Raw genomic sequence first — 121,896 nt, forward strand, 5'->3', positions numbered from 1 at the left:
CAGCCAATTGTGCTTTAGTAAATGGAATGGCCTTTTGATTTACAGGCCTCAGGGCAAATTGAATCCCAAAGTTAACTTTATTGCGTATGATCTCCCCTCCCTCCCACATTTCTGGCGAGCCACACGCGAAGAAGAAAAGTGTGACGTAAGACAGAAAGAGCGAGAGGAGGGGGGTTATTTGGCAGGATCCGCGTAAGAAAACGACTACAGCGATGAGGCTGGTGATGTCTAGTGAACAGCGCATCGGTTCAGTTTCATTCAATAGAGAACATTTGCACTTAATGAGTCCACATTAGTGACCCTTTTTTTTTATTTCAGCAGGCAATATTATGCACCCCCCAACCCCACATGAGTCAAAGATAGCACTTTGTGGTTTAGATTTCATGTTATAGCTATTTGTGCACATTTAGAATGATGATATAAGCCCAAAAAAATGGAAGAATATGGGTTCTGATTTATTACCTCCATCTAGGTGGTCATGTTCTCAGTGGTCTATCAGTTTTCATTAAACATGATGGAGGATAATACGAGCGAAGGGACAACCCATCGGATTCATTTTACACAATGAAAAGTCACTCCTTTTACATTGGTTTTCCATGGTGGAGGGATATGTGCTTTGTGGGGTATGCTTTAGTTTTTCTGTGGAATCTATTTGTTTGCAGGTTTACACGACAACTGCCAGGCCAGTATTTTAAAAAACAAAACAAAAGCAAAACAAGACTTGGAGGAGTGAAGAGTGGTGTTTGGGTTTAGGAAGAAATCATTACAGTTTGGTTTTCATCCAAATCACAGAGGAGACAGACCAGTAATCACGTAGTGTTGTTAACATTGTGATGTTTTTTGGTTGTTTTTGTTTTGTTGTTGTTTTATTGTTGTTTTTGGCTGACAGTGTGATACCACTCTTAGAGTGCAAAAAGTGTTCAACTATTCTCTCGCTATGAAGTCTGTTTAACTCATCCTTTCACCCCCAAATACCTCTCTTGACATTGAATTATTTTTGCTAGATATTGGTAAGTTTATCTCATTTCTCAGCAAAAAAAAGTAAAAAGGAGTCCCGCCAAAATGTTGTACAAACACCAGAAAAACCACAATTTTCAGGAGGGAAACTTAAAAAGTACTATTAGACTCACTGTGTTTACTACATTGTCTACAGCACAAACAAAAAGAGTCACTCTTCTCGGTAAGTTTGTCTCTCAGCTAAATCCCCATCTGTCTCTTTAGAAACTAGGCAGTTAGCAACACTCAGCAACTCCTAACTGGATGTGAGTCTCCCAGCTGATTCGGATCAGCTGATTCTGCCGCTTCTCTAATTTCTTCGGTGTTTACCAAACACTTGCCTTTAACCTGTGTTTTTGCTTAAACGCATTGTTCCATCACGTATCACTTTGAGTAATGAGCTGGAGTCAGTGATGGACCAGCCAACTCTACGAATGGAGGCACTGCTTCTGCTCTCATTTATGATGTAGCGTAGCAAAATATGCCATCAATCAAAAAGTATTGATTTGCATAGAAATATTAAGAATACTGTGATTTCTCAGCATGGATCTTGGCAAAGCTTTGAATGACAAACACGCCCCACTAGGGTTGTGCTCTTTTGTATCAATGTATCAAAAGGTAAAAGCAAATTTGAATAAAATGAATTCAGAAATTGAATATGTCTTGAGTTTATTAGAAGGATAGTGCTGTAGAAGGGGAAAATGTGAGCAGAGCTTTTTTTTTTTGAATGAATATTAAACTATTGTGAGTGATCCTGAAATAACTTCTGGTTTCCTGAACGATTATGCAATCATCTTGGCACTTGCCTTGGAGCAGCCTTTTATTCCCGGTCTGCTGACACCACCTAGTGGTTTTGGTTATACTCCCCCAGAACTACAGTAAAATAACATTTAGGGGGAAATAAAACACTTTAGTTCCTCATGGAAAAAATTCTGATAAAAATAATTTCAATAATTAAGGATGATTCATGTACGTATAGTATATCTATGAATATTTTTTATTCCATGAATAGTCCCTTTTGTTTGTTTTTAAACTTAAATAAATGTATGATTTTTATCTATATTAATCCTCCTAGTTCAGCCCCCACCCACCCACCACAGGTACACACACAGAATTCTATTTGATTATTCAGTGTTCACTCTAACAATGTAGTTGTCAGTAAAGTGGGGTGTTGAGGAACTTTTCATGGTGTCCACTAGAGGGCAGAAGTGACAAACCAAAGGCCACTCAACAGCTGACTTTCAAACTTCTTTTCATGCAGGGATGGAACAAACTAGGAGGAGCTGATTATAAGAAGCAAGACGGATCCATCCATCCATTTTCTACCACTTATCCTGTTAACGGTTGGGGGGGGGGGGGGGGGCTGGAGCCTATCCCTATTTAGAGTATCAATCAGCCTCATCCCCTCTTGATGTCTCTGGACTGGGGCTTGAACCCAGAACCTTCTTGCTGTGAGGCGACAGTGCTAACCACTGCACCACCGTGCCACCGCAAGACTGATCACAACATCTATTACCTGCCATATTAGTGGAAGTCCCTCTTCTTGATAAAAGCTTTAACACAAAGATGGATTTTCTGGTAAAACTGATACGTATTCTGGCAGATTCAATCCATACTTCACAATAATTGTTGATTTGCGCAAAAGCTACTAATAGCCAAGTTTTGTTGTTGTTGTTGTTGTTGTTGTTTTTTGCAGATTTGCAGGCAACAAACCCTGGAAGGACATGAAACTTCCAGCTGCTGAAGCATGAATGTTAATTTTTCATTTTTCCTCAACAAAAACCCGAATCATCCACCCGTATTGCACTGCTTTGTTGGTTTCCTACGGCGGCACATGCTTTTTAGCCTTACAGTCCCACTGCACCTCTTCAATGATGCATCACATCAAGCTTCAAATAAACGTAGAGGTACAAGATCATTGTGGCGGAGTGAGTCAGCTAATCTGTGTGTGTGTGTGTGTGTGTGTGTGTGTGTGTGTGTGTGTGTGTGTGTGTGTGTGTGTGTGTGTGTGTGTGTGTGTGTGTGTGCGTGTGTTAGAGGAAGTATTCAATTATTACATGACCGGAATAATAATTCAATTTTTTAAAAAAACAAAGCAGAGCAATTTAATGAAAAAATGAAAGAAAAGATTAAAAAAAATAATTGCCAAAGAAATTTGGGAACAAAGTGATTGACTATCTCTTGATTATATTCAATTTCAGTATGTAATAATTGGGGGGGGGGGGGGGAGCACATTTCAATCACTTAAAACCCGACTGACTCATTTCTGTTTATTTTTTCATTGCCAAAAACTCTGGAATTCACATTTCTTCTCCTCAAAGGACAACATCACTCCATGCCCTCCTCAAACGCTCAACATGCTCTTCACGTCTTACACGGCTTATATAATCCCCATTAATCATTCAAAACTGTGCAAAAACACAGAGAGTACGATGGAAAAAGACACGCACACCGACACAGATTCGTTGCCTTCAAATGCGCTTTTTGTTTCCCCTCGAAGATGTCTCATTAAAATCACAACTGTGACGAGAGACACAGTTTAAGTTGGCATTGTCATGGCAACCCATTGCGATTCCTCACCGCCTCTCTCACAGTGGAGGATGAGTTGGAGGTTCCCAATCATTCATAATGATGCAGCCTTTCTTTTTTTTTTCCCCTTTCACTTGCTCCTTTGATCTCCAGACTGTTTACAAAGCTTCGCTGCTGATCTGTATTTTGGAGACATACATTCCTTATATGGTCAATAGCTCATGTTTTGCTCCTCCAGGGACGTGCAGGCTTTCTCTTTACAGATCAGACAGGAAGTGTATTTGTTTTTGGGGGTCAGACCAGACCCCACCGTCCCTCCCACCCCAGGATTACCCTTTTAGCATAGAGTATATCCTCAAAGATGCATTGTTTATTTGCTGCTATGATTGTCTATATCTGTGATATTGTTACAAGTCTTCTTTTTTTTTTTGCTTCCTTCTCTCCCCTCCCTTCTTGTCTATCTTAGTTTAGCTGCGCCTGCAGACATAGAAAGCTTACTTGGTGCTTTAATGGTTCTGTGAGTCCCGGGGGACTTTTCTCCAGTACATTATCATCATCACTCAAAATAGTCATCCAGCAGTACAACCTGCAGCTAGGATCGCTGAGCTTTTGATTCAGACCGAGGCCATACAGTATCTCACAATCGATAAACAGTGTTGTCTAATCTTTATGCAGTGGCTCATTGACAGAGTGAATGTAGAGTTCTATTAAAAAACAAACAAACAAGACATATGCCTATATTCCTATAAATGAATAATGAATGATGCACAAGACATCTGCGCTTCTTTCATGTGGTGTGCTGGTGCAGAACACATCGGAGTGATAATACACCCTCATCAACAATGTATTTGCAAAGTGCAATCTGTAGCTGAGTAAATGACCCCAGACCCTTTGGCCTTGTACGGACAACAGGCGAATCTCAGATCAGATCTTACTGCTCACACTGTCATTTCCAAGCGATGAAATCAGATTCGTCATGTCCAGACATGAACAACCGGTTGACAAGAATTTGTGGCAGCCGGTATCTGTGAAAAAACAAGTTTTCGAGTGAAGAGACATTTTTGAAATCCTGTTTTTGTGTCCCCCTCCGTCCACACTGATCTGCGGAAATCTGATTTGAATCCGATTTAAAACCACCTCAGAAAGTGATTTGAAACAGAAGCTGATCAAATTTTGATCACATTTGCAACAGGAATAAAAAACAGATTTCTTGTTTTTTTTTCTGTTCTGACTGTCTAAAACCAATCTAGATACAATCTGGATCCACCCAAAATCTGATTGAAAGTCTGAAAAAAACTCCTTGAACTCCTCACTGCACTTCCTCCCAGCACCGTGTGTGCACACGCCAAGTTTGACATCAGTCGTGTGAACAGCTATTGTGATGATCGAGCCACAGATGGACGGAGATTTTGGGCTTTTCTGGGTAGATACAGGGCCCATGAAGGAGAGAGCATGAAGCACAGGATTGACTTCTGATGTCATATTTGATCCCCCTTTTAATCCCCATGGTCCATCCACTGATAGGATCGGCTAAACCAGCGTTGTGTTGTAAGTCTGAATTAATGAATGGCCCCTCACCTGTTTCACTTTCTTTCAAAATTCGATTTAGTTGGCCCTGGTGCATTCAGCGGTTATCCCGCTGAGCAGCAGAGGCTGACTTTTTGTGCTTGTGAGTTGAACAGGAAAGTCTGACTCACGTTCAACCGACCAACCATACCTGACGGTAAAAAGATTCGTCCCAAAATGATTTGTTTGTCCATTTTTGCCCAGTTCTAATTGCCGGGGGACCAGGGGAAATGATCGGCTGTTTTAGAGGGGCAAAGACAAAAATGTGACGCTATTCTCTGCAACAAAATAACCCTGGACTGTTATGCTGCAAGTGCGTGGAGATTATTCTCAGGGGACGCCAAGTAAGGGTGCTTTGATGAAACCTCTCTGGTTATGGTAACTAGGAAACAGAGAGGGTGGGCCAGGTTGACATGCTGCCTGTCAGAATATAATGAAGTACAGGGACACTTGATATGCTTCACCACACAGGGGCAAATTCAAACAGGAGCCATAATTACTGTAAAAGCCACTTGCTCCTGATGATGGCAGGGAAGCAGCTGCAAACCCCCACCATCATCACTCAGATGGGGGCTACTGAAGAATGTCAGGCAATTATTTCCTCTTGTATTTTCTGTCTTTATTTCTTCCTCCTCTTCCCTTTTCTTCATCCTCAAAATGCTAGATGCACACACCATGGTATCAACTCACCGCTTTAATTTTAGTTTGTTTTCAATTCATGGGTGTCCTTCAGGGTAGCAAGGTGAAATGAGACATTTAAGATTTGAAGACGTCCTGAGATGGCTGAGACTCGAACCAAGGAAACTTCCTTCTGTCACGCAATGGTGTAAACCAATAATGCAGAGGTAGGGTCAGTTTACTAAAAAATCTTTATACATATTGGATGGTTTTGATTGATTGTAACTATTAAATTAAATGAGCAAATGATGCATTTTGTAGAAATTTGATCAAAAACACAAGATGATTTACTGATGTCAAATCAAAGGAAGGTACATTATACGGTGAGGGCAAACTGCGTGTTAAGATTAAATTAAATATGGTGGTGCTGCAGGCGTATATCCTGCCTCAAGATCATACTGTACACACTTAAGAAAAATATCTTTAATATGGTAAATAATATGACAATTGCTTAATCAGTAAGAATCATTGTAACTAAATCAGTTTTCCAATATCGTATAGCCCAAGGTGATGCATTACAGTCACGAGCGAATTGAATTTCTCTTCCTGATTGAACAGATGTAATTACCTCTGACCTTTGACCTTATAGATATTGTCTCTTGGATTTCTAGATAATCTATGACTGGCTTCATTTAAGTAAAGTAGTTCAATAACCATATTCGCATTGTTAAAAATTGTTTGCAGAAAGATTATTGCAACATCAGGTGTTGATTCATCAAACGATGTCATGCACCTGCAGCTAATCCCATACAGGACAAATAACGCTTGGACAACATTCCTGGAAATTTGCTGCCGGACTGAAATAGATCTGAAAATGGGGTTCAAATAGAATTACAGACACTTACCTGCACTGCGCACTTTTCTAGCAACAAAAAAAATCTGAATTCTGTTTCACAGATTAGCTGTTACAAGTACTGTATATTTTTTATATGCATGCAAGGATTCATAAAGAATCAGTTCCTATAGAAGTTAGAGGCTTTTGGTTGTTTATGTAACAATTCTTGATTTAACGTATGAAAACACGATAGGTTGTGTGTGGACTATGTCCCAGAATATCCAGATTGTTTGCTGGAAAGTTTCAGCTTCAGAATGAGAGAAATTAACTGAAAATTGTTCCAAACAAAGAAGTCATTCATTCCATTTTATTTGAAACAGAGGAAGTGGGATTGGATTGTGAAGTTGTCCCACCTGTTACACAATCATGATGTCATCGCAGTGTAGTTAGGAAAAAGTGACTCAAAGCTCAATCTCTTGATTACTGTAAGATGTTGTCTGTTCCTGCAAATGTTCTACATGCAACAAGTTTTTTTTTTTTTGGGGGGGGGGTTGTGTGAGTAAGAACATTCATGTATGAGGCCTTGGAATTTGTGTGAACCACAACATCATCTAATACAGACAACTACCTCTCTGACTTGTTACTTGAAGCTTTAAGCTGCTTGCATGCAAACAAGGTCTGTATTGAGGATGTTCTCACTGGTGAACGAGGCCTCTGTTCATTCTAATAAAGCAGCTGGCAGCTTTTGCGTTGGCAGCAAATGTAGCGTGTGTTTAAAAACCTAAACTTCATCGGGCTTTGATGACGGTATAACACTGCTTACAAGCGCTTCCATTCATTTTTATCTTTGCCTTCCATATTTCACTGCGTGCCGCTGCCTCAAACAAGCAAAAATTCACCTGCAAGATGCACCTTCCTGCTTCAACGAGGAGAACACAAACTGATGCAGCGTTCACCGTGTAGCTTTTCCCCGAGGTATGGTCTCAATTTGAAGGGTTGAACCTGCTTTTAGAAGGGCAGATGGCACTGGAGAACATAAAACTGTCTGTGGTTTTGAGTGAGGCTGGTGTTGTTAGGTTCTGCTGACCTCACTGACTTGAGCTGCTGGGTCTCTGGATAGCAGATGTGCGTGTGTGTCTGTGTGTGTGTGTGTGTGTGTGTGTGTGTGTGTGTGTGGGGGGGGGGGTTATTCATTTCGTAGGGGAGTTGTGGCCTGCTAGCCCAGTCAGGGTCAGCCTGGGTCTTGGGTGCTTCATTTAGCATTTTGCCAGGAGACGCTACAGCACTGAAAGAATGTGTGAACACTGCCCAGATTGTGATTTAAAGGCTGCCCATGGTTTTTGCCTTGGCCGCTGTGATACTATTTATACCGGTTGTCCTGCCTGGCTTGAATGGGTTGGGAAAGATCAGCAGATTTTTCATCCCCAAAGCCCAGGGAAAACGCGAGCTCTCTAAGAGATTGTTTTTCTAAGCTACCGTTGACAAAAATTCAGGCATGGGAGAAAGTCTTCATGAGCTTCATGCAGGCTAATGATAGGATGTTTACTTCCTCCTCTTTAGGGAGATATAGCTGTTTATTTAATTCTTCGCCATGTCTGTTAAAAAACAAACATACTTGGGGCAATAAGGACTCTCGTGTGAACTCTGCAGCACATATAATTTGATTGTAATTAGGTTTTTTTTGTGCATGTTGTGATGGCCCATGATTGTCTTGATGCATCAGTGTATCGCACACACAGACATTGTTTCCAGTCAGTTATCTAAATACAACTCAACTCTGTTTACAATATGGAAAATGTCAACGTACAAGACAGTTAAAATCCAGGGATGTACGCATCACATTAGTTACAAATTATGGATTATTGTGTGCAATTTCCATTTAATGCATAATAAGCACCCTTATCTACAGAGGCAACAGATGGATAAAAACAACAAGAACAACATATTTTCCATCTTCAGGTTTTTTTTATACATGGAAAATAACTCAGCCTGGATTCTTCAGTTTTCATGTGTAAAAATATCTTTGGTTTTCTCTGAGCATTTCTGCATCCCTCCTCCTGCTGCTGCTGATGAATCAACGTTGGTTTTGTCATGTGTGCAATTTTATTCTCCGACCCACTGAACTGAGGTATCTTAGACCATGCAAAGTCAGCATGTGAATATAAAACAAACATATGATAAAACAAACATACAAGCCAGCATAAAAAAAAAATCTTATTGCTATAAAACTATTAATGGGCCCCTATTGTGAGTGTTTTCATTCAGTGTTTGTCTGGACCACACATCCCTCCTTTAAAAAAAGACACCACTGGTGGTGCTATAATCAAAATGCTGCATTTAGTTACTGTTGGAAATTTTTTTATTTCAAAATGAAATAAAAAGGACAACTATAGATAAATCCATTTTACAATTTAAACAGGTGTTATGAAAAGATAGAGAGGATAGTATGCTTTTGTTTGTCCATTCTAGTACTATTAACAACTAATAATAACATAATAAAAATTGTAAGTAATTTTGTTGTTTTGTTTTTTTTTTACCGGGGTTGCGGGAGGCGTTTTTTTTTGTTTGTTTTTTTTTAACAAGTGACCTCCTTACACCCTTATATTTTTGGTAGCTTTTGAGTAACTTATGTTTGATATACTGCAATTCACTGATTTTGCAAATCAGAAAAAAGCAGTGCATTCATAAATGCTGTCAACCACGAACACAGTTTACAATTGAATAAACTATAACCACTGCACCAACAAACTAAATGGTGACAAAATTTAACTCTTAATAGGAAAGACACAATTTCAACAATAATGTTGTCACATTATGAGAAAATGTTTCATCTTCTATTGATCAAAAGGGAGTAAGATAACTTTTTTTTAGTGTGGTTCAAACAAGTTGAAAAAAAGTCACTCAGCAGCATTCATGCTAGTAAATGTAAATGATATTATCAATTTGTTAAGAATAACAAAAGTTACAGATACCAATTTGAACCCTTAAATTACTGTGACCAACTTCTATAGTGTGGTTTTACTTTACAGTTGTGGAAAATATTCATACTTACGCATTGTACCTAAGTAAAATATCAAAGTATCTATACTTTATTGGAGTACTTTTATCCTTGGGGACATTGTACTTTTACTCCATTGCGTTTATCTGAATTCATCAGTAACTGATTGCTCTGAGGAGAAAGATTTTGGATTGAAAAAAAAATACATGGTGAAACAAGATAAAGATGATATATTTTCATACAGAGCAGCACATCTGTGGCACATTTAAGTTTAGCTTTAGCTCAGTGGTAAAGCTGTTGAATACACGCATAAAAGCATGTGTTCTTTTCCTTTTTTCTACTTAATTAACTCTCTTAGTAAGTAAAATAGAAATCCCAAGGTAAAGTTGTAGAGGATAAAGAATAGAGGTATTTGATAACGGAACTGCGTACTTCTTCCACCACTGATTTCGTTAATGAAATGACTTTTAAACAGTGTTGGAGGTTAAAATACCGCTTTCACGCTGTTCAAACTGAGTATTTAACGGAGGGGTCCTGAAGGCAGCGTGACTTCACGCCCTCCGTGGATTCTGATTGGCTTCTAATTACCAGCCCGTGTTTCTCATTGGCTGCTACTCGTCCATTGAATCCCCTCCTCTACCTTTGTCAATTTCTTGCGCTCGTGATGAAAACGGACGGTTGTTGTTTCCCGGGGCTCGCGACAAGAAGTTATTCAGTCTGCTCAGCCGGAGGTTTGGCACCCAGGAAGGGCACCGGAACCCGCGGAGGAAGCTTCGGTCTGTTCTAGGAGCAGCGAACCGCGAGTGAAACTGAATGGGAAGGAAGCTGTTAGTCCGGAGGGATCTAAACTAGCCCTCACCTATTAACACCGCGCCGTGAGAGCGGCAATCCTCGAGCCAGCGTGCAACACCGCAGCACCGGATTCAGTTGGGAACAAGGGAATGACATAAACACAGCCAGAGATGTTTTACTACCCGCCGAAGCCTCCGAAGACACCACTACCGCTGCTGTGAACTTCTCTGACCTACAACTATACTGACTTAGACGGAGGTTGAGAATCTGTTCATCAGGAGAAAATAATGCCGGATCAAATTACCGTGTCAGAGTTTGTAGCAGAGACTAATGAAGATTACAAGTCTCCCACTGCCTCCAACTTCACTACCAGGATGTCCCACTGCAGGAACACAGTGGCTGCCCTGGAAGAGGTGGGTCACCCATTCTCATCAGCCAGACTACCAGATAATCAGCTAGATACATCACTTAATTTTTGTCATTTTTAATTTGTAGAAAATCTGATTTAATTCTTTACCAGCCCAGATTATTACAGGGATAAATCCTTTAGTGAAAATAGGTAAAGATAATAAATAATGGTCAAAAATTTACAACCTGAATTGTTACATTAGAAGAAAAGGAAAGAACCACAGATTTTTACTTGTAACATTTCCAAACAGGACAATATTTTTTAGCTCGAAAAAAAAAAACCTAATGGTTGATCAGTTCTCAAAATAGATGTCTGGTACTAATCTGCCTCTCCACATCGTAGTTTTTATTACTGCAGTACTGACAATATATTGTGCTGTAGTTCTCCTGATGAAATGGTGTGTACTCAGTGCTGGATGGAGCATCTGAGGCAGGTTTAAGTCGAGTAATTTTATGAATACTCAAAAAATACCCACATTTACTACAAATTACTGAACATTGATTCATTCATAAGACATTACCTTTGATTCATTCCATAGAAACCCTCAGCAAAGAGCAGCAGATCTCACTTCCAGGATGGACAGACATGCAGTAAATGACACATGCATCAAGCCAGATACTAGATAAAGTATAAGTACACAGTGGACAGTTTTGCAGTATTATTTCCTGCAAGTGTATTGTCTTAAAAACTAGGATTCTCATAGTGATGGAGGCCCGTCACGATGCTGTGTGTGCACAGTGAGCACTTTGTGTTCTTGCGTTTAACTCGCAGGTCATCAGGAGGAAGGACACTTCCGCTTTGTTCCCTGTCAGCCCTCCGCCGCCTCCCTCCCTCTCTTGTTAGAGTTTCCCCACTTTGTGTGCTCCATGGCAGAGCCTCGCCCTGCCGGATGGTAAAAATAGAATTTCCCACATGAGCACTGCAGTTTGTATGTGTGTTAGTGTGTCTCTGTGCTCGAAGTAAGGGTGTAAGGTAGTATAAATGTGTGTGGGGCAATTTCTTCCTGCTTCCGCTGCTGCATTGTTAAATTCAAATAAATTGTGACAGGAAAATTAGGATTATACACCTTTTTTTACAGCAGGAATAGCGCTGAGATGAGATAAGTCTTTGCACTCTGATATCAGGTTTTTGTTTTTTTCAGCTAATCTGGGCTCAGTGTCAACTCTACCTTAAGCTGTCTGATCCTCAACACATTGCTGAGGGTTATAGCTTTATTTTTAACCTGTGGTTGTGGAGAACTGAGCCAGAGGGCCAGACGTACACCTGCTCAGCCCGACAGGTGCTTCACTGACACCTTGCTGCTACGCACGGTTTAATTCAACCCTTTGCGGCTGCTGATGGCGATAATCTGCTTTGTGAATCCTTTCAGCGCTAGTGTGGAATGTGCTTGAGTAAGAGAAGCGTTTGGATTTTTGTGAAATTGAAGGTTGAAAGTAACTGCATGCCTGTGAGGCTAAATTGTTGCGTTGAGAATTTAATTCAGTGAATTTGTTTGCTGGTGAGGCTGCTGAATTGTTTTTCCACAGATGCCGAGCAGCGTGTTGTTGTTTCACATTGACCTCTCAATGCTCTGGCTCAGGGAGCACAAGGCCTTATTGTTGGCACAACAAGACCTCACTCACTTTGGTCTGTTCTGGCGATTAAACCGTGCACTGGATGGGGAACACTTCCATTTATTGTCTTCTGCCCTGCCTGGAATCTCTGTCTCATACACAAACAAACAAACAAACAAACAAAAAACACATTTACGTATGTGCAGCGGTTGGAATATTTCTCATGTTCTTATTGTCTTCTCGCCTTCTGTATTTGACTGGAGATTTCACCCGGCTGCGTGTATTTTCACGAGCCCAAAGTGAATGTGAAAATATCAGACACTGCTGCTTTCAACATTGTGCTGAGTTTCAAGCTTTGAGCTGATTCCAGTCTTCTCTAAAAGAGCGGTTTGTATTATAAGCGTTCTCTTCTTACGTTTTTACCCTTGAACAGACAGTGGAGGACAAGCTGATCGGAGCAGCAGCACACAGCTCTGTTGTTGCTGCGCATGAATATTTACATGATCTAATGGTGCATTCTATAGTTAATCACTCTGCATTTAAAACACTAATGTTTCTATTTAAACTAAAGTTTGTGTGTGTTGGTGTGGGTGTGGGTGTGTGTATGTGTGTGTGTGGACAAGGGAGATTAATTTGCAAGTAGAGGGCTGTGTGATTAATGTGTAAATCTGCTGTACCAGATGGCTTAGATCCTGTTTGCTGTTTGTGGACATGTTGAAGTTGCGCTCTTCAATCCTGCACCATGCTGAGAGGGGCACTTTAAGGGTAAAACCATTCACACACCTGGCACGAATGTCATCACCATCATCAGTGGAGGCGTCTAATCCGGAGTAGTCTAGCATTGCTCTGTGAGAAACGTCTGCTGTCATTGAAGAAAAACCCAAACAACTCTGACTTGTCTGTATTTCTGTAAGCCAATCATAGTTATTGTGGGCGGGGCTAAGCCCAGGACACAGCAATAGTGCCTTTTTCAAAACAAGTTATGCTCTGGACATTTTTTTAATATATTAATACTTTTTGTATGTCTTACATACAGTTTTTTTTAATCAAACATCACTTATAGGTGGCATATTTTAGACAAGTTAAATCAATTTTTAATAAAATCCTTATAACTTTCTATTTAATCATTTTCAGTGACCTTACGAGCTTAGTCGTGAATGTATGACACAGAAAGATCTCCATCCATCCATCCATTCATCCACTTATCCGTTAAGGGTCACTGGGGTCTGGAGCCTATTCCAGCTGCCTTCAGGCAAGAGGCGGGGTTCACCCTGGACGAGTTGCCAGTCCATCACAGAGGCCACACAGACAACCATTCGCTCTCACAGCCACACCTACAGTCAATTTAGGGTATGGATTAACCTCGCCCCCTCTTGCATAAAGATCTCGCTCACTATTTAAGTCATCTCTATGAAATCGCTCAGTGAGACGGTTACAAACACAGCTTTTCTTACACTTCAGTCTTCAGTAAATTCCTTTAGAACTTCTGAGCAACTACTCGATGGGAAAAAAAGAGGATTTTTTTCCATTAGCTACTTTGTTATTGTTTATTTATTGTGCATAAAGAGCATTTGTCATATTCATGGCAAGCGATGAATAGTGTTATTACTTCAAATTTTTTGCTCATGAAGTTACCATGTGAAGCCTTTGTCAATATTTAAGAGGAAAATGAAGAGTTTAGAGGCTTTTGGCAGACCTGCAGTGGTGTTATAGATTGCAGATGTTCTTCTGCTTCTCCCTCTTATGATCTTATCCTGTATGAAACGGAGTGCATCCAGTGTTCTCTACTCCCAAATGACAAGGTTCCTCTCATGTGGCATTGCTAATGTACTTAACTGTGTCACTTTCTTAAGAGATCTGTCACCTTGACCCCCCATGTTGTTTGACACAGCTCTTAAGAGCAAGTGTTTTTACGTAAATGGTTATACAATGTTGTGTTTTTTATTTCGCTTTAACCTTAATTGCATCTGACGCAACCTTAATTAGGCTAGTAGTCTTAAATGGCTGGTTATTAGTGGCCATTCAGAGAGCTTCTGTGTGTGTTTTTGCATGTTTGTGCTTGTGTGTGTGTGTGTGTGTGTGTGTGTGTGTGCATGCGTGTGTTGTCAGTTGTAAAACCACAGCAATAAAACCTGTTTATCCAGTAAGAGGATGTTGAGCTTTGTGTCATGACCCCCCTTTGTGCTCCTGTAAAGCTCGGCTTTTCTTCCTCCACACTCATGTTGACTTTCCTCTGGTGAGTCCGCTCTTCAGATACAAGAGCTCCGTGATCATGTTCCCTTTTACTGCTCTGCTCAAGATGATCAAGTGCTGACTTCTCTAGGACACGGGGAACACAATGATAGAAACTAGACAACATTGCAAGTGTGATTTATGATTTTAAGTGACTTCTATGTAATTCTGATATAGTTGACGGGTCGATGTCTTTGATTATTTAACAATAAATGAATTACTTTCCTGAAGAATACCAGCACTTTTGCCATTTTTCAAGTGATGCTGTCCATTCAAAGAATTTTTGGTTTTAAAGACTTTAGTTGTTACCTCATGAATGTTTGATCAACTGTCTCACCTGGTTCAATACTGTTTCATACTTTTATAAATCATGAATATCCAGGACCAGTGTTTCTTCATCTTTCAAAAACTCAAGGTGAGATCATTTTGTTTTTAGTCAAAAACATGACTTCACAGTGTTCCATTTGAAGGAGGCATTAGCCCTGAGGACTGAGCCGACCTCTGTGTTAAGTATTGATCGCAGTGAAAATGCCCCGGTGCTCGTGTCTCACCCAAGGAGGATCAGGATGTCTGTCTGAAGCCAGAGCTGGCACACCTTACAGTCTGCTTGGCTCTATTTTTTGCACCTGTTACTTTTTTAATACCCCAGTTACTGAATCTTGCCAGGGAGCCAGACTCAGAAAATGATGCAATAAAAAGAAGTGTCTCCTTGAACGTGTCTCAAGTGCATCCATCTCCAGCCTACATTTATGTAAGATTATTTGCAATGTTACGCTCAGGGATGTACTTAGCAGTTGAGGTGGGCATTTAAAGCTTTCAAAGTGTTAATAATTGCTGGCAGTGGATCAGTTATTGGGATCGGTGTGTAGTTCATGGACTACTCAGCTGAAAGGGATCTGACTCACAGTCAGCTGCTGAGCGTTTGAGCTTTTTAGTGCAAAACATACATCACTCATTGTGATTCAAGACAGTCAGCGGTTTAGCTCTTTGATCACACTTTCATCTTGAAACATGGCTGCAGACACAATATTTTTCATAACATTATAGTTTGCAGGGCAGGTAGAGTGCTACGCACAATCCCGCCTTGGGCATTCTCTGCGTTCTGTGTAATCTGTTTGAAAGGTTCTGTTAAAATAAAGTTAGATTGAGATGTAGCCCAGTTTTTTTTTGTTTTTTTTTTACCTTCTTTGTCCTTCAAACTCTTGCAGTTGCAAAGTAACTATCTGCAACCCAGCCATGATTGTAGGTTTGTATCCTGTAACCAAAGAGGGAAGTATTAGAAACCCACCCGCCCTTTCAGTCTCTCTCTCTCTCTGTCCCGTAGCTCTTTGTTCGGTTAATTCATTTTTCTCTGTTGAATAATGGCTATTTATAGCTAAGTCAGCTTTTTATATGGGCCATTAGTGGTGTCGAGGAGGGGTGACTCGGTCCTGAAGGTTAGCGTCATTCATCTTTACTTTATCCAACAGAGGTCCAACATACTGGTATGCCAGCTATGCACTGGTATGCCACGTTGCCTTGCTGCTTGATTCTGTAGAGATTATTTGGGTCTGACCCTGGGAATTGTTGTGGTATTCACAGCATGCAAAAGGCAACTGTTGGCACCCTGACTGGGAATGCTATGCTGGTTTCAGTCTGAGTCTCACGTGCTGATCCTAACTGGTAATATGGCTCATTAAATATCAAGTAGATGTCCAATTAGCTCACAAGTGTGGTCTTTTTTTTTGAAGCAGTTGAGTTCCCTACCATTTTTATAGCACCTATAAGCTTAATCTAAGGCCGCCAGTTATGGGAAAATTGTTGTAAATTGACTGTGATGTTTATAAAACTGGCCAGATTATGACTCTGAATAACTGATTGTTGGAGGAATTCACAATTGTTCTTGTCTCTTGTTTTGTGCCTTTGAGTGCAACAATTTATGGCTCTTGGGTTGACATAAGGAGGCAAGATTTCCCTCGTAAGGCTTCTCCGCCTGCAAGTGTTGTCACCTTGTGTTGATCTTTCTGTGCCACTTTCAGCTGAGATTCCTCCCCCCCTCCGTTCCAGGCTTGGTTGGCGGGAAGGTTGTGGCCCGGCTGGGAACAACAGCTGTCCCTTTGGAACAGGTGGCCTGGAGGAAAGTTTTAACAAGGCTTCAGACTTCAGATTATCGATGTGGGGGCAATCCACGTCTAATAGCTTTAGAGACACGCTGATGGATCGGTGAGCATTCAGACACATGCTCTAAATGTGTTGTCTGGCCCAAGTTGAGCCATTTTGGCCAGTCTTCAGTCCATCACCTAAGAAGCTTAAAGATCCCTATAATCGCAAACGGACTTCTGGCAGGATCAGCGCAGTCCTGGCGTCTGCCTTCACCCATACTCACCCACTGTCCCTCGACTTTGCCTTGTTGTAGTTACTGCATCAGAGTGGGCCAAATACTTTGAAGCAAAGCCAACTGCATAAATCCTGAGCAAGATCCAACCCAATTTGTCCTCCGGGATCAATAAAACTATTCTGGGAACACATTGAAATCATAAATTGATGTTGTGTACATACCAAGAAATAAACAGTAATTAGAGAGTGCAACATGTCATGGTCTGGTTTATATTTTCAACCAGGTTGAATTTGTTCCTAAATGCCCAAAATCTTAGCCACCAAGGTCTCACAGACCATGGTGGGTGTTATCATGCAGAGACGGGCTCTGTCTAGGCCTTCATTATTATGCAGCAGCCCTTTCCATGGATCTACCAGGGCCAGAGGTCACAGTCCTGTCCCAATCGATTCAAAGCCATGATCTCGCTTATCCTCCCTATAGGTTCGGCTGTTAGGGTGTGATATGATTTGACTTGTGTTTATACCCAGTCGGCCTTTACTGTGTACGCGTGTGGTGGCGGCAGTGGTGGGGGGGGCTCGATTATAGTGAATTGTTGACCTTTGTGTTGAGACTGCTGGCTTTTGTAATAGCCTGTAGTAGTTTGGAGGAGAATTTGTCTTGGTGGTTTGTGAGAGGAATTGGGACTATGGTAGACTCCCTGTCTTACAGAGGTGAGGGGGTTGGACCCTTGGGGCACTGAGGGGGGAACACAAAGCTTCTCTCATCTGTCAGTGTCATCCATATTGTCAGAGACAGCTCCAGTTGATGGCCATTGTTACCAGACAAGCCCCGTCTCTTCATTAATGAACTCTACCATTGATTTGTAGTCTGAGACACCCCACTCTGCTTGGGGCTGGGGTGTGGTGGGTGGATGAGGAGGGAGGGGTGAATCCTCACAGTTGTGTTGTCCTGCTGTCACTTTCACTCAGAGAGCTGACCCAGACGTCTTCTCTGCTGGGAGAGCGTTTCACCATGAACTCTGCGGAGCCTCTTTAGTCAGGCTCTGTTAAAGTTGATCCAAATCAGTAGCAGCTGTGGTTAGACTGTTTGGTTTTCTTGGGTTTACTTCTTTATTGGTGTTTTAAAAAAAAACAAACTATAATTATTCCTGTTTTTTTAAGTTTATATTGCGTAGAGTGCTGTAGTTAGGGAATTAAATGATTCATATTTCCATTATCATATTTTACCTTTATTTAAAATCATTTAACTCGCTGCTTTTGTTGTTTTAAACACCTTCTAAAATGCAGCTTTTGTTTTTGCTAGGAAAGGGTGCAATGCATTAATTCCTGCTGTTGTCAGTCACAGGGATTTATTGACTCTACATCTGGCAAACAGCCACATAAACACCTGGATGGACGTGACTATAATTGCGCCTTTCCAGCATTTTGCTCAACCATAAAAAACATAAACACAACTGTCACCTGCCTGCCCACAGTGCTGTTTAAGCTTTTGTACAGCCCAGCACTGCATGCTAACTCGCTCCCTATATAACTTTTAAAACATGCATTTACCGACTAGAGTGTCCCATGTGGAAGTTTAGGCACTGACAGGAGCACCAACACACTGAATAAAGAGATGCAAAGCCATGTGATACACCGAGGAAAAAAACAGTCAAAACTTTTCTCCTGGCAAAAAGAAGGAGTTAGTCATTTATTCTTAGCAGGCTCACACCTGTCTGACAAGCCACAAGTTCCCATCTTCTTTACTGAGGTCACAGAAAATTACGGAGTCCATTGCCTACTTTATTTGTCAGGATTTGATTTATTCGGTGGTGGAAAACACCGGCTTTGGGCGCATGGTGAACGCGGTGGAGCCCCACGATGCTACAATCACCCACGAATTGAATTATTGGCTGCCATGGTTTATTTTTAGTTAACCTGGTGGCTAGACTGGTTAGTAGCTACCGCCATATGTTCAGTATCAAGCTAAAAAAGCTGCCAAAGAAGGCCAATTGCTGCACTTAAACTCTCCATTGTTCACTTTACTTTTCAAAAGCTTGCAAGCTACAATTTGCACTCAGTTTCAATAAATGAAACTAATTATCTCACCACATCTTTGATTCATTTTGTCCAGCATTTTGCAAGCTGCCAGTCAGAGCCATATATTGTATAACTGATGCTTTCAGTTCAATTAATTCAATCCAAGTCAATGGAACACTCACAAGATGAAAATCACTTTGTTCTTTAAAATCTTTCATAAAAGGATGTAAGTGTATCGAATTGTATCGTGAGCCGAATATTGTGTATCGTATCAAGATCAGTGTATCGCTACAGCCCTAGTCATAACACTATAATTTTACCCAAAACTCCCCTTCTCTCTCTCTCTCTTGCTCTCTCTCTCTGTCACACACACAGAGTCATTCTCTCAGTGGTGTTCCGCTGCACTGTTTTCCAGGAGAAAGCAGGTCATTTCCCTTACTCTCAGGTGTTATCATGCTCCATGGAGAAGTTGTGGTAACTGGCACTGCTACTTCTCTGACAACATAAAGTTAACACGTGTTCATGCAAAGGAACTAGAGAAAATCCAAGGTGAAGTCAGTTTTTCCCCCTGTAATGCACCACATTTGATATTTTTCCCAACCCCTCCACTCTTTTAGAATTTCATTACCTGACAAATATGAATCATTGATGTATGCTTATGTATATACTGTTCTCACCGCCTTACTTGATAGTTCCTGGATGGTGAAATGATTGTCTTATGGCTGCCTGGGAAAACCAAATAGAAACAAAAGTTCTGTCCAGGTTTCTCACCTAGTAAAAACCCTCAGCAGTTGACATGAAAGTTTGTTTTCTCTTACACTTTAAGCCCTATAGTTGATGTTGTCATCCCAGTGTGAATTCTGTCAGCTTGTGGTGAAGGCGCTGGACCAGTAGTGGTCTTTGTAGTGCTCACAGAGGAGTTGTAAAGTGTCCCGGTGCTAAAATACCAGAAGGTAGATGAGATGTTTGAATAACACGCAGTCAGGCAGAAAGACTGAAACTTAACAGCCCAGCGCTCCCACTGGTTTAAATGTATACCTTAGATATTAAGTGTGTGTGTGTGTGTGTGTGTGTGTTAATGAGAGTGTGTGTCTGACAGGCTTATAGTATGACATAGTAAAAATCCTCCTGCCTTCTTTCTGGCCGTCCCACTGAGCTACCAGGCCAGAGTTTTCCACGGTGCCCCGGGGCAGCCTGACAACACATATCTCAGATGTCTGAGAGCAGAAAACCCGACAACCACTTTCTGTTAGCGGTCGGCTCAATAGAACCCACTTTATCCAAATATTGACAGTACTCACTCAGCGTGGATGAAAGTTGTAAACTTGAAAGGTTGTTTTCATTTTTTTTTTTTTTTTTGTAACAGTCGTGTCAGTACTTCAAGGTCATACACAAGTCTGTCTGAGTGGTGGTGCCATCTTCATCAGACAGCTCCGTAACAGAACATGCTAGTACTTCATAAACAGCCAGACTACAGTACATTCTCCTCAGGGCTCTTTAATGCCTGCGGCCTTATTCCAGGCGTGTAAGGTTGAACTGTATATTTGACATATGTTTTGAATGAGTCACAGCTTTTCCTCTGTGGATGTTAAGGTAGAGGGAAAGTTCCTGTGTTTACCCTGACTGCCACATGCGGAGCCGTGGATAGCAGCTCTGTCTGACTTTGGGCTGGCCAGCAGAAAATTATAAGTGGGCCAAGCAACCACTTTAACGCCACACCTGCATAAAAGCTGACGTGTCTCATTCTGTGAAGTAGTCAACATAATTGGCTGCCAGTGCTGTGATGTCGTATTTTTTGTTCAGTATGGAAAATGATTCATCTTTGAGGTCACCAAATGTAGACGCTGACATTGAGGAGAACAGATTTGTGGTGGCAACATTTTGTGGTTTTATATTGTTTGTCTTCACTGTTCACGCCCCTCGGGAATGGCATGTGTTGCTTGTTGCAAGACGAGAGCAGGGAGGAGCAGGTGACCAACCAGTAATGGAACAAAGCTGAGCTAGTCAGAAGGGTCATCTGACGATGTCTTGTGCCTGGTAAGAATGGTCATGACACAAAGTAGCAATGATACAGAGAAGCCAGGACTGGGTGAATAATTTACGGTGTTACTCTTGAAAAATTGACTGAACTAACTGTAGAAAGAGTGATAGAACACCAAAATATAGCAGTAATAACATGCACCTAAAAGTGTACCAATACTTATTAGTGCGAGTGCACTTTTTGGAAAGACAGTTGTGTTCCCTTGAATTTGTACCTTAAAGAAATACCATGTTGGACAAAAAGTGTTCATCTGGCTTTTTAAAGACCAACTGAAGGAAACACAATAGTCTACAATAGCAAGTATTTGTATTCTCTAGGTTTAGTGTGAAGAGATTTGACCACTATTTACTTTCTAACCTCTGCACGTTTGTCCTGTAGGCTCGCTCACAGTGCATGTGCTTGTTAGAATTTCCATCCATCTACCTTTTTTTTCTACTGCTTATCCTGTTAAGGGTCATGGGGGGGCTGGAGCCTATCCCAGCAGCCTTCGGGCGAGAAGCGGGGTTCCCCCTGGACAGGTCACCAGTCCATTGCAGGGCCAACACATATAGACAGACAACCATTCACACTCACAGCCACACCTACAGTCAATTTAGAGTATCAATCAGCCTCGTCCTCTCTTGACGTCTCTGGACTGTGGGAGGAAGCCAGAGTACCAGAGAGAACCCACGCAGGAACAGGGAGAACATGGAGACTCCACACAGAAAAATCCCGTGCTCCAGCCGGGGCTGGAACCCGGAACCTCTTGCTATGAGGCGACAGTGCTAACCACCGCACCACCGTGCCGCCCCCTTAGTAGAATTTCGGTTTTGCTAATTAACTAAATTTAGTTGCAGGTTCCTCTTAGTAATGTCGACACAGTATCATGGAGACAAGAGTTTCAGATGTTCCGTGGCTGTTACAGCCATACCATTGTATGAACAGGTTGTGGTTAGACCTTTCGACTTAGAAGTATTTTTTGCTTTGTATGAAAATATCACAGTACAAGTTTATTTATTGTTGAGTGATGGGTGGATTTTTTTGGTGTCACTGTCGGTGGCTGCTGTTATTTTGGATCGCAGAATGGATCAAAGAGGTAACATAGCTGCCATCTGTCTAAGACTCAGCCCCACTTTTTTGTTTCTTCTCCAAACAGTCTGGGCCTGACCACACGACAGCGGCAAAATTAATTTGACTAAAGTGACGTCAAATCTTGCCTGTGATTTCACATCAAAACCAGAGCTGCTTGTTTTTGTTTTGGTACTCTTTCAATGTGTGAGAACTTCACGCGAGCCATCCTTTTAACAGACTCTAAGAAGTTTTAGTAGTTTTCTCTGAAGAGTGACATTCATCTTATTTTATCGTGGAACATCTGGTATTTCATTGAAACAAGGATTACAGCCCACAGATACTGCACCCACACATGCACCAAATAAATTGGATAATTAGATTCCAGACTGTTGCCTCCTTATTGCCTGAATACCACAGTGTGTGGCAGACTGTTGCCTTGCATGACTATTGCGGGGGTGCTTAAAAAGGTTAGGCGAGGTTACTAGACATGTTGTATAGTGACACCAGACAGATCCCAGGTGTGTGTGTGTGTGTGTGTGTTTCTGAGAATAAAATACGTTCCTGCAAGTTGTACTACAGACTTGTAAGATTGCTGGGATTGTGTTTTGTCATCAGTGTTCTGTACATGCGTGTGCTGTACGGCGACAGAGCCTCTTATGCATCTTGCCAAACAGACATGCTGTCATCAACAGATTGTTAAATAGTAGAAACAATGGGGCTGGGTCTATGTCTTGTCTGTCAGTCACGGCAGCATGCAATCACCCAGGAATGCCTTTCTTCTTCATACAGCAGACAAAGAGGAGGAGTTACGATACATTTGTCAGCGCTACTCACTTTTGTTGTAGTTGGTGGCTTTTTACCCTTTTCACAACAGCCTACACATTGCTTGGTCTCGAGACAAGAATTATCAATAAATGTTGCTTTCACATTTCATTCTTTTGAACATATTAGAGGAATAAAGGGACTTCAGTGTTTTATGAGTGCAATCCAGGAAAAATACAGTGGTGGTGTTATGAGACTGAGCCTCCTTCCTCGTCTTGGTTTTGATGACCTTGGCAAACACTGAGCAAATGCTAATTGGATTTATTGGTTCTGCTAATGATATTCCCATCAACCTCAGCTGTAGTTATATCTTTAGTGCCATGCCAACTTTCCTAAGATGCCTAAAATGAACTTCATCCCAGCTTAGCATCTTGACATTAGCATTGGTTTAGTGAGCGTTTTATCATGCTGATATTAATCAATTGCACTCCTGTCCTATGCACAACCACCTCCTTGTATATTATTATTCATAATAATGAATAGTTTCACTCAGCAATTGTAAGGTTCTTTTCTCTTGCTGAATTTCAATCCATTTACTGTAACTGAGTTCAGCTTTCTTTAATTAGGTTTGCAGTATCCTCTTTCTCTCCTCTTTGAACACACATTAGATGGCATCTCTATTGTATCTGTGCTCTCTGAGATCAGTAACCGAAAACACATTACCCTACAGCTCAAGAAATTCATGATCATAAGTGAATGGATCACTGTGGCAACGACCCCCATGACCCACCCGACTGTGTGTGGAGGTCTGTGTGTAGATTGGCTTACAGCAGATGGTGCCCGATTGTAATCACAGTGATGATGACGGCTATGATGATGATGTCATGCATTAAGAGGAGGATTAATTCAATTCAGTTTGGCTTCATCCTCCTGCTGTTACAGTCAGCAGCAGCAGCATGGGAGAGAAGACAAAGTGGTTAGCTTACTACGAGCTGCTGCCAGGAGAAATGCTGATGTTGCTGTGATGTCATACGAAGAGTGCTTGTAAAGCCGCCTCGGCCTCAGAGGCTGGCTCTATTGTGTGAGGATTCTGCTCTGATCCGACTTTGTTGAAAGACTAGACAGCAGTGGAATTCCCCTCGTGCTGTCAATAGGTTTTGGCTTGAAATTTTCTAATTTTAGAGCAGGCTGTGCTGCAAACATGAAGGCTTTCACAAAGGGTGCCCCTGGTGCTCGCAGAGCCAGTTCTCTCAACTCAGGAGAGCACACAACAGAGTAGCGAAGTGTGGAAGTGATTGATGAGTTGGTGTGTGAATGATTTAGGACAGCATGTTTTGGTTGTGTTCAGCTGGGATCGGTTTATTACTTCGCCTGTCTTTCCCCCCACTCGTTCCTCTACGGAACTCTCTTTGCAGATTGAAAGGGTCTGCCAGAGCGTGATACTGCCTGATTACGTGTGTGTGTGTGTGTGTGTGTGTGTGTGTGTGTGTGTGTGTGTGTGTGTGTGTGTGTGTGTGTGTGAGAGAGAGAGTGGGAGCGAGGGAGGCCTCAGGTCGATGGGAGCTGGGATGCCTGTGTTGCTATGCGTGAAAAGGCTTCGGCTGGTCAAATTGATTCACAAGGTGATTCCAAACATTAGGTGGAGGTCAACCGGGGCCTTTAAATCTACCAATCAGCCAGCAGACATTGACGCTGGCCTCATTTATGGATGCAGACAATGCTGTTTTAGTCAAATCGTTCTAACACCATCGTTTCCCCGCTGCTTTCACAACTTTATACAAGATTAGTGCAGATCGTATAGCTGCCATCTGTGTGTATGTAGCATATGCAGCAGAAAGCTTCCATTACAATTGAACAGATTGCTGTAAATTTCTGGTCCATTTGGCTTGTCATCCACCATGAAACATTCACGCAACTGCCAGGGAGCCCAGCTGAGTCGGTCATTGTGCTGAGCCTCCTCTCATCATAATTCTGGCATATATTTTCATCCATTTCGGACTTTGTAACTCAGCACTGACACCTCAGTAAGCAATGTCCTTTTGCTATTTATGATCTCGGCAAAAACTCATCCCTGTCTGTATTTTGTCCACAATATCCCAGTGTAATTTCGCAGTTCTCTTTGAAAAGGCACACTTAGACAGCCTGTTGTAATTGATTGTGTGCGCCACTCAGCTGTTAAACTCTGTTATATTCTTTGGCTCTAGTTGTTCACCCCCGTTTGACCTCACATCCTCCGCACCCAGACACACACTCAACAATCGATAAATGGCAGCAGTGTCAGACACATTTTACCGGCTCAATTTAAAGAAGCGATACAGTTGTGCGAGCTTTCAATTAAAATCCAGAGATTTCCTTGCTGAATTTGTGAAAGTCAAAGTTAAATAAACACGCAGCTACAGACACTGGACAGATTTTTTTTTTTTTTTTCTTAAAGAAAACTAAACACATTTCTCCTACATCAGCAGAGTTCATGTTCATCCAGTGGTCGTCTCAGGTACCTTTTTTAAAGGTATTTTTGTGGTTGAATAAGTTTGGTGGGGCAGACTGAGTAATCTTTCCTTACTTTCCATCTCTGTTTCTCTGAATGTCCTGGATTTTTTCAGTGGAACATTCGGGTTTGCTACTTTTTAATTTGCACAGGTTGCCTAATTAAAGACTACAGACTATAGTTTCTGTGTTTGCTGTCTTGAAGTTTTTTGTTTAATTTTGGTAGAATTCAATTTTGGATGAACTTTCTTAAATTTAAGAGAGAAAACAACCTGTGCTACAACATACAGACCCAGAGCTGAAGTGCTGAGTTATACAGGATGAGTAAGCTGTTCAAAAAGGGAAAAAAAGGTTTCCCTGTGTCAATGGATTATGATGGTTATTAGCTGTTAGAAAGCTAAATGGGCTGCTGTGATATACTGTAGCACTCTTCTACTTTAACGGTTCTCAAAGTGCTTAACAATATTGCCTCTCATTCATCCTACCTGCATTCATCACTGCACTTTTACATTTTTATGGCTTCCCCGTGGAAACGGGGGCTGTTGCATTATAAGTATTGTAGTATTGAGGCCTTGCAAAACATGACAATTAAGACCAAAGTGGAAATGAATAAAACTGGTGGTCAAAACATAAACCTTCATGACTATTGTATAATTCTTGAGGATCTTGTGGCTGGATTGTTGGAACCATTGGGGATATTTTTTGAATAAAGAATTGGAATTGAATGCAGAATGAAGGGGAAACATTTCCTCGACCATTACAATGTTTCCACTTTTCAGCTCCATCGATACCAGACGGGTCCAGCGACAAGTGTGGAAGAGCACATTGTAGCTGGACTTATCGTTTTCCCTTAGCCCCATGCTTTTCTTTAATTGTGCCTGTTGCTTCAGTTCTCCCTCAGTCTTTTATTCCCCCTAATAATCTGTGTGTGTGTATGAGAAATGTGATTCTTGAGAAAACCAAGTGTTGAGCATGTCTCTCATTTTACAATGGCACACAATTTACAGCTTGGCAACACGTTTATGGTTTTGATTAGTTTTTCATCACTTCAACCCTAGTGCTGCTGGAAATAGAAGTGTGAACAGTCTTGGAATGTGCTTTGCAGCTGAATGGGTTTTTTTGTTGTTGTTGTTTTCAAAAAATCATTGAATTCTGATGTATGCCAGTCAGACTGTGAGCAGGCTTGGGCAGGGAAAAGAAAGTGGATGAACTAAATAGCATCGCAAAGCACTATTTCCTGTCAAATCCCCCCATTTCCCCTGTGACTCCATCACTCATCACTGGTACAGTGGTGCATTGTCTCAGCTGGATGTGCAGTGTTTGTTATGGTTAGTCTGGGCTCCAGGCATGTAAGGCCTATATTTGACCCTGTATATATTGGTGTATTTATATTTGTCCGTGTGTGCATATTATTACACGCTGCAGAAAATCTGTCCTTCATACAAGCAACATCACATGCTCACTGCTCTTGTCCTACAAGCTAGTGTGCTAATAAATAAACACACATGCACACACATTAACACAATAACTGACTAGGGAGCCAAGCTCTATTCTTAGCATTGCCCTGAATAATGCATGACTGGCAGCCAGAGTGGAGATGGCATAGACAAACACTCATGTATACACAAACACACACACACACCCCCTGTACCCACAGTATTCAGCTTTGTATTCCAGGGACACCAAACCAGAGGGATATGACCATATGAACACTCCGTGTAGTCCTTGAAGAGTTTGAGCTGGATAAAGGTGACATAATACTGTTGTCTTTGTGGATTATGTCGTCAGCCTCCAGTGTCAAATCAGACCTCAGTTCATTGAGGACATTTTACCCATAACTGAACCAAACAACACAGGCATAATGCTGACACTCGCGTGAATTCGTAGAGTCACAGCATTTTTGAGCAGAACGGCCGCAGATAAACTCCACAAGCATGACGTTTTACCACTGTTACTACCTCCACTGGTGAATTAGAGGTGCAACAGTCTTTTCCCTGTTCTTTCTCTGTGTACTTTGCTGGAGTAGCAGCATAACATTCTCACCTTGTAAGCACCATCTGAGGGGCTAACCACTCAAACACAAACTCATATTAAATTGTCATTCAAGAAATCAACACTAATTTGAGTGAGTGGCATTTGAATGATGATTATTTTTTCTCTTATCATATTTGTGTCCCTCTCAGGCTCTAGATGTGGACCGCAGTGTTCTGTACAAGATGAAAAAGTCTGTGAAGGCCATCTACACGTCTGGTCTAGGTGAGTCTCCATCTGTTATATCAGGATTGACATTTGCAGGTACTTATGTCTCTACCTCCATGCCAACCAAAGCCAGGGGCATTATGCTGCTTGGTTGTATGTATTTTTTTAATGTTTGTCTCATTTTCAAAACATAATCTACATTCAAGAAAACTGCATATGGAGCCAGAGGGTGCATCCAGTGATTACCTCTGTCAACAAACCCTTAGTGTGCATCACACTCCTCTTTAAAACTTCATTTTGACATCATCACCACCCTTCCCTGGCCAAGTGATCAAGTTGCCATTATGATTAATGTCAGTCTTTTGAGGCCGGTGAAAAGCACAAAATAATTTCTGCACTGAAAGAGTTAATAGCACTCGTGCATTTGGAAAACGCAATGAGAACAGCACAAAGTTACTGGGGTTGGAAAACCACCTTGTGTGTGTCTTATCCATTCTTAATGGTGTGCCAGAGTTGGGTGTTTCCAGTGTCTTTGTTTAGCCCGCCTGGCAAAACCCCTGCTGAGAGAGAGAGAGAGAGAGAGAGAGAGAGAGCGAGAGAGCTCTGAATAATGTGCTGAGCATGTCCTATATGAACAGTGTGAGCTCTGTTCGGGCCAGAGGGACAGCTGTCTGATCCAGACCCTCAAAGGAACAGCTGGGAGGCACACATACATGCACACACACACACCCCGTGTTTTTGTGTGAGTGCTGAGGCAAAGAAACATGTTTTTTTCCCTGCTGTTTGCCATGCATTTCAAATGCACATATTTCTCCTCCCTGGTGCTTCAGCTGCCAAAATAAATACAGCCTCAGTCAATTAAAACCCCTCATTTAAATCTGTGTGATAGGTTGAGCAGTTTACACAGTTTGGAATGGTCTTGGTTTTGGACAGTTGAAAAATTGTTTTATTGTGAAAAGGATTATCAGAGCTGTTGGAAAAATAATAAGAGAATGAATTTAGGGCTCTAAATATTACTGATTACAGTAGAAACGCCGAAGATGCAACTGAGAATGTTGCTGTTAACTGTTTAACCAACAGAATGGTAAATGGAAAATGGACTCAATTTTATATAGCGCTTTTCTACCTTAGCGGCACTCAAAGCACTTTACAGTGTCATCTCATTCACCCATTCACACACACACTCACACGCTGATGGTGGAGGCTACCATGCAAGGCGCCAACCTACTCATCAGGAGCAATTATGGGTTCAGTATCTTGCTCAAGGACACTTCGACATGGTCACCGGGGTCGAGGATCGAACCAGCGACCCTTTGGCTGCTAGACGGCCACTCTACCCCTGAGCCATGCCACCCACCCACCCACCAACAGAAGCTCACATTAACTCAGTTGTTGTTACCTAACAGCAAGTATTGAAGAGATACTCTCATGACTCTGATCTCTTTAACATACAACCCTTTTCTTTCTGTTTTTAACCCTGCAACTCTGACATCAGACAGAAATATAAGCATACGTGTGTGTAAATTTTATCACGATGTTGCAAATTTGGAATAGATCATATTACCAAGTGTATGTGAAAGATGTAAATTGTAGTGACAAGCCCGTGGTGGGTTAGTCAGCCCCAGGTGGTGGTGGAGATCAAAATAAATTTAAAAGGAATGTGAATGTTTCCAGGGGTGTTCGTCAGGTGCACAAACCCAGCTCAGAATGAATGCTAATGCTGCTCTGTGTTTGCTTGATAGGCAAATCCTTGTAAAGATATTCATCGGAACAGCTTTAGTGTGAAAATATCCTGCTGATAGATAATTGTAGTAATCTGTCACAGTGGGTTTTGTCTGGTTTCAAATACTTTCGGAGATGTTGCTGTATTTAGCAGGAGCCTACTTAAAAAGTACTCAAAACAAAGTCAGAAGTAGCAGAGAGATAGTAAAAACAAAATAAACATTTGTTTGCTGAAAGTAAATGACACATAAACTGTAGATGCGTACATGTGGGAAAGCAGTCTGCTACTCTATCTGCTGCACATCTTTTTGGTCTGTATATTTAGTGGAAAAAGTAAAAATACACATTTTTCTTAGTATCCTCTGGAGAGGATTCTGGGAAGAAGCTTGAATAATGAGCACACGACAGGGAACTGACTGCCTCAATGCCCAGAGAAAACTCTTACTGATTTGACTAGCTGTCAAGACCAAAAAACCCTGTGAGGATATTTTGGGCTGTGACACGGACAGTAGTAATGAGAAATGGAAAGAGGAGGGCGAGAGGACAGAATAGACAAGATAATGGTTCAGGCGAGAAGGAAATAAGCAAGCGTTACAGCGCACTGAATTGGAGTGGCTGAGCCAGCAATTCAAGCTTGTACCAGAGGCATAGTCATCGTAAGGGAGTGAAAGGTGAGAGAGGGGGATGAGGGGAAAGCTGCGACGATGAGCAAGAGAACTCTGTTGCTGCAGGGACCTGTCAGCCTGTCGGGTTGTGGGGTTTTTATGAATAAACCAGCAGCAGCAGCAGCAGCGTCTCATAGTCCTGAAGAAGCTGAGGTTGATCAAGCAGAGCTGCTCAGAGAGTCCTGCCAAGGCAGCTGAGCAGAAAACAACTGAAGGCAGACAACTGGATGCTGTGTTCCAGTTGCTCTACCTATAGGTAGGCAGGCCCACTGGACAGAGCTGCTGAATAATGCAGCACTTGGCACATTTTGCATCAGGAAATGCTAAATTCGGTGGCGTCTGGATCGGCCGTGTCCTTAGGGTTGCTGCTGTACAGGTCCACAACCACATCCATATACATGTGAGGCATTGCTCTCTCTCCAGGCTGCCAGGTAACCAGGAGAATGGACTTCCACAAGCTCCAATGTAATCGAAGTTGATGGACATTTCTGCAAAAAAAAAACCCACTTGCGGCGACACTGATATACAGAGAGGAAGGAGAAGCAAAAAGAAACTGTAACATCTGAAACACAGAGGTGCCTTTTTTGGCCATGGCTATCCTCAGTTATGAACTTGTCCAAGATTAATTAGATGCTTGCAAATCTCTTAACATGTTTAATAGCCACCATTATATTCTAACAAGCTAAACAAAGATAATTATGATGTCGGAGAATATGTTTGCTGTAAAGAAATAGAAAAGATGTCCAAAACTGTCCTCTTTCTCCACTGTCGACACCACACAACACACAAATGTGTCAAAATCAAACTGAATTTGAATGGTTCAAAAGTGGTTTTTAGTTTGATGCACACTGCTTCAATTTCAAATGCTGTGTAACATTTTCAATGCAATTCTGTTTAAAAAATTTAAGCTTAGATTTTGCAATTCAAATTCAGTTTTTAAAAATTTAAATCCAGTTTCTACGGAGACTTTTTTTTTTTTGACTAGTAGAGTGATACAGTGTTGATTTGAAGCTTACCAGGCCCCGTGGAGCCAAGTGTAAGGGAATAAGTGTGAGAACAAAATAAGAGGAAGCAGACATCAGCCTGCCATCTGGTGATTAACACTGTGTGTGTGCATGTGTTTTTAGAGAGATAGACAAGGATGGAAAGAAGCTCCAAAACAGGTCTCTCGTGATAACCCTAAGTATAACCTCCGTTGTCATTTTGGTCAAATGTGTGTGTGGTTGAGGGGGAAGTGGGTAATGCTTTCTCATAAAAGTCCTTGTTTTTCTCTGATGACCTCTCTCCTCAGGACACACACACACACAAAGTCTTCTTTCTTCAGATAATATAAACTTAAGTGGATTCTTCATCATATTTTGAGACGCTCTCTCCATCTTTTAATGGCCTTATGTTGCTTTATGTCTGCTGGATGTCCACAGTTGCTCTAAATCTTACTCAGACTATTGAGTAGTAGCTATCTGTGTGACAATTTACTCAAATCAGGTTTGAATCTATATTTTTAATCTTTATTCCAGTAAAATCCAACTTTAGAATATGGTAAAAGAGAGCGTCCTTGGAGTGGTTAGAAAAAGGGTAGTATCATGTTAGACCCTACAGTAAATACCAGCTTAATGTTTAAGGACCACATTCACTGCACGGCACTATGTTATCGCAGGCAGTGTAAACGCAAAGCTGTGTTCTTGGTTTTGACTGTTTTTTGCTTCTTTTCTCAGACAGATTTCAGATGAACCTCTACAGCTCAGCGTAGCATGCACATGCAGCACTTTCATGTTGAAACATTGCTCTTTACTGTAGGCTGCATTTGTGATGTTTAGATCATGTTACACTAATTACACATCTTCACTAAGTAGCCCAGAGGAGGGTGGTTTGTCCTGGTGTTAAATAACCGAGAGCTCTTATATGCCACTTGAAGAACAAGGGCAGGCCACTGCCTTGTTGGCCCGCTGCCTGTCAGAGGCTGCAGGTGTGTGTTAGGGGTCAGTGTCTGGCACGTGGCAGCGATCCATGTTTCTTCCACCCCTGTAACAAATTTCATTGCTTGCAATCAACAGAATTTTTTATAATTTGTAACTGTTACATTGTCACAGACTAGAAGATGAAATGGCATAAACTTTTCATTAGTCATCCCTGTATGATTACGCCATTGTTTTTGGTATTAGTCAGTTCCTCTGCAGATGCTAATGACTAACACCACACTGACTGATTGACTAGCAGTTCGTTAAGGGTCTCGCCACCTTCTTCTGCCCCCAAAAAGAAGCTAGCAGGAGCATGTTACATAGTAACAGATGCACGGAGCTCAGCAGAGGAGTGAAAGAGGAGTCATGCTGTTCAGCACAAGTCAGTGAGTGTACCACTAGAACGAAGCAGAAACTGCTTCTGTATGTTAAAAATGATATATATATATATATTGTCTTTAAAGTGTTCCCCACTTCTAAAAGCCTGCTCCCCTTTGATTGGAGAATGAAGCTTGAAGGGCAGAATCCTCGTACTTGGTTGGTGAGCTAGGCCTGGAGCAGATGATGAACTGTTTTAAAGAGGAGAAATAAAATAAAAGAAATAGAAAGTTTGTAACGGGCTTGACTCATTCATGTTTTTGTCTAAAACTTTAGGCAAATATTATTATGCACTTCAAACATGAAATATCTCACAAAAAATATTGATATGCATTATGGGTCCTCTGAAAAGTGCTGTTTGCACAAGTGGCTGATGCTATTAGCTCACCTGTTGCATCAGTTGATAATTTGAGGCTTAAATGAAGTTTGTCTTATGTGGGCTGCATGGAGTGACTCACATCCTTTCGGCGTTCTTGTTTTAATAACATGCTGAGTACCTCTGCAGCCTGAGACGTGAGCTTATCTGGTTCCATCCGGCCACATCTGTGAGCACTGTCTGATTGCCCTGGTTCTATATTTGTGTGCGCACATTTACCAGCATGTGTGCGCACATGTACCAGCATGTGTGCGTGTGTGCTGGCCATAAGGTTGAGTCATGCTGTGGCTACAGGTGTGTTTTAGTGCAGACATTCGCACATTTAGACTACACTTCTCTCTTGTACCTTGGTGTAGTACCTTCCTCATGCCCACCCACAACCACCTCACCCTACCCCCCCTTCATGTTTCTCATTGAGTGTCGTCATAGCAACTGTCCCCTGCGCACCATCCCTCGCTCCACTGCTGTCCCAATGGCAGTAGCTGTTATCAGCTGCTTAGTCTGGCATGACGTTTATTAAGTGGAATCATCTAGGCCTAGTCTTGTGGCAGATTAGGTGGTCTTCAGACAAACAGCGAGAAATGCTCACATTAGTTTAAGGGTTTAACTCACTGGTGACTAGATTGAGATGATTTATTTATGGGAGTCTTTTCTCCTCCATGTTTGTCTTGAAGTTTTCTCTTTTTTGTCCATCTTCTCTTATTTAAACAAGTAACCTCACATGAAAAACGGTGCTATAATGTGTGGCTTTTGAAAGATAAGATAAACTTCATTCATCCCATACTCTAGAAATTCTGTTACAGCAGCATGGGGGATGAAAGACAGAAAATAGTGCAAGGAAACTTAAATAAGAAAAATAGACAAGTTAAAATATATGTGTATATATCTATCTATATATATCCATATCTATCTATCTATCTATCTATATATATCCATATCTATCTATCTATCTATCTATATATCCATATCTATCTATCTATCTATCTATCTATCTATCATATATTTCATAATTTGTCTTATTTGTCTATTTATCATATATTTCATAATTTGTCTTGTCTATTTATCATATATTTCATAATTTGTCTTATTTGTCTATTTATCATATATTTCATAATTTGTCTTATTTGTCTATTTATCATATATACCAAGAGAATGAAAATAGTATTAAACAGGTTAAGTATATATACAACTGCTGTAATCACAACATCATCATGTGTGTTGGTTTTATAAAATAATGGACATTTAGAAATACTTTTTGGAATTTCACAAAGGTGGAGACAAACAGTTTTGTGTGCTTACCAACATCCTTGTGAAAACCCTGACCTGTAATTGAAGGACTGAACAGTCAGTTGAGTGGATCATTGAAAGGCTACCATGCATTATTGATATCCAGAGATAGATGTTTGACTTGTAACCATCTACCTTGGCTAGATTCCCAGTGACCTGTTTTGTGTGTGTTTTGCAGCCCACGTGGAGAACGAGGAGCAGTACACACAAGCCCTGGAGAAGTTTGGAGAGAACTGCGTGTACAGAGATGATCCTGATTTAGGTTCAGCTTTCCTCAAGTTCTCCGTCTTCACTAAGGAGCTCACTGCACTCTTTAAAAACCTGGTGAGTCTACTCTGTCATGCGTGTGTGAATGTGCTGCTCAGAAGAATGGATGGAGTTGGGAGGGGTTATAAGTCCTCTGAGACAAAGAAAGATTTCCATCCCGTCCCTAATTGTCTCTTTCCCCTAGAGTCACTGTGTGTGTTCTCTAAAACACACATACATCAAACACAGAATGAGTGCAACTGAAACTTAAAGCCCTCAGGAGGTAGTTCTAGTTTTTCATGGCCTCTCCAACACCAAATATCTGCTGGATCTAATTCAGCCTGATCCCTCTCTACTAGCAGCACATTCTGTACAGAGTCTAAAGCTTTATTAGAAAAATTTGACACGATCATGTGATGTCTGTCTCTGTTTGTGGACATTGTATCAGCTCACAGTTGAACCAGAAGCTTGAGATTTTTTATTAGCATTATCTCAACACCTTATATTAAAGAAATATGAGCTGCCTCAGCCAGACCTGGATGTGGAGATGTAATCTCTAAAAAGCTTTAACGAGCTCTGACTTCATGCACGGCGTTGCACACAGACTCACTGCCTTTCTGATCGTGAATCACCCTGCATTTTCACTCTTAATCAGGTGAAAACGCTTTTGCTTTCAGTAGATTAAAAGATGGTGCAAATTACAGGTGGGGTATTTCAAATTGCAGCACAAGACATTGTCTCAAGTCCATGCATGCTTTTTTGGGGGGGGGGGGGGGGGGGGCAGAAAAAGCATGCATGGAGTTAAAAGGATTACATCTCACCTGTCTCTCTCCTCTCCAGTTCCAAAACATGAACAACATCATCACCTTTCCTCTGGACAGCCTGCTGAAAGGGGACCTTAAAGGAGTCAAGGGGGTAAGTCAACGAAACCACACGATCTTGCCTCGCTTAATACCACAGCAGAGGAGTTCATATGAATAGGGGCGCTGAGTCATCAGTGACCTTACCGAAATCCACTGAGCAAATGGGCCGAATCTTTCAGTGTTCAGCAGTTCACGTTTCCATCAGTGCAGAAAAGTGAGTTCCATTAGTTAGAAAGCGAGTCTTTCATGTGGGTCTGTCCACCAACCAGACTAAACCCAGACAGACTCCCTTAATAGTTTGGGCAGCTCTGTAATGCAATCAGCACTCGTCCCTGTCCAGGCTGGCCTGTGACCCTTCACTCTCAAGGCACATGATTGGCTGTTGTTGCTATTGAGGTATGATGCGATTAAGGCAGCACTCTAATGAGGCTGGTTACTATAGAAACACCAGTTGTCCTCATGACCCTTAGCCAGTTGTCCTCATGACCCTTAGCCACACGGCTTGACCTGTTTTCCGCGTTTAGCCTTCCTCTTTTCTTGTTTCTTTGTGTGTCTCAAGTGTAATGTTTTCTTTCAGATCCTGTTTTTCTTTTTTCTTTCATTCTGTCTTTTTTTTGTTCTTAGCTTTCTCTCCCCCCTGCCTCCTTTCGCTCTGTTGCTCACGGGTTCTCTCAGCAATGGCAGCTAGTCACATCTGTAATGCTTACCCACTTATTGCTCATTAGCCCTGGGATGATTGTCATTACCCCACTGACATGGGGCTAATGAGCTGCTGATCGTTTTATACCTTGCAACACACACACACACACACACACACACATGCATTCATTTCCTGGAGACTTACTAAAACTACTACTTCCCTAAGTCTAACCTTAACCACTGACCCAAAAATCAGAATTTTACCAAATTGGGAACATGGCTTTTGTCCCCAATTCTACATGCCGTCCCCAATTAACTGGTCTTAAATCTGATTTGTGTCTCTGAAAGTGGTTTTAAGTCGTACCACACACAGTCACGAACGTCATCACTGTTGTAATGCCAGTAAACCCTGGAAATGAACCCTGTCTGTGTCAAAGCAAAATGAAATGACAGATTATCTCGTCTTTGTCGGCGGCTTCACTTCCCTTCCAGCTAGTTGCTCACCTCAACAGCCCCAGGCCTGTTAAAGTCTCATCCATCTTCTTTGTCCCCTGTCATTATCCTACCTCTTCACTCCTGTCCTCTCCCAAGGAAAGTACCTGACAGTAGAGAAGGGAAGCAGGAAAATGTCCAGACTTGCATGACAGGCTGTTTAGACTGCAGGGAAACCAAAGATGAAGTAATGATATGGATGTCATAAAAAAGGATGACAAGATGGATTGAAATCACAAAAGAAGATGGAGAGAAGGCAGCACAGTGGTGCAGTGGTTAGCACTGTCGCCTCACTGCAAGAAGGTTCCGGGTTTGAGCCACGGCTCAGGCACGTGATCTTTCTTTGTGTTCTCTCCGAGTACTCTGGCATCCTCCCACAGTCCAGAGACATCAAGAGGGGACGAGGCTGATTGATACTGTAAAGTGACCGTTGGTGTGTCTGTGAGAGTGAATGGTTGTCTGTCTATATGTGTTGGCCCTGCGATGGATTGGCGACCCGTCCAAGTTGTACCTCGGCTCTTGCCTGAACGCTGTTGGGATAGAACCCAGCCCCCCCCCCCCCCCCCCCCCCCACCAGCAACCCTTAATAGGATAAGTGGTAGAAAATGGATGGATGGAAGACGGAGAAAAGGAAATAGTAAGAAACAGCTAACAAAACAAGAACATTTTGATTTAAAATGCGTAGCATAGCGCCAATTCTCTCATCCGTTGTGGCAGCTTTAAGAGTTTCTTCATTTAATTTAGCCCAGGAGTGTTTGTGGTTGCCGCTAAAGCTAGTTTAATAATTGTCCTGTGCTGCCTTTGGCGATAAGTGAGCTGAACTATCCCACAGAGGAGCAGCTGCTAATGGTTCTGTGATTAGAGGGCTAGCAACCTATTATGCTGTTACTCAGCTAAAAACCAACCATTTTCTGCCTCATCTACCTCTATGGACACTTCACCACACAGGGCAAATTGGAATTTCATGTGTAAAAAAAAAAAATCAAAAATGACCTTGTCGTGTTCACTTTTGCTGCCTTTTTAATTTTCAGTCCTTAGTGAAGTGAAGCACACAGGAAAGCCGCAGTGCATTTGAGACGGTTTTTATCTGACAGGACACAGCTCAGCATGTGCAGCACTCGCAGATATGACCAGCGACGAGTCCCTGGAAGATCCACCAGTGTTCTTGCTAAAGATAAACAAACGCACACACTCTGTAAGTCAGTGGAAAAAGGAAAGCGCTGAGTCCACAAGATGGTTCTGCTAACAGGGGATTTTCAGAGTGGACACCCGCATGATGTCATGCCTGTAGCGGAACCTCGCACGCTCCGCTTATTGACCAGCGAGTAGGTCGTGTGTTTCTAACACACCAGTCGTACCAGCTCATCGTTATTCAGTCAGGATGGATGCTGTAGGATCCACCGTGTTTGCATAAGTAAGAAGTGCGAGGAGCAGGATCTCTGGTGTTAATGCCGTCCCATTGTGGTTCAGCGGGTTGTGAACACCAGCACCACCCCCTCATATTTACTGTTAGAGATATTAGATTAGAGCAGATCCCTGAGTGCAGGTTTTTCTCATTAGTTTGCACACAGCAAAACTAATATCAGCACAGCAGCGTGAGTAGTTTAAAAAGTTGATGAAACAGAGATTTAAAAAGGGCAGTTTGAAGATTAAATTACAAGAAGCTTTTTAATGCATCCAAGGTTTTATGTCTCTTAGATGTCTGCCTACACCCAAATTCATCTGATGTGAATTTGCAGTTAGTTTGTGGCCAACCAAACCAGGACCAAAGCAATACTCAGAATAATGTTAGCACCAGACTAATCCCAACAGATGTGGGCCCTCAGGAAAAGTGTCAGTTTTAGTTGCTGTATCATCATGGAAGACAGATGTGAGACTCCATATTAAATCCCAGTGAAAACATCTGTATGTCAAAATTTAGATATTGCAGTAACATCAATATTGTGAGTTATTCTGGCCACAATGATAAAGTAGTGAAAACCCATACCTTTTTAAAGGTGTGCCAATAAATTCAAAAGAATCTTGAGGACTTGATATCTGTAGAGTGAGAAAACACGGAATGAGTGAAATTTGCTTTAAGAATGTCCACAGTGGCACAATCTACCACTAAACATGTTACTGACAGTTGTAGGAGGAAGACTCTTTCATAGATATGACAAAATGTGTCCTCTGCTTGTAGCCCATCCTCTACGGACCGTGCTGCTATTATTCATGCTTGTGTAGGTGGGAAGAGGTGATTAGTCTGTGAACAGAGGCTGTTGTCAAGGGCATGACATTCCTCTTCCGTCCTCTCCATTCAGCCAGAAGGGGAACCAGGGTGCTAAGAGCTCACGTCTCCCAGTGGGAGTGTTTTGCCCTCTCGTCTTGGCCTTATTTTGCCCCGCCCTTCACTGCCCAGCGATGCCAGTGTGGTATTTTTAGCCATTGTTACCATTCTCTCCTCTTTTGGGTTTTGACTTTGCCTTCCACGTACAGCCTCTTCTCTCTGTCTTTTGATTTGCAGTTAATTCATGGTAGTGTCTGTTCGCAGGTTCCGATAGGTCTCTCTTTTGCTGTTCCCTTCATAGGATTCTTCTTTAACTTTGTTTTTCTGTTTCTTTTCTCATGGTATTTTAGGATGCTCTCTTCATTCTGATAGTTTCTGCTCTCCAGTTGTCTGAATGATCAGCTGAGTTCTCCTTGACATGGCCCATTGAACCAGACTCTAATCTGAAGTAGAGGTCAACAGTGGAGTCTCAGTCCTCTAATGCCACCCTATGCCATAAGATGTCTAACTGGCACACGCTTTCTTTTCACATTTTTTGGACAGAAACATGTAGCTGTAAAAGCTAGATTGAAATGCTGATTACATGTTTATGGGTTTAAAATAAAAACCCTCATTTCGGCCCCATTATTCAGTAGTATCTTCCAGTATTTTTGGCATTCAATTACAAATGGGATAGTTTTACAGAACTACATAAGTCTCTGATTTGTTGTTGTTGCTTACTTGCAGATTTCAAGCAACAATTAACTCCACTGAGTTGTGTTTCTGCTTTTGTAGTTCCTAATCATTGTTTAATCAGCGCAGCAGTGGTAGGGATGTTGTTTAATCAAGCCTTGTGCTTGCACGCAGCTGCAGAAAGCACACCCATGACAATGAAAAATCAGTGTAGCCTGTTGTCGGTGTGACCAGAGGAATTAAGTTCCAAAAGCCCAACGCAATCAGAGTTTTCCACCATAACCTGGTCCAGGTCCTCCCTGCCGAAACAGCTGTGCGCAGCTGCTCGGTACCTGGAAGGAAGCGGAGGAGGAGGACAAGGAGGCTGAGTCACACAGGGAAGAAACACACACCTAGAACATGCACAGTAATTATTGAGTGAGAAAGGGAAAGCATTCCTCTCAAGAATCTGTGTACTTATATTTGAGTACAATGGTTATATCCCTTTTGGTTCACAACTTCATCGCAGATCAGTAAATGATTGGCCAACCATCCTGATTTTTGCTATAATGGAACCATTATACCGTGAATATTTCCTGAATGTTGTTGCAATCTGACTTTTTCTTTTTTGTGTTTTTTTTTTTTTCAGGATCTGAAAAAACCTTTTGACAAAGCGTGGAAGGACTACGAAACTAAAGTGTAAGGCACTTAATTTATTTATGTGCTATTCTATGTATTCATCAGCAGCTGTTTGATATATATATTTATATTTATAAAAGCAGACATTTAAACCTTGACATTTCACTTTATTGGCTAAACTGTGTTAGTCGTCATTCGAACCTCATGTTGAGTCATAATTAGAACGAATTCATCAGTTCTGCCTTTTTCAAAATAGGCTTCTTTTTGCTGATTGTGGCCAGATGTGTATATCAAATTGAAATGTGCAGTTTTGTCTTGTCTGTCTTGACTAACCACTCTCCCCCTCCACGCCCCGACTATCATCAGCATAGCCATAATCACATAATCATATCAATGATCCCCCTGCTCACACTGAGAAGCCATTTCTACGGACACACCATTGTGATTGTGCATGCAACAAAACCCAAAAACATCATTTTATGGCACTGTCATATATTTTACAAGCTGCAAAGGACATTCTTTACTGAAAGGGTAATACATCCTCTCTCCAAACCGTTTCACTTAGACAGTACACACGTTGTACTGATGTCAAGAGTTCACCCAGGTGCTCTGTGACTGTTCTTCTCCGTCCCGCCTTATTCTCATGATTTGGCTCTATGATTAGCCTCCATCAATAGAGTCCAGTTTTCTGCCTGAAGGGGGAAATCTTCCAAACACCCTCAACATATACTGGTGTTCTGCTTTCTCAGTGATAAAACCTCTCTACTGTCTACTCTCACAACATATATGATTCAGATTCAGTTTATTTGGTTTTGAAGCTTTTTTTTTTTTTTTTTTTGCTGCCCAAAAAAAATGTTGTGTGAAGTCTCTGTTTTCCAAAATTTGCATCTCCAATGTAGGGGATCATGTCACTTTGAAATGCTGTTCATTCAGGAAGTGTTTGGAGGTTCAATTGAAGGACTAAAATCCGACAGTTTTCTCTGAATTGGTACTACATCATCGGTGTAACACTTCCTGATCTGACAGGACTGATAAGTGAATGCATTCCCAGCCCTCGTCATCAGTTTGGCTAGCAGCCAAACAGCATGGCTAACATGTGTCTCCCCATTAGTCGCAGCCCTGATGATGCTGTAATACTGTCCGAGCCAACAATTCATGTGCTGACTAAGGCCAGCAGTCAGCAGTTTGACATTTTTACTGTCAGCACGTTTCTGACAGTAAAAGTATTAAAAATACAAAAATGTGGCCATGACAGTAAAATATTCTCATCTTAAATTGTAATTATGAGATGAAAGGTCATGATAGTATGATAAAGATGTTTATACAGTTATAACTGCGATTGTTATCTTATTCAGGGTACTTATATTTACATGGTGAAGCCAAGGTGATGACTTAATAATTTCCCACAAGTTTTTTTTACCACATAATTATGACTTTTGATCTCTTAATTGAGACTTTTAAGCTTGTAGTTTTGAAATCTTTCTCTTATAATTATGACTTTTTATTGCTTATGATGTTTATGTAGTATTTTAAAGTGTTTATCTTAGAGGTAGGGCTTTTTTTTAAAGAAAAATGTTCTCATAAATTAGACATTTCATCTCCAAATTATTTTACCTCACAACAACTTACATTGTCAAGGTTTTTTTTCTTACCTTTTTACTGGCAGAATTGGGCCTCCATACAAATGGCCAGTTTATGACTAAAAGTAAAGGCTGCTGGCCTCTTGTTTTCTGACTAAGACAGTATGTACAGTGTTGTGTACGGCCACCTTTTATGAACATAGCCTTTGACAAAATACCAGATTTAGTTTTGAGCCATAAGTCATGGCTAACTGGTGTCAAACCTAGATAAGTGCATGGTGTGCATTTGAAACACCTTGTGCTTTTTCACCTCCTTCAAACTGATGTGACATCATGAATCATACTAATGAAGGGAGTAACAGGTCAGTGGAGGAGAAGTTTGAATTTTTATGTTACAAATACCAGCTCACGCTCACCACTTCTTTTTTTAAATGCTGCACCTGTATACTGGTCAGGGAGACGGAGAGCTGAAAATCACATAGTGAAGTTGATCTACACACATATTAAGGAGACCTTTTTTCCATTTTCAAACCTGCCCTTCCTCCACCGATACGATATGCTGTTCCCGTCTCTCTGAGAACAAACTGCTGCATCCTTTTTGTAGCGGATATGCTGTCTGAAAAGCAGCATATGGAAAAGAATGCCCTGCTGCATGGAATGGTGCCTCCCTCTCTTTGTGTGGTACGTCTTACTGATTGCCTGTGGGAGACGGCTGGACGCAGCACTGAAGGTCTTTGTGTAAAATCAGCACTTAATACTTTTTCTTGAGCAACATGGTGTGTTGAAAGGGTTCTAGCTAGCATGCTACACAAAATGAATAACATGTCATTTGGTTTATGGCCCCTATGGCTCTAACTCTGTCCTTTTTAATACATTAAAGCTAACTTAATGCCACCAGTTACATGTAAACAGTCACACTTGGAACTACAAAAAATACAAAGGTGACTATTTCCAACAAGCTAAAGGAGTAATTCAGACCGACTCCTGAAATATCCGTGAGCGGAATGATCCGGTTGCATCTGATGTTCTGATGACACGCAACAAGAAATTAACCTATTATTTTACCTGACAGATTTTGTCAATATTCTCATTCCAGTGGGAATGGTCATTTTTCATGAGACTGTTTTTTTCCCGCTGGGGTGTAAGACTCTTCACCAAGCAAAGCAGAATTCCTTTACATCTCTAGATGCTCATCTCTGTAGCGCCAGCATTCTTTTATATGTAGGTTTGTCTCATCTCACCATCATACAATAATCACAGCTCCGGTAGTTTGCGTATCGCGCTTGGCTATATTTTTATTGATTTTTTTTTTATATGATTAATTTTGCAGCCTATGTGCAGAGATTAGCCATGACAAGTTCATAAAACTGATGGAGGCTGTGAAAACATGCCATCAGAAGACGTTTGTGTCGTCGCCATCTTGTCATATGGAGATATTTTTAATTATGGATAAAGAGTCACTTTACTGACCAGTGAATCAATTTTATCTTGTAAATTTGAATACTGTCATATCTGACCATATAAGTTGGAGAAGTTCACTATGAATTTGGTGGGACCAACCAGGCTACACCATTATTTGCAGGGCAGCGTTGGGGCCAATTTTACACAATAGCCAACTCTGTGTGTTTGCGGTGCTGTCACCTGCTGAGTGTAGGGGTGTTATTTGACTGTTGTGATGTCACTTCTTGGCAGCACCAAGATAGAGAAGGAGAAGAAGGAGCACGCGAGGCAGCACGGGATGATCAGGACGGAGATTAGCGGGGCAGAAATTGCTGAAGAGATGGAGAAGGAACGGAGATTCTTCCAGCTGCAGATGTGTGAGGTACGTTTGACTAATAGTCAGATCTGTTTGTTTGGCAAAGAAATAAATCTTGAAGAAAAGAGGCAGTTTAATCATGTGAAATATGTACACAAATCTTGAAACTTAAATTCTTGTGTTAAGAAAACACTCGGAGTTGATCGATGGTGCCAATAATGAGTAGAAGTACAAATACGTAATACAATGCTACCAAATGTCATTTTTGCTGAACTTGGGTAAAGGTCAAATATTTCAGACTGGGTGTGAATTCTTAAAAAAAGAAAAAAAGATTTGTTTAGTAACTTTTTAAAGTATTTTTTTTTAGTGTGTTTCAGATTATAACTTTCCTTACCTGCGTCTGTATTCAATATGTTCACAGTATCTCCTAAAAGTCAACGAGATCAAAATCAAGAAGGGGGTTGACCTGCTGCAGAACCTCATCAAGTACTTTCACGCACAGTGCAAGTAAGACACACAAATCCTAATTTACGTTGACGTGGTTTTTCGAGTGAACCCGAGAAACCTGGATAAATCACCTGCTTCTGGCTCAGTTTCTTTCAGGATGGCCTCAAAGCTGTGGACAACCTGAAGCCTTCAATAGAGAAACTGGCCACAGATCTGCACACGGTGAGAACAACTCAACCGGCATGTTTTTCTTACCTCAAGTGACGCTGATATTAATCAAATATGTTCCTCCTTTCTTTTTCTCTAAATCTTTTGTGTACACCAGATAAAGCAGGTACAGGATGAGGAGAGAAAGCAGCTGACTCAGTTACGAGACGTCCTCAAGACGTCGCTACAGGTGGAGCAGAAGGAGGTAACACGCACACACACTGAACATTTAGATGTCAAATTTCCCATTTTCATTCCGTTTATTTCCATAAACATCCATTAAAACCAAATTTGATTAGCTGTCCTGATCCTTGACTCACACTCGCCACAGTCTTACACGCATTCATTGTCCATAATGCTCGTACTCACTCAGGGTTTGGGTCCACACCATCGTTGTCCAAATGATTCAAGAGCAGATTTAAAACTAAATCCTAAAAAAAAAATCCTGAAACCCTTCCAAAAATTCTCCTGTTTTGTCTTTATTGTTATTCTTCACCTGAATGTACTGAACTCAATTCAAAGGGACCCCAGCCCTGTGCACCTCTTTTAAATATAGATACTCACCTGAAGACTGTTTTCTTCTCTCTTCCTCTGCCTTCGTCTTTTGTGACACAAGTCCAGGAGAGTAAGTTAATTCCTTGAGGGGAAAAAAAAAATCTTTTTTTTTTTTTTTTTGCATCCTGTTTTTATTGTGTTATTGCAGTTTTCATTTTTGTGTGTGTTTATTTTCTATGGTTGCAACAGGTAATCCATGTGTTTGATCCAAATAAAACGTCACAGTTATTTCAGGACTTCTTCTTGTTTTCAGTTGTACTTCTTTGATTCATCTTTTTTAATGAGGAAAAAAAGCTACAGTCCTGTTCCTCCTAGATTATCCTGTTGGCTGCGTGTGTCTGCTGATAAGAGCAAACATCAATAAAAATCAGTAAAGCGGCGTCAGTGCTGGCCTTCACAACTCATCCTCAGTGTTTCCTGGCAGGAAATGACACCTCCGTTTTCTTTTCTATTTTTTTTTTTTTTTTTGGTTTTGTTTTTCCCTGAGGGAGTTCTCGTCACAATGCAGTCAAACCTGAATATCTGGCCTGTCTATTTTAACAAACAGAAACTGTGACTTTTCTTGTGATCGTAATGGGATAGTTTTCTGTTTAAAACCGTTTTTCGTGCTTGAATGTTAATGAGCGTTTGGGCATCTGCTTATGCAAACCCTCATTTTAGAAGTGTAAAAGCTTCTCTTAATGGCTATGAAAGCGTTCAGGCTAACAGCTGTAATCACCCTGTTATTGTTAATACCTGCATTGAAATCTTAAAGAGAATTAGTGCAAAGCCATTAAGCACACCTGTGCTGCTTTCGCTTGTTTTGTGTGTGTGATTGTGGGATTGTGTGTTTTCCCAGGATTCCCAAGTGCGGCAGAGCACCACCTACAGCCTGCACCAGCCCCAGGGCAACAAAGAGCACGGCACTGAGAGGAGTGGCTACCTTTACAAGAAGAGTGACGGGTGAGTTTTTGAAATAACTGAGTTCAAGAAAAGCTCAGCGAAGATGGTAACCAACTCAGCTGCTTAGCCTGTGTGCTCTAACTCACGCATGATACAGAAGAATCCCACTTGTTGTGTGAGATCATTTTCAATATTTTGACAGACGTGTCTACTTTGTGCCACTGTGTATGTGACATCTTAACAAATGTGCCTGCAGGTTGCGAAAAGTTTGGCAGAAGAGAAAGTGCACAGCAAAGAATGGATATCTCACCATCTCACACGGCACTGTAAGTGAGCCGCACCTTGAGTCAGAGTGGAGGGTGTGTGTGTGTGTGTGTGTGTGTGTGTGTGTGTGTGTGTGCGCGTGCATGCGTGCGTGGATTGTAAGACATGCAGGTGCAAATACATGTTAAAGTCAGCACAGTGTCAGTGACTCCTGGTTGCCCCGCTGGTTATTATCAGCATCCGTTCACTGAATTTCTCACTAGTGAGCCTGAAAGTTCACACATTGATATTCTCCTCACATCGCTGCCTCAGCCCTCTCACTCAAATTGTTCTTATATTACGATTTAGCTCCATCACCTCGTCTCACTGACATGTTTCATCCCATAGCAGATCAGACCCTCGTTTTGACTCAGTCTAATATGTTGAAATTTAACAATTTTCAGCATTTATGTTTAGTTTTTTGTTTTTTCTCACAGGCTAACCGACCACCAGCGAAACTCAACCTGCTCACCTGTCAGGTGAAACACAATCCAGAGGAGAAGAGGAGCTTCGACCTCATATCCCGTAAGTTCAACTTGTGTGTCTCTGGAGTTACTGTCACACAGAATTGTGCTGTGAATACTTCAGTGAGGTGTACAGAGCCACTCGGGGTGATGTGAACTTTAAATAACCTGAGGTTGAATACGGAATACTGCCGCTGAATCTGCTGCGACTGCTGCTTCCAGCACGTAAAGAGCACTGCAGTAGTGTTGATCATTTGGTGACAATTTTAATTTAATGTATTTTAATAGCACATATGTATATCATTGTATGAATTTCCATGCTGTTGCATCTGCTCATTCAGTTGAACGTGAAATGCATTTACTTTTTGTGTTTTGAGAAAATTGGATTTATTTTTGTTTATTGAAAATGTCAACAAGCCAGTTTAATAGCATTTTGGAATCAGGACGCTCGTTTGTAATAAATCAATTTGACTTCATCTCCACAACCTTTTCATTAACGTCCTCTTCTCTTTCTTTTCCCACTTTCACAATTGACTCACCTTTCCTGTGGACTCCATTTTTTGTTGTTGTTGTCTTTATTGCTGTAGATGACCGAACGTATCACTTCCAGGCCGAGGACGACCAGGATTGTCAAATGTAAGTGCCTGTTCCTTTCTGTTTCCCAACAGCTCCTACCTTCTGCCCAGCCAGACGCTCTCAAGCCTCGTTTTCACCTCCTGACGATAAATCCCAGTATCACTTCTCCTGCTGCGCTCTTTTTTTGAGACTGTCATCCTGTCCTTCGCCTTCTCTTCCTGTTACCTTTCTTCCTCTTTCTCATTAGTCTCATGTTCTTTTTTTTTCCCTGACTCACATTTTCTCGCCGTCTCTCCTTTCTTGGCTCTTCCTCTCTTTTCAGCTGGATCTCAGTTCTGCAGAACAGTAAGGAGGAGGCGTTGAACCAGGCCTTTAAAGGGGACCAGCATGTTGGCGAGAACAATATCGTGCAGGAGCTGACCAAGGCAATCCTAGGAGAAGTCAAGAGGATGACAGGCAATGATGTGTGCTGTGACTGTGGAGCACCCAGTAAGTGGGGAAATCCTCTCCTGAGAAATGATTGACAGTGACATTTACTTTTTATTTCATTTGACTAAGTTGTGAAAATCAACTTGTGCAGACTTGATACTAGTGATAAATCACTTCATCTTCCTGCCAGCCATGTTAACGCAAGTTTGACTATGACAGCATTACATCTTAATTAGAATCCCAGATTGTTTTTTTTTTAGTCTTGTTTTTAAAAAAAATTTCTTAGCAGGGTAAAAAAACGCAAGTGACACTTTCTGTATAGTAACACATTCTCTCCCATAAAAAAATACATAAAATAACTATCCTTAATGGATTTAGTAAATGAACTATGCTTTTCAACGAGGCTCAAGGTTCACTACGTTTCCTCTTTGCACAAGGGATCTTCACATTCAGCTGAAGTGCAGCCACCTACATAACCGATCATAAACTGCTGCTGTTGGGGATCAGTGAACAGCTGCTGCTCTGCCCAACATCAACATTAGTTTTAAAATCAGACCTGAAACCTCATGTGTTTATGAAGTACGTGGATGTCACAAACGCTAAGACATTTATAAAGAATTGTTCCGTATGAATATGTGTAACATTACATCCCGAGCTGCCCAACTACTTTTTTTTAAAGATCTTAAAATAAATTAACACTTCAAAAATTGAAGGTCAGCAACAGGGATTATTTGAAGCCTCTAAAATAAATAAACAAAAATCATTTGCTGCTTAGAAAAAAAAAAGTCTCAAGATGAATTTAGCAAGACTTTAATTTTGGAAATATTCGATCTCATCTTCTCTTTCATACACATGAGTCATTTTTCTCAACTCCAATGATGCTCCCTCTGGCAGAGGTTTATGATATACACTGCGCTACACATCCATTGTGCTGTTGGATGGACTTCAAAGTGGACTGTTATGGTTCAGCGTGGTCACTTTCCTCTGACATTGTGCGCTATGAGTCTAAAAAGCCTTCAGGCGACCATTAAATCTCCTGAGTCCACAGCCGCTCTCCTCAAGGACACATCAAAGTTGGCTCATGGGCTGCACAAATTACTTTAGCTTTACTGCCGTCTGCCCAAGGACAGTGTGCCGCGCATATTCATGTCGTTGAACTCTCCTTACCTCTGATTCACTCTCTTCCCCCCCCCCGTTTTTTTTTTTTTCCGTTTCAGACCCGACGTGGTTGTCTACCAACCTGGGCATCCTCACCTGTATCGAATGTTCCGGGATCCACAGGGAGCTGGGAGTCCACTACTCCAGGATCCAGTCTCTCACTCTGGATGTACTCAGCACCTCAGAGCTCTTGGTAAATCAGCATCCGTTATGTCCGTGATTGACTTCACAAACCCCTGTTATTTTCTCAGCTATTGTATGAATTTTCTCTCAATATCTCCCGAGGAATTCTTAGACAGGCTAAAAACTGGAGGAGATGAGAGGAAATGAGGGGTGGGAGTGAGGATGGCGGGCTGAGACCGAGGAAATGAGGTGACAGCAGGGAGAAGAAAGGAGCGTTACAGCACCCTTGGCTCCCTCCTTCTCTTCTCTGAGACCTCTGGACGTCTCCACACTTAGAATAGCTTAGATTTTTGTTTGGTTTTTCTAATCACTGTTTGGTTTAGAGCTTTAGCGCCTGTGGGACGATCGAGATTAAATGCCTGCAGTCACGATTGCTTTACTCTGAGTTAAGACGCCAGGAGTCCTAACCGCCATCAGATGAGGAGTTCATAAAGACACACACACACACACACACACACACACACACACACACACACACACACGCAGATCTTCACTTCATCCGTCCAGACAGAGGTGTGAGGTGAATTATAGCGTTTAGATTAATGTATAGGGTGTAGAAAATTGTGTATAACTAGTGTGTGTGTGTGTGTGTGTGTGTGTGTGTGTGTGTGTGTGTGTGTGTGTGTGTGTGTGTGTGTGTGTGTGTGTGTGTGTGTGTGTGTTCCACAGCTGGCCAAGAATGTGGGGAATGCAGGCTTTAATGAAATCATGGAGGCGTGTTTAAGTGCTGAAAATGTGGTGAAACCCAACCCTGCCAGTGACATGTAAGTCACCCCTTCACTTTCTCTCCTCCACACCCCATCTCCTCCTCTCTCACCCACACTCTTCCTCCCCAGTCTCACAGTTTCTCTGGTGTTATCAAGCTGATTGAAAACTGTTTGCAATTGACAGTAAGAATTTGATCAGGTTGTTTGATATTGACCGATTGCCGATTGATGTTTAAACAGTATAACTGGCCAATAGCCGGCCTAACTATCTGGGAGATTTCATTAAATTATAGCTAGCATGTGTTTGCAAGCTCACACTCTCCTTTTTACCATTAATATACATAATAGCACTCACTGATCATGTGTAATTGATCCTCGTGTTCTCTCATTGGACTGTTTGAACCAGCAACTATTCAACTAGTTACTAATTAAATGATCCACGTTATTTGTTCTGCCTAACTGAACCATTAACCACAGGCAGGCGAGGAAAGACTTCATCACCGCCAAGTACACAGAGAAGCGTTTCGCCAAGAAGAAGTGTCCTGACGCCACGTCACGCCTCCACACGCTGTGCGACGCCGTGAAAGCTCGAGACATCTTCTCCCTCATCCAGGTCTATGCCGAGGGAGTTGACCTCATGGAGCCCATACCTCTGGCCAACGGACACGTCAGTACACATGATAACAATCCATCAACTGTGACTTTGAAACTTTCTGTCGCTATCTCCTCCACCAGACGTCTGGCTGCTGATACACCCCTTACATCGCTCACAGCTCGTGTTCCCAGGGGGTTTTAATAAAAATGTTCTTTTCTTGCATCTTTTTTTTTAATCTCAGGAACAAGGGGAGACGGCGCTTCATCTGGCTGTCAGACTGGTGGATAGAACTTCTCTTCACATCATCGACTTTCTCACTCAGAACAGGTAAACACAAGCAGAAAACAGGTGCTGCTTTCCCCCTTTCACTTTTTTTTCTTTTACTTACAGATAGACCGTCCATCTGTTGGAAAAAAAATTTGATACCCACCCCCCAAAAATACACACACACACCTGCTGTCAGACATAACAACATCAGTAGCCAACACACACCAGAACTGGCAATTCACCTGTCCAACGTTCCTATGTGAAATGGTATGAGGTCCCCCGGGTTTAATGAAGTTCAGTTTAAGTGGCGCCACTCATTTTCACATAAGCTGAATTCAAACATTACTTAACACCTGCACAATAACATTTAGACATTAGCCTACTTTGTCATATTTTTTTCTAAAATTGCGGCAGTTACGGACATTTTTTGAGGGAATTTGATGCTCACTGAAATATCGGAGTTATATTTTGTGTCATGAGAGTTTTTATTTATATATTTTGTCTGTCTGTGTCTGCTGGCAGCTTGAACTTGGATAAGCAGACAGCCAAAGGCAGCACAGCTCTGCACTACTGCTGTCTGACTGACAACAGTGAGTGTCTGAAGCTGCTGCTGCGGGGGAAGGCCTCCATAGATATCGGTAAGACAATGTACCAACATACCCCCCCCCCCCCCCAACCCACCCCCCAGGCACTCTGTCGATCTCTCACTAGTTGAATACATTTATATCTCACCGGATTCCACTTTCTGCTACTTGATTAGATTTCAGAGAAGAATATTCTACTTTTATTCCTGAAAGTCATAGATGCTGATTAATTTTCTTTGAAAATAAATGCAGCTTCCTAAATTTATTGACTGTGTTTTTAAAAACAAAAAAAAAAACAGCAACAACTCATAACATTATTGGAGTTGATTTTATTTTTTTAAACCAACATTAGACAACGTTTTTAGCCTAGTAACAGTGTCAGTATCATTTGTGATGCTCCACCGGCTTGTGAATGAGGAGAGGTGCCTGCCCTCGGTGCTCCTCCATATATCTGTTTCTTTAGTGTGTAACCGGAACTGACCAGGCATGAACACCCCCCCTCTCCCCTCCCCCGCTCACGCTGCTGTTCTCAGCGACTGGAAGATAGATCAACATTCCCAGCACAGACCGGTACAGGAGGTTTTACGGTAGAAGCTAAGAGCTAAGAAGAGGAAGAACAAGAAGAGATGTAAAGCTAGCTGAGGGTCCTGATCAATGGTCACGTTCTTGGGCCTGTTAAAATAGGTTCTTGCTTTTTTCTGTCCCCCTGTCTGAAACAGCATCTGTTTCATTATTTTTAATCATGTAGCACATGTATAGCACTTCCTGTTCTTAATTTAACTGTGTCCTTTATTGTGGCATTTGCATCAGCAGAGCTTGCGTAGCAAAACTTTATTATACTTTATTAAAAAAATACTTCAGCCTGTTTTATTCTTAGTCAACTAATTTTAAGCTTTTCAAATCAGTTATTTTTTCATTATTCTCTCTCTCTGACCATATTTTGGCTTTTTGGAATGTAATGCCACTAATTTCTTGAATGTTTTAAATTAGAAAAAATTCAGAATGCACTTCTAGATAAAAGTTTTGAGCAATCATTCAGGCAGAAAAACCTTCATCAGTTTTGAGGTTTCAGCAGATAAAAACTCTCCTCAACCAACAACTGTAAAACACATCATTCGTAAGGAATACACCCGAGAAGTACTTCCTTTTGCAATAACTTCACATTTTGATGTGTTCTGAAGATTAGTAATGCAGGAATTTGCGGTACTGTTTAATTGAATCATCTGTGTACAAGCACTGCAACCATGGTCTCACGCATTTTCTCTCTCGCACACACACACTCACATTTTTTTGGACCAAATCTTTGAGTTCTCAGAGTTTTGTGCAACTGTTTCTCACAATGCTAATCTCTCTCTGCAGCCTGACGTCAACAAAACAGCCAGATAATAGAGGAGGTGGAGAGTTGTTCAGTGTGGGAAAACAGTTTAATTACACTTTTCTCTTGTCACAGTCGAAGGGTGGGAAGTTGAGTTTGTGTTCATGTGGCATGTTGCTACAACACTGATGACATGTTTTTGTTGTTTTCCCATCCAGCCAACGAGTCCGGGGAGACACCGCTGGATATCGCTCGGAGGCTGAAACACCTCCAGTGCGAAGAGCTGGTGAGCTTTTTCTCTGAACACATCACTTCATACAACCTTTCCGTCAGACATTTATGCAGGTTTGTTTGTGTGCGTAGTTGAATCAAGCACTGGCTGGGAAATTCAACGCCCACGTCCACGTGGAGTATGAATGGTGCCTGCAGCATGAAGACTTGGATGAGAGCGATGAGGATCTTGACGAAAAGGTGAAGAACTGCTTGATGGTGATACAGCAGAACTCCCAGAGTGCTGGAGACCTTTCTGAATGTGAATAGCTGTGTGCCACATTTATGTTTAATTTTCCATTTAGGTTGGTATTTTTGACTAACTGAGAGGCTCAGTCAGTGTAAGAGAAGGGCCTTGACTGTTGATCTTCAATATTTGTAAGGAAGTCATGCTTTGGTTGCCTGAAACAAGTGTTTTATGTTCTACAAAGTGATGACTGACAAAACTTTCCAGAAAAGTAATGAGTTATTTTTAATTAATTGTTGTTGTATTTACAATTCAAAGAAAATATTAAGTAAAGTCTACTGACAGGAGAATTTCTGATACTTAGGAAGGCCTGTTCTTCTCAATGAATCTCACTATTCAGAAGTTGTTAAGATTTAATAAACAGAAAAGACCAAGGATATCAGACTTGACACATGTCTGAGTTCATCCTCACTTGTGATGATGGACTTGTGTCCTCTTTTATTGAATATCCATTTATACAGACTAAGCAGTGATTCGATCTGATTGGACTCTAACAGATACTGTTGACCAATACTGACACTCTGAACCTCTGCTGCCTATTCAGCCCAGCCCTCACCGTCGAGACGAGCGTCCCGTCAGCTGCTACACACCCAGTAGCAACTCCCACCACCAAGGCGGTCTGGGTTCTGGTGGTCGTGATGCCGTCAGTATCACCAAAGACAAGCAGCGTGCCTACCTGCCCAATCTGGTCAACAACGAGACCTATGGCACCATCCTCAACACCAACTCGCCCCAGCCAGGCCTGCCCGCCACCACCTCTGCTCCCCCGCTGCCTCCAAGGAACCTGGGTAAGCTGCAGGAAGACTGGACAAAAGGTACAACGTTAGAGCTGATTCTGATGTTTTGCGTTTGGTGACAACATGACTTGGCATCTCAACACCAAAGACATGGAGCCGTCACATTGGAGATTGACGGATTGTGTCCAGAAAGTTGTTGACCCGGATCAGCTCAGTGCTCTCATCCAAATTAACTCCCTACAGCAGCAGCAGCAGGTGTCCGCCATCTGTTTTTTAGACACTCAATTCAATTTCCTAAAAAGGGACCGAGCTTAAAAATGATGAAATGCGAGAAAGAAAGAAGCCGAAAACCTTGAGGGATAAAAGTCTGTTTGTGTGCTGCTAAATAACCTCATCATAGCTGGGCAGGCCAACCGCACTGTGACACTTCCATTACAGTCAGTCTTTAATAACATTAGTGGCCGTCTGGAGCGCCGCCAAGGAGCAGAAGACAACCAACCAGCTGTGCTGCCCACCTCACCACAGCCCCAAGCCTCTGCATTCTGTGCATTCCCGCTCCCCATTAACTGTCGCTCTCGATTACACTCAAAGAGAAACAGTTTGACTTTTAAAGTGGACACTCATTCAGGGAGAGTGCATTCTCTTCCTCTGCTCCTCTCTCTAATAAGTCTTCTCTTCCTCCTTCTCTCTCTCTCAGTCCAGTTATCTGGTCTTGGAGGGAGCAGTCAGTCCTCAGCATCCACGAGCTGGAAGCCTGGTCCTTTAGACCTGGTTGGACGTCAGAGGTCGTCCTCAGATCCCCCCAACATGCACCCTCCTGTCCCCCCCATCAGACTCACCTCAACCGGAGGTACGGGGATGAAAACTTTCCAGAGAGTGCATGTTAAGTGTTTTATGTATGAATGTGTAATAAATCTTACTGTATGAAGGGAACAATGTTTTGTTTTGTTTTGTTTTTTTAATAATAACCCCAAATCTGCCAGCTCATTGAATCTGCCCTGAATCTTTTGAGCTGCAATACAGTTTTCCAGTTGAATTTTAATTCTAACCTAGTACACATTTATTTTTCAATCAGTTAACAAATCAAAGCAAATATATATTTTGGAAATGTGTTTGAAAAGTTTCTGTGTGTCTCAGGTGTGGGCCCCTCTACTGTGGCCAAGATGGAAGCTTTGAACATCCAGGCTAAGTCCGGTCAGGGACCTGCAGCGTCAAGAGCCGTTCCACCCAAATCACCTGCTGGGTAAGAAAATAAAAACCACACGTATGACTGCAGCTGTAAAGATACACGGCAGAGTGAGTCCAGGTCTGTGCAGCTTCATTAACTACACAGTAGAAGCTGACACACACACACACACACACACACACACTGGAACACGGTTTATTTCTTCAAGGCTGTGTGTCTCCCAGCACTTTTCAATCCTTCCTCTGTTGTTTTTCAGCAATGATAAAAGTTTCTCTCGAGGACCTCTAAACCGCACAGAATCTATCGAACGACCAGGTGAGTAAACCAAAAACAAAAAAAGATGAAGAAGTTTGTCCGTCCAGGGAAGTTCGTTAACTCTCCAGCATCATTACAAAGTTGTAGTCAGTTGTTTCACTGTCTGTCTGCTCCCGTTTCTTCTATGGAAGGTTTGTTGTCGTTGTGATATCATTTCCTCTTCCTGTTCCAGCTAAGGAAGTGCCAGGATGCCCCCAGAACTCCACAGGTCAATCTCTGCCTCCAGCCCCCATGCCGAGGAAGGCCTACCCAGTGAGTCCTACATTCTTTCCCCCTGTTATCACCCAGTCTCAGAAGATTGTAAAGTGCTTGTTCATGATGGTGGTGTTCACATCGGAGAGCTGCTGGTTTTCACCGTTCTGTAGTTTTCTCTCAAGTGACAGCATCGCCTGTGCTCCTTCAACTCTGTCTTCAAGTTTTTAACACACTTGAAAGACATCGTTATGTCCAAATCTCAAATTTTAGGGTTGCAGCAGCTCAGCAGCCAATTGTATGTTGTCACTGGATGAGTCTGTGGTAGTTTACGTCTTCCTCTTGCTGCTATTTTCATCTTTTAATATCTTGTTAAAGTCTTAAACAGTCCCTTTCTCCTCTGCACCGCATCCGCCGTCACAGAAGCAGAGGCCGAAGCGAGTGAAAGCCATTTACAACTGTGTTGCCGACAACCCCGACGAGCTGACCTTCTCTGAGGGCGAGGTGATCGTGGTGGATGGAGAAGAGGACCAAGAGTGGTGGGTCAGTATCTGCACACTCAGAAACCATGGTAGCCGTAGCAACGAGCCGTGACCTCATCCTGGACAATATCCTCCCGCCCACTCCTCCACCTCCTCCTCTTTTTCCGTCTGCTGCTGCTGCTTCCTCTGTGGAGCCCCTTGTGTGAACATCCACCAGCTGCAACTTGTTTTCCTCCGAGCCACCTCTGCAGCCATGACCGTATTTAGTCAAACCCCCCCCCTCACTTGCTCCTTGTCCCCTCACGGACCCAAAGTCCCCCAAGGTCCTGGCCCATTGCTCTCCTCTCCGTCCTGCACATCCCCAGTTTGTGTGTCTGAAATATGGTAATGATAGCACACAGAGGAGACAGCGCAGCTGGGGGGGCTGAGTCGGCTCTAGCCAGCGTCTCTGCGGTGCTTTAGTTGGCACTGAAATTGCTCTCTCCGCTGCAAAACAAGTCATTAAATAAGAAAAAGCTGCTAATTTCATTTGAGGTTCTCACAGTAGAAGTACTTCAATAGAGATGCAAAATACAGTGCGGAGGGGCGTTTTGTTGTTTGTAGTTTCAGTTGTATCATTACTTATTGTTCTATTTTGAGCAGAGTTGCTTGACTTTTAGCGTTTGTACAAATACTGTTGGAGCAGATACATGTCTTAGCTTTTTCGTTTCCAGGTGTAGCAGATGTTAAAAATGACATAAGTGGAGATAATAAGGAAGGTTTTCAATATTACCTTCCATAACACTCAAGGTAAAAACCTGGGATTTTCATTTTAGATACTTTTTAGTTGTACTTTCCTTGGTGATGTAGCCTCTTGTGGTAGGTCCAGACTGTCTTCATATTGTGACCAAACACTATCGACCCCCTATGAGATTGATTTTAAAGTCAGAAAGTCTCATTTCGATGTAGTCCTTGAAGATTTACATGAGATAAATAACTTTTACAAATTGTGTAATCTGTCTTTAGTAATACCCTTCCTTTCAATTTCTCTACTCCACAAAGTAATCGGCAGTTACAAATTTGAATATTTGATGGAGAGTTTGTCAGTCCATGGTGTGCAACCACACACACATCCACTGAGTAGGTACACAGATGGATGTGTGTGTGTGTGTGTGTGTGTGTGTGTGTGTGTGTGTGTGTGTGTAGCTGTGCTTCTGTCCTGTGAATGTGATTCAGCTTCAACCAGAGTGAAAATCTTCATTTCTCTCTCTCTCTCTCTCTCTCTCTCTCTCTCTCTCTCTCTCTCTCTCTCTCTCTCTCTCTCTCTCTCTCCCCCCCCCCTCCTCTCCTTCTTCTTCTTCACAGCTGGGCCACATCGAGGGCGCTCCGCTGAGGAGAGGAGCCTTCCCAGTTACATTTGTACACTTCATAGCCGACTGAAGGCCCCCGGCGTCACCAGTGTCGATAATCATCGCTCTCATCTTTACTGGCATCATCAACGAGCTTGTTAATGCACCACTGCTGTGTCGTCATGACAACCGTAACGCCAGGAAGGTCTTGGGTGTTCCTCCCTGTGAGCGGGACTGTATGTGTTGTTGTTGTTTTTTGTTTTGTTTTGTTTTTTTAATGCTTGCTGTTCATGTTCCTGACAAAATCAAGAAGATTTAAAAAAAAAAAACACACACACAAAAAAAACCTGATTGTAGTGAACGACCTCTCGCAATAAATGCACTTTTCTTCATCTTTATCCTTGTAAATAAGACATAATGAAGGTTGTATGTACAGTATTCATTTCTATTCTGCTGCACTGCCTAGACAGTCCTTTAAGTGATAGTAATAAGACGACTACAGCAATGTATTTTACTAGCGACTACAAATGTGAAGAGTCACCGTGCTTACATTCCACCTCCGTGCATGAGTGATTTTACAGACCTTCCTGCTTTTTAGGTGCAACCTTTGAACTCAGTAGTACGCCTCCTCTTCCTCCTCCTCATCCTCCAAGTGGAGGTTTTTCCTAATGGTGCTAAGTTAACCCTGGAATAATACTAGAAGTTGCACCCGAGGGACCGCTTCCCCTGACCCCCCCCCCCCCCCTTTTTTTTTCAAGACAGACTAGAGTTGGAAAAGGGGGGGGGAGTGATGCTGCATGCAGAAATAGCCTTCAACTCATCACGCCGGGGGAAAACCCGCTTTCTCACACGTGAAAGTAACAGAGCTGCATATGCCGTTCTAGATGGTTCTTTACTATTTTAGGTCAAAATGAATGAGACTCACTGGAGCAGCAGCAGCAGCAGCAGCAGCCAGGAATTACCTTCATGCTGAATGTGTATGTGTGTGTCTTCACCTGTCATCTGCCTTATTAGAGGAGTAGGGTGTGTGTGTGTGTGTGTGTGTGTGTGTGAGTGCGAGAGAGACTGTCTCATCTGCACAAGTATAAGCTGAGACTGAAGGAATACCGAAGGCAATAAAGGAAAGGAGTGGGAATGTGATGGGGAAAAAAACCAGCTGTTTCTTCTTCTTGCCTTTGAGAAAGTTCACACTCTCGACAGGCTGCTCCTAAATGAAGTGTGTTGATGCGCGCAGCCATAGAGACGGAAACATCCTTCCTACAAGCTTTTTCTATGTATGTACCTCTCAGAGGCTCCTCCATGTAGAAACAGGTTCATCAATAGCGTTCCCACATAAAACATTCAGTGTAAGTAATAGGTTTTTTGGTCGCAGAGCAGCTGTCTATGTTGGTATTTAGGCATTTAAACTGAGAGCAGAGCCTTCTGCGGATTTGTGAATGACACAAAGAGAAGCATGTGAATCGCAGCTGTCACTTCATCTTGTTTAATATGAACTCACTGGAAACAGGAAGATTTATTATACATGTAAATAGATTTGGTTTTGTTTGTTGATATTTAAATGTAAAATAAAAGAGAGAGAGAGAGAGAGAGCAGAGTTAACCTGGGTAGCGAATGTCTTAATGCACTACGGTGATGAGTAATACAAACCCAGCTGGACGTGTGCGTGCGTGTGTGTGTGTGTGTGTGTGTGTGTGCGTGCGCGTGTGTTTTTAAAGACAAATACATACAAACAAATGGGAATATCAACTAATTCATTGTCATTAACTGTCTTTGGATCACTGCGTTGACTTTATTGTGCGAGTAAATGGGAAAATGAAACTGGAATAAAATGATAATACAACTTCATGGTCTGCTTCTTTTTAAAACCTGAAGGCAAATATTACTTGAATCTATCAAATACTGCTTTAGTTTGTGTTAAAAAAAAAAAAAGTGTCTAATATGAGATGTGATGTAACAAGAGCTCCCTCTGATGGGGAAGCCTCTCCATCGTTTGAGTTTATTTGTGGAGGAAATGATATGAAGAAATAACATGTTGGTGTAAATTTTGAAAAAAAGGCCTAATTTGAACAGAAAGTCACAATAATAAATACATTTTTAAACCCCCTGAAGAAAAAGCAGGATTTTACGTAGGTGTTATTTCTTTCACCTTGGACATCAACATCCCTGCTGAGTTGATGAGATGCATAAACTGGATTCAAGTAAACCAGAGCAGACACGCTTGCAGGGACGAGGATCTCGGGACGTCACGAGGTTCTTCGTTAACTCAGAGACACGTCGGTGTTGGAATTCTTTTTTCCTCCTCCCTCATCAAAACCGTATCATTCTCATTTTTATACTTCATCAGATGAATGCCTCTATCGGACTCATACAGCCGTCAGGTTCTTAAACCAGCTTTTATCATCAATCACATCTTAATTGATACCACGATGATTTTAATGGTGTAAAACTAAAATTCACAGAACTCTTTCACCACTGATTAACACAGTTCACCTTTCACGGCAACTTGATCCTCACCTTGAAACCATAATAGTTCAAATTATACAGTGTCTTTAACTTTAAAAGCATTTTAACAAACGGCACCGAAGGAGAAACTGATAGAACAGGAAAGAAATCATTGAACTCAGTCACCATAATTGTCAAAAATACACTTCCACTCCTTTATTGTCACACATTTTCAATCCAATCACAGGAAAAGGAAAAAAAAAAAAAAAACGGACAGAAAAAAAAGGCCAGATGTTGATGATGCAAACGTGCAGGGTGACGTTAAGTCAGTACCAGAATCGAACAAATGCTTAACAGGATTTCTGTGACGTCAAAGTCATCGAACCGGAAAACACGAAAAAATATTTGATACCGAGACACTGATAAGATATTTTTGGTAAACGCAAAAAAAACAGAATGTGAGATAAAAGATTTCAGTCACACAGGTGAGCAAAATGCATGTTAGTCGTGTACCTTCCAGTCGTACCTGCCACGGGAACAATAAGGAACAAACAAAAAAAAGGAACGTAACTGTCTGTGTACCGTGCACCGGCGGCATGCTGGCACAGCCGGGGCAGAGATGGACAACAACGCGTACCATTTGTGTCATAATTTATATTAATTTTTCTAAACATTCCTTTAATTTAAACTTCTGAGGTAAATGAAACACAGACATTGTTCACAGTAGTTGCTGGTTGCAGAACGGTGGCGATGCAGAATAACCAGGAGTCCCGGTAACATCTCTGAAGGTTAATTACTGGTGGTGAATATGCTGCCATGATGATGGGCCGGGGGGGGGGGGGGTGCAGAGAGCAGTTTAACACAAAGCTGGTTGTGATAAAAATGAGCAACACTCTCCTCCCTCTTTTCCCTCTGTCTGTCTCACTTTCCCCTTCTGGTCGAGGCAGATGGCCGCCCACCCAGAGCCCCCGTCCACTCACTTTTGTTTGTTTGCTCATGAAACTCTAACGGTTTTAGACCTGCTCTGTTTGGAAAATGTCATAAAGTTTGTTGTGATTAGGAGCCAAAAATGAATAAATACACACAAGTGGAGCTGACTTGGCTTCTCTGGACTGCCACACACCAGAACTCAGAGATTAAAATGTTTGTCAGTTAAAAGTTCTGTGTTAGTTAACTGTGCTCTCTGGAAAAGCCCCCCCCACCCTCCACCGCCTCCTCCGCCCCACCTCTCCTGCCCCCTTGAACCACGTGGTGCTGGTTTTCTCTTTCAGTTCTCTTCAGGGCAGATCTCAGCTCCCATCTGCTCGTCAGGCTCAGGACTCGATGTGAGAGCGCAGTCGAAGGCTGCCGACAAAACCTTACAGATGGACTGAGCCTGCTCCTGATCACATGACCAGGACGTGGAGAAAACACACGAGGTCCAAATAACTACCTTTACAACTCTGAACACCCAAACATTGATCCTGGTTGCACTTACAGAGCTGCTGCACTGGTAGACCCAGATGCTGCACTCATCTTGTTGTTCGTCAGTGGTCTGAAGAGCCAGGAGGTTTTTCCCTGCACCCAGACCGTCGTCATAGCACAGCATCCGCACGATCAGGTAGAGAGGATGCCGATGCAGCACACCCTGCAGTCACGTTCAGAACAATCACAAAACTATGCAAATATACGTTAAAAACCAAGAAATGCATTTGACGATTATATTCAAAGTCATATTTAATCATCACAACTGCTCGAAGGGGCCAGGACTCACACACTGGTCCAGGGAGGACACTTTGACTCCATATTTAGAGACTCCCAGTATCATCTCCTTATCTCCAGGCACAAAAGGCAGCTTTCCATCTTGCTGTGAAAAGGTGCTCAAAATTAATATCGTTTAATAAATTTGTGACGTGACGTGACGTGACGGGACGGGACGTGACGTGACGGGACGTGACGTGACGGGACGTGACGTGACGTCCTCAGGCTTCTTACCTGAGCAGCATCGATGTAGTTGATGAGATCCAGGGGTTCCTGGAGGGTCTTACTCATGTCAAACGGGAGCTTCTCGATGACGCCCACATACTTCACCCGGAACTCAACACACGTCTCAGATGTGCCGTTTCCTACCAAGACACGACATCACCTGATCAACTAAGAGAGGAAAACAAGAATAGGGAGAAGGTGAAGGAATAGAAGCACTGACCTGAGCTCTTGGTGGAGTCTGTATCGAGGCTGGCGACTGTGCTGGACCTGGACAGTCCTCCCAGGCTGGAGTCCACGGACTACGGGGTGGGGGGTGGGGGCAAGAGCAAGGTCAAGGTCAAGAAAAACAGGGACGTGGTTGTCTCTGCCAGAACATTTCTGAGTGTGTTTGTGAGGGTTACTGTACCTTACTTTTGGTGCTGATCTCACTGCTTTGAGAGCTACTGCTGCTGTGACGCTTTTTGACCTTGCGGAACATCCTTCAACACCACATCAAGCCCCTCCAGTGCCGCCCGCCTGAGCACCACAGGGTTTGATACAGTTTATGATGATAGATATACGTTTATAATCTCTAGCACTTTAACAACAACAACATAAATTTAAAAAAAAAATGTCAAACCTGAACAACAACCGAACATAACATTACATTTCAGGCGTTTTGGGGGGTATTTTCGAACCTCTCCCTCAAAACCAGTATATTGTGGTGGTGGGGGGGGGGGGGGGGGGGGTCTTCAATATTCACAGCCCTCATTATTCTCTACTGATGGATACGGAAACCCACACAAAACGTACAAAGCAGGAAATAAGATATTGTAGTCTGCACATTAACTCAGCGTAACGGTACATCCGTGTATCACAAGAGGCTCAGTGTCTAAGTAAAACTACTCATCCTCATTCTGCCCAAGAGTCCAACTCCGTGCTCAAGTTGGGAAGCGTCGCATTTTATACTCAAACTCATAGTACTTGTTACCGAGAGGCTGCTAACTTACCTCTTAGTACCGTGGCCGCCTCAGTACCCCGTTAACATGTTGTTATTTTTTTCTTCCGAGCAGCGGTTTGTTGCTTTCTATTTACATTCAGTTGAGCTTTCCTCGTAGCTGAACAGCCTCCACCCAACACCACTTAAAGGGGACGCAGCGCTGCAGCTAGCTAAGCTAACTCTCCCAAAAATATTCTAAAGTTGAATATGTACACCGAGTGCAACTGGACATTGCGTGTGCACAGCTTTATAAATAATTGAGGGTAGTTGTGAGGAACATATCATTTTTGACGGTAAGTTATTTTTTTAATTGTCAAATGACAGCGAAACCTTGCGGAACTTTCGTAAACACTCTTGATTCCTGTCGGACTTGTTTTGGCACATCACCGGAAGTGTGGCGTTAAGAGAAAGGCCGCCCCTTTCATTCATTTGTCACACGCAGTATATTATGATTCCATATATTTATTTTTAAATGTACGTGTTATATTAAGTGTTATGGCTACAAAACGCAAAGTAGAGGTGATCGTTCCGGCAGAGGAGAGCGACCAGCTCTTAATTCGTCCGCTGTGAGCAAATGTTTCAAATTTTATAGAGATTGTATTTATTATTAAATTGATTTAATATCGGCTTACACCTTAATTTCTTAATTTCCTTGTTTTTTTTCAGAGGTGCTGGTCAAGAGGTTGGAAGGTCATGCATCATCCTGGAATTTAAAGGAAGGAAAATCATGGTATGTAATTGCTTCTTGAGTCCATGTCATGTAGATTTAAATTGAAAAAAAAAAAGTTTCAGCTAACAGTATTTTATATCAAACAAAAGTCTTCGATCAATATTGTTTGCAAATTACAGGAACGAACAAATTGCAATGACTAATTACACCATTATGGTGCATTCATTATTAATAGATGTATAATTTGAATAAAATCAATTTATTGGTTCCGCAATGGATGGATTCACATAAGCAGCTCAAATGTCCGCTACAAAGAGAAGCGTCTTCGCCTGAAGTACCTTCAGGCTCAGGCCCTAAAAATAGAATGAAATATGGCAGACCAAAAATACTCACATTATCAGCATAAACAAACACTATATACTCTCTATACAGCTTTAAATTATTACAGATATATAAAAGAAATATTGATATGTGAGAATATAAGTTCTAATTTTGTGTTTTGCAGCTGGACTGTGGGATCCACCCTGGCCTGGAGGGTATGGATGCTCTTCCCTACATAGACCTGATCGACCCTGCAGAGATAGACCTACTGCTCATCAGCCAGTGCGTCCTCTCCACCTCCCATCCATACTGGATTTATTAAGGCTGATATGCATATCAGTACTTATATTTTTTTCTGTATGCATAAACAAATGTTTCCTTATCTAAAATGATACATCCCTTCATCATCTTCACTGAAACAATTTCATTTCACATCACTGGTCAAAGCGATTTGTTTTAATGTTGCTGCCCACAGTTTCCACCTGGATCACTGTGGAGCTCTGCCTTGGTTCCTCCAGAAGACCAGTTTCAAAGGCAGAACCTTCATGACCCACGCCACCAAGGCCATCTACCGCTGGCTTCTGTCGGACTACGTCAAAGTCAGGTCGGCATGGAGCGATCAGCTCACAAGGAAACGCTTTATACCGATGGATTATGATGTAACCCGTTTGCTCGTCTTTGCTTGATTGCAGCAACATTTCTGCTGATGACATGCTGTACACTGAGACGGACCTGGAGGAGAGCATGGATAAGATAGAGACCATCAACTTTCACGAGGTCAAGGAGGTGGCCGGAATCAAGTTCTGGTGCTACCACGCTGGTCATGTACTGGGAGCTGCCATGTTCATGATTGAAATAGCTGGGGTCAAGGTAACAGTTAGTTTTGCTTTTTTTTTATCAAGTTCTGTCATTTTTATCATGCCTCCATGCCAGCGATAGCCGCAGGCCCAAAAAGACGCTCAATACTGGATTTCTGGCTGATATCCGTTATGCTGGTATTTAAGAATTAAATTGGCAGATAACCAATATTAATCAATGTCGATTATTATTGATTGCTGATGGTTCATGATTGGGTGCAAGATATGGAATGGAGTCCGGATCGGATACAATCTGTGAATATTGGGATCAGCAACCTATTCCGATATTCCTGATCTGATCTCCGGCACCTTTATGAGATTCCCCATGTGGAATGCACTTGTGCGATTGTTGCTGATGTGTTTTTGCTCTGTTTGTCCCTCCAAAGCTGCTGTACACGGGGGATTTTTCCCGACAGGAAGACAGGCATCTCATGGCAGCTGAGATCCCCAGTGTCAAACCCGACATCTTGATCATCGTATGAAAAACAGCACCATTGAATAATAAAAATTCTAATTGTTCTGAAAGGTTTGGATGGTCAGAATGTGATAATTCTGTTCCTCCTGCAGGAGTCCACCTACGGAACCCACATCCATGAAAAGAGGGAGGAGCGTGAGGCTCGGTTCTGCAACACAGTCCATGACATCGTCAACAGAGAAGGCCGCTGTTTAATCCCTGTGTTCGCTTTGGGACGGGCTCAGGAACTGCTTCTCATCCTAGGTGATGAAAAGTGTCATCGTATTACACTGATTTTAGCATCTGTAATTCCTCATGAGTCATGTTAAACCCCCCCCCCCCCCCATAGATGAGTACTGGCAGAACCACCCAGAGCTCCATGACATCCCCATCTATTACGCCTCATCCCTGGCCAAGAAGTGCATGGCTGTGTACCAGACCTACGTCAACGCGATGAACGACAAGATCCGCAAGGCCATCAACATCAACAACCCGTTCGTCTTCAAGCACATCAGCAACCTCAAGGTAGAGACTGGTGTATCTCTGAGGACTGAACTGCAGCTTCGTACTTCACTGTAAACATTGTGTGTGTTTTCTCTAGAGCATGGACCACTTCGATGACATCGGACCCAGCGTGGTGATGGCATCTCCAGGTATGATGCAGAGCGGCCTCTCCAGAGAACTCTTTGAAAGCTGGTGCACCGATAAGAGGAACGGAGTCATCATCGCCGGATACTGTGTGGAGGGAACGCTGGCCAAGGTCGGAGAAAGTAACTTAGTGTATTTTGATCTGTCGTCTGGTACAGAAGGGTGGTAACTTTTTTTGCTCTCTTAAATCATCTACAATGCAGCATATCATGTCTGAGCCAGAGGAGATCACCACCATGTCAGGACAGAAGCTGCAGCTGAAGATGTCGGTGGACTACATCTCCTTCTCCGCCCACACAGACTACCAGCAAACCAGCGAGTTCATCAGGGCTCTGAAACCACCACACGTGGTACGAGAGGAAAACAAATATTGTAATTCTCGAGACTGACTAAGAAGTTCAACTGTCATTGGAGCCTTTGGTCTCCTCAGATTCTAGTTCACGGGGAGCAGAATGAGATGGCCCGACTGAAGGCGGCGCTGATCAGGGAGTACGAGGATAACGACCAGGTTCACATCGAAGTCCACAACCCTCGTAACACAGAAGCCGTCACACTCAACTTTAGAGGAGAGAAACTGGCCAAGGTCAGCCTGCATGACTGAGTGAACGTAGCCTCTGAGAGGTCTGAACAACCTAAATCTGCATTGTTTTGTAATTACCAGCAGGGGGCAACATCTTGTGAAATGAAGTGTCATGGAACAGAGGACAATGTAAAAAAAAAAAAAAAAAAATTCCTAATGAAGGAAATTATCATTGAACAACTTAAAAGATGGTAGAGGAAAAAAAAGGTCAAACACAGCGCTGTGATCATTATTGTCTTAGTTATTGCACTCCCTTAAATATGGTCAACTTTGCCCAAAATACCGAACGCGCTTCTTTGGAATGAGTTTGAGGCAACATTAGAACTCTGCTCCTCTGCTCAGGTGATGGGTTCTCTGGCTGATAAGAAGTGTGCTCAAGGTCAGAGGGTGTCAGGCATTCTGGTGAAGAAGAACTTCAACTATCACATCCTCAATCCCTGCGACCTGTCGAGTGAGTAGACGACCTCCCTGTAACTACGTGAATAAAACAAAGGAATGATTAATTATGCAGATATTAGAGGAAAAAGAGTTGACCGGCTGTGTTTGACATTTCAAAATGAATCTGATGTTGCTGGACACCCCTGGAGTTCTGCACGTTTTATAATTAAGATGTTTTTCAGTGTACACGGAGCTGGCCATGAGTACAGTGAAGCAGACCCAGGCCATCCCCTTCACTGGACCGTACTCTCTGCTCGTCTGTCACCTGAGGAACCTCACTGGTAAGACATCAGTGTTTTTTGTGTGTGCGCAGAATGACCAAGTTGTTTTGATGAATGCCTCCACCCACCTCTTATGATGTTAGAGTTCCTAAACAGGCTTTCCCTGAAGTTCCTCCTTGTGCTGACGGCTGCGGTTCTCCCTCTCATTTTAGGTGTTGTGGAAGAACTGGATGGAACTGAGAAAAATACTTTGAGGATCTTCCAAAGCATCACTCTGACCCATGAAGCTGGCATGGTGCTGCTGGAGGTAGCGCTAACGTTGCTAAGCCCACTCTTGTCTTTCTTTAGCGAACAGTATGTCATGTTAACGAATTCATGTTCAGGTGTTTCCGTGCTTATAAAGCTACAGAACCCTCAAATTATCAAAACTGCACCTTGTTGATGCTGACGTAAGTGTAAAGTATCATTTCATCACATGGTAGAAGGGGGAAGGGTGGCTACTTACACACTTCTGTAGGCTCAAGAACCTTTGCTCCTGTTCCAGTGGATCTCCAACCCTCTGAATGACATGTACGCTGACGCTGTCACCACGGTCGTGTTGGAGGTCCAGTCCAATCCAAAGGCTCAGAAGGGTTGGTTCGGCTAACTCATTTGAGTTACGTTCCTAGTGACACCTAGCACATGGTGTCCTGTTAATTCTTACTGAATGTAATGACTGAATGTTTGTGTTTAAGTCATGGAGACCCAGAGTGCCATCATGGACATGGATGTCTTCCAGTCCCGCCTAGGAGTCATGTTGCAGTGAGTGCTACTTTTTATATCTCACAGATCGGTGCTGCAGATAGAAATTCCACTTTGAATTTCTGTAATTTTTTTTATACTTCTTTTGTCTTTAGGGACATGTTTGGACAAGAATTTGTGGATTTCGGTGATGGCAAAAACATTACAGTGACGGTGGATGGGAAGACGGTTAATATTTGCTTGGAAACAAGGGTGAGGATCTCTCAGACGTTGTGCGTTGAGTGCTCCATCGCTGTCGTTTCTCACTCCCATCCTCTCCCCTCGACAGTCGGTGTACTGTGAGGACGACTGCACCGAGGACGATTCCCTGAGAGAGATGGTGGAGCTTGCGGTTCAACGGCTCTACGACGCCCTTAATCCTGTTGTCTGACAGTTTGTAGGCACTACGGCTTTCATAATCATTCACCGAACAAATTCAGGTTCCTCGACTTGTTTTTGTTCCCATTTTTTCATCAGTGAAATATTTCAATCTTGTTATTTGCACACAAAAACGTGACTCCCACACTCGGTTCAAAAATGTTGTTTACCTTTGCAAAGAAAATCCATCCATCCGACAGGTGTGGCATGTTGATTGACACAATAAAGTGGGCAGTTTGATCATTCATCATTGACATTTTTTAAGTTTATCTCACCGGGTAGATGGAGCTTAAAAAGACATGAAGGAAATTTCATGATCGTACAAGTTTAAGAAAATAAAAATCAAGCAGTCTTACCAGTCGTTTAATATTCGGACAAAAAGAGCGACATATTGGGTTGCCTGATTCACTGCTAAAACAAATGCAACACAATAAGCAGAAGTTTTATTGTTCCAGTCTTTATTTGAACAACAGGAGATGTAGCCCAGCCCAGCACACAGAACAGGGGGATTTTTTTCCTGGAGCCCATCTTCTAATGTCTGGAGGTCCATGTTGGTCAGGGATGTCGGTGGAGATGCCATCAGGAGCTTCTTAGCAGGCTGTCCTCATGTCCTCCTGAATCCAGCCTGGGCCTGAGTGGAGAAGTTCTTCCCGGTGTCCTTTCACCACTCAGCCTCAGGGTCATAATCTGCGTCCTCCTTGGCAGTGGCAGCGAGGGTGTAAATTCGGCGCTGTAAACCTGTAGCCAGCTGCTCCACATCATAAGGAACACCAGATACTAGGAAGACCTTGACCTCCTGGTCCTCTGCGTCCACGGCAGTAATTCTTACTCTCTTAGTGCCGTCCTTGTCCACCTTCATCTGGGGCCAAAGGGTGGTGTTCAGCAGCACCCGCAGGCTGCCGTTGGCCCTGATCACCAGACGGGACTGTTTTGTTCCACCTGTCCCCACCAGGTCATTTAGCCTCAGGGACCCTGGGCCTTTGTCCACCCATGACTGACCTGACTTATCGAAGACAAACAGTTTGCACTGCATCTGCAAAATGTTGTCTTCTGATTCCTCTCCAGTTTGAATATCAACCTCTTCTAGAGTGCAGGACTTCTGGGCCGTTGACTCCATGAATGCTGCTGCAGACTCCAGCAGAGAGGTTGTGGAAGCAGGGGCAGCTGGAACCTCTGTCTCAGCTTCACTGGAGGACTTGCAGTCTGTGAGACTCTGCCAGCCCCCAGATTTCGCCCAACCATCTGAGCTGTTTGTTGTCAGCTGGTTGTGTGCAGAGAGGTACTCCATGAAATAGTTTGTGCTCTCTGGAGGCACACTGTCATCCGTTGATTCGTCTGTTGATTTTACGTCCATCTTGACTCTGTCGTCAATGCTCTGGCCGAATACAAAAGACACATTGGTCTCCGTCTCTTTTTGGCTTCCATTTGGGTCACCTCTTGGATGAAGGTCCTCAACTGGGGCAGCTGGAACCTCTGTCTCAGCTTCACTGGAGGACTTGCAGTCTGTGAGACTCTGCCAGCCCCCAGATTTCGCCCAACCATCTGAGCTGTTTGTTGTCAGCTGGTTGTGTGCAGAGAGGTACTCCATGAAATAGTTTGTGCTCTCTGGAGGCACACTGTCATCCGTTGATTCGTCTGTTGATTTTACGTCCATCTTGACTCTGTCTTCAATGCTCTGGCCGAATACAAAAGACACATTGGTCTCTGTCTCTTTTCGGCTTCCATCTGGGTCACCTCTTGGATGAAGGTCCTCAGCTGGGGCAGCTGAAACCCCTGTCTCACCTTCACTGGAGGACTTCCAGTTGGTGAGACTCTGCCAGTCCCCAGACGTTGTCCAACAGGAATTGCTTCCATTAATTTCATTGGTGGCAGAGAGGTACTCCATGAAATAGTTGCTGCATGGCAAGCTGTCATCAGTGGACTCCTCTGTGCTGTGATCATACAGCTTGGCTCGGTCTTTGATATTCTGACCGAACACAAACGACTGCTCGGTCTCAACGCTTGGGGCTCCATCCTGGTCACCACTTGAGTTACTGTCCTCCCGGTCACCATCGATTTGAGTGGCTGTGCGCTCGATGTTGTCGCAGGAGGAAGTTTGAGGCGCCAGCTTGATCACTGAAGGACGGACAACACCGCAGCCCTGCTCCGTCCCTGTCTTCACAAGGCCAGGACCCTCACTTGGAGCCTGGCAGACGCTTGGAGGCACTGACGCACAATAAGGGAGAGGGGATGAAGAGTGCCTCGCTCTTTTGAGTGGAGGTGTGTGAGCGTCCTCGTCTGAGTCTTCTGACTCATCCCTCTTCCTTCTCCTGGCCAAAGTCCGACATTCAGTCTCCTCATGACACCAGTGAACGTCAGGCTCAGACGACTGGAAGTCACACCAGGGCAGGAAGAGCGAGGTCCTCGCTCTTTTTGCAGGGGGGTAAAATGTTCCCACGTCTTCTGAATCCTCAGAATCCTCTCTTGGTCTTTTTCTGACCACAGTTTGAGCAAAGGTTCCCGTCTCCATGTCGCTGTCACACAGGTTCTGTCTTGGTTTGCAGAAATCCTGTTTTAAATGCTGCTTGGGTGTCTGATGACTCCGTGTGTTCATACGATCTCTGGTGGTGCCGAGTTTCTTTATATGTTTGTAATTCACCCTTTAGATCACACAGATGACAGGTCAACGTGAAACCACAGACATGGCAGAGATCTCAGACAGAACTCTGACACCAACTGAGCTCAGAACTCAGAATTTGGAGATCAAAGCCAGAGATGGAGGTCAGAACTTTGATGTCGAAGTCAGAGAGGCCCCGTGCCCCCCTCCCCCCGACCCACACACACATTTCCTGAAAGATTTTGAAAACATCTTTTTATTCCCATCTGGTGGATGCAGAATGGAGATGAGTGTGCATGATCTCAAATAACTTTAAATACATATATTTCACCCGTTTATTGAATATCTGGAAAATACACTCTGAGTCTTCCAATAAATAGTATCCAAGGCACAATCTTCCAATCTTATCACAGGTCACGTTGCATCAACACACCACTCACACTTCCGATCATTTACAGTAAAACATGAAATAACTCAACTTGCTGCGATGATAATCAACAAATCAGTGTTGCAGATGACTTTTCTAAACCCAAAGGAACGAATCTGTAGCACCGGAAAAGGCCTCAACCAGTGAGGCGTGACTCATCACCCTGACAGTGTGGCTGACAAACTCCCAAGCTCCAAACGCCAGGAGAAATGCAACAGCGAACATTAACAGGTTATGACCCGTTTCGAGAAACAACAAAGGTACATGTGCTGAGAGGAAAGGTGGGAGGTTATACTGCTCTTGTACACATTTGCTCTCTTAATTGGAGTCATTTAACAAGTAGCCTTTCACGAATATGACACCTTTCTGCAATGATCAACTGCAGTAGGTCATAAAACTAACAACCCTTAGTTCATATTATCTAAACTGGATCAAAGTTATGTGCACAATGAGTGCACTGATGATGACCGAATGGAATGTTCTTGTTCTTGGTTGGGATAATTATTTGTGTGAAACCCAATTAAAAACAAAATAGAAATAATAGTTAGTTTTAGATTAAACTCTTTAAAATTGCAGCCAATTCTCAAAAGTTGTGACCAGTTTTAGTTAGCAGCTCTCAGGAGAAAAGGGAGGATCTATTGCACATAATAATGAGTGGGAGACTGGCGCATCCACTGTGATTTCATTTGTTTCCAATGGGTCCTTCAACCCAGAGTCAGGGTGTAGACGTGGACATGAAGATCACCTTAAACATAGATAGAAAATCAACAGTGCAAACACTCCAACTCCCATGTGTATCACCGTGTCCAGCGTCCTCTCACGTTCCTGCTCTTTATGCTTCAGCACCTTCTCTCTGTGGACTCGGAGGTCTCTCTCTCTCTGCAGCTGCTCGCTGTAGTGGGACTTAAAGAACTTGTCAAAGTCAAAAACGCCTCCTTCGCTGTAATCGCCCGTGACAGATCGCCGGGAGTCACTGGGAGGTGCAGACGACCTCTCGGTGCTGCCCTTGGCGGAAGGTCTGGCTGTGGCGGTGAGGTCGCTCTTGCTCAGCAGGCCGAGGTCATACTTCTTCCTGAGCCCCTTGTTACCCAGCACCGTGTAGGCTTCGCTGATGTTCGAGAAGCGGAGGGTGGCTTCGTCGCTGCCCGCATTCCTGTCCGGATGGTAGAGGAAGGACTGCTTGTAGTAGGCAGTTTTAATCTGGGCCTGAGTGGCGTCTGGTGATAACTCTAGAATATCATAGTAGCCTCTTTTGGATTTGTGAAGGGCCTCATCCTGAGCTCCGTTTTTGCTGTATGCCCGAATCAACACAAACAGTCCACGCCTTCGACACAAATGTTGAGGAGAAGCACACTGCTTGAAAGGGAACCTTCTGGTCTGGGTATGGCCTCGCGACCCATTAATAGTTCTTTCTCTATTTTCGTTAGAGAAATATTCAAGTCTTATATCAAAGCCATATTCGGCGAGTTTACGTTCTTTACCGTCAGCACCCAGCAGACCTACAGTTGCGTAACTGTCCCGTGAAACTCCTGACAGCGGCGCGTCCGCAGCGTTTCCTCTGCTGAGTATTTTGTCGTGTTTACTGTCGTTTAACTGCAAACCAGCAGGTAACGTCGAATATTGTCTTACACATTCAAGTCGCTTCTTTTGATCTGCAAGGACGAAACGTCTATAAACTTTATGAGCTACGTCGAACGCTCCAACACCGTACCGGCGCCCGGACTCCGCCATATTCGCACAGATCAGCAGAGGACTCGGATGTTGTTGGTGTATTAGGGCAGCGCCACAGCGCCCTCTTCTGACGTGGGGGACATGGTGAAGTACGAGTCTTTCAGAGTACACGAAAATTCCCAGGTCGATTTTTTCATTTTATATTTCTGATATACAGTACAAGTATGTATCGTTCTATACAGTTGGGATGCAAATATTCAGTCCGGAGAAGTTTATTTTTCTACGGAATCTTGTGAATGTGATGCCAGATTTTCATCAATAAAGTTGGTTAAAAAATGTATAAAAAAAAAACACTATCGGTCGATTGGACAACAAGCTGGAGTGGTCATCAAACACAGAGGCTGTACACAAGAGAGGGGGCCCGAGCTAAGTGTACATTTTGAGGAGGCTAAGGTCTTTTTTAATGTGTGCAACCAGATGCTGACCACTTTCTACCAGACTGTGGTTGCTAGCACTGTTGTTTGTTTTTTTTTCTATTTTCTTTTGTGTGTTGGGGGGTCGGGCTTGAAGAAAAAGGATGCAAACAAGCTCAACAAGTTGATTAAGAAGGCCCAGTCTGTTGTGGGTGTGAGGCTGGGCACTCTTGGGTAGGTGGCTGAGGACAGAATCAGAACCAAATTCTTTAGGATCATAAACACCACCACCCACCCCCTCCACAAATCTCTGGACAGTCTCATTCAGACACGGACACAGACTCCCCTGCTGTTCAACATAGTGCATCGAGAAGTCCTTCATACCCACCACAATACAACTGTACAACTCCTCTGTCTGTTCCAGTCATCCACCACCATCCACCTGTTCTATTTAAATATATTTGAATATTTTTCAACCTTTTTACACCCACCTTTTAAGTTCACATTATTATTTTTTGTATTCACTATTATGTGTTTATGTATCATGTTTTGTATATATTTCCATATGTATTCATTTATGGACTCCTGTGTCCCTCTGATGTTTGTCCCTACTTGTTGCTGTTTGTGACGTTTTAAATTTTCCGAAGGGGAATAAATGAAGTTACCTGTCTATCTATCTATCTATCTATCTATCTATCTATCTATCTATCTATCTATCTATCTATCTATCTATCTATCTGTCATCCATCTATCTATCTACCGGTATCTATCTGTCTAACTGTCTATCTATCAATCTGAAAAACAGTTGTCCTACTGTTAACGCTTTTATTGTGAAGATATTTTCATCTTCTACTTTCCCAACCGGAAGTTCCGGTCATGCTGTTTTCACCCGGTTTCCAGCGTCTGGTTCATCATGTCCATCTTCAAAACAGTCACTTGGCCGAGAGTAATTTTATTTGGCGACTCCATCACGCAGGTTAGCGCTTTCATGACAAGTAACGTCACAGTAAAAGAACAGTGTCTTATTAGCGCATCTAGTTTGCGTTTGTCGTGCATTTTTATTCAGTTAGCCTCCACAGCTAGCTAGCTCGAATTAAAACAGCGCTGTATTTCTTTCAGTTTTCATTTCAAGCTAATGGATGGGGTTCAGAAATCGCCAGCAAACTAGCAAGGTACTTGTTTCCTGTAACTGTGTAGTATAAGTACTTCAATACTTCCAAATTATACATGTGTGTTTTGTCTCTTGACTTCTAGTTGTATAAAGCGACTGAACCGTTTCTCTCCAGAAAGTGTGACGTAGTGAACAGAGGATTTTCTGGCTACAACTCCAGATGGGGCAGAATTATTCTTCCTCGTCTCATAAACAGTCAAAACTCATTGGACGACAGTATAGCAGCTGTTACCGTCTTCTTTGGAGCCAACGACTGCGCCCTGGAAGGTAAAAGTTCACACTGGATTTCCTCTGTTAGCCACTTTATTTCCTGAAAACAAAAATTCTTCCGAATTTAAAGGAGCACTGCAACCGTTTTTGGAGAAATATCTGCCGTTCTTCTCAGAGACAGACAAGGATATCGATAGACCTGTACCCCTTTCACACTGAAAAACGCTTGTCAACGCAGGTGTTTGGACCCGCGTTTGCTCGGCATTTCGCCATTTGGGCGCATTCAAGCTTCCAGAAGTCCCTGGTCTGAACTCGCACTGTAAGGGCTCCGTGCCTGTGTTTCACATAAACATGCGGCAGAACACCCAGAGGTAAACAAACGACAACATGGACGTCGTCGAGTTGAATGTTAGCGTTGTTGTTGCGTGCATTGCAATGTTGTCTCTTTTTCGAAGCATACAAACTCGGCGCAGATTGGAAAATGTCCGAGCGCGAATGCAGCGAAGAAGGATGGAGTTTTTGGTGAGTCTGGAAAGGAGCTGAAGAAGCCACAGGCGAAGCCTAACAGGCAGCAAAGTGAGAAAATCAGGATGCAACAGGAAGGTCGCGTGAAACCTGAGACGACGCAGGTTGTCTTTTTCACACTGCAGGCGAACCGAGCCGCTAAATACCTGAGTCGCTTGGCGAGTTGGTCGATGTGGGTCGAAATGTCAACACAACCCTTTCAGAGTGCAGAAAAACCCGTGTTGACCCACGTTTTTGGTGCAGTGTGAAAGGGGCAAAGTTGTCCTCTGCATACTTGATATGGGGAGCTAAGGCCCACCCTTAGCTTAGCACAGTGAATGGTGGTGGATGGGAAGTGTTAGCATAGCTCCAACAAACGTCATCAATTACTTTGAAATACTTTTGGCTTTTATTAATATAAATAGGTTTGTAAAGAATTTCGGGCTGGAGAGATATTGTAATTGTGTAATCAGATACTTGGATACGACTGCTACTACCTTCATGACAAAACCAAGTCAAGTCAGTTTTATTTATATAGCACCAAATCACAACAAAAGTTATCTCATGACACTTTACAGGTAGAGCAGGTCCAGTACCACACTCCTTCAATCAATTTACACCCAACAATTCTCCATCAGCAGCACGTCCTGCAACAGCGGCGACAAAAACCTTTCTTTTAACAGGCAGGAACGTCTAGCAGATCCAGGTTCAATGGGGACGGCCTTCTGCTTTGACCGGTTGGGGGGAAAGATAGCAGGAGAGCTGGGCAGAGACAAAGACAGACAATGGAGGAAGACAGATATGCAGAAGGAAAGAGTGGGACAGAGATAAAGAGAGAGAGAAGGGAAGAGACTGATGGACAGATGGGGATATGAGCAGGTGGAGCTACGTGTGGCAGCTTGAGCCTCTTCAGGTCTGCAGCCTCCTCCAGCAGCACCCGAGATCTGGGAAGCAATTGAGTGATTCCTAATAATGTGACCGAGAGGAAGCAGATAAAGGGTGAAGAGGACTGGTCCAAGCACAGAGCCTTGTGGAACACCATAAGTGACTGCAGTGGTTTCCGAGGGTTTATCATTAGCAAGTACAAACTGAGATCAACCTAGTAAATATGACCTGAACCAGTTTAGTGCAGTTCCTTTCATGCCAATGACATGTTCCAGTCTCTGTAGAAGGATGTGGTGATCAATGGTATCAAAAGCTGCACTAAGATCTAATAGGACCAGCACAGAGACCAGTCCCTCATCTGATGCTAGTAGGAGGTCATTGGTAACTCTGACTAGTGCTGTATCTGTGCTATGATGAATCCTGAACCCTGACTGGAAATCCTCTAATAGGCTGTTGCTTTGGAGAAGTCACAGCTGTTTAGCAACTGCTTTCTCCAGAATTTTGGAGAGAAAAGGAAGATTTGATGTTGTTCTGTAGTTGGCCTAAACTTCTGGATCCAGGGTTGCTTTTTTGAGAAGGGGTCTAATTTCTGCAACTTTAAAGGACTGTGGGGCGTAACCAGTTAACAGTGACACATTGATCATGTCTAAGAGAGAGGAGCTAACGAGGGGTTAGCTTAGTTAGGCTTAGTTGGGATGGGGTCTAGAGGACAGGTGGATGGTTGAGAGGAGGAAATGATTGAACTGAGCTCATGAAGGCTCACAGTAGAAAAACTGTCTAAGTGTGCCTCCAAGGCCTCTGAGGCTATAGGTGCCATGTTGTCAGCTGATGGCAGGAGGAGGTGGATTTTCTCTCTAATAAGGACAATTTTGTCATTAAAGAAGTCCATGAAATCTTTGCTGCCCAGGGAAACAGGAATGCTAGGTTCAGTAGAGCTGTGGCTCTCTGTCAGTCTGGCTCCAGGACTGAAGAGGAACCTGGGGTTGTTTTTGTGTTCCTCTATTAGTGCTGAGTAGTCGGCTGCTCTCGCTATACGAAGGGCTTTCTTATAACTTTTAAGGCTGTCTTGCCAGATTATATGACACTCCTCCAGTTTGGAGGAGCGCCATATTCTCTCTAACTTCTGGGGTTTTTGTTTCAGCTCTCTGGTTTCTGAATCGTCCCAAGGTGCTTGTTTCCTTGGATTCATAGATTTCTTTTTTAGTGGGGCAATTGAGTCCAAAGTTGTTCTTAAGGTGCCTGCTGCACTGTCGATGAAATGGTCACTTTGGGAGGGACGAAGGTTGACAACAGTGTCATCTGTAACAATGGGACATGACACTGAACTTAGCGCCAAAGGAATCGCTTCCTTAAATCTAGCTACAGCCTGATCAGACAAACATCTGGAAACCACCGTTTTCCTGAGTGGAGTGTAGTCGATCAGTGTTCATTCAGAAGTGATTAATTGATGGTCTGATAAAAAGCGCCGTCTGTGGAAATACAACAAGATGTTCAGCTTCAATTCCATACGTCAGGACGAGGTGGAGGGTGTGGTTGTGACGGTGAGTCGGTTCATGAACAGACTGATGGAAACCAATTGAGTCTAGAAGAGAGAGAAATGCAGCACCAGACTGTCGTTATCAACATCCTCATGAATACTGAAGTCACCTACAATAATGACTTAATCTGATTTGAGGACTAAACTGGATATAAACGCTTGAGAATTCAGAGTGAGGACCAGGAGGGCGGTACACAACAATAAATAAGAGGCTGGACGAGACAAACCAAGAATCAGGCTTTCAAATGAATTGAAACTTATTTGGGGTTTGGGATTTATGACTAAACGTCTGTCCAAAATGGCAGCAGCTCCACCTCCTCTTACCAGTGCAGTGATTTAGTGCAGCGCCTCTAAACGTCCACCTACTAAACAGAACCATTGGTTTTGTTAGTGAGGATGAGGATGATTGCTGCTGCACAGACAAAACCCTGAAGCGGATCTATTTGATGAGGCATGACAGAGGTACGCTAACACTTACCATCCACTACCATTCAGATGTGCTAAGCTAACTAGTGGTCAGCTGGTATAAATGTGCTCTCCCAAAAAATAGTGTGTGCGTGTTATTTGTGTTAAAAGTGTCATGGTGCGACGTTGTAGCTGATCATTCCTTTTGATGTTCCTGTTGCGTAGATAAGAACCCTCAGCAGCATGTTCCTCTGCAGGAGTACTCCGAGAACCTGAAGGAGATCACCAGGCTTCTGGCTTCTGCCGGAGTATCGGCAGATAAAATCATCTTCATCACCCCTCCTCCTCTCCACGAGCCAGCCTGGGAGAAGGAGTGCGTTCTGAAAGGTTGAGCATGTTCCGTCCTTGTTGGCTCACACATCAACCTGCAGAGATAATTAGAGCTTGTGTACGTGTCTCCCAGGGAGTCCTCTGAATCGCCACAACGCCGTAGCGGGACAGTACGCTCAGGCGTGCGTCCAGGCGGCAGGTCAGTGTGGTGCAGACGTCCTGGACCTGTGGACGCTCATGCAGAAGGATGGACAGGTGGGCTGCTAGAAGGGACAGAAGAGCCGAAGAACAGGCGGGACAGAACGTTCACTTTGTGCGCCTCTAATGAATTCACTCTGATTGAATGCTTGATTTTAGTCAGCAAGTCAGCTTCCTGTGTGCAGAAAAGATGAATGAGCTCCAGTAACTTCTTTGAATGAAACTTCTGGTTTTGTTTTTGATTCTTCAAGGAAACATCGGTGAATAAATGAACCAATCAGCTGATAAAATGATTGGGCCGAGGGAAATGGGAGGGTCAGACATGGAAACTGTTGTTTATAAAACTGTGTTTTAGAAGGAATTTCTACATCGCCAATCAAACTGGAAGATACTAATAAATGAATAGTTATTTTTTTTATTTTACAATTATTCACAATTACAAGAGCAAATGACAAATAAACAGATTAAAAAAAAAAGGTACCCACTGAGATAAAGAATCAAAAACACACACACACACAAAAAAGACTCAAGAGAAGCCATTTCTAATGGACATGAAGTCATTTTGGGACAAAATAAAGAGAGGAAGCTTCCTTGGTGCTCTGAAGAAGAAAAAAAAGACCGTTTCAATAAATGTAAGAAGATACAGGGGAAACAAGTCTCCATACAGATGTAAGAGTGTGTGATGCTCAGTATACTGAAGACCATAAATGGCTGTTCCTCTATTTCATGTGGAAAGAAAGAAATCTCCATATTCAGGACCTGTGCTTTGTCTAAATCCAGCCTGTGGACTCTCTCCAGGACTACACCATCTACCTGTCTGACGGGCTCCACCTCTCTGACAAGGGCAACCAGTTTGTGAGCCAGCACTTGTGGGGTCTGCTGGAGAGACGCGTAGCCCACCTGCCCTTCATCCTGCCTTACTGGGGGGACGTGGACACCAGCAGCCCTGAGACCAGCCTGCTCTGTGACCAGTGAGGAGGGCGAGGACAATGTCTTTGTATGATGGACATGTTGCAGCAGAAATCACTCACCTGAAGTCTGGACTAAGAAGAAGGTTGGCCAGCGAGCTTCAGCGGTTCCATGGCGATGGTAACTGACGCTGCTCTCACCTGCTCAAAAGCAGCTTATAATCAAGAGAGGTTTAACAAATATTAAAGCGCAGCAGATTGACCATTATTTTGTCTGAAAGGTGGTGTCATTCTAACAAAAAATATCGATTGCACAAAGACACGGCAGGTGGAGTCAAAGATCTCTTTGGACTCCTCAGACCAAAGCCCAGATCTCCACTGGTCTGATGTCCATTCCTTGTGTTTCTTGGCCCAAACGAATCTCTCCTGCTTGTTGCTTTTCCTTAGCAGTGGTTTCTTAGCAGCTGTTGGACCACAGAGGCCTGATCGGCTCAGTCTCCTCTGAGTCTCAGTGGGTGTCTAGACGTGTCTGCTACCAGAACCCTGGGTGGCTTTTATCTGAGCTGTAATCTGAGGTGCTGTTAACTTGAGATTCCTGAGGCTGGTGACTCGGGTGAACTGGTCCTCAGCAGCAGAGGAGACTCTTGGTCCTCCTTTCCTGGGGCGGTCCTCATGAGCCCGGTTCGTTGTAGCGCTTGATGGTTTTTGTGACTGCTCTTGGGGACACGTTCAAGCTTTTGTAATTTTCCAAACTGACTGACCTTCAGTTTTTTAACTAGAGATGGACTCTTGTTTTTCTTTACTTAGCTGAGATCGACATCCATCTGTCCGTCTATAGAAAGATATAGATGTGTTTGTGTATAGATATCTAGATATTTATAGCTCGATATAAAGTATATATTCTTGAAGCTTCCACTTAATGATTTTGCATAGCATGCAGCAATGCAGCAGATTCGTCACATGAAGGTAGTTTAATGATGGCGGTCGTCTTAATAATCAGACAAACAAGAGCGCCATCATGAGCCGCCTGCTTCATCTTACCTTCAGTCGGCCTTCTGGACAGAGTAGCAACCACACATAAAAGCAATAAAATCACCTTATTGGGATAGGAGAGGGTTAATTCTACTCTTTACTGGACCAACAGAAAGGTAATAAAGGTAAACCTGTGTGTGTGTGTGTGTGTGTGTGTGTGTCTTTATTCACTATAACATAGGACAATAGGAAATTCACACTGCTAAAACAAATGCAACACAATAAGCAGAAGTTTTATTGTTCCAGTCTTTATTCGAACAACAGGAGATGTAGCCCAGCCCAGCACACAGAACAGAGGGATTTTTTTCCTGGAGCCCATCTTCTAATGTCTGGAGGTCCATGTTGGTCAGGGATGTCAGTGGAGATGCCATCAGGAGCTTCTTAGCAGGCTGTCCTCATGTCCTCCTGAATCCAGCCTGGGCCTGAGTGGAGAAGTTCTTCCCGGTGTCCTTTCACCACTCAGCCTCAGGGTCATAATCCGCGTCCTCCTTGGCAGTGGCAGCGAGGGTGTAAATTCGGCGCTGTAAACCTGTAGCCAGCTGCTCCACATCATAAGGAACACCAGATACTAGGAAGACCTTGACCTCCTGGTCCTCTGCGTCCACGGCAGTAATTCTTACTCTCTTAGTGCCGTCCTTGTCCACCTTCATCTGGGGCCAAAGGGTGGTGTTCAGCAGCACCCGCAGGCTGCCGTTGGCCCTGATCACCAGACGGGACTGTTTTGTTCCACCTGTCCCCACCAGGTCATTTAGCCTCAGGGACCCTGGGCCTTTGTCCACCCATGACTGACCTGACTTATCGAAGACAAACAGTTTGCACTGCATCTGCAAAATGTTGTCTTCTAATTCCTCTCCAGTTTGAATATCAACCTCTTCTAGAGTGCAGGACTTCTGGGCCGTTGACTCCATGAATGCTGCTGCAGACTCCAGCAGAGAGGTTGTGGAAGCAGGGGCAGCTGGAACCTCTGTCTCAGCTTCACTGGAGGACTTGCAGTCTGTGAGACTCTGCCAGCCCCCAGATTTCGCCCAACCATCTGAGCTGTTTGTTGTCAGCTGGTTGTGTGCAGAGAGGTACTCCATGAAATAGTTTGTGCTCTCTGGAGGCACACTGTCATCCGTTGATTCGTCTGTTGATTTTACGTCCATCTTGACTCTGTCGTCAATGCTCTGGCCGAATACAAAAGACACATTGGTCTCCGTCTCTTTTTGGCTTCCATTTGGGTCACCTCTTGGATGAAGGTCCTCAACTGTGGCAGCTGGAACCTCTGTCTCAGCTTCACTGGAGGACTTGCAGTCTGTGAGACTCTGCCAGCCCCCAGATTTCGCCCAACCATCTGAGCTGCTTGTTGTCAGCTGGTTGTGTGCAGAGAGGTACTCCATGAAATAGTTTGTGCTCTCTGGAGGCACACTGTAATCCGTTGATTCCTCTGTTGATTTTACGTCCATCTTGACTCTGTCTTCAATGCTCTGGCCGAATACAAAAGACACATTGGTCTCTGTCTCTTTTCGGCTTCCATCTGGGTCACCTCTTGGATGAAGGTCCTCAGCTGGGGCAGCTGAAACCCCTGTCTCACCTTCACTGGAGGACTTCCAGTTGGTGAGACTCTGCCAGTGCCCAGACGTTGTCCAACAGGAATTGCTTCCATTAATTTCATTGGTGGCAGAGAGGTACTCCATGAAATAGTTGCTGCATGGCAAGCTGTCATCAGTGGACTCCTCTGAGCTGTGATCATACAGCTTGGCTCGGTCTTTGATATTCTGACCGAACACAAACGACTGCTCGGTCTCCTCAACGCTTGGGGCTCCATCCTGGTCACCACTTGAGTTACTGTCCTCCTGGTCACCATCGGTTTGAGTGGCTGTGCGCTCGATGTTGTCGCAGGAGGAAGTTTGAGGCGCCAGCTTGATCACTGAAGGACGGACAACACCGCAGCCCTGCTCCGTCCCTGTCTTCACAAGGCCAGGACCCTCACTTGGAGCCTGGCAGACACTTGGAGGCACTGACACACAATAAGGGAGAGGGGATGAAGAGTGCCTCGCTCTTTTGAGTGGAGGTGTGTGAGCGTCCTCGTCTGAGTCTTCTGACTCATCCCTCTTCCTTCTCCTGGCCAAAGTCCGACATTCAGTCTCCTCATGACACCAGTGAACGTCAGGCTCAGACGACTGGAAGTCACACCAGGGCAGGAAGAGCGAGGTCCTCGCTCTTTTTGCAGGGGGGTAAAATGTTCCCACGTCTTCTGAATCCTCAGAATCCTCTCTTGGTCTTTTTCTGACCACAGTTTGAGCAAAGGTTCCCGTCTCCATGTCGCTGTCACACAGGTTCTGTCTTGGTTTGCAGAAATCCTGTTTTAAATGCTGCTTCGGTGTCTGATGACTCCGTGTGTTCATACGATCTCTGGTGGTGCCGAGTTTCTTTATATGTTTGTAATTCACCCTTTAGATCACACAGATGACAGGTCAACGTGAAACCACAGACATGGCAGAGATCTCAGACAGAACTCTGACACCAACTGAGCTCAGAACTCAGAATTTGGAGATCAAAGCCAGAGATGGAGGTCAGAACTTTGATGTTGAAGTCAGAGAGGCCCCAGTGCGGACACACACACACACACACACACACACACACACACGCACAAACATTATATTCCTGATTTCCTGAAAGATTCTGAAGAGCTCCAGGGACAAAGTTAACTATGGAATGTTTTAACAAACTTCAGACATACCTGGACCTTCTCTGCTTGAGACCATGCCACACTTACCTGTCCTTTTAATGTTGCACAGCAGATTTGTCACTTTGAGTTATGTTTTTGCGCATTCAAGCTTCCAGAAGTCCCTGGTCTGAACTCCCACTGTAAGGGCTCCGTGCCTGTGTTTCACATAAACATGCGGCAGAACACCCAGAGGTAAACAAACGACAACATGGACGTCGTCGAATTGAATGTTAGCGTTGTTGTTGCGTGCATTGCAATGTTGTCTCTTTTTCGAAGCATACAAACTCGGCGTAGATTGGAAAATGTCCGAGCGCGAATGCAGCGAAGAAGGATGGAGATTTTGGTGAGTCTGGAAAGGAGCTGAAGAAGCCACAGGCGAAGCCTAACAGGCAGCAAAGTGAGAAAATCAGGATGCAACAGGAAGGTCGCGTGAAACCTGAGACGACGCAGGTTGTCTTTTTCACACTGCAGGCGAACCGAGCCGCTAAATACCCGAGTCGCTTGGCGAGTTGGTCGATGTGGGTCGAAATGTCAACACAACCCTTTCAGAGTGCAGAAAAACCCGTGTTGACCCACGTTTTTGGTGCAGTGTGAAAGGGGCAAAGTTGTCCTCTGCATACTTGATATGGGGAGCTAAGGCCCACCCTTAGCTTAGCACAGTGAATGGTGGTGGATGGGAAGTGTTAGCATAGCTCCAACAAACGTCATCAATTACTTTGAAATACTTTTGGCTTTTATTAATATAAATAGGTTTGTAAAGAATTTCGGGCTGGAGAGATATTGTAATTGTGTAATCAGATACTTGGATACGACTGCTACTACCTTCATGACAAAACCAAGTCAAGTCAGTTTTATTTATATAGCACCAAATCACAACAAAAGTTATCTCATGACACTTTACAGGTAGAGCAGGTCCAGTACCACACTCCTTCAATCAATTTACACCCAACAATTCTCCATCAGCAGCACGTCCTGCAACAGCGGCGACAAAAACCTTTCTTTTAACAGGCAGGAACGTCTAGCAGATCCAGGTTCAATGGGGACGGCCTTCTGCTTTGACCGGTTGGGGGGAAAGATAGCAGGAGAGCTGGGCAGAGACAAAGACAGACAATGGAGGAAGACAGGTATGCAGAAGGAAAGAGTGGGACAGAGATAAAGAGAGAGAGAAGGGAAGAGACTGATGGACAGATGGGGATATGAGCAGGTGGAGCTACGTGTGGCAGCTTGAGCCTCTTCAGGTCTGCAGCCTCCTCCAGCAGCACCCGAGATCTGGGAAGCAATTGAGTGATTCCTAATAATGTGACCGAGAGGAAGCAGATAAAGGGTGAAGCGGACTGGTCCAAGCACAGAGCCTTGTGGAACACCATAAGTGACTGCAGTGGTTTCCGAGGGTTTATCATTAGCAAGTACAAACTGAGATCAACCTAGTAAATATGACCTGAACCAGTTTAGTGCAGTTCCTTTCATGCCAATGACATGTTCCAGTCTCTGTAGAAGGATGTGGTGATCAGTGGTATCAAAAGCTGCACTAAGATCTAATAGGACCAGCACAGAGACCAGTCCCTCATCTGATGCTAGTAGGAGGTCATTGGTAACTCTGACTAGTGCTGTTTCTGTGCTATGATGAACCCTGAACCCTGACTGGAAATCCTCTAATAGGCTGTTGCTTTGGAGAAGTCACAGCTGTTTAGCAACTGCTTTCTCCAGAATTTTGGAGAGAAAAGGAAGATTTGATGTTGGTCTGTAGTTGGCCTAAACTTCTGGATCCAGGGTTGCTTTTTTGAGAAGGGGTCTAATTTCTGCAACTTTAAAGGATTGTGGGGCGTAACCAGTTAACAGTGACACATTGATCATGTCTAAGAGAGAGGAGCTAACGAGGGGTTAGCTTAGTTAGGCTTAGTTGGGATGGGGTCTAGAGGACAGGTGGATGGTTGAGAGGAGGAAATGATTGAACTGAGCTCATGAAGGCTCACAGTAGAAAAACTGTCTAAGTGTGCCTCCAAGGCCTCTGAGGCTATAGGTGCCATGTTGTCAGCTGATGGCAGGAGGAGGTGGATTTTCTCTCTAATAAGGACAATTTTGTCATTAAAGAAGTCCATGAAATCTTTGCTGCCCAGGGAAACAGGAATGCTTGGTTCAGTAGGGCTGTGGCTCTCTGTCAGTCTGGCTCCAGGACTGAAGAGGAACCCGGGGTTGTTTTTGTGTTCCTCTATTAGTGCTGAGTAGTCGGCTGCTCTCGCTATACGAAGGGCTTTCTTATAACTTTTAAGGCTGTCTTGCCAGATTATATGACACTCCTCCAGTTTGGAGGAGCGCCATATTCTCTCTAACTTCTGGGGTTTTTGTTTCAGCTCTCTGGTTTCTGAATCGTCCCAAGGTGCTTGTTTCCTTGGATTCATAGATTTCTTTTTTAGTGGGGCAATTGAGTCCAAAGTTGTTCTTAAGGTGCCTGCTGCACTGTCGATGAAATGGTCACTTTGGGAGGGACGAAGGTTGACAACAGTGTCATCTGTAACAATGGGACATGACACTGAACTTAGCGCCAAAGGAATCGCTTCCTTAAATCTAGCTACAGCCTGATCAGACAAACATCTGGAAACCACCGTTTTCCTGAGTGGAGTGTAGTCGATCAGTGTTCATTCAGAAGTGATTAATTGATGGTCTGATAAAAAGCGCCGTCTGTGGAAATACAACAAGATATTCAGCTTCAATTCCATACGTCAGGACGAGGTGGAGGGTGTGGTTTGTGACGGTGAGTCGGTTCATGAACAGACTGATGGAAACCAATTGAGTCTAGAAGAGAGAGAAATGCAGCACCAGACTGTCGTTATCAACATCCTCATGAATACTGAAGTCACCTACAATAATGACTTAATCTGATTTGAGGACTAAACTGGATATAAACGCTTGAGAATTCAGAGTGAGGACCAGGAGGGCGGTACACAACAATAAATAAGAGGCTGGACGAGACAAACCAAGAATCAGGCTTTCAAATGAATTGAAACTTATTTGGGGTTTGGGATTTATGACTAAACGTCTGTCCAAAATGGCAGCAGCTCCACCTCCTCTTACCAGTGCAGTGATTTAGTGCAGCGCCTCTAAACATCCACCTACTAAACAGAACCATTGGTTTTGTTAGTGAGGATGAGGATGATGGCTGCTGCACAGACAAAACCCTGAAGCGGATCTATTTGATGAGGCATGACAGAGGTACGCTAACACTTACCATCCACTACCATTCAGATGTGCTAAGCTAACTAGTGGTCAGCTGGTATAAATGTGCTCTCCCAAAAAATAGTGTGTGCGTGTTACTTGTGTTAAAAGTGTCATGGTGCGACGTTGTAGCTGATCATTCCTTTTGATGTTCCTGTTGCGTAGATAAGAACCCTCAGCAGCATGTTCCTCTGCAGGAGTACTCCGAGAACCTGAAGGAGATCACCAGGCTTCTGGCTTCTGCCGGAGTATCGGCAGATAAAATCATCTTCATCACCCCTCCTCCTCTCCACGAGCCAGCCTGGGAGAAGGAGTGCGTTCTGAAAGGTTGAGCATGTTCCGTCCTTGTTGGCTCACACATCAACCTGCAGAGATAATTAGAGCTTGTGTACGTGTCTCCCAGGGAGTCCTCTGAATCGCCACAACGCCGTAGCGGGACAGTACGCTCAGGCGTGCGTCCAGGCGGCAGGTCAGTGTGGTGCAGACGTCCTGGACCTGTGGACGCTCATTCAGAAGGATGGACAGGTGGGCTGCTAGAAGGGACAGAAGAGCCGAAGAACAGGCGGGACAGAACGTTCACTTTGTGCGCCTCTAATGAATTCACTCTGATTGAATGCTTGATTTTAGTCAGCAAGTCAGCTTCCTGTGTGCAGAAAAGATGAATGAGCTCCAGTAACTTCTTTGAATGAAACTTCTGGTTTTGTTTTTGATTCTTCAAGGAAACATCGGTGAATAAATGAACCAATCAGCTGATAAAATGATTGGGCCGAGGGAAATGGGAGGGTCAGACATGGAAACTGTTGTTTATAAAACTGTGTTTTAGAAGGAATTTCTACATCGCCAATCAAACTGGAAGATACTAATAAATGAATAGTTATTTTTTTTATTTTACAATTATTCACAATTACAAGAGCAAATGACAAATAAACAGATTAAAAAAAAAAGGTACCCACTGAGATAAAGAATCAAAAACACACACACACAAAAAAGACTCAAGAGAAGCCATTTCTAATGGACATGAAGTCATTTTGGGACAAAATAAAGAGGAAGCTTCCTTGGTGCTCTGAGGAAGAAAAAAAAGACCGTTTCAATAAATGTAAGAAGATACAGGGGAAACAAGTCTCCATACAGATGTAAGAGTGTGTGATGCTCAGTATACTGAAGACCATAAATGGCTGTTCCTCTATTTCATGTGGAAAGAAAGAAATCTCCATATACAGGACCTGTGCTTTGTCTAAATCCAGCCTGTGGACTCTCTCCAGGACTACACCATCTACCTGTCTGACGGGCTCCACCTCTCTGACAAGGGCAACCAGTTTGTGAGCCAGCACTTATGGGGTCTGCTGGAGAGACGCGTAGCCCACCTGCCCTTCATCCTGCCTTACTGGGGGGACGTGGACACCAGCAGCCCTGAGACCAGCCTGCTCTGTGACCAGTGAGGAGGGCGAGGACAATGTCTTTGTATGATGGACATGTTGCAGCAGAAATCACTCACCTGAAGTCTGGACTAAGAAGAAGGTTGGCCAGCGAGCTTCAGCGGTTCCATGGCGATGGTAACTGACGCTGCTCTCACCTGCTCAAAAGCAGCTTATAATCAAGAGAGGTTTAACAAATATTAAAGCGCAGCAGATTGACCATTATTTTGTCTGAAAGGTGGTGTCATTCTAACAAAAAATATCGATTGCACAAAGACACGGCAGGTGGAGCCAAAGATCTCTTTGGACTCCTCAGACCAAAGCCCAGATCTCCACTGGTCTGATGTCCATTCCTTGTGTTTCTTGGCCCAAACGAATCTCTCCTGCTTGTTGCTTTTCCTTAGCAGTGGTTTCTTAGCAGCTGTTGGACCACAGAGGCCTGATCGGCTCAGTCTCCTCTGAGTCTCAGTGGGTGTCTAGACGTGTCTGCTACCAGAACCCTGGGTGGCTTTTATCTGAGCTGTAATCTGAGGTGCTGTTAACTTGAGATTCCTGAGGCTGGTGACTCGGGTGAACTGGTCCTCAGCAGCAGAGGAGACTCTTGGTCCTCCTTTCCTGGGGCGGTCCTCATGAGCCCGGTTCGTTGTAGCGCTTGATGGTTTTTGTGACTGCTCTTGGGGACACGTTCAAGCTTTTGTAATTTTCCAAACTGACTGACCTTCAGTTTTTTAACTAGAGATGGACTCTTGTTTTTCTTTACTTAGCTGAGATCGACATCCATCTGTCCGTCTATAGAAAGATATAGATGTGTTTGTGTATAGATATCTAGATATTTATAGCTCGATATAAAGTATATATTCTTGAAGCTTCCACTTAATGATTTTGCATAGCATGCAGCAATGCAGCAGATTCGTCACATGAAGGTAGTTTAATGATGGCGGTCGTCTTAATAATCAGACAAACAAGAGCGCCATCATGAGCCGCCTGCTTCATCTTACCTTCAGTCGGCCTTCTGGACAGAGTAGCAACCACACATAAAAGCAATAAAATCACCTTATTGGGATAGGAGAGGGTTAATTCTACTCTTTACTGGACCAACAGAAAGGTAATAAAGGTAAACCTGTGTGTGTGTGTGTGTGTGTGTGTGTGTGTGTGTGTCTTTATTCACTATAACATAGGACAATAGGAAATTCACACTGCTAAAACAAATGCAACACAATAAGCAGAAGTTTTATTGTTCCAGTCTTTATTCGAACAACAGGAGATGTAGCCCAGCCCAGCACACAGAACAGGGGGATTTTTTTTCCTGGAGCCCATCTTCTAATGTCTGGAGGTCCATGTTGGTCAGGGATGTCGGTGGAGATGCCATCAGGAACTTCTTAGCAGGCTGTCCTCATGTCCTCCTGAATCCAGCCTGGGCCTGAGTGGAGAAGTTCTTCCCGGTGTCCTTTCACCACTCAGCCTCAGGGTCATAATCTGCGTCCTCCTTGGCAGTGGCAGCGAGGGTGTAAATTCGGCGCTGTAAACCTGTAGCCAGCTGCTCCACATCATAAGGAACACCAGATACTAGGAAGACCTTGACCTCCTGGTCCTCTGCGTCCACGGCAGTAATTCTTACTCTCTTAGTGCCGTCCTTGTCCACCTTCATCTGGGGCCAAAGGGTGGTGTTCAGCAGCACCCGCAGGCTGCCGTTGGCCCTGATCACCAGACGGGACTGTTTTGTTCCACCTGTCCCCACCAGGTCATTTAGCCTCAGGGACCCTGGGCCTTTGTCCACCCATGACTGACCTGACTTATCGAAGACAAACAGTTTGCACTGCATCTGCAAAATGTTGTCTTCTGATTCCTCTCCAGTTTGAATATCAACCTCTTCTAGAGTGCAGGACTTCTGGGCCGTTGACTCCATGAATGCTGCTGCAGACTCCAGCAGAGAGGTTGTGGAAGCAGGGGCAGCTGGAACCTCTGTCTCAGCTTCACTGGAGGACTTGCAGTCTGTGAGACTCTGCCAGCCCCCAGATTTCGCCCAACCATCTGAGCTGTTTGTTGTCAGCTGGTTGTGTGCAGAGAGGTACTCCATGAAATAGTTTGTGCTCTCTGGAGGCACACTGTCATCCGTTGATTCGTCTGTTGATTTTACGTCCATCTTGACTCTGTCGTCAATGCTCTGGCCGAATACAAAAGACACATTGGTCTCCGTCTCTTTTTGGCTTCCATTTGGGTCACCTCTTGGATGAAGGTCCTCAACTGGGGCAGCTGGAACCTCTGTCTCAGCTTCACTGGAGGACTTGCAGTCTGTGAGACTCTGCCAGCCCCCAGATTTCACCCAACCATCTGAGCTGCTTGTTGTCAGCTGGTTGTGTGCAGAGAGGTACTCCATGAAATAGTTTGTGCTCTCTGGAGGCACACTGTCATCCGTTGATTCGTCTGTTGATTTTACGTCCATCTTGACTCTGTCTTCAATGCTCTGGCCGAATACAAAAGACACATTGGTCTCTGTCTCTTTTCGGCTTCCATCTGGGTCACCTCTTGGATGAAGGTCCTCAGCTGGGGCAGCTGAAACCCCTGTCTCACCTTCACTGGAGGACTTCCAGTTGGTGAGACTCTGCCAGTCCCCAGACGTTGTCCAACAGGAATTGCTTCCATTAATTTCATTGGTGGCAGAGAGGTACTCCATGAAATAGTTGCTGCATGGCAAGCTGTCATCAGTGGACTCCTCTGTGCTGTGATCATACAGCTTGGCTCGGTCTTTGATATTCTGACCGAACACAAACGACTGCTCGGTCTCAACGCTTGGGGCTCCATCCTGGTCACCACTTGAGTTACTGTCCTCCTGGTCACCATCGGTTTGAGTGGCTGTGCGCTCGATGTTGTCGCAGGAGGAAGTTTGAGGCGCCAGCTTGATCACTGAAGGACGGACAACACCGCAGCCCTGCTCCGTCCCTGTCTTCACAAGGCCAGGACCCTCACTTGGAGCCTGGCAGACACTTGGAGGCACTGACACACAATAAGGGAGAGGGGATGAAGAGTGCCTCGCTCTTTTGAGTGGAGGTATGTGAGCGTCCTCGTCTGAGTCTTCTGACTCATCCCTCTTCCTTCTCCTGGCCAAAGTCCGACATTCAGTCTCCTCATGACACCAGTGAACGTCAGGCTCAGACGACTGGAAGTCACACCAGGGCAGGAAGAGCGAGGTCCTCGCTCTTTTTGCAGGGGGGTAAAATGTTCCCACGTCTTCTGAATCCTCAGAATCCTCTCTTGGTCTTTTTCTGACCACAGTTTGAGCAAAGGTTCCCGTCTCCATGTCGCTGTCACACAGGTTCTGTCTTGGTTTGCAGAAATCCTGTTTTAAATGCTGCTTCGGTGTCTGATGACTCCGTGTGTTCATACGATCTCTGGTGGTGCCGAGTTTCTTTATATGTTTGTAATTCACCCTTTAGATCACACAGATGACAGGTCAACGTGAAACCACAGACATGGCAGAGATCTCAGACAGAACTCTGACACCAACTGAGCTCAGAACTCAGAATTTGGAGATCAAAGCCAGAGATGGAGGTCAGAACTTTGATGTTGAAGTCAGAGAGGCCCCAGTGCGGACACACACACACACACACACACGCACAAACATTATATTCCTGATTTCCTGAAAGATTCTGAAGAGCTCCAGGGACAAAGTTAACTATGGAATGTTTTAACAAACTTCAGACATACCTGGACCTTCTCTGCTTGAGACCATGCCACACTTACCTGTCCTTTTAATGTTGCACAGCAGATTTGTCACTTTGAGTTATGTTTTTGCGCATTCAAGCTTCCAGAAGTCCCTGGTCTGAACTCCCACTGTAAGGGCTCCGTGCCTGTGTTTCACATAAACATGCGGCAGAACACCCAGAGGTAAACAAACGACAACATGGACGTCGTCGAATTGAATGTTAGCGTTGTTGTTGCGTGCATTGCAATGTTGTCTCTTTTTTGAAGCATACAAACTCGGCGTAGATTGGAAAATGTCCGAGCGCGAATGCAGCGAAGAAGGATGGAGATTTTGGTGAGTCTGGAAAGGAGCTGAAGAAGCCACAGGCGAAGCCTAACAGGCAGCAAAGTGAGAAAATCAGGATGCAACAGGAAGGTCGCGTGAAACCTGAGACGACGCAGGTTGTCTTTTTCACACTGCAGGCGAACCGAGCCGCTAAATACCCGAGTCGCTTGGCGAGTTGGTCGATGTGGGTCGAAATGTCAACACAACCCTTTCAGAGTGCAGAAAAACCCGTGTTGACCCACGTTTTTGGTGCAGTGTGAAAGGGGCAAAGTTGTCCTCTGCATACTTGATATGGGGAGCTAAGGCCCACCCTTAGCTTAGCACAGTGAATGGTGGTGGATGGGAAGTGTTAGCATAGCTCCAACAAACGTCATCAATTACTTTGAAATACTTTTGGCTTTTATTAATATAAATAGGTTTGTAAAGAATTTCCGGCTGGAGAGATATTGTAATTGTGTAATCAGATACTTGGATACGACTGCTACTACCTTCATGACAAAACCAAGTCAAGTCAGTTTTATTTATATAGCACCAAATCACAACAAAAGTTATCTCATGACACTTTACAGGTAGAGCAGGTCTAGTACCACACTCCTTCAATCAATTTACACCCAACAATTCTCCATCAGCAGCACGTCCTGCAACAGCGGCGACAAAAACCTTCCTTTTAACAGGCAGGAACGTCGAGCAGATCCAGGTTCAATGGGGACGGCCTTCTGCTTTGACCGGTTGGGGGGAAAGATAGCAGGAGAGCTGGGCAGAGACAAAGACAGACAATGGAGGAAGACAGATATGCAGAAGGAAAGAGTGGGACAGAGATAAAGAGAGAGAGAAGGGAAGAGACTGATGGACAGATGGGGATATGAGCAGGTGGAGCTACGTGTGGCAGCTTGAGCCTCTTCAGGTCTGCAGCCTCCTCCAGCAGCACCCGAGATCTGGGAAGCAATTGAGTGATTCCTAATAATGTGACAGAGAGGAAGCAGATAAAGGGTGAAGAGGACTGGTCCAAGCACAGAGCCTTGTGGAACACCATAAGTGACTGCAGTGGTTTCCGAGGGTTTATCATTAGCAAGTACAAACTGAGATCAACCTAGTAAATATGACCTGAACCAGTTTAGTGCAGTTCCTTTCATGCCAATGACATGTTCCAGTCTCTGTAGAAGGATGTGGTGATCAATGGTATCAAAAGCTGCACTAAGATCTAATAGGACCAGCACAGAGACCAGTCCCTCATCTGATGCTAGTAGGAGGTCATTGGTAACTCTGACTAGTGCTGTATCTGTGCTATGATGAATCCTGAACCCTGACTGGAAATCCTCTAATAGGCTGTTGCTGTGGAGAAAGTCACAGCTGTTTAGCAACTGCTTTCTCCAGAATTTTGGAGAGAAAAGGAAGATTTGATGTTGGTCTGTAGTTGGCCTAAACTTCTGGATCCAGGGTTGCTTTTTTGAGAAGGGGTCTAATTTCTGCAACTTTAAAGGACTGTGGGGCGTAACCAGTTAACAGTGACACATTGATCATGTCTAAGAGAGAGGAGCTAACGAGGGGTTAGCTTAGTTAGGCTTAGTTGGGATGGGGTCTAGAGGACAGGTGGATGGTTGAGAGGAGGAAATGATTGAACTGAGCTCATGAAGGCTCACAGTAGAAAAACTGTCTAAGTGTGCCTCCAAGGCCTCTGAGGCTATAGGTGCCATGTTGTCAGCTGATGGCAGGAGGAGGTGGATTTTCTCTCTAATAAGGACAATTTTGTCATTAAAGAAGTCCATGAAATCTTTGCTGCCCAGGGAAACAGGAATGCTAGGTTCAGTAGAGCTGTGGCTCTCTGTCAGTCTGGCTCCAGGACTGAAGAGGAACCTGGGGTTGTTTTTGTGTTCCTCTATTAGTGCTGAGTAGTCGGCTGCTCTCGCTATACGAAGGGCTTTCTTATAACTTTTAAGGCTGTCTTGCCAGATTATATGACACTCCTCCAGTTTGGAGGAGCGCCATATTCTCTCTAACTTCTGGGGTTTTTGTTTCAGCTCTCTGGTTTCTGAATCGTCCCAAGGTGCTTGTTTCCTTGGATTCATAGATTTCTTTTTTAGTGGGGCAATTGAGTCCAAAGTTGTTCTTAAGGTGCCTGCTGCACTGTCGATGAAATGGTCACTTTGGGAGGGACGAAGGTTGACAACAGTGTCATCTGTAACAATGGGACATGACACTGAACTTAGCGCCAAAGGAATCGCTTCCTTAAATCTAGCTACAGCCTGATCAGACAAACATCTGGAAACCACCGTTTTCCTGAGTGGAGTGTAGTCGATCAGTGTTCATTCAGAAGTGATTAATTGATGGTCTGATAAAAAGCGCCGTCTGTGGAAATACAACAAGATGTTCAGCTTCAATTCCATACGTCAGGACGAGGTGGAGGGTGTGGTTGTGACGGTGAGTCGGTTCATGAACAGACTGATGGAAACCAATTGAGTCTAGAAGAGAGAGAAATGCAGCACCAGACTGTCGTTATCAACATCCTCATGAATACTGAAGTCACCTACAATAATGACTTAATCTGATTTGAGGACTAAACTGGATATAAACGCTTGAGAATTCAGAGTGAGGACCAGGAGGGCGGTACACAACAATAAATAAGAGGCTGGACGAGACAAACCAAGAATCAGGCTTTCAAATGAATTGAAACTTATTTGGGGTTTGGGATTTATGACTAAACGTCTGTCCAAAATGGCAGCAGCTCCACCTCCTCTTACCAGTGCAGTGATTTAGTGCAGCGCCTCTAAACGTCCACCTACTAAACAGAACCATTGGTTTTGTTAGTGAGGATGAGGATGATTGCTGCTGCACAGACAAAACCCTGAAGCGGATCTATTTGATGAGGCATGACAGAGGTACGCTAACACTTACCATCCACTACCATTCAGATGTGCTAAGCTAACTAGTGGTCAGCTGGTATAAATGTGCTCTCCCAAAAAATAGTGTGTGCGTGTTACTTGTGTTAAAAGTGTCATGGTGCGACGTTGTAGCTGATCATTCCTTTTGATGTTCCTGTTGCGTAGATAAGAACCCTCAGCAGCATGTTCCTCTGCAGGAGTACTCCGAGAACCTGAAGGAGATCACCAGGCTTCTGGCTTCTGCCGGAGTATCGGCAGATAAAATCATCTTCATCACCCCTCCTCCTCTCCACGAGCCAGCCTGGGAGAAGGAGTGCGTTCTGAAAGGTTGAGCATGTTCCGTCCTTGTTGGCTCACACATCAACCTGCAGAGATAATTAGAGCTTGTGTACGTGTCTCCCAGGGAGTCCTCTGAATCGCCACAACGCCGTAGCGGGACAGTACGCTCAGGCGTGCGTCCAGGCGGCAGGTCAGTGTGGTGCAGACGTCCTGGACCTGTGGACGCTCATGCAGAAGGATGGACAGGTGGGCTGCTAGAAGGGACAGAAGAGCCGAAGAACAGGCGGGACAGAACGTTCACTTTGTGCGCCTCTAATGAATTCACTCTGATTGAATGCTTGATTTTAGTCAGCAAGTCAGCTTCCTGTGTGCAGAAAAGATGAATGAGCTCCAGTAACTTCTTTGAATGAAACTTCTGGTTTTGTTTTTGATTCTTCAAGGAAACATCGGTGAATAAATGAACCAATCAGCTGATAAAATGATTGGGCCGAGGGAAATGGGAGGGTCAGACATGGAAACTGTTGTTTATAAAACTGTGTTTTAGAAGGAATTTCTACATCGCCAATCAAACTGGAAGATACTAATAAATGAATAGTTATTTTTTTTATTTTACAATTATTCACAATTACAAGAGCAAATGACAAATAAACAGATTAAAAAAAAAAGGTACCCACTGAGATAAAGAATCAAAAACACACACACACACAAAAAAGACTCAAGAGAAGCCATTTCTAATGGACATGAAGTCATTTTGGGACAAAATAAAGAGGAAGCTTCCTTGGTGCTCTGAGGAAGAAAAAAAAGACCGTTTCAATAAATGTAAGAAGATACAGGGGAAACAAGTCTCCATACAGATGTAAGAGTGTGTGATGCTCAGTATACTGAAGACCATAAATGGCTGTTCCTCTATTTCATGTGGAAAGAAAGAAATCTCCATATTCAGGACCTGTGCTTTGTCTAAATCCAGCCTGTGGACTCTCTCCAGGACTACACCATCTACCTGTCTGACGGGCTCCACCTCTCTGACAAGGGCAACCAGTTTGTGAGCCAGCACTTGTGGGGTCTGCTGGAGAGACGCGTAGCCCACCTGCCCTTCATCCTGCCTTACTGGGGGGACGTGGACACCAGCAGCCCTGAGACCAGCCTGCTCTGTGACCAGTGAGGAGGGCGAGGACAATGTCTTTGTATGATGGACATGTTGCAGCAGAAATCACTCACCTGAAGTCTGGACTAAGAAGAAGGTTGGCCAGCGAGCTTCAGCGGTTCCATGGCGATGGTAACTGACGCTGCTCTCACCTGCTCAAAAGCAGCTTATAATCAAGAGAGGTTTAACAAATATTAAAGCGCAGCAGATTGACCATTATTTTGTCTGAAAGGTGGTGTCATTCTAACAAAAAATATCGATTGCACAAAGACACGGCAGGTGGAGCCAAAGATCTCTTTGGACTCCTAAGACCAAAGCCCAGATCTCCACTGGTCTGATGTCCATTCCTTGTGTTTCTTGGCCCAAACGAATCTCTCCTGCTTGTTGCTTTTCCTTAGCAGTGGTTTCTTAGCAGCTGTTGGACCACAGAGGCCTGATCGGCTCAGTCTCCTCTGAGTCTCAGTGGGTGTCTAGACGTGTCTGCTACCAGAACCCTGGGTGGCTTTTATCTGAGCTGTAATCTGAGGTGCTGTTAACTTGAGATTCCTGAGGCTGGTGACTCGGGTGAACTGGTCCTCAGCAGCAGAGGAGACTCTTGGTCCTCCTTTCCTGGGGCGGTCCTCATGAGCCCGGTTCGTTGTAGCGCTTGATGGTTTTTGTGACTGCTCTTGGGGACACGTTCAAGCTTTTGTAATTTTCCAAACTGACTGACCTTCAGTTTTTTAACTAGAGATGGACTCTTGTTTTTCTTTACTTAGCTGAGATCGACATCCATCTGTCCGTCTATAGAAAGATATAGATGTGTTTGTGTATAGATATCTAGATATTTATAGCTCGATATAAAGTATATATTCTTGAAGCTTCCACTTAATGATTTTGCATAGCATGCAGCAATGCAGCAGATTCGTCACATGAAGGTAGTTTAATGATGGCGGTCGTCTTAATAATCAGACAAACAAGAGCGCCATCATGAGCCGCCTGCTTCATCTTACCTTCAGTCGGCCTTCTGGACAGAGTAGCAACCACACATAAAAGCAATAAAATCACCTTATTGGGATAGGAGAGGGTTAATTCTACTCTTTACTGGACCAACAGAAAGGTAATAAAGGTAAACCTGTGTGTGTGTGTGTGTGTGTGTGTGTGTGTGTGTGTGTGTGTGTGTGTGTGTGTGTGTGTGTGTGTGTGTGTCTTTATTCACTATAACATAGGACAATAGGAAATTCACACTGCTAAAACAAATGCAACACAATAAGCAGAAGTTTTATTGTTCCAGTCTTTATTTGAACAACAGGAGATGTAGCCCAGCCCAGCACACAGAACAGGGGATTTTTTTCCTGGAGCCCATCTTCTAATGTCTGGAGGTCCATGTTGGTCAGGGATGTCGGTGGAGATGCCATCAGGAGCTTCTTAGCAGGCTGTCCTCATGTCCTCCTGAATCCAGCCTGGGCCTGAGTGGAGAAGTTCTTCCCGGTGTCCTTTCACCACTCAGCCTCAGGGTCATAATCTGCGTCCTCCTTGGCAGTGGCAGCGAGGGTGTAAATTCGGCGCTGTAAACCTGTAGCCAGCTGCTCCACATCATAAGGAACACCAGATACTAGGAAGACCTTGACCTCCTGGTCCTCTGCGTCCACGGCAGTAATTCTTACTCTCTTAGTGCCGTCCTTGTCCACCTTCATCTGGGGCCAAAGGGTGGTGTTCAGCAGCACCCGCAGGCTGCCGTTGGCCCTGATCACCAGACGGGACTGTTTTGTTCCACCTGTCCCCACCAGGTCATTTAGCCTCAGGGACCCTGGGCCTTTGTCCACCCATGACTGACCTGACTTATCGAAGACAAACAGTTTGCACTGCATCTGCAAAATGTTGTCTTCTAATTCCTCTCCAGTTTGAATATCAACCTCTTCTAGAGTGCAGGACTTCTGGGCCGTTGACTCCATGAATGCTGCTGCAGACTCCAGCAGAGAGGTTGTGGAAGCAGGGGCAGCTGGAACCTCTGTCTCAGCTTCACTGGAGGACTTGCAGTCTGTGAGACTCTGCCAGCCCCCAGATTTCGCCCAACCATCTGAGCTGTTTGTTGTCAGCTGGTTGTGTGCAGAGAGGTACTCCATGAAATAGTTTGTGCTCTCTGGAGGCACACTGTCATCCGTTGATTCGTCTGTTGATTTTACGTCCATCTTGACTCTGTCGTCAATGCTCTGGCCGAATACAAAAGACACATTGGTCTCCGTCTCTTTTTGGCTTCCATTTGGGTCACCTCTTGGATGAAGGTCCTCAACTGGGGCAGCTGGAACCTCTGTCTCAGCTTCACTGGAGGACTTGCAGTCTGTGAGACTCTGCCAGCCCCCAGATTTCACCCAACCATCTGAGCTGCTTGTTGTCAGCTGGTTGTGTGCAGAGAGGTACTCCATGAAATAGTTTGTGCTCTCTGGAGGCACACTGTCATCCGTTGATTCGTCTGTTGATTTTACGTCCATCTTGACTCTGTCTTCAATGCTCTGGCCGAATACAAAAGACACATTGGTCTCTGTCTCTTTTCGGCTTCCATCTGGGTCACCTCTTGGATGAAGGTCCTCAGCTGGGGCAGCTGAAACCCCTGTCTCACCTTCACTGGAGGACTTCCAGTTGGTGAGACTCTGCCAGTCCCCAGACGTTGTCCAACAGGAATTGCTTCCATTAATTTCATTGGTGGCAGAGAGGTACTCCATGAAATAGTTGCTGCATGGCAAGCTGTCATCAGTGGACTCCTTTGTGCTGTGATCATACAGCTTGGCTCTGTCTTTGATATTCTGACCGAACACAAACGACTGCTCGGTCTCCTCAACACTTGGGGCTCCATCCTGGTCACCACTTGAGTTACTGTCCTCCTGGTCACCATCGGTTTGAGTGGCTGTGCGCTCGGTGTTGTCGCAGGAGGAAGTTTGAGGCGCCATCTTGATCACTGAAGGACGGACAACACCGCAGCCCTGCTCCGTCCCTGTCTTCACAAGGCCAGGACCCTCACTTGGAGCCTGGCAGACGCTTGGAGGCACTGACGCACAATAAGGGAGAGGGGATGAAGAGTGCCTCGCTCTTTTGAGTGGAGGTGTGTGAGCGTCCTCGTCTGAGTCTTCGGACTCATCCCTCTTCCTTCTCCTGGCCAAAGTCCGACATTCAGTCTCCTCATGACACCAGTGAACGTCAGGCTCAGACGACTGGAAGTCACACCAGGGCAGGAAGAGCGAGGTCCTCGCTCTTTTTGCAGGGGGGTAAAATGTTCCCACGTCTTCTGAATCCTCAGAATCCTCTCTTGGTCTTTTTCTGACCACAGTTTGAGCAAAGGTTCCCGTCTCCATGTCGCTGTCACACAGGTTCTGTCTTGGTTTGCAGAAATCCTGTTTTAAATGCTGCTTCGGTGTCTGATGACTCCGTGTGTTCATACGATCTCTGGTGGTGCCGAGTTTCTTTATATGTTTGTAATTCACCCTTTAGATCACACAGATGACAGGTCAACGTGAAACCACAGACATGGCAGAGATCTCAGACAGAACTCTGACACCAACTGAGCTCAGAACTCAGAATTTGGAGATCAAAGCCAGAGATGGAGGTCCGAACTTTGATGTCGAAGTCAGAGAGGCCCCAGTGCGGACACACACACACACACACACACACACACACACACGCACAAACATTATATTCCTGATTTCCTGAAAGATTCTGAAGAGCTCCAGGGACAAAGTTAACTATGGAATGTTTTAACAAACTTCAGACATACCTGGACCTTCTCTGCTTGAGACCATGCCACACTTACCTGTCCTTTTAATGTTGCACAGCAGATTTGTCACTTTGAGTTATGTTTTTATATTCATTTGACAACAAAGCCCCTTAACTCACAAAAATTGATATTTCTCTGACTTTATCTTCTGCATACCAATTATTTAAAAGGCCTCGCTGGAGTAGAAGCAAATGCTAATATTTTCATGTGGTAGGGAACAAAAAGTTGTGATTAGAATCTCATCTATCTTTCCCTTGACCCTTCTTTGTAGTGCAGACACCTGAGCACGTGACGCTGGACTGCACTCACGCTGTTCATCTACGTCGTATTTCCTGTTACATCAAAGGTGAGAACAAGCGTAAAGGTTCGGATTTCACAATAAAGTTTATTTTTTAATTAACAGGTGCATGTGCGTGATGCAAGCAAGAACATTTCTATGCATAGAATCATTAATAATCCACACATCCTTCATCTGACAGACAAACACAGGTGAGTCCTGGGTGGTAACGCTTCACGTCCACTCAGCAGACATCAGCATGTCACTCGTCGCAGTTAAAACACAGCAGGCAACAGCGGCGAGACGCGTGATTCAAGATGGCACATGGACAGCAAATCAAGAGGCAGGATGTTGGACAACCTGAAGGACCGGCTATCCACGTTCCCTTCTTGCTGCAGAAGAAATGACTTCAAAACCAAAGAAGGTTCAGTGGTTGTCATTACTGGGGGTCCAACTGAAGTATGTCAATCACATATTTAGTACGACTGCTCCTCAAGAGCCTTTTGATGTCAGTCAGCTGATGGGAATCGGAGAGAAAAGATTCCCAGGAGCGACTGAATGACTTCATTACTGTTGGGCAGTGAAAGATGTCTCAGTCACTCAGTACATCTCAAAGAGATGGTTTATTTTTGATTGTTGTTCTTTATTAACAATCGAGCTGTGATACCCGATTGGTTCTGCCAACAGAAAAATCCTCTGTATGATTAAATATGTGATGTACTTACTGCCTGTGTACTCCCGAGTACTCATGTATGAATCGTCCACATAAAAATGATGGATGCTTAAACACGCCAGCCTGCATCTCCTCAATACACCAATGATGAAACGGCACAGTCAAGGGGTTTCTAAAACAAGTCTCCAGGAACACGGACACTCCTTCCAAGTGCAGCTATGACACAAAGATCCAGGACACAACAATCATCATCAGTCTGTATTATACAGAAATGTTTCCTTCTACACAGATACACTTAATATTAATGATAAATATTCATTTCTACAAATATTGGACCATTAAAGACAGTACTTGGTATATGAGGTTTTTTTAGTGGGTGAAGAAAAGCAAGATGGAAGCTTTTAACCTGACGCTCTGTTCTGAACCAGGATTGTAGCACTGTGTTGCCCTGACATGTATCTATACAACAGGCTGCCACTGGGGGACACTGTAATGATTTGGGGTTCTGGTCCGAGACAAAGCTAGCAAGTGGGCCGGGACCCACCTGCCGAACTGAAAAAGGCTTTTCCACCAATGGCACATGAAAATATGACATCACATCTCAATTAACTGCAGCAACATGTAATCTGTTTCATCTACAGTAGTGATCAGGTCCTTGGACTGGTGTCCTCATCAGCTCTGTTACACACGTGTGACCAGTGACACGGCTCTTAATAGAAAAATGCACATAATGCTGCGTGTGTGTGCATGTTCCCTAAAGCATTAGGGTGCTTGTGATGGTTGGAATTCAGCACTCTGTCTCTTTGGTGTCAAAGCATTCCTGCCTCTTGAGGGGCCGCCGGTCTCTGGCTTGCTGCGTCTGTTCGGTCAGATCCTCGTAGGAGGATCTCGTAGCCGACGAGCAGGCTCCTCCGGTTGTGAAATCTTCCTGCTGGCCCTCCTCTCCCAGGTGAGAGCCGCTGCTGGTGTCCTCCTGGATGGTGGCCATCCGTAACCCCCCTGCGCTGTCCGGGGTGGGGACGTAGCTCGGCCCGGGGGCCGGGGTATTGCTGCTGCTGCTGCTGCTGGCCCCGAGAGGAGCGCTTGCCTGGCTCATCTGCTGCTGAGGCGGTGGGAGTAGGGAGGAGGGCGCGGTCCGGCCGGCGGAGGAGGAGGGAAGCTGAGGATGCTTGACGATGCGCACGGACGCTGACTCGAGGTTGTTCAGCATTTCTTGATTCTGAGGAGGGACAAGAGGACGTTAAACACGGGACGATACAAGCTGTCCATCTTTGACTGACGTGGGATCCATTCCATTTTTACTCCATTCTGATGCTTCTCCTGAACTTAATCGTTCTGTGTGATGACATACAGTTGTTTATTCCTATCTGGTTTGAATTCTGTTTCCCGTGTCAGTCAGTGATAGCTACATGCCTCCTCCACCCCTGTATTCTCCCCAGTGTTCTATTTAAAAGTGTGAATGAGTAAAAGATTAGACCTTCCTTATGATGGCATTTTGTGACGTCCAACAGAGTCATGACTGATATTAATGTCCAGTTATGATCCTGTGTATGTGGGCACACCCTCAGGACTGACACACACACACACACACACACACTCAATAAATGAAATAAAGACATTTTTTAAGATTCATAGTTTTTCTGGTCTTTTTCCTGCTGTTACGGGTCAAAATGTCGACAGTGAGGAAGGTCTACTGAGGAATGTACCATCAGTCTCCACGTATTCCCAATCAAATCTATAGTATGGACTCAACATTGTGCAGACAGCCATTAGAAAAGAAAAAGGCCTGTTTCTGATTGTGGCTCTTCAACAGCAGCAGATGCAAACTTAAAACGTTGACACACACGGCATCTGAAACCACAAAAAAAACAACAAGGTGCACTCTCTTCACGTCTCTCTCTGTTTGAATACTCCGAAGATGCAATCTTGCTCTCTTGAGGTAATTTCTGATCACGTGTGACAGCGAGGGTGAAGTCTGGGCAGCTATTCAGTCACGTGTGACTCTTAAAGCCTCTCTCACTTCATCTCTCCCATGACAGACACAAGTGAGGGTGAGAGCTGGGGGATCAGCCATTATGTCAAGGGAGTAAGCGACTGCAGGAGTATCCCAAACGTGCGCCACTGACCATGCAACCTCATGGACTCAATGGCAACACATAGCAACACCAAGCCATGGCACTCACCTATGGCGGGAGCTCTACTACAAACTTCCACCATCTGCTGCAGTTCCAATGAAGATTGCAAGGGCCAAGGCAAAGAGTGATGGACAGGTCATTCAGAGCTGCAGTACTGAGGGAGAACCAGACTACTAGCTCACACTGCTTCAAGATTTTTCTGAGTCTAAAACCAGTCGGGGTTAATACTCCGGGCAATCATCACAACTTGAAGAGCCTTGTGTGTCAGGAACGATGATTGTTGCTGCAGAGACTAGCACTTGTGACTGTTGCTGCTTCTTGTGCTGGCTGTGCTAGAAATTTCCCTTACCAGTTGTGTTCTGCATATTGAGTGCAAGTATTTTGGCTTTGGAAAAATAAACAACTGACAGAATCAACACAAGAGAAAACATGACTCTCATGTGATCCCAAGAATGTAATACTACAAAATGAGGTAAATATTTAAGGAGTGTTTTTTTTTTATTAACAAACATTAATCCGAAAGTATGCCCTCAAGTATATGTTATATTTTTCATAACAGAAGAGCTCCTGAGGCCAAACAACTGAAGGGTCACTATTTCACCAAAAATAGTGTAAATACATGTTGTTAGAGATTGTTTTTTATTGCTATTTATGTTAAAACGTGTCTTTGCTCCGCCTGGTTCTGAACCCGGTTTCAAAATCTGCTGTAAGCTGGCAAATGAACAGACCTGTTTTACATCAGTGATCAGCAGCTGCTAAGCAAAACATACACATGAAGAATTATAATGTCCACATATTAGTATTGTCTAATGGCGACACTTCATGCAGAAAATAGGAAATAAATTCAGAAAAAAGAAAAATACCCTGTGCTCCCCTTTCAGCTCTTTCTGTAAGCTTGCGGGATTGAATTAGTTTGATTAGTACGGCAGCATGTTGGTGCACATCAGCAAACATCAGCAGCGTGGATGAGTGATGGGAAACTTACATTAAGAGGATAGTAGAGGGACTTTGTGTTCTCCTCATACTGCTGGTCAAGTCGTTTGTCCTGCAGAGAGGAGGAGGAGGAAGAGGAGGAAGAAAAAGAAGGATGAAGCAAAATTCTCAAACAGGTGCAACGTAGACTCGGGATATCATCCAGCGGTTCTTACCACACAGTGAACTAGGATACTGAGAGGAATCCAGAAGACGAGTGAAAACACCACCACGGAGCCCACGATGTTATCAGCCAGGAACTTCCCTGATGGAGAGGTGGGGTTAGACGGGGACAATTTAATGAATACAAAATAATTGTCAAAATATGGCATTGTTCAGCAGTTGATTCATAACCTATTCAAAAGAAGTCTGCAGTCAACAATTTACCAAATGTGTTGATGTCCAGTTTGTCAATAAAATCCCACAACCGCTCGATCACGTCCTGAACCTGCTTCATGCACTTTCCCTGATTAAACAAGTGAACAGTGTCAAACAGTGCCGCTCATCATGAAACCAAAACAATTTTAAAAAAAATTGAACAGCAACGTTCAGTAAATTCGAGCGTGGAAGCTCCACGCGTGGAATCTCGCCTGTCGAGTGAACAGGTGGGCTCACTCACATTCTCGTCACAGAAGCCCACAGTGCAGGGTTTTCCTTTGCGAAGGAAAAGGAAGTTGCCGTTAGCTTGAACGAAGGGAGCACAGGTGCCATCTTTTCCCCTGCAGCAGACTTTACAGGAATCTTCCGTTTCTGTGAGCAGAACAAGATGATTACAAATAGCACTGAAAACTGTCGTAGACCTTTTCAAACCGACACTGAAGTCACAGTAGTCGGTAGCGCATCTGACATTTATTATCTGAGCTTTTTTTTCCCAACCTGATGTTCTATTTGGGAGTCAACAGAAACAATTTAGGTCGGAGATTTTAAAGAATTTCACAGGGCCAGGGCTTGGAGAAATTTCACACTGACTCGTTTCTAATCCTTCAAATCTAGCTCAAAGTCACCTCATGATACAGAAGCTGAAAACAAAGCAGCAGATATTATTTCTACATTGTAAAATCACCCATTAAAATCTCCTGACTGTCAGATATACAGGCCCATCAGCCTCCATGATCAGTGGGAATCTGGTAATCTTTGATAGATTACTCTGATCTCATTCCTTTTCTCCATCCAGTTTTGATCAGTCTCACATAATTACCATTGCAAGCACATGACTGAAGGTTCTGCATGGCCTCGCAGAATGGTTTGCACTCTCCACTATGACAGCGACCGTTGTCAACACAAACAGTGTTGTCAGCAGCGTTTTCGGGTGGCGGACATTGACTGCTGTTGCCTGGGGTGTCAAACACAGATAAAGCGAATTTTGAATGATCGGGGTCAGTGGAAATCACCTGATTACAGATCATGCTACCCGTGTTTACCATCTTTTCAGTTCAGCAATTTAAATACAATATCCCCTTCCAACTGAGACTCCTGAAGTTCTTGAGTATGACCAGCAGGAGGCGCTCACCTGTGCAGGAGGATATGCCTTTACAGGTAGCACTGATGGGTTCCTGGCACCTTGTTCCTGCCAGCTCAAAGCTGCAATTCCTACAGCACGGGCTATTTCTGTCACTGTGGAGGAAACACACACATACAACGGTGACTCGAGCTACAACACTGAGATTTTCTGCTCCGTCTTGAACTGAAATACATTGTGCAACCGGTTCTGTGTTTCCACTTGGATTTCATACCTGCACTGTGCACCAAATTTAAACTTGCAGTCAGAGGAGCAGCAAGGGTCGTCGTTGAGGTGTAGTAGTCCTGGGTCACACTGCTCCCCTTCTTCGACTCTGGAGTTACCACATACTTTGCTGTTCTTCTCCTTGAAGCACACGGGGGCCTTGAAACGTAACGTCTTCCCTACGGAGATCTTGCTGCAGTTGGAGAAACGCTTTCAGAGGAAAGCACAAGTAAACAGGGGTTAAACCTAACTTGGAGCTGATGCCTTTTATTCAAACACTGATGTGACAAAAGAAACCGTGAAACCAAAAATACTTTCCAACCATAAGTGGAAATTAATTCTCCTGTGAATGCTTAGTTTGAAATATGTTGTTTACTAATCGGTTAAGTACCTTGTTGTTGACATGGTCTCCACTGACTGCAATTGGGTACATGACAAACTTCCCCCCCTGGTCATCACTGGGAGCACAGTAAGGGATATTGTCAGGATCGTGCTCTGCTCCGAAGTTATGGCCAAGTTCATGAGTGGTCACTAAATCTGCTTCCTAAAGGGACAGAAGAACACAGGAATTTTACATGATTAGCACAGATTTGTGATACTTTTTTAGTCTAAGGATTGACAGAGAGCGAGTATATTTCTATAAGGGACACATCCACTGGACCCCAAATCAATACTGGCTCACAGAAATGTTCTGAAAAAAGAAACTGATTCTGTAGGGCGGTGTGGCTCGAAGGTAGAGTGGCTGTCTAGCAACCGAAGGGTCGCTGGTTTGATCCTCAGTTCCCCTGGTAACCACGTTGAAGTGTCCTTGAGCAAGAAACTGACCCCCTAAAAATTCAGGCTGAAACTGAGTGTACTCCGTGGCTGGTGTTATCAAGGATAATGATTATAACTCAAAGTAAAACGGACCTTTGTCAGGATGGTTTTGCCATAGTTCTTGGTGCTGGTCAAGCCGGTGTTGAGGTAACTGGGCTTCTTGGTGGACAGAGATGGATAGTACGCTATAAAAGGGCACATTCAAAGAAAACATCAGGATCTGCCTTCAAAATTCATAGTAAGACATTTTACGGTATTTCTTCCATGCATATAGACAGACAAGCAGCCTTAAATATTAATTTCTCTTGACATGACAATGACAAAGCAGATCCTGCAACATTGGTGGTCTTTAGAATATCATTGACTAATAATTGTAACATTTCACATTCACAAATGTAGATGTTGAGATTGTTCTTCTTTTTTCAGTTAGCAGCTAAAAGCCTGATCCAGGCTGGGGTAGCCTGAGCTTAGTGGTCAGCAAACATCAAGCATTGTACCACTGCCATCTGTGTCATGATAAACAGTAAATATACTTTACTGCTGATCTTTTTAAAACACTGCATGTCCTTACGTTTGGGGCAGAGGCCACCCAGGGCCTGAGGTTTGGAGGGGGCCACATAGGCAAGCCCCAGTGTGCCCTCATCAAAGTCCTGGTAGGTGAACAGGTGGGCCAGACACACGGTGGACGCGTTGTCAGCTATGTCTGAGCTGAATTGCTGAGGGACATGGGGGAGTTTTATGTGTGTGTGAGGAATATCATCAAAACAAGACTTACTGGCTCTGAAAAAGTGATAAACTATATATTACAGCCAATGACTTATAATGACTGACCCTGAAAATATCATCACTTGAACTGTGAATAAGATTGCATTTAAATGATTGTGTGATCAAAGCAAGTCCTCTCCACTATACATCTAGCTCTCTTTCTTACCTCCAGGAGTCTCTTCACATCCCAGACTTCCTTTCCTTTAGCAGGGCTGTTCTCCATGTTATAGTGGACCCAGCTGGACCCGGGAAGCCCAGGAGGAGCTTTAGTAGGCTCTTTATTGATGATCATCTAGCAATAGCAACCAAAAACCTTTTTTTTTAATGAACAATTAATAACAGCATAAAAAATCCATGTCACAGACCTTGATGTTCAGTCTCATAATAAATGCTGCATGGTCACAAAAGTCATAATTAGCTTTAAAACTCTTCGTATAACCTTCCTGTTTGTACAGGCTTTTGGAAATGATGGATAATCGGCTTTTAATATTTGTTTTATCTTTGGGTCCTTTTTATTTTGAGATGTTCTCAATTGTTGATAGTATTCGACTATTTTTCTCAAAGCTGCTCCATCGATATATTACATAGATTCAGAAGAGTTACAGACAATTCAGCAAAAGTAAAAGTAGGCTGTCAGACAATGCCCTACCCTGGAATAACAGCATCGGTGTGAATGCAGATATCATATTGTAGTGTTTATATTATATTTATGTTTTCTGGTTTGCATTTCAAACGATGAAAACGGGATTGTGGCCAAAAGTGGCACATAACACGTTCTTCTTCACATTCGTGGTGAAGAAGACAGGAAAATATCATGGGCTGGGTAAGCGAATGCATATCTTTTCAGTGAGAAAACCTGAGATTCATAGTATGGCAAACAGTGTCTCCATTCATTCCCGAAGCCAGTGGAACAAATTCAATTACCCCACGAGACACACACAAAAGCTTGTTTCTGATCTTGCTGAAGGGACAGTGTTATTCTAAGATTTACTTCCGGGATGACATGACATTAAAGTCACTGTGCTGCTTGGTCCACACTCATGTCTGATACTGGATGTAACACAGATTGTTCGAGGAACTCAATAAAAAGTGGCGTCTTATCAACATGGAACTCATCGCTATTCCCTCAAAGCGTCACAGAGATGGACACTCAATGGGGCTAGAAACTGTTTATTCTATGCTGAGACTTTTGAAGGAAACTTTCATAATTAGCATCAGAAAAATGGACAAAAATCTTTTTTTTTTTGGGTCACTGTGACCCGTGATTCTGTTCATCCTTAACTCCAACTGAACCTTTGAACCACATTTTAAAAAATTACCTCAAGAGACGATTGAGAATGGGACGTAGGTGTAGGTGTATGTGTACAGACACCTTGAAAACAAAGGTACACGCGCGCGCGCACGCACGCACACACACGCACACACACGCACACACACACACCTGATGTATCTGGACCCCATAGCCTGTGAATTCATCATCCCAGGTTGTATTTCTGTAAATGTCATCAACTCGATCAATCAGCTCGATCTGAAGACAGAAAAAAGAATCACATAACAACAGAGATGTGCAAAACTATGTGAACAGTTTCTGCTTCGTTTTATCCAAAGGTGTATTAGAAATATTGTATGCTGATAACAGGGTGGCACGGTGGTGCAGTGGTCAGCACTGTCGCCTCACAGCAAGAAGGTTCTGGGTTTAAGCCCCGGCTTGGGCACGGGGTCTTTCTGTGTGGAGTCTCCATGTTCTCCCTGTTCCTGTGTGGGTTCTCTCTGGTACTCCGGCCTCCTCCCACCGTCCAAAGTCATGCAAATGGGGACGAGGCTGATTGATACTCTAGTACATTGACTGTAGGCGTGACTGTGAGTGTGAATGGTTGTCTGTCTCTATGTGTTGGCCTCTCACTCGAAGGCTGCTGGGATAGGCTCCAGCACCCCCACAACCCTTAACAGGATAAGCGGTATGAAATGGATGGATGGATGGTATGTAGATAAAACAATAGGATGCATGTTAAAGGAGTCAGACCAGGTAGTTGAGAGTGACACTCTCTTGTCCGCGGCCCATGTGTTTGAAGAAGCGGTAATCTGCAACCAGCAGCAGGGGGCAGGTATTCTTCTTGTGGTCGTGGATCTGCCTTTTCTCCCTGTGGTGGTCTGCAGCGTGAGGAGCAGCAGGAGCAGTTTTAGAGACACGGGGAGGGAAAAGAACAGAAAAACACATGTAGTGAAATGCATAAAAGACATAAAGGAGTTAAACAACAAGCCACTGATGCTCTGGTATCCTGTTGTTAATTACACTCTTTTTCACATTTAGCATATCATTCACTTTATCTGTGAACTGATTGAGCTCTGACTCAGTTCTTCCAGGCAGAATTAAAAAGCAGCTGAGTTTTATAATAGAGATTTCAGTTTATCATAACAGGGGTGAATGAGGTCCACTGTCTGTAATGCAGTTTTTAAGGGTCATAAGATTTATGATTTTCACTATCATTATTCATGTTGGGCTGCTGACTTAAACGCCAAAGCAAAGTTGCAATAAAAAGTGTCTAAAGGCATGAGGTTTGCAGATCTTTCAATTTGGGAAGTGGTATCAGATTTCCTCCGTAAATCCAGGCTTAATATGATCTAAAACTGAACACAGATGATGAAAGGTTGTCATGGAGAGGATGCTGCATCGTTGATCAGATAAACTGAATTGGTGACAAGAAATGTCAATGCTGTTGTTGCTGTTTGTTTTTAATGCCATTCAGCATGTATCCAATCTTGCTGAATATGCCAGCAATAGTTTTTTTGAATTTAAATACAAACCATGCTTTACGGTGTTTTAAAGAATAACAGCAGTGAACAAAAGGAAGCTGTTATAGCTGTACACAGTACTCTTGGCTGCACAGTGTTGAAAAGTGTGGGTGTGCACTCCTCTTGCTTCCACAACAAGTGGTGGGAGTCCAGTGATGAGTCTTCTCATTGGCTAACAGAGCCTCCACGAATTTTAATGCCTCCTACAGAAAAAAAACCCTTCACCTATACTCATATTCCCAATGAGTGCTTTCAGCCAGGAGCCAGTGAGAGGCGTTTTTCATATCTCCATGACTGCATCATCACTGTTATCTGCTGTACATTGTCAAAGCAGCACAGAAAGGTATTGGTTTATGCATAATACTCCCTTGTCAGAAGTGTGTATGCGAATAAAATAGTCTTCCAGATAAAGACTTATTACAGTGACTATGACAGAATCTCACACCCACCTCCTTTGTTCTACTATTACAGCCTCCTCAACCTCTCACCAACTCAAACATTTGTTATCCTCCTACACTTCTTCTCCTCTCCTAACCAACCATGAACAAGAGCACAGAACCTAGCCTGGATAATGCACAAGGACAGTTCAGCTCACCAGTTCTCTGATCCAGCTCTTCTTGCCTGTCCCAGTTCGTCCTGGAAGATTCAGGCAGCAGGTCCTTGGTCTCTGCATGGATGTAACCACACACCTTTGGAGAGGCGATGCGGCTCAGATTCCTGATGTCCTCAGAACGATAAACCAGCAACCCGCCATCAGTGGGGGCATCTGTGAACCTCCACAAGGGCTGGATGGCCAGAGACAGAGAAACAGGAGAAAAAAGGAAGAAAAAAAAACACCATAAAGAGAAGAAAATTATATGAAGTTAAAAATAGGGAATGAAGACAGAAAACAAGAGTGATAGGAATGCCAGCAATGCCTGTAGACAATGTAAAAAGGGCTCGGAATGTAGGACTGAAGGCAGCGTTTAACTATGTGACCTCTCTATATCAAACGCCTTGGATAAAATAGCTGAAGAAATGCCAAAGTCTCACTATATTTGGAGTCTACAGAGAAACAAGGCATGCCTAATATAATCTGTACTCATCTTGCAATCGGCAGATAATCGTACCTTTTTACAATACTGGTATCGGTCTGATGAGCAAAACAGCACCAATTTTTAATTAGTTGTTTGTACATGGTAGTTGACAGGGAAACAATGTGGTAAATAAATAATATGGGGCTATTTGAAATGTTTTTGGAAATAAAAGGAAAAAACTTTTTTCAGATTCACAATACTCAAATACTGTTTTTAGCCAGTACAAAAGTTTTAGTATTGCAGAAACTTTCTTTTTAATTAAAAAAAAAAAAAAATACAGATCATACCAGCATTGCTTTATTTCAACTATCAACAATCACAGCATTTTTATTGGCCACAGGTATCAGCCAAAATTTTCAAATCATTTTCAGATCAACTGCCTAAAAGCTGCTGCTGACCTCGACATTGTACTCAGCTCCGTCTGTTAGAATATGAGCAGAAAACTCATCTCCATCAATGTGTGCCTGCACACGGGAGTTTTCTTCTCCTGAAAAACACACAATAAGTGTTTCATTTCAACCTGCTCATAAAATACATGTTTGAATAAGAAACTAACTGGTCAAGCGAATTAACAGACACGATCATTACTATTTTCTTGGCTTGAGAACACATGTGACAACCGCTGTAATGTAAGGAAGAAGAATACATTTTTCATGGCAAATACTGCAAATATGTATCATAATGTAAGCTCACAAGTATTAACATTGGTGAGTTGAAAACTTTTAATACTACACATTTGTAGGAAAAAAACTGCACATGGAATAACAACAGAAAGATATAGAAGTAAGGCTACACCAACATACCACTATACATACATAGTGCTATCTTAAATAAATCCTACAGTCATCAGTTGTATTCAGCCAGAGCCAGTAATCATGTGACCACATTCATGACAGTTTGATCTTTCAGATGGGCGTGTAAGGCTTAGCTTGGAAAGGGCATCATCGTTTATGTGAGTAAGGCCTTCGCTGTCACCTCACTCACCAACAACATGTCCAGTGAAATAGTTCTGCAGCTGAACATCATAGTTCTCCTCCTTCCCGTGTTTATCAACAAACACAGCTTGGAAATTCTCAGTGAAAAGTTCTGTGTTGGTGGTCAGGTAGAGCTTGAAATGTCTAAAAATAAAAGCAAATTTGTTTTCCATAAAGCAAAGAAATCAAACATGATTATGTCATTTTACATGCTTCCTGTACTTTGAAGAGTTAGGCAGAATTACAGGTGTATTTAAGTGCGCTTATGTCAGACAGGAGGTGGGTGCTCTACCTGTGCAAGGCTCTGAAGCTCACCAGGCGCTCCAGGTGAGACTGGGTGTGGACGTCCCTCTTCCGTACAGAGTGGAGCTGTAGGCCTGACAGAGGCAGAACCTCATAGTCCGATAGGATGGAGTTTAGAGCATCTAGAAGACATAAATATTCAAGACTGACTACTTTCAATCAATTAAGTCGCACTAAAGTAGGAAGGTACAAAATGTTAACTTGGGAGCTATCAGCCTCCTCGTCTAACGAAATGGACATTAGCAGCTGGCATTACCCAACGCCCTGACATTTTAGACAATTATATCAGCGTCGATAAAGACAATAAATATAACACGACACAAGTAGCGTTAAGTTCCAAAATTTGTTGTTAGCGTTTCTCACTCCTAAACGGGAGCACACCTATTATTTTGCCGTTAGCTTCAGTTAGCTTGCTAAGTTACCTACCGAACTCCGGGTTTTCTTCCTTTTCCTCTTCCCTTGTAAATCTGGATTTAATGGCACCGTTAACCCAACAAGAAGCCAAAAAGGCTATTAATAATATACTCCTCATTTGGGCTGACTTGCTCGCTAGTATTACACCTTAGCTGTCATTGTAGCAAGTTAGTCTGGAAAGCTAGCTGCGCTACCCGGAAGTGCACCAAGTGGAAACATCCGCTAGTGAGTGACTGTCCTAACTCAGTAGTGGTTTATGACTGTGTAGAAACAGTACGAGTACTATGTGTACTATGTATCACATACTCAAGGAAAATATTCTCGTGTAAAATCCCCGCTCTCAAAACCAAACTTTTTCCTTTGCAGCTTCGCTTGGACGTAAATGTATGTTGGGAGAAAAATTATGGAGTTTTTATTTGGCACAAAGAAAAAAAAAAAAAAGACATTTAATTTCAAGTTTAATGTTGAGTATGGTCCCTGAGAATAATGTCTGTTGTCCATTCTGATATTTTTGATCTTTGTTTAAGGCACAAAACATATAAACAGTTTCCCTTTTTTATATTATTTATTTTGGATTCCTTATTTTTGCATAATCCACATAACATACAGGCAGACATAGGTGAAAGGTCACGTCCTCACCTGAGGTAACAGGAGGGTTTCAAAGTGTCTATGTAATCAAAGAGGAAGCATGCATTTTCCACACTGAGTACAGTACAAATATGTAAGGTAACATCTACTGAAAATGTGTATATTCTCAAAAAGGATCAATATAGGTTGCTCACTTACAAGAGGTGAGTCCAGTTGCCTATATTGATCATTTTTGAGAATTTACTGAAAATACATGCAGCACCCCCCCCCCCAGTAATGCAGCCAATGCTTCATTTATGATGCTAGAACATTGCTGCTCAAATGATGCGCTCATGCAGTTCCATTTTAAGGAAACAATGAAAAAAAAAGCATTCCCTAATATAGCACGAAAGTAGAATTTGATGGTCCAAAAATAACAAAAAATGTCCCAAAAAAATTAGTTGAATTCCCTTACAATACTTATCAGTAAAAAAAAAAAAAACTTTTTTTTTTTTTTACTCCTTCTAAAAACAAAGAATAGAAGAAACCTACTTCCACCCACATTAAGAAGCAGACACAGAACAAAGGGAGCTTGGTTTATAAAATGTTTTATTCATGATAACATAGCTGATACATAGGGATTCAAACGGTTCCACAAGGCTTTTGGGGACTACAATTGAATAGCAAAACAATAGTGGTCCAAATCTCTAATGACAATCACTGGACAAACTAACAGATCACCCTCTTTCAGGATGTGTACAAACCTGCATTGAAAACTATTTAACTTGACACATGGGACTTGTGTGTGTTACAGCATTTGTTCCCATTCCAGTGTAATATCTCAAGAGACATGCAATGACAGAATCGTCTTCTTCCCATTAAAAAGCCCCTGAACAGACATGCTTGAGTAGTGAGAGAGAGAGAGAGAGACAGAGAGAGAGAGAGCGAGAGAAAGAGAGAGTGGCTTCATAACCAGGGCACAAAGTGAGGATTTATCCAATGGGCACTACTTGGCTGTATTATTAACCATTTGTTGCCAGCATGTACGGTTCACTGACTTTCCCTGCAGTGTGAACATATCTGACGTTGGCTTTCAGTTACTGTAACCGTACCACTTGACTGTTTTGAGACAGACGTACTGAAAAACTAAGAGGGGAACTAGTTTCTTATTTGGAAAACCTCCTCTGTTGGTGAGCTTCCAGTTTGTTTGGACTTGTGGTTTTCTGCCTTTAAATTGAGCTAGGAGTTTAATACCAAGTTAAGCTATCAATACTTCTCTACAGCTGAAATTGCACGAATGGAAAGGCCAGGACAAACACAAACCGAAGGAATGAGGGTTGCTCTTTTCATCAGAGGATGTCCTAATCTGAATTGTGAAAAGACCTTTTTTTTCTTCTCTCTCCATGTTTTCATATTACACAACTCTTTTCAGCAATGGGTTTCATTGGTAGAATGTTTGAGTGGAGCAATAAGGAATGAAGGATGTGTAAAAAGTTTTTTTTTTTTTTTTTTTCTTGTAGTTTTTGGAGATGGCCCCCAACAACAAGGGCTTGTAATTTCTAGTTGACAGCATCGCTAGCCACTTTCTCTTCTCCAGTGTCGGCGTCATCAGCACTGGTGTCTGATGTCCATAACTGAGGAGAGAGAGACAAATGCTTTAATATCAATAAATAAATAAAAAATAGAATAGTCGCAGACACATTAGGACACTATTGGTGTTTTTCAACTGTGAGCTTCTCCAATATATGGTCATTATCAGAGTTTAAACTGATGCTTAATTTGCAGCCCTGTATACACACACACACACACACACTTGTTTTTCTTCATATTTGAGACATACTGAAAACTTTGGACAGAAGAAGAGAAAAGCTTTGCAGCAGTGAACACTCACTGTCAGATTGTCTCTGAGGAGCTGCATGATAAGGGTGCTGTCTTTGTAAGACTCCTCATTTAGCTGGTCAAGCTCTGCGATGGCATCATCGAATGCCTGCAAAAGCAAACAGGAGAATGTTGATACTTCGAACAACTGATGACACCATGTGAAGGGCCGAACATTTTTTAAAAAGCCCACAAACCGCTTTAGCCAGTTCACAGGCTTTTGCAGGGGAGTTGAGGATCTCATAGTAGAAGACAGAGAAGTTAAGCGCCAAGCCCAAGCGGATGGGATGTGTGGAGTCCATCTCAGTCTTGCTGATGTCAAATGCATCCTGGTACGATGTCTGCGAGTTTTCAATGGTCTCTGGGGAAAGAGTAAGGCATCACATATTATTGTCGAAGCATGCACATATGATGGATATCGCAAGGTTAACACTGAAGTCAACCTCTGGCAATACTGTTTAAAGACACACACAAGTCATAGCTTTGTATTAACCATGAATGTGAGGGTCACACCAATCATCTATTCTAGCTCGCAACAGGAAGATGAGGGATTTTCAAGAGAAAAAAAGGTTAAAAATTATTTCTGCCTTTCCAGGTTGGTCCAAACCAAAATTACAGTGTGAAACGTTCTCTGGACCATTGTCACACCAAACAATCAAGCCATGGTCTTCCTAAAAAGGCGGGACTTGAGTCTATTTCCAGATAAACAACGGTTCCGTTCGCTTAAGGTGTAATGAGAGTAAACATAAGCAGCGAACTAAAACACAGTACATTGTGGAATGAGATGCTGGTAGGCAGAAAGAGGACGGAAGAAGGGTGTGTGTGAGTGTGTGTGTAGGACCTGACTGACTCAGAGGAAAGACGTTGCAATGTGATACCAGGGTCTTATATGCTGCCATTGCTTTATCATTCACCAAATTTGTCAACATTTTTGTATCAGCACCAAGTTCCTGAGTGGATCTTTACTTTCAGCACACTTTCATCTACTCCTGTTACAACCTTGTATGAGGCAGGGCATTGTGGTGGTCACACGACTGTGACACAGCCCATGACATCATTTCCAGCCTTTTGCAAAATAAAATCTGACACATTCCTAATTGGGGTGTGAAGTGGCCCAGATTCAAAGCTTGTACATGCAGATTTAAAAAAAACTTAAAAAAAAAAAGAAAGAAGCATAGCAAGACTCACCACTGGACCAACCATAAAGGAGAAAGAATGGGAACTGACGACTTATGATTTACTTTTAAAACTTAAATGTAACAGTAAACTTACTTGCTCTGTCTTCTCCAACAGCGACTTCAGCAAGGTATCTATAGTAGTCGCCCTTCATCTTTAGGTAAAAGACTTTGCTCTCAGGATTTGTAGAGTTTCCAATTAAATAATTATCCAGCAGTTTCTGTTGAGACAAGAAAAAAACGAGTTATACCATTTCAATGAAATGATTAAACATTTAGAATAACCTTCTGATCATTTAGAGAGAACTCAAGCACACTGACCAAATAAGCACAAACAAACACATGTTACATGATGGTGCATGACCACACCTGGACGGCTTTCAACCTATACAAGTACAACTAGCATGCATTCCCCAGCTATCATTACTCCCTTTGCTCTGACTTGCTGCACAGCTCAGTGGTTTATGGTACGATTCAGCACAGTCAGAGGCCAGGTGCACAGAATCACAAAGCCTCATGTACAAAATCTCAATTTCAGCTAATACAGTCACAAATTGTCATGGAGCCAGGTTTCTGGTGCGTCCAACTGTCTTCCTTCCACCATTATTTTACACACACACACACACACACACACACACACACACACACCATACTGACACTGTATTGATAATTTTAAATGAGTCTTCCTGGCATTGTTTCATAAATGAAATGTACTCAAGCCTTTGATTACTGTAGTCTCGGACTAACAGCAGCACTGCTTGGATGGACCACACTTCCAATTATACTGAGATCACATCGCAAGCTACAAACAAACGAGGTCTATCCTTGCAGTTGTGGCATTAAAACTTTTAAGTAATAAGTATTTCCCAATTTGGTGAAAGTCATATTGTGATACAATATTTGCAAATGCAATATAATAGTCGACTTGCATAGTTATTATAAAAATGCAAAAATGTTCTGATAATTATGAAATGTGCATTTTTAAGCTCAAACATACAAACTTGTTCAGTCCTCTCCAAAATGATTACTTTTTGTGGGTATATCATTATACAGGCCAACATTGTGATTTTATAATACACAGAGCACTCGTCCAAATAGAGACAGGCTGCTTCAAATTCAAGCTCTGCCTCTAGTCTTTATCATGAAGGAGTACTTCAGCGGTAAGCTGTAGTAAACTTACTAAAGCGAATTGGTACCAGTAAAATCACAGCTGATGGTCAAGTTAACCGATTCAGGGATCAGATTAACCACCCCCTCAAATTTAATAAGAATAAGTCCTCCTTAAATGTTGGCAGAGAGAAGGCGGCCTTGTCTGAGCCAAACCTATTCCAGCAGCCACTCCCAGTCATTTACGGACACAAAGATTGGCTCCGCCAAAACATGCACATGTCTCAAGTGCTAAGCATTCCTCTTTCACTGCGTGCTCTGCACAATGGACAGAGAGAGTCGCTTTGCTTTCAGTGCATTCACACAAAGCTCTGATTTCAGTCACCAGCACTCACAAGAAAGTGCAAACAATGTTGTGGGATAAATATCTGACCAGTTGTGTGCGAGTAACTTCACATGTCTAAATGGATTAGATACCCCCCCCCCGCATTCCTTAATTAAGGAAATATGACAATACACAATAAAGACTGAACATGAAAAACATGTGGCAGTCAATGAAAACTGAATTGAGTTTAACTCTGAAGACTCCAAGGATATGAGACAATCTATACAGGAAAGTCAGTTGGGAGAACCAGAAACATATTTTTATACAATCTAATTTGCTCTTGAGTTTTATGTGTCAATAGACAGTATATAGTCCGTCTAAATCCAGCTAAAGACATTCCCCCCCATGTGTGAACGGAAACTTTTGTAAGCATCTGCCATCAGCAGAGATACAAATATGTCTGATTCCCCCCCCGTCTGTTGACCAGGAAATCAGACAGAGGGGTACACAAGCAGCTTTAGCTCCCAGCAGGGTTCGAATAGCGACTAGTGCGTGACATCCTCTCTGGGTGTGTGCCTACTGTCTGCAACAATCCATGTGCACATACTTATGAGAGTCAAGTTCATGTCAAGGGAAGTGATTTGTACGGAAAGCTACAACAAGCAACAAACAAGCAAATGCTAATACATTAGTTTAGACACACACCAGGTACGAACTTTGGACGTTCACTCATGTGCACGTTTGTGGAACCGGATGCTAGATTGTGCAGCCCTACTTGACTACTGCCGTCTGTACGTTCCAGGCTTCATGGGTGCATAACCAATTTATCAGGCTTCTGAAGACAAGCTACAACAAGAGACCTGACACACCCTCTGTTCAACATTCACTGAAAAAGATACTGAAGGCTGAGTCATGACCATGCAAGTGCATACTCTCAGGACCGTGCATGGGAAGCTGCTTGAAAGTGAACAGCCTCTGCAGCTTTTCAGTGGAGACAGCAGCTCAGGGAAATTATCACAATCTTACAGCTAAGCATCCACCCAGATCTCTTCTAATCCACTATAAAGGCAGGCTAGAAATAATGTAAAGCACCAATCCCTGCTGCTGTGCTAGATTAAACAAGAGGTGAAAGCGCACCCCCCCCCCCCCAGGCTATGCTTGAAATGGTGAGTGCAATGTCTGCATCTAGTTCAAACATCAGGTACAGCATTATTTGTTTCAGTATGTGGTTAACGCCAAAGTGTCATTTTTGTTGATCAGTGAAAACTGAGCTTTACAGAGTAGGAATTGTTTATTCATACATGTAAATACTTGCACTTGACTGCCCAAATTGGGCTTCTCACTGCCAGCTGGGACTACGTGAATGCACAGCACTTGTCTTTCCTGTGTGTGAGTCCCCATGTGTCTCTCTATCCATTCAGACACACCTTGATGGTGTCGCAGTCATTATGACTATTATGTCAGTTCACACCCTCCAAGCGTTTCAAGTCCATTGTTCAAAATACAGATTCCCATGAGGTGGGAACTGTGGGAGGACTGCATAATACTTCCTTGTCCTCTCCGGCAGTAGAGGCCATATGAATACAACAGAGGAGCTAACCGGAAACAGGAGAGTGTCACTTGATACACTAAAATAATCTCTTGTCACTAGAATTGCTGAGTGTACAGATGTGTGATGAAAACTAACAGCTGTGCTCACCTTTAAGTGCATGTTGCCTGAACAGATTCGCAATACAGACAGTATATATCCGCTCTAAGTTCATTAAGTACACTTAAATGAAAAAAAAAAAAAAGCAGTATAACCACCAGTATAACAGTACTTCAATAAATCCTTCAATCATGTAGATTATAATGGTTGTTTTTGTTTTAGGAACACCCATAGAGATGCTACATTTGTTTCAATGATCAAAATCAGTCTAATTTCAAGCAAAAATATCAAACATTTGTTTGTTTCAAGCCTCTTAAATATTTGAATTTGTTGTTTGTTTTGTCATCTATCACAGAAAAGGAAGAGTCTAGACTGTTGGATGGACTGGACAATGTGATCACCTCACTTTGGGCACTGGGCAACGTGATGACCATTTTTGATTTCTTAATACACTAAATAATTCGTCGATGACAAAGATAGTTGCCGCCCAATACACCTCTCAGTAAAGCCTTGTACTGCTCAACAGCACAACAAACTGTCGCCTAGGAAATGATGAATAAATCAATGACTTCCTCAAAAAGATTAAATAATTGCTGTAGAGGGAGGGTTCATTTTAGGGCCTGTAATGCATTCGTTTCATCTCAATGTATTGCATAAAAACAGGCAAAAAAATGTTGCCTCATCGTGAACAATTAAGAGTGGGTATTACTCCGTTACATTAAAAATAACGTAGTGAATCAATACTGATTTGAAAGGATTTTACAAGAGGGTAGCCTAGATCCTAACAAGCAATCAAGAATCAGATTTAGAAAGAAAACGAAAACACCACCATACCAAAACGTTGTTGCAGATTTCCTGCAGCTCCTTCTCCACGTTCTCCCGATACTCCTTGACCAGCTGCTGCTTCTTCTCGGTCCCATCGGTCTTCTGCCCGATGCTGGACAGCACCCTCCATGAGGACCGCCTCGCCCCAACCACGTTTTTGTAGGCGACGGACAGCAGGTTCCTTTCCTCATTTGACAGCTCTTCTCCCTTCTCTGTGACCTCCTTCATGCTGGCTGCCATGTCGTCGTAGCGCTCAGCCTGCTCCGCCAGCTTGGCCTTCTGGATAAGATCCGGTCTATCCATAGTTTATTATATTTTGGGGGGTTGGTGGGTCAGTAATCCGGGTGAATGTGACAGTCAGGGAAGAATGGGTGTAGCAAGGGAACGGTGAGGTTATTCCCGCTACGATGTGACAAGCTGCGAATATGAGATCATAAGATTAGGCGGAGAACATCAAGGGCACGATCTAAATAACGGCGGAAATAAAATAGGAAATTGAAAATTCGCTTCCTCAACCTTACCCTAACAATGGTATAATAGATTCTCATCCATTGCAGTATGGCTGACTAACTGTTTCTAGGCTGTGAGCATCGGGAGTGGCGATCCGCTGGCAGCCTTGTTTCTCACGACAATCCGCCACAAAGCTGTCTGGTGTAGCCTGTTAGCACGTTAGCAAAGCTACTTGGCGTAAGCTACACGGGCCACTCCTTTCCCATGCAAAATGTGACCTTACCGTAACTGTTGGATAAATTAAACGAGCCAAATTCGTCAGATTAGCAGTTTACATCGGTGGAACAAGTAAATGGAAAAGAAAAAAAATTGGAGTAGTTATTGGTTCTCACCTACTGAGGTTCGAAATTGCTCCACAAATTGGTCCGATTAGAGAGATTGGGCAGAGAGGCAAGGAAAGGCAGTGGCAGCGAAAATCCAACTGAGCTTGCTAAAAATGGGCGGGGCAAGCTTGAATCAACCCTCCAATTGCAGACTGAACTCCCGTTTGATTGACAAGAAAATTTAGCGATGGAGGCCAATAGTTGTTTAGCGCGGGGGAGCAGGCGGACCGTCGGGGATAGTTTGACAGACTGGAACGATGCAGCGGTTGGGGCCACGGGGTTTCCTCCAATTAGAGCAAGGGGGAAGACGTCATTGCATTGCCATGGTGATACTTGTCCAATCGCTCCTCACTTTCTCGCAATGTAGGCACTGTCGGCGGGTGTGGCACTCTCACTCAGACATGTAGGACCTTTAACGAGTTTTTTTTATTAATTAAGTTAAAATATTAATAGCCTAACCGTGTCTCACCTGTACAGTGGATGAAATCAAACAATTTCATCAGGAGGAAGTGATTTAAAACAGCAGTCAGATCCCCAGTAGCAGCCCTCCAAGAACAACAGGAAGTCTGACAAATGTCTTATGAAAAACTTACTGCTTACTGTCCATTCACCTATTGTTTTACCAATTGTCTGAATGATGTAGAGTGTTACAATGGCATATTATCTGCTATAATCACAGCTGTAGCACTGTAGTCAGCTAATTTAACGTACTGTGAAAACAGCAGGGCTGACACCTCTCTCAAACTGATCCTCTCGCAAACAAATCCTCTTGAAGGGAGGATTGATTGCATGGCTCTTGCATTACACTGCATTAGTTTTATATAGGTGCAGTTCATATGTTGGTAATTGACTGCATGGACTCGGTTTACCCATACCTTAAAAAATGTAAACATTTCCTCACTCTTGGAAATTAAGATTTTCAAATTCCCTGACTTTTCCATGTTTTCCAGTACCATATGACAACTGTATATAAACCTATTGGTCAACACAAGTATGTTAACAGGAGACTTACATTTTCCAGCAATCATACCAGAATCAAATGTATTCATAAGCTTTGCAGTCAGTTCATCAAATGAGAAAAGTCCTGCAGATTATTATCATTTCAATCAAATTAAAATCCTGTTAACAATGAATAGCATAACCTTGCAAAATATTTCACTGGTCTGGCAATTTCCTTCATTTCTCTTAAACGGCAGCTGAATCAGATAAACATCTCAGTGGGCTGAGAAAAAAAAATCCCTGTTGTCCTGATGTTTTTTCCCCAACACATCTTTTTAAAATGTCCTTTCTATTCCCATCATCGGCTGACTAATTCTTGGCAGGGGACAGTTGCCAGGCAACCAGTAGACACTCCAGGAAGTGACTGCCAGCCAAGAAATAGCCCTCTGGTTGGTGGGTCACCTCTGACTCAAGCTTCTTGCATTCCAATAGCCGTCATAACAAGTCAGTCCCGTGACTCAATCTGCTGGGTCAAGGGATATCACATGATTAAGCAGGCTTGTTACCCACAGTGTCTATAAGCAGTGTGAAGAAAGAACATGCATAACAGCAGGTTTAGCCACATGTGCTTTTTTTTCCCTTTTATTTAATCTTTCATGAGATATCTTTTAAAATAAGGAACATAGTAACTGTAAGGTAGTCTTTGAAATTGGATGTATGCGTTGCCAAAATGTAATTTCTATTTTCGTACATACTTCACAATATATCTCTGTGTGCTGCTTGGAAAATATTGAGGGCTGGTCCTGCCGAGAGTTTGTTTGGAACCTTTTTTACAGGTTTCACCTTGATACCTGCTTGTTCTCCACCTTGAATCAGTCACAAAGGAGTGTAGAC

At 43.4% G+C, this 121,896-nt stretch overlaps 9 protein-coding genes across 18 annotated transcripts; 5 read left to right on the forward strand and 4 right to left on the reverse strand.

Moving 5' to 3' along the window:
- The first annotated feature begins 10,196 nt into the window (after window positions 1-10,196).
- Window positions 10,197-58,191, forward strand: asap2a (ArfGAP with SH3 domain, ankyrin repeat and PH domain 2a). 2 transcript variants are annotated; one of them, XR_015109712.1, is made up of 29 exons: window positions 10,197-10,747; window positions 27,387-27,459; window positions 33,967-34,112; window positions 34,875-34,949; window positions 39,595-39,644; window positions 42,857-42,986; window positions 43,342-43,427; window positions 43,514-43,589; window positions 43,693-43,779; window positions 44,968-45,071; window positions 45,268-45,337; window positions 45,752-45,839; window positions 46,366-46,414; window positions 46,677-46,843; window positions 48,001-48,134; window positions 48,794-48,888; window positions 49,309-49,498; window positions 49,668-49,753; window positions 50,216-50,331; window positions 51,811-51,878; window positions 51,956-52,063; window positions 52,654-52,897; window positions 53,544-53,696; window positions 53,984-54,089; window positions 54,289-54,347; window positions 54,520-54,599; window positions 54,963-55,082; window positions 55,735-55,810; window positions 56,366-58,191. XR_015109712.1 is itself a non-coding variant. In XM_086182170.1 (28 exons), the coding sequence occupies exons 1-28, from the start codon at window positions 10,622-10,624 to the stop codon at window positions 56,438-56,440; spliced, it is 2,961 nt and encodes a 986-aa protein (XP_086038296.1). In that variant the 5' UTR covers window positions 10,197-10,621; the 3' UTR covers window positions 56,441-58,191. The 2 variants fall into 2 exon arrangements, 1 of the variants encoding a protein (XP_086038296.1); XM_086182170.1 differs by lacking the exon at window positions 55,735-55,810.
- A 1,827-nt stretch (window positions 58,192-60,018) lies between these two features.
- itgb1bp1 (integrin beta 1 binding protein 1) lies at window positions 60,019-61,903 on the reverse strand. The gene is made up of 7 exons (XM_086182496.1): window positions 61,746-61,903; window positions 61,163-61,272; window positions 60,977-61,055; window positions 60,766-60,896; window positions 60,545-60,637; window positions 60,269-60,418; window positions 60,019-60,172 (listed from the first exon to the last, which is right to left on the reverse strand). The coding sequence occupies exons 2-7, from the start codon at window positions 61,232-61,234 to the stop codon at window positions 60,059-60,061; spliced, it is 639 nt and encodes a 212-aa protein (XP_086038622.1). The 5' UTR covers window positions 61,235-61,272; window positions 61,746-61,903; the 3' UTR covers window positions 60,019-60,058.
- Window positions 61,904-62,134: 231 nt separating this feature from the next.
- Window positions 62,135-67,426, forward strand: LOC147246540 (cleavage and polyadenylation specificity factor subunit 3). Of its 2 annotated transcripts, XM_086182385.1 has the most exons (18): window positions 62,135-62,301; window positions 62,402-62,465; window positions 62,911-63,008; window positions 63,202-63,330; window positions 63,419-63,596; window positions 63,970-64,059; window positions 64,151-64,301; window positions 64,387-64,562; window positions 64,639-64,797; window positions 64,889-65,035; window positions 65,116-65,268; window positions 65,608-65,716; window positions 65,886-65,984; window positions 66,137-66,231; window positions 66,469-66,556; window positions 66,659-66,725; window positions 66,821-66,917; window positions 66,994-67,426. In XM_086182385.1, exons 1-18 carry the CDS (start codon window positions 62,231-62,233, stop codon window positions 67,093-67,095), a joined length of 2,073 nt encoding a protein of 690 aa, XP_086038511.1. In that variant the 5' UTR covers window positions 62,135-62,230; the 3' UTR covers window positions 67,096-67,426. The 2 variants fall into 2 exon arrangements, with proteins under 2 accessions (XP_086038511.1, XP_086038512.1); XM_086182386.1 differs by lacking the exons at window positions 62,135-62,301; window positions 62,402-62,465 and having other exon boundaries at window positions 62,997-63,083; window positions 66,994-67,424.
- Window positions 67,427-69,978: 2,552 nt separating this feature from the next.
- LOC147246541 (dnaJ homolog subfamily C member 30, mitochondrial-like) lies at window positions 69,979-71,859 on the reverse strand. Its single transcript, XM_086182387.1, has one exon. It carries the CDS (start codon window positions 71,834-71,836, stop codon window positions 70,847-70,849), a length of 990 nt encoding a protein of 329 aa, XP_086038513.1. The 5' UTR covers window positions 71,837-71,859; the 3' UTR covers window positions 69,979-70,846.
- Window positions 71,860-73,055: 1,196 nt separating this feature from the next.
- LOC147246542 (isoamyl acetate-hydrolyzing esterase 1 homolog) lies at window positions 73,056-85,683 on the forward strand. 3 transcript variants are annotated; one of them, XM_086183660.1, is made up of 6 exons: window positions 73,056-73,165; window positions 73,309-73,361; window positions 73,444-73,627; window positions 77,127-77,288; window positions 77,365-77,486; window positions 78,228-85,683. In XM_086183660.1, the coding sequence occupies exons 2-6, from the start codon at window positions 73,329-73,331 to the stop codon at window positions 78,402-78,404; spliced, it is 678 nt and encodes a 225-aa protein (XP_086039786.1). In that variant the 5' UTR covers window positions 73,056-73,165; window positions 73,309-73,328; the 3' UTR covers window positions 78,405-85,683. The 3 variants fall into 3 exon arrangements, with proteins under 3 accessions (XP_086039786.1, XP_086039784.1, XP_086039785.1); XM_086183658.1 differs by having other exon boundaries at window positions 73,062-73,165; window positions 73,476-73,627; XM_086183659.1 differs by lacking the exon at window positions 73,309-73,361 and having other exon boundaries at window positions 73,063-73,165.
- Window positions 78,419-86,731, forward strand: LOC147246543 (isoamyl acetate-hydrolyzing esterase 1 homolog). Its single transcript, XM_086183662.1, has 4 exons — window positions 78,419-78,518; window positions 85,458-85,619; window positions 85,696-85,817; window positions 86,555-86,731. The coding sequence occupies exons 1-4, from the start codon at window positions 78,419-78,421 to the stop codon at window positions 86,729-86,731; spliced, it is 561 nt and encodes a 186-aa protein (XP_086039788.1).
- Window positions 86,732-86,745: 14 nt separating this feature from the next.
- On the forward strand, window positions 86,746-99,716 carry LOC147246544 (isoamyl acetate-hydrolyzing esterase 1 homolog). The gene is made up of 6 exons (XM_086183661.1): window positions 86,746-86,845; window positions 93,779-93,940; window positions 94,017-94,138; window positions 94,878-95,168; window positions 99,056-99,130; window positions 99,264-99,716. Exons 1-4 carry the CDS (start codon window positions 86,746-86,748, stop codon window positions 95,052-95,054), a joined length of 561 nt encoding a protein of 186 aa, XP_086039787.1. The 3' UTR covers window positions 95,055-95,168; window positions 99,056-99,130; window positions 99,264-99,716.
- On the reverse strand, window positions 99,151-111,944 carry adam17a (ADAM metallopeptidase domain 17a). Of its 4 annotated transcripts, XM_086183653.1 has the most exons (21): window positions 111,718-111,944; window positions 111,281-111,413; window positions 110,999-111,132; window positions 110,413-110,501; window positions 109,534-109,723; window positions 108,169-108,296; window positions 107,587-107,673; window positions 106,312-106,437; window positions 105,952-106,096; window positions 105,474-105,565; window positions 104,956-105,108; window positions 104,575-104,774; window positions 104,352-104,455; window positions 104,040-104,174; window positions 103,461-103,591; window positions 103,229-103,307; window positions 103,018-103,106; window positions 102,855-102,914; window positions 102,733-102,763; window positions 101,918-101,954; window positions 100,810-100,953 (listed from the first exon to the last, which is right to left on the reverse strand). In XM_086183653.1, the coding sequence occupies exons 1-20, from the start codon at window positions 111,821-111,823 to the stop codon at window positions 101,935-101,937; spliced, it is 2,232 nt and encodes a 743-aa protein (XP_086039779.1). In that variant the 5' UTR covers window positions 111,824-111,944; the 3' UTR covers window positions 100,810-100,953; window positions 101,918-101,934. The 4 variants fall into 4 exon arrangements, with proteins under 4 accessions (XP_086039776.1, XP_086039777.1, XP_086039779.1 ...); XM_086183650.1 differs by lacking the exon at window positions 102,733-102,763 and having other exon boundaries at window positions 99,151-100,953; XM_086183654.1 differs by lacking the exons at window positions 100,810-100,953; window positions 101,918-101,954 and adding an exon at window positions 101,980-102,023.
- A 920-nt stretch (window positions 111,945-112,864) lies between these two features.
- On the reverse strand, window positions 112,865-120,228 carry LOC147246546 (14-3-3 protein beta/alpha-1-like). Of its 3 annotated transcripts, none has more exons than XM_086183655.1 (6): window positions 120,073-120,228; window positions 119,240-119,647; window positions 115,423-115,546; window positions 114,348-114,511; window positions 114,164-114,259; window positions 112,865-113,906 (listed from the first exon to the last, which is right to left on the reverse strand). In XM_086183655.1, exons 2-6 carry the CDS (start codon window positions 119,531-119,533, stop codon window positions 113,832-113,834), a joined length of 753 nt encoding a protein of 250 aa, XP_086039781.1. In that variant the 5' UTR covers window positions 119,534-119,647; window positions 120,073-120,228; the 3' UTR covers window positions 112,865-113,831. The 3 variants fall into 3 exon arrangements, with proteins under 3 accessions (XP_086039781.1, XP_086039782.1, XP_086039783.1); XM_086183656.1 differs by having other exon boundaries at window positions 120,077-120,167; XM_086183657.1 differs by lacking the exon at window positions 120,073-120,228 and adding an exon at window positions 119,752-119,968.
- Between the last annotated feature and the right edge of the window lie 1,668 nt (window positions 120,229-121,896).

This window comes from Aulostomus chinensis, chromosome 17, assembly GCF_037954235.1.
Source record: "Aulostomus chinensis isolate RoL2024-O1b breed Wild chromosome 17, RoL_Achi_v1.0, whole genome shotgun sequence".
Lineage (NCBI taxonomy): Eukaryota > Metazoa > Chordata > Actinopteri > Syngnathiformes > Aulostomidae > Aulostomus > Aulostomus chinensis.

What these genes read in the sequence shown, in the direction of transcription:
- asap2a (XM_086182170.1), top strand. Translation starts at nt 10,622, where the DNA reads ATGCCGGATCAAATTACCGTGTCAGAGTTTGTAGCAGAGACTAATGAA. An exon ending in ACCTTAAAGGAGTCAAGGGG is followed by an intron (nt 34,950 to 39,594) that starts GTAAGTCAACGA and finishes TTTTTTTTTCAG; the next exon opens with GATCTGAAAAAACCTTTTGA. An exon ending in ATGAGGATCTTGACGAAAAG is followed by an intron (nt 52,064 to 52,653) that starts GTGAAGAACTGC and finishes CTGCCTATTCAG; the next exon opens with CCCAGCCCTCACCGTCGAGA.
- LOC147246544 (XM_086183661.1), top strand. Translation starts at nt 86,746, where the DNA reads ATGTCTTTGTATGATGGACATGTTGCAGCAGAAATCACTCACCTGAAG. An exon ending in TCAGCGGTTCCATGGCGATG is followed by an intron (nt 86,846 to 93,778) that starts GTAACTGACGCT and finishes CCTGTTGCGTAG; the next exon opens with ATAAGAACCCTCAGCAGCAT. An exon ending in TCATGCAGAAGGATGGACAG is followed by an intron (nt 94,139 to 94,877) that starts GTGGGCTGCTAG and finishes GACTCTCTCCAG; the next exon opens with GACTACACCATCTACCTGTC.
- LOC147246542 (XM_086183658.1), top strand. Translation starts at nt 73,103, where the DNA reads ATGTCCATCTTCAAAACAGTCACTTGGCCGAGAGTAATTTTATTTGGC. An exon ending in TTGGCGACTCCATCACGCAG is followed by an intron (nt 73,166 to 73,308) that starts GTTAGCGCTTTC and finishes TATTTCTTTCAG; the next exon opens with TTTTCATTTCAAGCTAATGG. An exon ending in TCATGCAGAAGGATGGACAG is followed by an intron (nt 77,487 to 78,227) that starts GTGGGCTGCTAG and finishes GACTCTCTCCAG; the next exon opens with GACTACACCATCTACCTGTC.
- LOC147246540 (XM_086182385.1), top strand. Translation starts at nt 62,231, where the DNA reads ATGGCTACAAAACGCAAAGTAGAGGTGATCGTTCCGGCAGAGGAGAGC. An exon ending in CAGCTCTTAATTCGTCCGCT is followed by an intron (nt 62,302 to 62,401) that starts GTGAGCAAATGT and finishes GTTTTTTTTCAG; the next exon opens with AGGTGCTGGTCAAGAGGTTG. An exon ending in GAGGAGAGAAACTGGCCAAG is followed by an intron (nt 65,269 to 65,607) that starts GTCAGCCTGCAT and finishes TCCTCTGCTCAG; the next exon opens with GTGATGGGTTCTCTGGCTGA.
- LOC147246541 (XM_086182387.1), bottom strand. Translation starts at nt 71,836, where the DNA reads ATGGCGGAGTCCGGGCGCCGGTACGGTGTTGGAGCGTTCGACGTAGCT.
- adam17a (XM_086183650.1), bottom strand. Translation starts at nt 111,823, where the DNA reads ATGAGGAGTATATTATTAATAGCCTTTTTGGCTTCTTGTTGGGTTAAC. An exon ending in GCAAAACCATCCTGACAAAG is followed by an intron (nt 105,109 to 105,473) that starts GTCCGTTTTACT and finishes CTGTCCCTTTAG; the next exon opens with GAAGCAGATTTAGTGACCAC. An exon ending in TAGTAGAGCTCCCGCCATAG is followed by an intron (nt 100,954 to 101,917) that starts GTGAGTGCCATG and finishes GTCCCTCCTCAG; the next exon opens with AATCAAGAAATGCTGAACAA.
- LOC147246546 (XM_086183655.1), bottom strand. Translation starts at nt 119,533, where the DNA reads ATGGATAGACCGGATCTTATCCAGAAGGCCAAGCTGGCGGAGCAGGCT. An exon ending in AAATCTGCAACAACGTTTTG is followed by an intron (nt 115,547 to 119,239) that starts GTATGGTGGTGT and finishes TTGTCTCAACAG; the next exon opens with AAACTGCTGGATAATTATTT. An exon ending in TCCTCAGAGACAATCTGACA is followed by an intron (nt 113,907 to 114,163) that starts GTGAGTGTTCAC and finishes CTCTCTCCTCAG; the next exon opens with TTATGGACATCAGACACCAG.
- itgb1bp1 (XM_086182496.1), bottom strand. Translation starts at nt 61,234, where the DNA reads ATGTTCCGCAAGGTCAAAAAGCGTCACAGCAGCAGTAGCTCTCAAAGC. An exon ending in AGACTCCACCAAGAGCTCAG is followed by an intron (nt 60,897 to 60,976) that starts GTCAGTGCTTCT and finishes GTGTCTTGGTAG; the next exon opens with GAAACGGCACATCTGAGACG. An exon ending in TGTCCTCCCTGGACCAGTGT is followed by an intron (nt 60,419 to 60,544) that starts GTGAGTCCTGGC and finishes ACGTGACTGCAG; the next exon opens with GGTGTGCTGCATCGGCATCC.
- LOC147246543 (XM_086183662.1), top strand. Translation starts at nt 78,419, where the DNA reads ATGTCTTTGTATGATGGACATGTTGCAGCAGAAATCACTCACCTGAAG. An exon ending in TCAGCGGTTCCATGGCGATG is followed by an intron (nt 78,519 to 85,457) that starts GTAACTGACGCT and finishes CCTGTTGCGTAG; the next exon opens with ATAAGAACCCTCAGCAGCAT. An exon ending in TCATTCAGAAGGATGGACAG is followed by an intron (nt 85,818 to 86,554) that starts GTGGGCTGCTAG and finishes GACTCTCTCCAG; the next exon opens with GACTACACCATCTACCTGTC.